Source organism: Cydia pomonella, chromosome 25, assembly GCF_033807575.1.
Source record: "Cydia pomonella isolate Wapato2018A chromosome 25, ilCydPomo1, whole genome shotgun sequence".
Classification (NCBI taxonomy): Eukaryota; Metazoa; Arthropoda; class Insecta; order Lepidoptera; family Tortricidae; genus Cydia; species Cydia pomonella.
This window is the reverse complement of record NC_084727.1, coordinates 7,967,976-8,089,709: the sequence shown is the minus strand read 5'-3', so window position 1 is coordinate 8,089,709 and position 121,734 is coordinate 7,967,976. Positions and strand designations below refer to the sequence as shown.

Below are 121,734 nucleotides of genomic sequence, written 5' to 3'. Positions count from 1 at the left end.
GTACTACGATATATTCTGGATAAGTTAATATCAAATATCAAATATCAAACATTTATTCAGCAAATAGGCCACAGGGGCACTTTTACATGTCCATTTTTACAAACAATAAATTAAAAAAAAAACAATTACAAATATCGAATCTATGAAATAATAAATACTTTATTAGAGATGTATACTGTCTCTAAATGTCAAATTACACAAAAAAAACTATGATAAAAAAATAAAACCATAAAATACTAAAATTCTTTAGAGATGTATAAGTCTCTAAGTGTCAGAGATAAAATATAAAAATATATATTAAATTATCCTTAGAGATGTAGAGGGTCGCCAAGGCTTGAATTCTTATATAAATAATTAAAAGACAAAAAAATTAAAACAGACAAGAACCGAATGAAGTGTCTCACGTTAATGTCACTCAAAAGTAAAGTTACATACTTTAACATAACCTGTACCCCGTGTAAGCTTAAACAGACCGGTCTCCACAAACAGCACCCGTTCACGAGTATGACGTGTATCTCAGCCATCGCCTCCCTCAACCTTCATTCGGGAAAGTGGCGACCCGATCAACGACGCCACCGTAAGTAAAGACTTTTAAGCGAGCATGACATGTTCAAGCTGCCGGGTTGTATTAATATAAATATAATTTTAAAAAAATGTGAGATACAACATTTGTGCTTGTAAGTTACATTAAAGACGGCATAGCGCCACATAAACGCGACTACATATTATTCATAAGGAGTGCCTACCTATAAAACTAAATTATAAATTTAAATTGACTTAGAGATGTACAGGTCTCTAGGTGTCCAAATCATTAAAATAGGTATTAAAATAAAATGAAATTTAAAATAAAATAAAATCTTAGAGGTGTATAAGGTCTCTAAGTGTCCAAAACTAAAATAATACAATCAAACGAGAACATGATGTTCTCTTGTGTCAGTTCTACTGGACGCTAGTATGGTTATTTCACAGGAAGAAAACGAAAACACTATTACTGACATTTTTATCATACTATCAAGATCAAGCTACTGGCTTAAAGGCATCCTTATCATCTATGAAATCATTCACAGCATAATACGCCTTACTTAACAAAGAGCTCTTAACGTGTGACTTAAATTTGTTAAGAGGCAAATTCACTATATCAGTGGGAACTTTGTTATAAAAACGTGTACAGTTCCCGACGAAAGACGTACTAACCTTACGGAGGCGGTGGGCGGGCACAGCAAGTTTATGCTTGTTTCTAGTGTTATAGTTATGGATATCACTGTTAAGCTTGAATTCGTTAATGTTTTTCCGAACATACATAATATTCTCAAGTATGTATTGAGATGCAACGGTAAGAATGCTTGCATCTTTAAATTTCTCTCTTAGGGATACTCGAGCGCCCAGTCCATAGATGGAACGTACAGCTCGCTTTTGCAGTACAAATATTGTCTGAATGTCTGCCGCTTTTCCCCACAACAGAATTCCATACGACATAACACTATGGAAGTAACTAAAGTAAACCAGCCTGGCCGTCTCTACGTTTGTTAGCTGTCTGATTCTCCTCACTGCATAGGCTGCTGAACTAAGTTTGCCGGCTAAAGTGGCTAAATGTGCATGCCATTGCAGTTTTGAGTCTAAAGTGACTCCCAGGAAAACAGTTCGATCTTCAAATTCCAGCGTATCACCTTTTATTTTAATCTTGCTGTTATTTACCTGCTTGACGTTAGGTAGCGTAAATTTGATGCATTTGGTTTTCTTTGCGTTCAAAAGTAAAATAGTAAAATCGATGGATTTACATCTAACTTTCCAATATGAGATCAAAACCAGTGGAAAATAAGCTAAAGGATATCATTAGTAGAGATGAATTTATTTTAATTTCGGTTTTTTGATACATTATTAACAATAATGATAGATTGAATTACATATACATGTTAGGGTTCCATATCAGAAAAACGGAACCCTTAGTGAATTTGTTTAGCACTACGATTGTCAATGTCAAAGTTGATGTCACTGTCAGTCACTGCCGTGAGCCAAAATTTTACGTAAAGTGGATTGTATTGTTCGTTTTTTGCTACATTTTTAATATAATTATGATTCTTCCATCCATACATTTAAATTTCACAAGTAATTAATTTCCTTGGGAAAATACATTCTCAGGGGACTCTACTTCTAGTTTTTACGATCCTGTTTTGCCAAAGCTTCAATAACACATCGATGTTAAGCCTACGCCACATTTCAGAATTTACCAATTTCTGATTCACAAGGCAATGTCGTTAGAGAGTGTAGAGTGTGTGTGGGTGAAGGCGGAGCCCCAGGAAAGCGCGGGCACGTGCTCCGAGCACGAGCAGTCCAAGGGCGCGCAGGCCGGGCACACATGTACAGTGAAGGTAGAGAATGAGTCAGACAGTGAGGGCGCTTGTGACATTAAAGTGGAAATTGAGGTTGACCCGGAGCAGTTTCTTCATCCTAAGGAGCTTGAAGTGTGTCCAGGTACATTTGGTTCTTATGTACTTTGTTTTGTGTTGAATGCTCGTTTGTTATTTAAACAAACTATACAAATAGCCTTAATTGTGACTAGTTATGTTGTCAGGGTTTCTGATAAAGGCCTCCTGTAGAGCTTTCCAATCTTCTCTATTTCAGGCAGTTCTTACCCACTTAGGAGGGAAATCATTTTCCCATCTCATTCTTGGCTGCCGTTTTTCTGTATATAGGGAACCAATTAGTTTTGTGTCCATTTGTTTATATTCAATGTTTCCATGTGACCTGTCCACTTCCATTTTCTTTTTCTTATTTCTCTGACTGCATCTCTGACTTTAGTTTTATCTGTTTGTTGAAAAGACAAAATAACACAGGACGTCTTTGTTTGTAATATGAGCTTTTCTTTAGTAGTGCACAATAAAGAATTTTACTATTATTTGTATGTCTTTCCCATCACGGAACAATGGTTTTCCGGACCTTTGGAAGGCGTGCACGGAGCCGAAGCCAACATGTAGAGGCCCTTTATTATTATTATTGTATCTCCTTGGATTTCACGGGCCTATTAATCCCGGTGTTTTGATAGGCTTGCATGGGGATATAGATCCAACACGTAGAGGCCTCTTGGAGAGCTTTAATGTCATGTAGAATGCCTGCTGGAACCCGTTACGGGCGCAACAATAGACACCCATGAACCGGTCGCAGGCATTGGGACTATTGTAGTAAATTATTATTATCTCTTTATTTATCTTGTGTCTTAGATTAGGCATTTTATAATATGAATATAAAAGTAAAATACAACAAATCATACAAAAATAATACAAAATACATATAAACACATTATAAAAAACCTAACCTAGGGTGCCGCCAGCAGCGGGGCAGGGCCCAAGCTGCCGGTGGTCAGGGCCGCAGAGAGAGGAACCGGCGGACTATCCGCGCCGTGTCCAAGATCACCGCCTTCTGCATCTGACCCTTGATCCAACCACCTAGCGAGAGTCTCTCAAGGTGTTGGTCGAGACTCTTCGCTATGAGACCATTCGCTGAAACGACTATCGGGACAATGATCGTCGAATCAACATCCCACATGGCGGTTATCTCGTGAGCCAAGTCTAGGTACTTACTGGACTTGTCCTTCTCGGCTTTCACGAGATTCTCATCATGGGGGATGGTGATGTCGACGAGCACGGCCCGGCGTTGCGATCGATCTATTATCACGATGTCAGGCTTATTGGCTACAATAGTCCTGTCAGTGATAATAGATCGATCCCAATAGAGCGTGGCACGACCATTTTCGAGAACTGGCGCAGGTGAGTACTTGTAGTACGGTACTTCGCGGTCCACAAGGCCGTATAGAAGAGCAAGTTGCTGGTGAATAATCCTGGCTACGAGATTATGTCTGTGCAAGTACTCGCCGTTAGCAAGATGAGAACAACCGGAAATTATATGCCTGAGTGACTCTCCGGGACGGCGGCATGCCCGACAAATGTCGACCGTACCGTCCTTCAGGATATATTTCCGATAGTTGTTCGTCATCATCACTTCGTCCGCAATTGCACAGGCAAAACCCTCGGTTTCTCCGAAGAGGTCCCCGAATCGTAACCAGTTCACCGACGCGAGCAGGTCCACGTCGGGTCCCGTGAGGGCCTTGTAGAACCGCCCGTGTAGCACCTTACTCTCCCATGCCGCCTTGCGATCCGCAGTACTTAGTACCACAGGTTTGCGCTAGTTCTCTTTTGCCAAGGAGAGCGGCGTGAGGTTCCTGTCTACTGCCACCACATCACGATGCATCCCACACTCGTTGTTAAGGAAATAATTCCTGAGATTGCACACCTCGCGGTTGTGGAGATCTTTGGCGTTTAGGAAGCCTCGACCTCCACACTTCCGTGGGATGTACAATCTCATAACTGACAAGCGTGGGTGTAGCATACGGTGTGTGGTTAGCAGTAGTCGGACCCTCCGATCCAGGGCGTCCAGCTCGGTCTGAGTCCACCTTAGTATGCCAAAGTAGTATGTGAGCAGGGGCATTACCCAGGCGTTGAAGGCGCGCACTTTGTTGCCTCCTGACAAAAGACTCTTAAGGACTTTTGTGAGCCGACTGAAAAAGCGTTCCTTCACCGACTGTCTAATACCCTCATCCTCAACACCCAACGACTGTGACATACCAAGGTATTTGTAGGTTTCTGATTCAGAGATAGATCTGAAAGCCATTGCCTCAGATAGTTGTAAATTTGTTGAATTTACAACCTTCCCCCGCTGTACATGCATAACTGCACATTTATCGACACCAAACTCCATGTTGATGGCACTACTGAAGACTTCGGTGGTTTTCAGTAGCTCCAACAAGTCTTGGCTATTTGGTGCAAATAATTTGAGGTCATCCATGTACAGAAGGTGAGAAACGACTTCACCCTCTCTCCGAAGCCGGCAACCTAGTCCCGAATCCTTCAGCAGGGTGCTGAGGGGATTCAGAGCTAGGCAGAACCACAGGGGACTCAGACTATCACCCTGGAATATTCCTCGCTCAATCCTTATAAAATCCTGCGGGCCAGGGTGGTCATCCCCGCCTCCTGGTTGACGAAGGACTGTGGTCCACTGCCTCATACACGCGCTTAGGAAGGCTCTTAAAGCTGTATCAACTTTATACAGCTCTAAGACCCTCCCCAGCCATGAGTGAGGCACCGAATCATAGGCCTTCTTGTAGTCAATCCAAGCGGCTGAGAGGGCCCTCTTGTTCCGCCGGATTTGTTGGCAAATGGTCATGTCTATGAGGAGGAGCTCTTTAGTACCACGGGACCCAACCCTACATCCATTTTGAGCAGTGGCCAAAATGTTATTAGCGACAATATGCGCGTTAATTTTTGCTCTCAAAATGGATGTAAGGAGCTTGTAAAGTGTAGGCAAGCACGTGATGGGTCTGTAGTTCTTCGCTTCCGTGGTACTACCGGACTTGTAGAGCAGGAAGGTTACTCCAGTTGTTAGGGAAGGAGGGAGGGAACCAAGCTCGAGGGCTTGTTGGAACTGCGTTGCCAACCGTGAGTGCGAGCACCGAAACCATTTTAGCCAGAAGTTGTGCAATCCGTCTGGTCCAGGACTTTTCCAGTTCTGGACCGTACGGATGGCACAACTTACGTCATCGGGGCTGATGGTGGTAGCCCCCATAGGTTCGATATTCTCGCACTCACGTTTGACAACGTTTATCCACTCGCCCTCCGTGTGTTCAACGGGCACCGACCAGATGCTACGCCAGAAATCAGTCATGGCAGTAGCATCCGGCAGCCGCACGTCGGACACATGAGGGTCGGTTTCCTCGCACCTTCTGTATACCTTCCTTTGGTCACTTTGAAAAAGACGATTCTGCTGGAATCGGTCCACACGCTCTCTGTAGCGGCGAATACGGTTTGTTTTTTACGGTTTTTATTATTATTATTATTATAAAATAAATTTTACTCCAGCACCCTTCTAGCTAAACTGGGTTACTTGTGTCACTCTCAGGCATCTTCATATATGCCACCCTCAATCTTTGACGCTTGCTTAACAAAAGATTACTTACATACTGAAACACACCCAACCTTGTCAGTAGAAAAAGGTGCATAATTCAAATTTTCTATACAAAGTCAACTCTTTGCGCCTACATCTCCTTTTTCTACTGATAAGGTCGCTGTGCCAGACTTTTGGCTTTTGACAGACAACTTTTGTCTTAATGTGAACAAATAAATTGTTTATTCAATCAAATTATGCAGCATAAATAATAGACAAAATCACATCTGCCATGTTTTTTTTTTTTCATCATTTTATTCTCATAAGACACGGTACATTGGTGTTACGTCAAAATGGCAGTTAGTTTCGCTCTTGATGTAGTAGGCTCTGACAGTTAAGTAGTCATTGCACACAATCAATAAGCTAGTGTCAGACCAAGCTAAGTTGGCAGCTATTTTGATAGCCGAGACTGTGCAAGGGTTATTTTAAAAGTCAAACTTATATCAAATTATGATGTTTACATAACACATTCATAGTCTGGGCTGTCCAAATCGCTGCCAAGTTAGCTTGGTCTAACTATCTGCAACAGACTTGAGGCTTCGTTATCTTCCCTGATTTTGGTATTCAAAACACAGTAATTTAAACAGGATGAACTGGAAACGCATCTGGTCCAATGGACGAAAAGTGCCCACTACTCTTAGCAATATTTTCACCCTGAATAGCCAATGAAAAAAAAATTTAAAATAACTTCTGAATTGATACAGAATCCCTTTTTAGTTATCATTTGTACTTACTATTACAAGCATTAATAGGCAGGTCCACACAGAACAGAGCGAGCGAGCGAGCATGTATGTGCGAGGCAATTTCCTCACGCACAAACCAGGCCAGTGTAGACGTGTCTCGGCCGAGGCGGCGAGCTCGGGCGAGGAAAACGCACGCGTATGCTCGCTCTGTGTGGACCCGGCTAAAGATTTATCTAACCTATAAGTCTGCAATGTCTGCATGCTTGCTTACTGCCAATATACGTGACCGCGGCCGGCAAAACGTCCCACTTTGTCTGTATGCATAAGGACGAGAGAGAGAAGGAGACAAGGCGTCCTTATGGCACGCGACAAAATGGGACGTTTTGCCAGCCGCGGTCACATATTATATGTATAGTTAATTGTTGTCTTATAAGTGAAATTTTGTAATTTCATTAGACAATCAATACTCTTTAAACCGAAATGACCTGCATCAGAAACGACCTGGAGCGTGTATCACGGCCCCTATCTCTAAGCTGGTGACCAAGCTTGGCAGCATGGTTCCATTTTTATCACTTGTCACTATGCCCGTCACTTTCGCGCTTACATACATGTTAGAACGTGACAGGCATGGTAACAAATGATAAAGAGCCGACCATCTTAGCCCTACAGGTCCCTTTATATCTTGGTTTTTTTATGACTTCTGTATCATTAAAGTTACATGTAGTATTTAACTTACAGGGCAAACACAACAGCAAGACCGAAGGGCACAACCAGACTCAAAATCTATAAAGATTAAAAAAAACCGTACTAACGGCAAAATGAGTGACAACAAAAAAACATATCCATGTAAGCACTGTTCTGTACTCAATGAAAAAGTGTACACATAACAGCAAGTCAGACCCCATATGGAGTACTGCTGTCATCTTTTGGCAGGAGCACCTGGATACCAGCTTGGACCCTTCCATTCAGCCCAAAGACATGCTGTACGAATCGTCGACGATTACAAACTCATAAGCGGTATTGAACCTTTAAGTCTAAGGAGAGACTACCTCCTTGTATGTGTACCACTACCACATGTGTTGTACCAGCACGTACAAGTTAAAAGAATTCCGCACACGAGGCATCGTCGTAGCGTAGCGTATGAAATTTCTCTCATTTCGACAGGCGTAGCGTAGGTACTACAGGCGTAAAAAACAAAACTTCTGGTATAATTCACATAATCAAACGATAAAATATCTTCTTCATCTGACGAGAAAGTAAGATCGTCGATACATCCGGCGAAGACATCTGACGCCAGTGACGCCATAATTTCAACGAATGAGATTTCACTTATAAAACGATTACGCGACGCTTGGTGCCCAGAACTCTACGCGTCTCGGACTTGTAACGTTTTTACGATGCGCTTACCCTTACGCTCCGTATACTGAAGGCCTTGGTCATGCTCTCTGGCAACCCCACATGGTAGGGTCAATATGGGTGGCTGTGGCTGGACGTCACATTGGTGCCTTACACATTGATTATGATTAGTGTGGAAATAGGTCCTAATGTGAGGGTGTGATGTGGGGCGTCAAAGGGAAACTATCTGGTCTTGAGTATACGTTTATTCTGTCTTAAATAAGTTTTTGGCAAAAATTTCATTTTTGGTACGAGTACAAGCTTTTATCGCTGACTGTACTTTTCTTTCCACATGCAACTAATACTCAACGAGTCAATTCTAAAAACCCTAAATACAATTAGGTTGCGTTGTTTTATCACAGAGTTCCTATGTCCACCTCTTGTCTCCATCATCAGATCAGCTCGATGGTACCATAATATTGTATTGTCACCCGACTTACATATGTGTGCAAATTTTAGCTCAATCGGAAACCGGGAAGTGGATCAAATTTAACTTACAAGATTTGATTACAAACAGACAACGGTCAGGTGAAAGTAAATAAAAGCTTGTAAAAATGACAAGTACATGCCGTTATATAGTAAGCTGTGCACGGGTGTGGAGTAAGGTGTAGTACACACACTACAAGGGCCAGCCACACCTACCCCACAGACAATTAACTGTACCTTACACAATTGGTACTTGATTTGTACTTACTTAAAAAAAGTCAAATGAAGTTGGGGTTGCTGTAAAGCATCCTTCTTCTTCAGTTATTTTTCTTTCGGTTGCCCTTTTTGGTTGTTAATTATTACTTTTTAACCAACAGTGACTTCTCGGTGTAATATCGACTTAAGTAAAAGGTCCAGAATTATTTCTTTGCATGAGCAAGGCAAAAATATCTCCGAGATTGCAAGGGAGACCGGTGTGACTGTAAGTATTTTTATGTGTCTTATCCTCTTGCGTCCCACGGTCCTAATACTAGTACAAATTACCTCCAATGAAATTTAGATCGTTATTAAATGGAAGTATTCGAAATGATGCCGCCATACCTTTGGTCTATAATCTATTAGATGGCACCACTTTTTGATATTTAACAACTTTTCGAGTGATGGCGCTACAACCTTTATACGATGCTCGGTAAGATGGCACCAGTTTTTGATATTGAACAAATTTAACACATATCAGTGAAAGGATAAGGATCAAAGTCAAATGGCGTGTTAAAAGTTTTAATCATGTGTCGAAAGATGGCAGTAAATTTACTGTGGCTACAAAGTTTACTTCGACAATCCACCTCTCTCTCTGCTAATACTCAATAATAAAAAATATTTGTATTGTATACATATATACTCGGGCACAGCTACCTTATCAGTAGAAAAAGGCGGCATATTTAAAAATGTAGGCGCAAAGAGTTGACTTCCCATTTGAGTTTCGCGCCTTTTTCTACTGACAAGTTGAATGTGTTTCAGTTTATACCGGGTGTGGCGTGTAACAGGAGCAAAAAATTAAACTGTAGGCTGTACTCCTCAAACTGTTCAACATTTGTTGAGCAACTTCTAAAAATAACTTTTATTTTGATTTTTAGAACACTTTAGTTTATTCTAAGACGCAATGTAAACGTATTTTGTTATGTTTAAAGCGTGACAATCAACGTCAATTACACTGATGGCAGCGTACATTGAAGGTAATATTTAATTTGTATGAAAAATAGGAAGTCTAGAAATTCATAATTTTCAAAAATCGCTGAACAAATGTTGTTAAGTGCGAGTCCATCAGGTGAGATCGTGGTCAAACGCTTGCCTATCATTATTTAAAAAAAAAAAAAAGTACAGCCTACAGTTAAATTTATTGCTCGTGTTACCCGGTATATATATTATTGATTCATTACAGAGGAAAACTGTATCTTTATGGGTACACCGATTCCAAGAGAAGAGATCGTTACGCGACCAACAACGAACCGGCAGACCGAGCCTCATAGACCGCTCGCAGCGCCAACTCATGCTAAAAGAATTCGAGGAAAATGGTTTCAAGTCGACACACCATTACGCCCGGTTGTTTGGCACTAGTGTGGATACGGTCCGACGGGTTCTACATAGTGAGGGACTGTATTATCGGCAAGCGATCAGACCTGTACGCGACGAATCGTATGAGAATGACCCGCAACTACACGAAGAGGAAAAATGAGGTGATTCATTTATTATGAAAAATTGTATTGTGTGTTTCTGACCTGTAGCTGGTGTCCCCACGTGCCCTCAATGTGCACGGGGGTTCACCTCGAAGATCGGCTATGTCAGCCATCTTCGGGCGCATGAGCGCCGAGCTAACCGGAAAGATCATCATCATCATCATCACTACCTATTCATTTTTTTATTCCCGTTAATTTCAAGGGTGCATTCTTGAGCTTAAATTAAGTAACTTTTTCAAAGACATTGGTATTCTAATTAAATTCCATTTCGGAGATAATCAATAATTTATTTTTTATCTTATAAGGACCTCACGAGCATATACACTTGCCTTAGGGCCTGTTTACATATTGATTAGTGTTTAGTACGAGTGTCTACATTTGCTACTGAACGTAAATACTGTCTCAGACGATTGATGTTCGAAATGACATTGATATGTCACAGTTTTCAATGGTTTGGTTGAATTAAATGTAATGCCCGTGTTACAACAACGCTATATGCAACATTTAATTTAAAAAAACTATGCCATTTAGTTTCCTTAAACATACTTACCCATACCCCGGAGTTAACGGAATTCAATAAAAACACGGTGTATAGTGTAATATTTAGCTATTTCGTGACCTTCATATTTAAGTATGTTATTTAGCTTGATATTTGTGGAAGCTTGAATCTAGAAGCTTGAAGAAGTTTGCATCTAATACATAAATCTCTTAACCTATGTATTTTAGGCAGTAAGCAACCCAAATAAAATAAAAGACTTAAATAGAATTATCAAGATGATATTTACGTCTGCAAATGATACTACAAATTTTAAATTAGGAAAAAGTAAAAAAAAAACACTGCTTCGGGCAGTGGGGGAAACTCCAGCGTTCGAGCGTGCTCGGCTCCGTTCGGCTCAGCAGCTCGGCAATTTAGCGTTGCTTTAGGTTAAAACTTGACGTCCCTTTACGTGCACAACCACAGATAATGACTTGAATTTTGACAACCATAAATAGCCGATAGGGATAGTTATATACATAAGAAAGGGACTGCATGATTCGTCAAATTAGCTGTTTGCAGAGTTAGACCAAGCTAAGTTGGCAGCGATTTTTATAGCCGAAACTGTGTAAAGTTTATTTTAAACGTCAAACTTCTATCAAACACTTTCACAGTCCCGGCTATCAAAATCGCTGCCAACTTAGCTTGGTTTAACTCTAGTAGTTGTTGTATTACATAGTTGATTCTAACAGAAACATAAAAATTATAGAAATGTTGGTTTGCCTTTGATTTCAGGAGGCGGTCCTGCTACGTGAGCGAACGTTGACTTAATGTCGTCACCTGACGACGGCACGCCGCAACAGCATGTGACGCCATCTGACGACGGGACGCCGCAGTATCGTGTCGTTACCTGACGACAGGACGCCGCAGTATCGTGTCGTTACCTAACGACAGGACGCCGCAGTATCGTGTCGTTACCTGACGACAGGACGCCGCAGTATCGTGTCGTTACCTGACGACAGGACGCCGCAGTATCGTGTCGTTACCTGACGACAGGACGCCGCAGTATCGTGTCGTTACCTGACGACAGGACGCCGCAGTATCGTGTCGTTACCTGACGACAGGACGCCGCAGTATCGTGTGTCGTTAGCTGATGACAGGACGCCGCAGTAGCGTGTCGTTACCCGACGACAGGACGTCACAGCAGCATGTGACGTCATCTGACGACGGTACGCCGCAACAGCATGTCGTTATCTGAGGACAGGCCGGGACACCACGGCAGTGTCTGTCGTCACCTGACAGGACGCCGCAGCAGCGTGTGACGTCATTTATCATCTAGACGCCGCCGCAGCGCGTCACGCCACCGTCGAGGGGAATGCCACATTCAGGCGAAGAGAAAGCTGTTACCGAGTGTCGGGACGCGTTATCTAGACCATTTTAACACTAAATGTAACGTTTTCAATCAAAAGGTACCACATTGTTGATAAGCTAAATGGAAATTGCGCCTTATTTACAATCGACGAAGTACCCTTTTGGTTGAAAATGGCCCATAAAAACTTGCCTAATACACACCCACTTTGAAGTAAAAGTGAAATTTTAAGTTTGTGGTAGTACAGTATGCTGCAGAGTTAAGTGACCCCCCTGCATAAAAATTTGTTTGCAGGATGGTCACTTAACTCTGCAGTCACTGTACTTCCACACTTCGTTATTGCGAAGTTTGTTCAGATGGACTCTAATAATGGCAATAAAATGTTAATATTTATAGAAGGTAACTTGATTTTAGTATAAATAAAACAATACTGATTTAACATTTTTTTATTTTATCCTTAAAAGTAAGCTTCAATAAAAATGTACAACTCATAAAAACAAAACCAGCCAGAAACAGTATGACGAGAAAATACATTAAAAACAAATGTCTTTTATTTATGTATTCAGGAACTTGAGCTTCAAGACAACAAATGAAGACGATGCTTGAGTTATTTTATCTAATGTTGTACACTACATTTTTTTTTTAGTTTTGTAATGTTATTTCTACCCATGATCACGAGTACTTTCTTTTTTTTTAGTTTCCCATAAATTCCATACATTTTGCGTTCCCTTCTTTCTGTTACCGACATACAAGTCTATGAAAAATCTTGGGATAAATTTTCTACTGTTTATTTAGCAATCTATTCGCCAACCAACTGGACTAGAACCATCTCCAAGGACATGACGGAGCTAGGCCTAACGCCAGCAATGACTAAAGATCGCAACAAGTGGCGATCATGTATCAGGAGGGCCGACCCCAAATAGGGAATGCGCCAGGAGAATGATGAATGATGATGTTTATTTAGCAATCTAGTGCATCAAAATACTAGAAGTTTTTTTTAATACCATGTCGGTGGCAAACAAGGATACGGCCTGCCTGGTGGTAAGCAGTCACTGTAGCCTATGGACGCCTGCAACACCAGAGATAATGCATGCGCGTTGCCGACCCTTTAAAAACTTGTACACTCCTTTTTTGAAGAATCCCATACTTAGAATAAAGTAACTACTGTATGTTATTTTATGTTTTTTTTTAATTCCCTATTAAATTAAATTGTACTATTGAATTCAATGTATGTTAGTTATAAGATGTAAATGTTTTTGAAAAGCTGTGTCCCGTCGAGTTTCTTTCCGGTCCATATTGGGATACCCTTCTACAATTTAGGAGGGATTTTAAGCTCGGGTCAGAAGTTTAGGGCAGAGCCGGCGTATCTTTATTTGACGTTCATAAGCGCATTGTAATATATCTACTTGAATAATAAACTACCTAAACAGTATGTAAATTAACTAAAACCATTTACTCACCCGTTAATAATTAGGTTATACTGAGCAACTTTTATTATGTAATGTTTTGAAAAGATGTGTCCCGCCGAGTTTCTTGACGGTCCATATTGGGATACCCTCCTCCAATTGAGGGGGGATTTAAATCTTCTCGGGTCAGAGGTGTAGGGCTAGAGCCGGTGTAGCTTTATTTGACGTTCATAAGCGCATTGTAATATGCCTACTTGAATAATAAACTATCTTTATCTTTAATTTACATACTGTATAAGGATCGAAAGAGATCGTGATTCTGAGTATTACGTAACATAAAAACTCCCAAATTAAACTGTGTACAACTTTCAAGTATAATGCCTCACCTACATGTTAGGTACAATAGGGTTATTCCCACTAGTTACCACTGGTAACAAGTGGTAACTACTTGTTTTTTTTTACCTTTTACCACTGGTAACTACTGGGAAAAAAATCCCATTAGTTACCACCAAGTTAGTTTGGTGGTAACTACCCCCAGGTGGTAAAAAATCCCGAGGCCGAGTTGGTGGTAACTAGTCGGATTTTTTTTCCCCAGTAGTTAACTGTGGTAAAAAAATCCCAGTAGTTACCACTGGTAACAAGTGGGAATAACCGTACGATATCATTGAAATTAACTGATCTTTCAATACGTTACTAGCAATAAACATATTTATACCACATTAGAATGTGGAGATAAATAAATACGTAAAATATTTGTAAAACGCTGTAAAATAATTGTACAACTTCATTACTCTATAAACACATGTAGGTTTTAAATTCATTTTATACCCAGTAACTTATTTTTTTATGCGTTTGGGCCATTTACACAATTAATGTCTAGCTTTGAACACAATATTCGTAACACATATCAAAAGTTACCTAGCCACCCACAAATTAAAACTTGCCGAGACAAATGCAACTTTAATCCGTCAACATCAAGATTCAAAATAAAATGAAATAGGTGATTCATTTATAGCCCTCTAGGCAGCTTGGGGATATGGAAACAGCAGAAGGAATACCACATTGTCATAGATATTAACCACACGCACATGCTCTTCTTGAAGGATAAGAATCGCCTGGACTTTGATGTTTGAAAAAAAAAATCTGCTGTGGAAAGCGTCAACTTTCGGCCCGGTGCGCTAAGCGAAGTTGCCGCTTTCCGGCTCCGTGGAACAAAAAAATAGTATACACACCTCAGCCAAACCTCTCGTGTACCGGGATTATTTTTTCTAATAGCTTCTTCGTACGCGGGACCGCGTTCATACGAGGGCGTAAACAAGAAAGCAGATCACATGCTTGCTTGACAATTAAATGAGATCTGAGACATCTCTTACTTTATTGCCCAAATTAACAAAACTTAATTATTGCACAAAAAAAGACAAGCACAAAACACCACACCTATGCAGATTATTTTTAATTTCCTGAAATGACTTAAATAAAATTATTGCTATCATTTGGCGTGTGACAGATGAGCCGTCGGAAATTTTCCGAAAATGCGAAATTTCCAATTTTAGAATATTCATATATTTTGTATGACGATCGAAATTTATATCTATCCATTTCCAACATGAAAGTTTCCCTTATTTAATGTGAAATTTCATGTGCATTTTCCTAGAAATTTCATGTGCATTTTCCTAGAAATATCATGTGAATTTTCCTAGAAATATCATGTGAATTTTCCTAGAAATTTCATGTGAAATTTCCTAGAACTTTCGGCTCTTTTTGGAAACTCCACGACCAGCACATCTGTATCTAACAGTAGCTACTGCATTTATATCTTGTGCGTGGTATATCACTCAAGCATTCTATAATATTCTACAATACTGTATTACTCAAACCATGCTTTCAAATGTGGCTTTCCATCGGAGAAGGATGCTTATGCACATGGAGCATAAGGACCCTTTAGGCATGGAACGCCACAAATAACTCGGTACAGACAGAGAGAATTAAGAAGAACAAGAGTGCTCACTACATACAACGGTTTTGTTACCAAAAATACTATCATTTTCGTAGTCGACATCTAGCGTCAGGTAGCGGAATTATCAGTACTGCTACTTGACAATAGATGTCTCAGCCGACATACAAGGTGTAACAAAAAAAGTGAGGATCCCTCAAGGCATATTCGGTATCTGCGGTGGCAGCATGGTTCCATTTACATCATTTGTCACTATGGCCGTCACTTTCGCTCTGACATACTTGTTAGAACATGACAGGTATGGTGACAAATGATAAAGAGCCGATCATTTTAGCCCTACAGATTAGGAAAAAGCAGAAGAAACATTTTTTGACGTGAATTTTTTTTGACCTTTGTACCTATGGAGGATTGGTACCTATGGAACCTGCCCCATAAAAAAAGCGATATTAAAAAAAAATCTTCTTTTTCCTAATCAGACCACGATACCTTCGAGCAACACCGGCTTCCGACACGTCGGAAGGGAGGAGCCTAAGCGATATCTTACCGAACACATCATTCTGCCATTTTTTGCGGGGGGAAACGTGCACACAGTCGCATTTCTCACTTACTACATACAAAATCCAATCTGTAACGACACAAATACATAGAAAATGACACACGTCAAAGACTAACCTTGCACACCTCGGTCTCCGTGTACGGACGAGTCACAACATGCACCGCCATAGGTACAGTTGTACCTATGCTTCGGCAGAGGGGAAATAGTATGAATGCCGTCTCCCTTCCCGGTGTTGCTCGAAGCACGATACACCGTGTATATTAGAATTTTTGCAGTTGAAATTACGCTCTGGTTTCGCCCTTAACGCATTCACGTTAGTCGCTTCTCGCTACATACGGGTTTTCACATGTTATTGGCTACGCTCAACACGCGGTGGCACTGATTGTGTTAATAGAGAACGTGCAGAAACTGTAGACGGCAGCACAGAAGCCCCATATAGTTTCCATTTTTAGATTTAAGCCACTAGATGGCAGATCTTGCGACATAGAGCCGTGAAGTGTAGGGGGCAGCACCTGCTTAGAAGTGTGAATTGTTTCCGCTTTCGATTCAGGTCACAAGATGGCAGACCCTCCAACGGGCACGGGCTCTATGGGTCTATGTTGGAGGTTACAGCTTGCATTGCGCCCCTTTTCGAGGAATGTTGGTGAAGGGCGCGGGGTGCGCGTAGAGACGTCTCCTCGACTTGAACTCCACGAGGTCCGAGATGACCGTGGGCTGAAACAAGGTATTATTTGCCATTAGTAATCAAATTTTAGTTTTAGGGTCGGCAACGCGCATGTAATACCTCTGGTGTTGCAGGCGTCCATAGGCTACGGTGACCGCTTACCATCAGACGGGCCGTATGCTTGTTTGCCACCGACGTAGTATTAAAAAAAAAAATGAAAAATATAAAACAAAATATTGTGTATTCGGGTAATTCGGGTAAATCTGAAAATCACCCATAATTCCACCCTTCCCTTAAGTATTACTTAACTTTTGTCGGTCATTCGACTATGTTTCTATACCCGAAATTTTACACAGAGGGAACCGACCTCAGCCATCGAGACGATGTACACCGACTTTTGTCGGTTCACCGACGAATCTCTTATGTTACCTAGAGAGGGAGACAGACATACCTTGGCTTCTGTTTTCTCCTCGTCTTTCTTTTCACCGTTAGCGCCGGCGCCACCCTCCGCCGTCGACACAATGTACACCGACAACTTTTGTCGGTCCTCCGACGAATCGCTAATGTGTTTCTGCAACAAATATTTTATTGTATACAAGTTCAAAGGTAAACTTGTCCCCCAAAATAATTTACCATCAACCGCTTCAATTTACAATAAATGAATTCATTCATATTTCTCCATGCAAATTCGCAGCTCACTGTACACTTAGTTAAAGAAAATACCGTTCCGATCTTAACCTTATAACAAAATATTAATTTTACCTTAATCAATAATATAAAGTACACACCTTATAAAACTGTATGAGTTCCTCCTTTGTAACCGTGTTGAGGACGTCCACCTCCACTCGAGGCCGGTCAAAGTTGTATACCTAAAACATTTGTTACTATATCACTTTTAAGCTGTATACCTAAAACATTTGTTACTATATCACGTTTTTTGTCTGGCAGTGAATGTGTTAAGTATATGGTGGTTGTTACAATTTGGTGTCTTGACCAGGATATCCACAACAAACCGCTTTAGGCGTTCAGATGTTTTCGTTTCTAGAAACAATACAAACTTACAAATAACCGGCCAAGAGCATGTCGGGCCACGCTCAGTGTAGGGTTCCGTAGTTACTCTTCCGTCACAATAAGCTAAAGTGGAGCTTAAAGTATAGTAAATTGTTAACCAAGGGATGAAACGGTACCTTTCACCCGAGTTAAACAAATAGGCAAATTTGCATAATCAGTACCTAATTAAAGTAAGTCTTTTTACTATGAAGGGAAAACTTTTTGCGATAACTCAAAAACAGCTAAACTGATCATGTCCGCTATAGTTTTCATTTAATGTCTTTCTTAAGGTCTACTTCCACGATTTTTTTCATATTTTTTTGACCTATGGTTCAAAAGTTAGAGGGGGGGGGGGGGGGAATTTTTTTTTTCTTTCAGTGCGATTATCTCCGAATATATTCACTTTATCAAAAAATGTTTGTTGAAGACCTGTATTAGTTTTGAAAGACCTTTCCAACGATATCCCACACTCTAGGGTTGAAGCCAAAAAAAAATTTCACCCCCACTTTACGTGTAGGGGAGGTACCCTAAAAAAAATTAAATTTTTAGATTTTATTGTACGACTTTGTCGGCTTTATTGATTTATATATCCATGCCAAATTTCAGCTTTATAGCACTAACGACCACGGAGCAAAGCCTCGGACAGACAGACAGACAGACAGACAGACAGACGGACATGGCGAAACTATAAGGGTTCCGTTTCATGCCATTTGGCTACGGAACCCTAAAAAAGGCTTAGGTTTTGTGGTAATATTTACACAGAAATTAATGATAGAGAGAAATAAAAAGGAACAATCATCGAGGATATTTTTTTCAATAGAAACCAAAAATACAATAACAACGATAAAACTACTATATAACTCACACGCATAGACTACAAATTTGTATTTAAATACTGATAAGTATTCGGTTCCTTCAGATAGTCTCTTGTATAGTAACCGTATTATGATAAAGTACCTAAATATGCGCTGATCTCGCGATCCCTGCGCTCTTAATGGACTATCGGTGTGGGCTACTCTAGTAATTGCTACACGAATTATCTGTCATATCCTCATATCTTGGATATTGATCAGACCCGATTGTACATTCTAAGACGTATATCATGAGTTCATGAGTCTCCCTAGTCCTAGGTAAATATAAAAAATGTCATACTATCAACAATACAAAATATTCTAGCAATTCTAACGGTATTCGGAGAAGTGACGCTTAAACCCAAGATAAAAAACGTACGATGAAAAGTCGTTACAATTGGGTGCCGTGAACAGGATACACAAGACTTTAAACTTTTAATTTCGACTTTTGAATCACAACTTTAGCACACCAATTTAAGGTTCAAATTAGATTGCACTTTCGAGCAGTGTAACTTGTATTCAAATTTTGAATAAATTTGGATTTTTCGGGGAAACCTTGGTGCAGCCTGGAGAAGGGTTTAACCCTATACGCGGTAATTACCTGTGCACTGATTTCGCTCCATATTTGCGAGGCTTTGGTAGACATCCGCTTGGGGCGCTCGAGTCGCTGCGCCGCGAGCGCCGAGCGGTGCTTTACGAATTCCTCCTCTGGCATAGCTTCTAAGTAATCCTGGGAAATAGTACATTACTGCAGACCCCGGGAAAGAAGGGCTTGCCGGGTGAGTAGGTATAGACGGACAGTGATACGAGGCCAGGCCGGCAAGCCCTTTTCACGGCCAGGCATGTATAGGTATAGTGCTTTTCTCGAACTTGCAATTAAATAATAATAAATTTATGATGATGACGATTGTTTCATGTCCTATTGTGAAAGGTTATTCGGTGCGTGGGGTTACTAAACAGGGAACAAAATTTTTATTATTTTTGCGCTACGACGGACGGTTTAGGAGTTACAGCCCAATAAAGATTTTTTTCACCAGGAAAATTATTTAGTCATGCAGAAATCTTTAGAAACTTAAAGACCGTGTTCAATAATTTAGGGAAATCTACGATATTGAAATACCAGGGTTTTACCTTATGTTCCTTGAGGAAGGACTCTATCCTCTGCTCCAAGTAAGCAGGGTGTCGGTCGCTCTGGACGATGACTCGGAGACCTTGGACTCCGTTGGAGCGCCGTACGCCGCTGAACACGATGTAACCGAGTTGCTCCTGTGAGGAAAACAGTTTTACAGGAACAAATAAAGATAATATGTAAGTAAATAAATATTCGGGGACAATCTTGCACAGTTAGACCTAGCCCCAAACAAAGGAAAGCTTTATGGGTATTAGGCGACGATATATTGGACACGAGATTTGGTCGAGTCGCTCGCACGCGGCACGCGTAGTAGAGAGAGGCGCAAGATGATTTGTGTACTGCGTTCTCTTTCTCTCATAGTGTATACATTACCTTAGTCCGTAGTACATTGAAGCAAGGCTCGGACAGGGTCTGTGCGAGCAACTCCAGCGTGACATTTGGTCGAGTCGCTCGCACGCCACACGCGTAGTAGAGAGAGGCGCAAGATGATTTGTGTACTGCGATCTCTTTCTATTACATTGTATACATTACCTTAGTCCGTAGTATATTAAAGCAAGGCTCGGACAGGGTCTGTGCGAGCAACTCCAGCGTGACATTTGGTCGAGTCGCTCGCACGCCACACGCGTAGTAGAGAGAGGCGCAAGATGATTTGTGTACAGCGTTCTCTTTCTCGCGAAGGTAATGTGCTCCTGTTAAGGAAAACGATATCTTTGTTTGTTAATTTTCGGGTGAATCATAAAAAAAATGTTGTGTTGTTTCATCACAGAGTTCCCTTGGCTACCTGTCTCCATCATCAGATCAGCTCCATGTCATCATAATATTGTATTATCATCCGATTTACACGTCTATGCAAAATTTTAGCTCAATTGGAAATCGGGTAGTGGGTCAAATTTAGCTTCCAAGATTTGGCCCACACTAACAAAATAACATATGTAACAGGGTAAGTTAAATAATGGCTCAGGTGCATTGGTCGATAGGGCCCGCGTGCGGGGTGCGGGAGATTTAAAGCATGCCATTATGAGTATCACTTCGTTATACCGCCTGCAGGGAGTCCCGCACGCTTAATGTCAACCGAGTCATATACCAATGAAACAGCCATAAAAGCTTCTAAAATTTAAGAATTCATCTTCTCAGGCGCGATTCGAACTCGCGACTCCGAGATACCAGCCCATCGTTCTACCAACTGAGCTAACGAGATTTTTCAACATATCCTTCATATCCACCGTAGGGGAGCGCCTAGCGATGTCTCCCGCAAGAGATTTGTAATACATAAAAAAATATGTTGGCCTGTAATTTCATCAATTCAAGCATACCTTTTTCTATCTCCACTTCTCTGTATAATAGAAGTTGTTGCGCTAGAAGAGGTGATGCGTCTTTTGGTATTCTGGAAATAACGGAAAACAGGTTTTATTTAATGCTTTTGCTCATATAACACTTATAACAGCGTTAATAAGCTCAATACCTTGAAACTTTTTTGATAAATTTTACAGTTATATATATATATATATAATATATATATATATATATATGTGTGTGTGCAGAGCGTGCATGGAAGAAGAGGAAACAACTAAACACATTCTCCTAGACTGCAAACAGGTAGAAGTATACAGGAACAAATACCTAGGGACTCCGTGCACACAGAGAGGCAGTTAGCAACCTGAAAGCCTTGCTAGGCTTCGTGGAGGAGCTGGGGTGGTTAGAGTAGCGCTACCTCGATTTCACGCAAAATAGGCACAATGCATGTCGATTTGCGGATAATGCCCAGAAGCAATAACTATATGTTGTTGAAATCAGGCCGGGAAAACATTAATTTTGTAAACCACGCTGTCATTGCATGACATCTTGTACCGATACCTGGAGTCGGACCAATAAGTTATCATATCTAATAGGGAGCGTGCATGAACTGTAGGAGGCAGCACAGGAGCCGTCAGATTTTTGGCGCGAGGCGTAAATGTGACGTTTATTGTTCCGATGTAGCCCACAAGATGGCAGAACCTACAATGCGCAAGAAAACACGTGACGTGTAAATGTGCATGTTTATGGTTCCGATTCAGGCCACAAGATGGGTCTGCCATCTTGTGGCCTGAATCGGAACCATCCAACGCGCACGGTCCCTGTACCTCTAGTATGACACTTTTTTGTGGTATATGTATACATTATAGGCCTTAATTGCCTGACAATGTTTTTTTTTTACTGTCAATACCAAGTCCGTGCAAAGTTATCCTGGTGGGGAGTCTATACGAGATGTAAGGCTGCGTTTTCACCGGAGATAGGCGAGGATGCGTAGGAAGGGAAAGGAATGTTTGTTAAGGGCTTGTAAAGGGCTTTATGAACTTACTTCCCCTCAACCATGTCTGCGATCCGAAGCGCCTTCTCTCTAGTGAGGTTGCCGAACATGAGACCCTCGATGTGGACCTTCCTGATGAAGCGAGCTGCGAAGTCGTCCAGCATCTCCGGCGTTAAACCTGCATACAGACAAACATACATACATGAAAGCAAATCGAACCGTCAAAACAATGAATTTCTTTTTATAAAAATGGTTTAGTTTGAGACAAATTCGTGCTTCGAATTTTGACATCTTAACATAATGCGCAACGAGAGCGTGCATAAACTATAGAGGGCAGCACATGAGACGTGAGACTTTTGGCGCGAGATGTAAATGTGATGCTTATGCTTCCAATATAGCCCACAAGATGGCAGAACCTACTGCACAAGAAAACATATACAACGGTAGATGGCAGCACTTGCTTTGGTGTAAAGTCAATGTACATGTTTATGTTTCCGATCCAGGCCACAAGATGGCAGACCCTCCAACGCGCACGGTCCCTATAATATATATTAGAAATGATTATACGATAGTTCCGGTCGTCAAATGTTTAAGTTTGACAATTCAGCTGTCACAAAATATGCCATATTATACGGAGCATAAAATGTAGGAGGCAGCACAGGAGCCGTCAGATTTTTGAAGCGAGGCGTAAATGTGATGTTTATTGTTCCGATGTAGCCCACAAGATGGCAGAACCTACTATGCACAAGACAACACGTGACGTGTAAATGTACATGTTTATGGTTCCGATTCAGGCCACAAGATGGCAGACCCTCCAACGCGCACGGTCCCTATACATAATGTTTTCTATGGTGAAAGTTATTCAGTATGACCTAAATATTCACCGCTTCAGTACTTAACCGCATATCGCATATCTACTTCGGCGGTCAGACTCCAAAAAATGAAGTCTTTTCACCTAATCATCTTGCTCTGACCTTATGTATTTGCAATAAAATGGACAAATGATCAGTTAACAATGTGGAAAAAGGTACTCACGATCAGCCGCCTCCAGAAGTTGACACCGAGTCCATACCAGGTCAGATAAACAAAGAGCTTGCTGGTACACTGCGTGCTAAAAATAAAGATGTATTATCAATAGTTATTTGTTTTATAAGGGGACAAAGTTATTGTTTAACTGCTCGTTCCAAAATTGAATCACGAGCATAGCGAGTGGTTCGAGAAGTACAATCTTGAGCGTTGCGAGTGTTAAACAAACTTTGCCTCCGAGTGAAACACAAAAATTTTCACCACACCAACGCGAGGAAAATACTAACCATGAAATACCAAATAAGCAAACCAAATTAAATCCAAATGAACGTAGTATAAAATATATCATTCCAAATCATCATTATAAAGTCAATTCTACCAGCTAACATAAGGAAAAAAACTCAAAATTTGCATCTTATTACTTTGTACCCCACATGTATCTAAAATGTATGTATGTATGTATGTATATACTTTATTGTACATAGAAATAAAAACACGAAAAACACAGTTACAGAGTAAATTAAATACAACAAAGGCGAACTTATCCCAAATAAAAATCAAATATAATTTAAATGCATCTTTCTCATTCGTTTTTGAACAATCAAGAGGGCCTTTGCCAATTGGTGTGGTGAATAAATATTTCAGACAAGTTAAAAAAGTGTGACATAATCGGACAGACAGACGGACATGACGAATCTATAAGGGTTCCGTTTTTTGCCATTTGGCTACGGAACCCTAAAAATGGGGATTAAAAACAAACATATTTACACACTTTGCTACTACGGACAGTCTTATGATTCTTATAAAGATATAAGTAAACAGACTGATCATAGTGATCATCCGAGAACTATGAAAAATTCCCAAACAAAAAACTAACAATTACGCTTTAACGGTGACAAACGGTTTGGCGCAACCGGCCCCGAAGGAATTATCTTATATACTTGTCTGATAAGGTTGTTCAGCTTCAAAATTCTTAATGCCGCGAATATGGTTCTCCTTCGTAATTGCGAACCTTGAAGTTGACGATGTTGTCTATGATCTTCTCCAGTAACACCTGTTGCTTGTCGTAGCCATGACTGTTATGATACTAAGGGCGGGTTGCACCAGCCACACTTGACAGACTGATTAACATCGCTCAACAGAGAACTATGAAAAAGTAGCGGACGCTTTAACGGTGACAAACGGTTTGGCGCAACCGCCCCCGAAGGAATTTTCTTATATACTTGCCTGATAAGGTTGTTCAGCTTCGAAATTCTTAATGCCGCGAATGTGGTTCTCCTTCGTAATTGCGAACCTTGAAGTTGACGATGTTGTCTATGATCTTCTCCAGTAACACGTGCTGCTTGTCGTAGCCATGACTGTTATGATACTAAGGGCGGGTTGCACCAGCCACACTTGACAGACTAATCAACATCGCTCAACAGAGAACTATCAAAAAGTAGCGAACGCTTTAACGGTGACAAACGGTTTGGCGCAACCGCCCCCGAAGGAATTATCTTATATACTTGCCTGATAAGGTTGTTTAGCTTCAAAATTCTTAATGCCGCGAATATGGTTCTCCCTCATGATGGCAAACCGTTGCGGGTCCACCTTGAAGTTGAAATGTTGTCTATGATCTTCTCCAGCAACACCCGTTGCTTGTCTTAGAGATGTACTGTTATGATACTAAGGGCAGGTTACACCAGCCACACTTGACAGACTAATCAACATCGCTCAACAGAGAACTATGAAAAGTAGCGAACGCTTTAACGGTGACAAACGGTTTGGCGCAACCGCCCCCGAAGGAATTATCTTATATACTTGCCTGATAAGGTTGTTCAGCTTCAAAACTCTTAATGCCGCGAATGTAGTTTTCCTTCATGATGGCGAACCGTTGCGGGTCCACCTTGAAGTTGACGATGTTGTCTATGATCTTCTCCAGCAACACCGGTTGCTTGCCGTAGCCATGACTGTTATGATACTAAGGGCGGGTTGCACCAGCCACACTTGACAGACTGATTAACATCGCTCAAAAGAGAACTATGAAAAAGTAGCGATCGCTTTAACTGTGACAAACGGTTTGGCGCAACCGCCCCCGAAGGAATTATCTTATATACTTGCCTGATAAGGTTGTTCAGCTTCGAAATTCTTAATGCCGCGAATATGGTTCTCCTTCATTATGGCGAACCGTTGCGGGTCCACCTTGAAGTTGACGATGTTGTCTATGATCTTCTCCAGCAACACGTGCTGCTTGTCGTCGTAGCCGTCTACTGTTATCTGCGGGCAAAAGATTAATAACCTCTTAAGGCTAACTATAAAAAAAAAACTATTTTTTATTTGAACCCTGTTATATAGTAAATTAGGATGAATTTCGTTTGTTGGTTTATGGAACGTTCTAATTAGGGGCCTTAGTAGAATAAGGTTTACCTTTTTAAATGCAACTAACAAGAAAAAATATTATGGTACTTTGCCGTTTTTTAATAATGTTATGCTATATAATAAAGTACCCTATTGACGACTTATTTAAAGACAATATTGGTTTTGGAACATCTGAGGATTCTATGGAAGGCGTGGTAACACACCTTCAGGTTCCTCTTAGACTTTGTATATGAGTAAACTAATTTTATCGCGCAAACAGATTGATAATTAACATCCCTACGATTCGATTTTTACTGACGACATAAAGCTACATTTTACTCTAGTTATAAAAGTAAGGACACTTACTTCTATAATGACTAGCTTGGCAGTTTTTGAAGTGAATTTCTGTGGACGTGAAAGGAAAGTGGATGTTACTGGACATGGGATACTAGAGAATGGGGGAAAGTGAATGTTCATGGATATTTTTTTCAAACAAGCATACGGCCCGCCTGATAGTAAGCAATTTCCGTAGCGTAGCCTATGGACGCATGCAACTCCAGAGGTGTTACATGAGATATAGATGTCACTGGAAAGTGGGATTCGGGACAGTTGATTCGCATGAAAGTGGATTGCTATTGTACGTATGTATGTATACCACTTTATTGCACATAACAGGTTAATATAAAACAGACAAGCTGCAAATGTAGCTAATGTGTGTGTAATGTGCTATGCTATTATTGCTGAGAGTGGAACACTTATGCTGAAGCCAGCGTAGACCGCCTAGCTCCGCTGAGTAAGGGAACTGTTGCAGGCTGTCAGCATGAAATAGATAGTGGCAGCCAAAGTGGCCACATACAATATCGTAACACGTCTTTATTACCATAGAAATAAGAATATTGGCACTGTAGCCGTAGCTATTTATTTGACGCTGATTGTACGCTAACACTACAAGGACGTCAGATTTCAATTAGGTTCCTAGCGGACTACGTTTGTCATTTTTGGACGCTATAGATCATGGCATTCACAACGACGCTTGCCTTGACTCGTATTGTCATATTATTAAAGGTTTTATTGGACAAATCTGCGCGTCATCGTGGATGACACGAACTATAAAAGTTTGATCAATCCTAGAAGGTCCAATGAAAAAGGCTTGTCATTGTTGCTTTCTCAATGCTCTCTTTAGCTCTGGTGAATAAGAGAACTGCTGTATGCTGTCACGGAACACCAGAACCAAAAGGGAGGTAAGGTTTAACACAGTTCTCGAGTGCAGCGGACTATACGCTTGTCACCGTTGGGCGATAACTTAACAGTCCTGGTAGGTTTCGTTTGTCACCGTGGGGCGAAAGTTAACAGCCCTGGTAGGTTTCGTTTGTCACCGTTGGGTATAAGTTCACAGCCTGGTAGGTTTCTTTTGTCACCGTTGGGTGATAGTTCACAGTCCTGGTAGGTTTCGTTTGTCGGCGTTGGGTGATAGTTCACAGTCCTGGTATGTTTCGTTTGTCACCGTTGGACGATAAGTTTACAGTCCTGGTAGGGTTCGTTTGTCACCGTTGGATAAAATGCACTCACGCTGACGCCATACTTGGCGTTTCCTATGCTCCAGCGTAGACCAGCCAGCTCCGCAGAATAAGCGAACTGTTGTAGGCTGTCACGGAACACTAGCACCCATAGAGAAGTCAGATTACAGTTGGTGGGGTCTTGGTAGGCGAGCGGGCTGAAAACAAACGAAAAAATACAATGTACTCACTAATGTCATTTCTTCGTTTGTTACACGTATTTTTCTTTGTAGTTCACAATTTTTTTTATTATTATGTTGCCAACAGAGAAAATGTCATTTAGGGCTAGCGCACTGCGCTGTATAAGCAAAAAAGCCTGAGTAGGCTTTTCTTTGAAGTCAGTCGCATGATTATTTAGAATAGACATTGTAGACAGTGGTGTATTACTTAATTTCCATGCGCACGTTCCGAACTGTAATTAAGGAACAGTCTTCGGAGTGAGAAAGAGAACGTGTCATGCGATAGTGAGGGACAACATGATTTGTTATCTTCCACTGACAAACAGGCAGTCGGAATTCTTTACGTAGTAATATGAAATATTCCGTACCTTACTAAATCAAAAGTTAGGAATGCCTTGGGCAGCCGGAATTCATTGTCCTGTTTGAACCATAATCTCATCAGCGGAGAGTCCTGGAAAAAAAACAATGTAATAAGGATTTGTTGACCGAGCGAACGCGAAGCGTCTCCGAGCTCTGAGGGCCTACCGCGAACCACGTTCGACGTGTTACCTCTCTGTCGCACTTTTTAATTCGTACGTAAGTGTGACAGGGAGGCAACTCGTCGAACGTGGTTCGCGGTAAGCCCTCAGTTTCAACTTGGGCAAAATGCAGATCGAATTTCTCAACCGGTTTTCGGGTAATTTTTTGAGGTTTGACAATTATATGGATATTTTTGTATAACTTCCAAAATAGCGAAGCCGGCGGTTCGCCAGCTCAACAAAAATAAAAAGTAAAAAAACTCGTTTAGTCCTTATCACAAAAACCTCATAATGGTCTACTTTATGCCAAACTCCATCACTTTGAACATTTTCCAAAAAACGAAACGACAGAAAAATCCATCTAACTACCGAACCTACTCACGAAATTTCACGAGATTCGGCTGTTCTCAATGCTACCAGCCGAGGAGAACATCCGGATATACGAAATCATTTTTTAGAAGCAGAGACCTTCGCTAACGCTCGGTCAATTATACGGTGCTTCTAATTTCGATGGGGTATTTTTGTTAAGACTTTTTAATTTATTTATTATAAAAAAGAGAAGTCACATTCGTTATTGTTACTTATCTGCCAAACTGCATAGCACATAATACTTACTACTTACCCTGACTACTATAGTAAAATTTTTTTAAGGTTGCAATAGCGGTCATTGACTTGACCCCTAACCCGAAATCGTAATTTTCTAGCGTTAAATAATCTATCTATACAAAACTGTCGCAAAAATGTCATCCCTTGTGTTTCATAGTACAGGGAGCAGAAATCGCAAACCTAAAATAATAGAGTTGTGATTTTATTAGTACTCTTTCATAGAACAGAAAAAGGAATTAAGGTAAGTATTTGAAAAATATTTATATTTTTATTGTTTAGCTATCGAACATAAGAAAGTAAAACGTAACCATACTCTATATGTTTAGGTATTCAAATAAAAGTAAACAAACAATTTTTACATTTCCGTGTAGGTATAGGCAGTTATAACATTTATTGGTTAACACTTTCACGACTAGACAAAAAAGTGAGACATACTCCAAGGACCACTAGCACCCACTAGTTAGGTTCCGAAGTACCTATACCGATACAGACAGAGAAAAATAAGCTGGTAGTCTTCAATATATAAATAAGTATCACAACTAAAAGCGTATACACCACCACGTACCACGAACAATTATCGAATGGTTCTAATTGCATTTTGGTTTACCTGTCGGGGAAGTTTTCAAAAACACCACGTCTAATGGGAAGATAAGACGTAAACAAGATAGCGCAGATAAAGTAACTACTTGTTTTTGTCAAAGAAGTTTCGAGTTTATTACTTGTGCATGAACTTACTAATTACAATAACTTGTCAATGCTACATTGTACGTTTGTACTAAGTAGTAAAAGATAATCCCTGTAGATGCAGGGCCGGCCCGCTTTCTAAATGCATATATTGTTATTCATATTTTTGTGTCTAGTTCAAAATGTTATTTTCCATTATCTGGTTATTGGCTCCACGTTGTCTTTGAAATAACATTAGGTAGGTTTAGATAAAAGGTTTAAATTGCCTTGTCGCCAGACGATACTGGAAAAGTAAAATAAATATAACCGGACCGAGTGTGCCCCACCCCTGACTCTCGACACTCAAAAAATGTAAGGCTGTGGTATCGCCGGCCGCGGATAGCTGAGTAGTTAGCGGGTACTGCCGGCGGTGTTAGTGCTCAGTTGATGTTTTTATTATTAAAAATTACTTCATCTCCATGTAGAAATAAACAAACAGACTTAAACGTATTTAAGATTTATTTTTGGATGTAAAAATGACATATTATCATTAAATTAACACTTGCAATGACACCCGTACGCACCTAATGAGCTCTTGGCTCCATCCTACCCTGTATTATGATACACAAGCGATGAATTTTTTGCGACAGTTTTGTATAGATAGATGATTTATCGCTAGAAAATTACGATTTCGGGTTAGGGGTCAAGTCAATGACCGCTATTGCAACCTTAAAATTTTTTTACTATACTTTAGTAATACTTACCCTGACCATAGAGGGCGCCACAGCATCGCAGGTGGGGTCCTTTTCTTTCTCCAGTTCTAATCGCGCGGGAATAAACTCGTTCGGGGGCGGCAGGTGCAGGGCGGGGATTGGTTTCATCGAGTTCCACTCCTGAATACCAGAAATTAGTATAAAAATAGTACATTTTTGCAGAGGCCGGGAAAGGGCATTACGTGGATGAGCTTCGATTTTACATATATAGTCTTTGATTTTATTAAGCAGTATTCGCACGATCATACACGACGGTCTTGTAAGAATGAGACATGTAAGGTCGTTTATCTTACTATTTCACTCTATCCTATACTTCGAGCAACACCGGCTTCCGACTCGTCGGAAGGGAGGAGCCCAAGCGATATCTTACCAAATCATTCTGCCATTTTCTGCGGGGGGAAACGTGCACACAGTCGCACTTCTCACTCACTACATACAAAATTAAATGTTTAAAGACGGCACAAATACATAGAAAATGACAAACGTCAGAGACATAAGTGTTGCAAACCTCGATCTTCTTTTGTGTACGGACGAGACACAACATGCACCGCCATAGGTACAGTTGTACCTATGCTTCGGCAGAGGGGAAATAGTATGAATGCCGTCTCCCTTCCCGGTGTTGCTCGAAGATCCTATAGCTTCGGGTCGTGTAGACGCAACCCGCAACTATATTAATTGGCTGTTTGCGTTTTTCTTAGTATACAGTAATAAATCATATTTTAGTTATTCATTGATAGGTACTCTGTAGTATCATGATAAAATTTCAGTTTTTTTCTTTATTCCTATTAATTATTTTTGACATTTCGTTATGGCAAATATTATATGATAGATTTATATACCATTGTATATAACTACCTCTATAACATTATATTGTATTGTAATAATATTAAATTTCACATTGTATCCGACGATCACTATACGATAAGTAATTGCTTATGTATCCTTTTACATTAACTTTGAACATTGTATTGAGAGATAAATAAATAAACTAAACTAAACTAAACTTCTTGTCCGCTAAAACACGACAATAATGGTTTGATTTTTTTTTTTAATTTCAGTTTGACCATAATGAATAACTCCCCGTACTATATTTGCGACATTAAGGTCAACATTTCCAAGCATATTGGAGAAAAGTTATGTTGTTTACAACATAACTTTTGAACCTGTTTTTGTATTTTTAACCCCCGACGCAAAAATAGGGGTGTTATATATTTGACGCCAATGTCTGTGTGTCTGAAATGTGTGGCATCGTAGCTCTCCAACGGATGGACCGATTTGGATGCGGTTTTTTTTACGTAAAAGCGAGCAGAGAATCCTTGCGGTGATTCTTAACTCTATTTGATAGAAATCGCTCCCACAGTTTGAAGAGTATCAGCTCGTTTCCAAATGATGTAAGGCGTTTTCATATAGATAGATAGATATTAGAATACTCTTTATTGGCACACATCAGTAAAAAGATACAAAAGAAAAGAAAAAACATAACATTAAATGTAGAGGCAACAGCAATCTCTTCCAGACAACCTATGTATATAGATATAGCGTAGGGGTTTTTTAACATTTTAGTTATTTCCAAACCAAAATTATTAGGACACTTGGGCGTTGAGCAGACTTAAACTCCTTTGTATATTTTTGCGCTTCATAGGGTTAATATTGGCTATTTGTTTCAACGATCCAGCCCTTTTGAGGTAAAATTACGCGTAGGAATCTCAATTAATATTCGTAGCTCTCTAATGATAAGATGAAGATGTTTATTCATCAAGTAGGCATATTACAATGCGATTATGAACGTCAAATAAAGCTACACCGGCTCTAACCCTACACCTCTGACCCGAGAAGATTTAAATCCCCCCTCAATTGGAGGAAGGTATCCCAATATGGACCGGCAAGAAACTCGGCGGGACACATCTTTTCAAAACATTACATCTTATAATTAACATGCATTAATTAACAAAAAATACAATTTAGATTACTAAAGAAATCATGCAATTACATACAGTAGCTACTTTTTTTTATAGTAATTTGATAAAAATAAAATATGTATTATGTACATCAAATCATACAAATACGTAGCTAAGGGTCAGACAATGATTTTTAATGCGATTGTTTGTTGGTAGTAGTAGTAAAACACTTTATTATACAAAAATAAACATAAAACATGAAATAAACATCATTTTCTCAAATATACTCCGAAATGTATGCGTTAATGTCACGAAATGAAGACATGAAGTTGTTCATTTATGGCTCCTTACATTAACTTGACCTAGGCTAAGAAGTAATGTAGGGAGTTAGTATGAAACGTACATTATTGTCCGCTGCTCTAACTTTTTAAATTTGCTCACTAAGATTAGACTGACAAAGGAAATATTACATACAGCCAACGACCACTCTCTTTGTAAGCATACTTGTGGTATTAAAAAAAAAAATCTATATTTATAAGCGGTTAAACATGGTGCTCGAATAGCTTTTTCAAATGTCAAGTTTAAAAAATATAAAAGGCGGCAATTTACATTTTCTCAAACCCTTTTTTTCTATGTATTTTCCTAATAAACTTATTTACTTGATTACTTGGTAGTTATTTTAATTACAATATTTTCTACACATTGTTTGAGAAAAGCTCTATACAATCCTTGGCCGGAACAGGGATTGCGAGACTCGCTTTATTAAACGACTACTACGTCTACCGCAATCTCGTCCTGCAATCCCTTACTTCACGGCCTCTGCAGTAATATACTATTGTACAAAGGCGAACTTATCCCTTGTTTGACCCTCAGACCACCAAACACGTCAACGCGAGGCTACAACCCAATATCAACCTTCGTGCATTCCGACAAGGTTCACAACGCGCCGCGCAAGATAAGCGTGACGGTCCAAGGGTAAAAAAATGCCCGACATAGGGTCTGAAAAGCTTACCTTGATTTTCTTAGGGTCAATGTCCTCCTGCAGATACTTGGTGCCGTACCACGGCTCGACCTGTGTGCATTTGTCCGCGAACACCCTGACAAAATAACATTAACAATCATCAAATATTTCTTACGATTATTTTCCTTTTAACCTTTTGAACGCTTATGTCATAAACATCACTTAAGTGCCCATCAACGTGCTCACTAGCGCCACTGGAAAATAATTGTGATTGTTTCAATTTAACGATAGATATTTAAAAAATGGGCCCGCTACGTACTGTATTTTGTATTTAAGTACCTTTTGAATACGATGGGCTCTTAAACGCCAAGCTCCCGGGCGCAAGCGAGCTAATGTAAACCTTACTTGAATGTGCGAAGGTTACTTTGACAGCGTCCGCCATAACACATATAGTTGTCCTTGGCGCTGTGGGCACGACTTGCAACGACGACATTAGGGGTTCTTGGCGTTTAAAGACTTGGCCTATGTTGACAGAAGGACGGACAACAGAGTGATCCTATAAGGTTCCCGTTTTTTCCTTTCGAGGTACGGAACCCTAAAAATGGTTTATCTCTATTAGAACATTGGTTACTGAAGTATTTCACTCACTTAGCGACGATTCCAACGCGCACGTTCTCTGCCGTCAACATAGCCAACAACTCGTCTACCAGTTCCGGTTTCCATTCTGTCAGAAGATAATACGCACTGAGGACGTCTTCCATGGGGAATTCCTGGAACAAATAATAATGTTAACTAAAGCATAGATACCTTATAGAAAACCGCAGCCAACGCGCAAGTACTAGATGTCACAAGTGTCGCGTCTGACAAGAAAGTGTGATTTTTTAGTGCTAATTTTCGATCTTTGTGCAGGTTTAGAAATGGAATTTAGAAAGGAAGGGACTAGACTCCCCTTAGCCATCGGTCACATGAACTGACCCCCCCACCCCCCCCCCCCCCCCCCCCCCCCCAATAGCTGGCGACGCTTGATTATATTAATTACATGTAAAAGCCCAACATGAGAAGTGACCAAAGTTTTGGGTTCCTGTGCGTATTTTAGGACTTCATCGATAACACAGTTAATAAATATTAAACCTTATTCCCTCACGACAAGGTCTATTTTCTAAGATAGTTACGTGATAAGCCCAATATGAAAGCCCAACATGATAAGTGACCAAAGACATGGGTTCCTGTGCGTCTTTGAGGACTTTACCGATAACACGGTTAATAAATATTTAACCTTATTCCTTCAAGACAAGGTCTATTTTCTAAGATACTTACGTGTAAAAGTCCAACATGAGAAGTGACCAAAGACCTGGGTTCCTGTGCGTCTTTGCGCAAATTATTTTATTTATTTATTATTTGAGGACTTTATTGATAACACAGTTAATATTAAACCTTATTCCCTCACGACAAGGTCTATTTTCTAAGATACTTACGTGTAAAAGGCCAACATGTGAAGTGACCAAAGATTTGGGTTCCTGTGTCTTTGAGGACTTTATCGATAACACAGTTAATCAATAATAAACCTTATACCCTCACGACAAGGTCTATTAAAAAAAAAGTTATTATTGTCGGAAAAAATAAATAAACAGTACATACAGCAAGCAACAGCAAACATGATTGACTAATCGTTTTGACTGAGCAACTTTATTCGACTAAACAGTCAACCACTCTATAAGCATTCATTACAGCACAGTAGCAATAAGTATACAGCTTTTGAGAACTATGATAATATACCATATACAACTATTGTTAATAAATAAGTAAAACCATTATCTAAGATACTTACGTGTAAAAGTCCAACATGAGAAGTGACCAAAGACCTGGGTTCCTGTGCGTCTTTAAAGCGGAACTCCATCGCCATGAGGTCTCGTTGCTCTTCCCACACCCAACGCTGGGGCTTCGTCTCTCGGAGCATAGCTATGTACTGTTGACAGAAAAATATGAGATGAGATATACACATGGAATAGTTATAAAATTTTAGGGTACCGTACCTCAGAAGGAAAAAACGGAACTCTTGTAGGATCACTTTTTTGTCCGTCTGTCTGTCCTTTTATCTCGGGAACGTGGAGGAATCGAGTTGAAATTAAAACGATAATATACTCAGGTCTACTAGCTTCAAGGGACTGAAGCTGCGAAAATATCTAACTTATGTGAACGTAAAAAAAATACGGCTGTTTATGCCACAATAACGTATATTTCAACACTCTCAATAAAATAGTTTATGAATTAGGGCATACATTTTAAATAAATGTTGCAGAGAATTTTCCAGTTACTCAATAATTAATACAAAAAAGAAAAATTGACCAAAAAATTACCAAAAAGAATTCGTAGCTAATATCCTGTACTATCATTAACCAATTAGAAAAATATAGGTCAACGACCTCGTTTTCGAAAAAAAGATAAAATGGAAAAAAAAATTTTTTTTTGACGACAATTTTTCGTTTTGGTATTAATTCTCGACTAATTGTGGAAAATTCTCTGTGACATTTATGCTTGAAATGTACATATGCTTATGCCCTAATTCATAAGCTATCGAATGATATTTTTCTTTAAACATGCGACAGGTAAATGGACAAATACTGGTACATTAACCAAGTGCAGCCATGTTTGGCGACATACAACTTGGAAGGGGTGCATTTTTAAAATGGTTGAGAAATAACATAGGAATGGGTGATTTGTCGATAAAATTCATCGTACTATACTTGGTTAACGGCTCCACTATACGTGTACGAACACATTGCATAGATCGTACCTACAAAGAGAATTGAGAAGACCAAGTGTACTCACTCCATACAACGGTTTTGTTACCAAAAATACTATTCTTTTCGTAGTCTACATCTATTGTCGAGTAGCAGTACTAAGAGTTACACTACTTGACGCTAGATGTAGACTACGGAAATAATAGTATTTTTGGTAACAAAACCGTTGTATGGAGTGAGCACTCTTGGTCTTCTCAATTCTCTTTAGTACCTGGAACACCAAAGCCACGATGTCGTCAATATGCTCGACCCCCTCCTCGGTCAGGTCCACTTGTACGCCGAAGAAACCGAAGCCTCGAGCGCCGATACGAGTGCCGCCCACCAAACTGTAACATTCAATTTAGAGAAGCAATTAATCGTAATTTTTTTTCGGCGGTGGTGGCCGTGTGGATATGACGTCCGACTCTCAATCCGGAGGTCGTGGGTTCAAATCCTGGCTCGTACCAATGAGTTTTTCGGAACTTATGTACGAAATGTCATTTGATATTTACCACTAGCTTTTCGGTGAAGGAATACATCGTGAGGAAACCTGCACTCATCTGCGAAGAAATTCAAAGGTGTATGTGAAGTCCCCAATCCGCATTGGAGGCCTGTGCCCAGCAGTGGGACGTATATAGGCTGAATTATTATTTTTTATTATTAATTATTGATCGTGCCCTTGGAGTGGCAGGCCGTCGACTCCCGACCGATTGTGTCATTTAAATTTCAAATTTGATTAATTGAAATAAGGTCGAAATTCCAATAACTCAAAAACGACACAAAGAGCTAAGATAAAATCATTCCCTCAGTTTGCTGCACTATACTCTGTATCTTTAGGTATTTAAATAAAATCTACCCTCAAATGGCTCCTTAAGCCAGTTGAGGGTTGATGGAAACATTACAAATAATGTAGGTTAAAGTCAGGTCGTTCAGTGACAGATCCAGGCGGTTTTGTATTAAAATAATAATAAAAATAAATAAAATTAAATTAAATTAATATTATAGGACATTATTACACAATTTGACTAAGTCCCACAGTAAGCTCAATAAGCCTTGTGTTTTTTTTATTTTTTTTATTAAAGACATGTCGTTCAGGACAGATCCAGGTGGTTTTGTATTTGGTTGCTTAACCAATAAATGTTACAACTATGTACCCGAAAATTTAGAAATTGTTTGTTTACTATTATTTAAATACTTAAAGATACAAAGTATAGATGACGACCGGTTTGGCCTAGTGGGTAGTGACCCTGCCTACGAAGCCGATGGTCCCGGGTTCAAATCCTGGTAAGGGCATTTATTCGTGTGATGAGCATGGATATTTGTTCCTGAGTCATGGGTGTTTTCTATGTATTTAAGTATTTATTAATATTTATATATTATATATATCATTGTCTAAGTACCCTCAACACAAGCCTTATTGAGCTTACTGTGGGACTTAGTCAATTTGTGTAATAATGTCCTATAATATGTCATGATTTATATATGTTCACATTTAATATAGCAGTTGAATAATAATTGGACTGTGACAACATTGTTATGTTGCCCCGATTGATACAGGGGTGGTTGGGAAAATAACGTTATGCTGTTGGCAACACGGTAGTTTTAGCAAGTGGTGGGGACACGGTAAATGTTGGACAGGCTCGTTCACTTGGATTGGGGAAGTCAAAGAGACGACATATTGATGGTAACGGGTTGAGCAAAGTAAAGAGGCACTTCCATTTTATAATTAGAGCAATGGGATATATTTATAATATTTCAGAAGTGTTAACGTACCACTAACCCACATTAGGATTTTTAGATTCGGTCGGTAGATTAAAAACGTAAGTTGTCTTTATTTCATTAGTAAGTACCTACTTGATATGAATCTTGAGTGATTTATGTGTTTCGAATGCAGTTTGTTTCGCCGTAAGAAGCTTAAGAGTTTCATTATATTGTTGCTTTGTCGTGATTTTTTAAATTATCAAGAAAAAAAAGGTAGTTTTATAATACGTGAGTGATAGTGTTATTCAATTTTATCATCAAGGACCAAGTAAACTTTACAACATTCAATTGTAAAAGTATTGAATTCAGTTTGGTTTATTTTGATGAAGGTAGTACCTACATTTTGCAAACGGAAAAATAGTTAAAGTTAAGTAGTCATATAAATGGGTGAGTAAGGAGTATGATTTAATTGGAGTTAAATGTTTGACAGTGTTAAAATTAGAGTATCTGACCTAACTACGTGTTCGTTGCAAAAGTATTTGGAATTTAAGAATAATTGTCGATATAAGTATTTTAGTTTTAGTACAATTATTTTGATCGGTTACGATTACGACACTTACCTACAATGCAATAATAGGTAATTATTGTAGTATTAAAGCGGCAGATTTTAGATATTGGAATGAGTTGATAGTTATGTACCCACCTATTTAATGGCTATTTAACACAGATTACTGTTTTATATACAGTTATTATCTATAAATGATCAAAATTTTTGTCATCAAATTGCAGCGTCGTGAGAAAATTTATACATTTATGAGTATTTGAAATGCCTATTATTTTGATCTTATTATGTTTTCACTATTACAGATTCTTTGATGTGTGGATTTGTGTTGATGGCCAATTATCGGAATCTTATTCCTTTCATTAAAATATAGGACATGCCCAGCAGGTCGAGTTAAATTAAAACGGTATAAGCTCTGTTCATGGAGATTGATTAACTATTTAAAGTGTATGTATGGCGTGGAGGCGTCATTTATATGACATGGAGGTGTCATTTGTGTATGACGTGGATGCGTCATTTGTATGACATGGAGGTGTCATTTGTGTATGACGTGGAGGCGTCATTTATATGACATGGAGGTGTCATTTGTGTATGACGTGGAGGCGTCATTTGTGTATGGCGTGGAGGCGTCATTTATATGACATGGAGGTGTCATTTGTGTATGACGTGGAGGCGTCATTTGTATGACATGGAGGTGTCATTTGTGTATGACGTGGAGGCGTCATTTATATGACATGGAGGTGTCATTTGTGTATGGCGTGGAGGCGTCATTTGTATGACATGGAGGTGTCATTTGTTTGTGGCGTGAAGGCGTCCTTTATATGACACGGAGGTGTCATTTGTTTGACGTGTTGATGTCATTGATGTTGATTTGTATGACGTGTTGACGTCATTGATTTTGTTTTATATGACGTGGAGGCGTCATTGAACTTATTTGTATGAAGTTTAGATGTCATTGATGTTGTTTTGTATATTGTAGTGGCGTCATCGGAGTTGTTTTTATGCCGTTGAGACATCATTGAAGTCGTTTTGTATGACGTGGAGACGTCATTGTAACATATTTTTTTTTGACGTGGGGACGTCATTGATGTTTAATTTCAGCATTCGTCATTGGAGTTTCGTGTTGTATATTGGGCACGCGGCTAATGAAGTTGACTTTTGTACAGACCTATGTCGGATGAATTTGAGAATGTTGAGATACGTTTGGCAAAAGTATTACATCATACATACATGTATACTTGTATAGCGCGCGTGTACGTTGTTGAAGTTCAGTATACCCATGCCTGACCCAAAGTAAAAAAAAAAAGCTTTTGTCGTAAGGGTCTGACTGGCTGATGTTTATAGTTTATTGCATGTCATCTTAAAATGGTTTAATTTGTTTCTTAAAAAAATATATATGTCGCGCGAGTGCGACAGATTTAGGTATGTCGATGTCGAGACAGCTCAACAGATTGTTGAGTATTTTGTGATATAATGCATTTTAAGTCTATTTAAGACTCTAAATATGGGCGGTTGTAAAGACATGAAAAGGGTGTATGATTTTTTCTTCTCAACATATCTTTCTTCAATGCAGCAGTTTTAGTTAAATCTATACGAAATCAGTGAATTGGTAATAGTAAAATAGAATACCCTCGTTGGACAGAACTAAAATGCGAAATAATTAGTACCTATTTATAGACATATTTTTGTCGAAAATTACCTACGTTTACAGTGTTACACATGTTATCTGTAAATTTTACTCCAATTTAGCTAAAATTGTATGAGACTCATAGTTTCTGCTAATAAAAGCTTTACAGTTGAAAGCAGGCTAGCATAAAAATATAAGTAAATACAGATACTTATTTAAAGTAAGCTAGTGTACAATAACGTGAACAAGCGTTTTGTGTAGTATATACTTACGTAGTTTTAATGACATGAGTAATATTAAGAGGGTAATATTAAGAGTTTGGACGTGAAACTATGAGATAAATAGAATAACAGATTCATAATGTGAGCGTACATTATGGTAAATTTACATGAGCGTATGTAAATTAGATGATGCTAGTTTTTCATAATGTGAGCGTACATTATGGTAAATTTACTTGAGTGTAAGTAAATTAGATAATGATAGTTCTTCATAATGTGAGCGTACATTATGGTAAATTTACTTGAGTGTAAGTAAATTAGATAATGATAGTTCTTCATAATGTGAGCGTACATTATGGTAAATTTACTTGACTGTAAGTAAATTAGATAATGATAGTTCTTCATAATGTGAGCGTACATTATGGTAAATTTACTTGAGCGTAAGTAAATTAGATGATGATAGTTCTTCATAATGTGAGCGTACATTATGGTAAATTTACTTGAGTGTAAGTAAATTAGATAATGATAGTTCTTCATAATGTGAGCGTACATTATGGTAAATTTACTTGAGTGTAAGTAAATTAGATAATGATAGTTCTTCATAATGTGAGCGTACATTATGGTAAATTTACATGAGGGTATGCAAATTAGATGATGATAGTTCTTCATAATGTGAGCGTACATTATGGTAAATTTACTTGAGTGTAAGTAAATTAGATAATGATAGTTCTTCATAATGTGAGCGTACATTATGGTAAATTTACTTGAGCGTAAGTAAATTAGATGATGATAGTTCTTCATAATGTGAGCGTACATTATGGTAAATTTACTTGAGTGTAAGTAAATTAGATAATGATAGTTCTTCATAATGTGAGCGTACATTATGGTAAATTTACTTGAGTGTAAGTAAATTAGATAATGATAGTTCTTCATAATGTGAGCGTACATTATGGTAAATTTACTTGAGTGTAAGTAAATTAGATAATGATAGTTCTTCATAATGTGAGCGTACATTATGGTAAATTTACTTGAGCGTAAGTAAATTAGATGATGATAGTTCTTCATAATGTGAGCGTACATTATGGTAAATTTACTTGAGTGTAAGTAAATTAGATAATGATAGTTCTTCATAATGTGAGCGTACATTATGGTAAATTTACTTGAGCGTAAGTAAATTAGATGATGATAGTTCTTCATAATGTGAGCGTACATTATGGTAAATTTACATAAGCGTATGTAAATTAGAAGATGATAGTTCGACATAACGTTCTGACGTTTCATTATAGTAATTTTAAATGAGCGTTTGTAAGAGATTAAGAGTATACGAGTATTACGAGTATAAGAGTTAACAGTTTAAGAGTATACGTCTTAGAAACGAAATAAATTCGTTGCCTTCCAAAACAACGTTATTTAGGAAAAGTATATTTGGAATGGCTCCAAATTTTTTAGTAAAATTCCTAATGAGTTGAGAAATACAGATGATACATTTAGTTTTAAAAGTAAATTATTTAAATTTTTAGTTGACAAAGCATATTATAGTATAAGTGAATTTTTGTTAGATGATTATTAATGCTAACTGTGCACAGCATGCAGTCACAGTCCTTGAACGAAAAATTGTACGCCTTACGGCACAACATAGTGATATGATGATGATGTATATGGGACCTGTACAATTGTATACATACCTATGTTGGACAAATAAATGCTTTTGACTTTTGAGATCTTAATGAGATATAAAGAGATTTGTTACGGGCTAGAAGCCTGAAATAGTCAATATTTTTTTTATTAATGAGATAGTTTAATTGGGTTAAATGACACTATATGCATAATGTGAGAATGGATTTTAACAGTGTTTAAATTTAAATGCATTGATTCTAAATCACTTATTTAGTATTAAACGACAACATAGAAATTATGATGGAAAGAAGTTATGATAATTAAACTCATGCAGAGTTTGTGTAAAATTGCTATCCGAGATGGTCTACCAGTATGATTCGAAGTTACGCAGGTACACGATATATAATAACAATGTGAGAGAGCATTGTGGTAACTTAACACAAGCGAAGGTAACTTGAGAGAAGTTAACTCAAGCTTTTGTATGACAATAATAAATAATATATTTATTACCATGAGAGCGAGTATTGAGAGTTTGTTTTATACAGAACTATTCAGTGTCAGTGCCAGATGATAGTTTTGTTAAAGACAACAAAGAGCGAAAGAAATATAATTTATAACGAATTTGTTTGTTTTCAGTGATGAAAATATTTTTATTCAATTAAGTTATTTAACTTTTGTTGGACGTGAGAGTGCGTCTAAAATTTGAGTATTGTTTGAAGTGAGCGTGCGTCAAGGAATGTAAACATTAAAGTACGTGAGAGTTCGTCTTAATATTTTATTTTTGTTTGACGTGAGGGTTCGTCACGGATGTTGAGAATTAGATGAAATTGTTTGTTTTTTGACGGAAGTGTACATCATTGAAATTGAGAATTATATAATGCGAATGTGCGACTGGTCAATTCTGTATGACTAATTGCTAAAGATTTGACTATGGCGGTCGCGAGAACGCGACGGATGTTTTTTTTTTAGTCCAAGTAAGATGACTAATCTTTTCTTTGATTGTTCATAAATTATATCCTAACGTGACATTGCAAGTAATATTAACAGTATTCAGTACGATGACGAGAATGCAACTGGTTATGGATGGAATGATAATAAAAAAAGTAATTTGTAGCTTATATTGATTTTTAATTCCAACAAGCATACCTATGTATTGATTAAACGGAGATACAGAATCACAATAGTGACTTGTGAGAGCTGTGAGTAAAATATGAAAAAAAAACGTAACGTTTGTAGCGAACGTTCGTTCTCTTGAAATGGTTCATATATTAATTTATTTCTTTATATGGATGAAATTAAAATAACCCTGAGCATAGGCCTCAAATTTTGGAGAGGTGAATCAAACGAAAGATGAATTAGTGAAATTACTCTTATGACGATAAGAATTATAGATTTTTATCGACGCTGGCAGTTTCACGACTGTTGTGTGTGTATGTGTGTGTGGAGATATAGATACGCGATTTTTTTAGATATAGAATTTACAGTGGCCTTGTGAGAAGAGAATATAAAGTATAAGTGGGTAAAATGTAAGACAGCGTCTTGATTACAAGTTAGATCGAAATTAAGTTTGATCTCTGTTGAATTCTATAACACAGAGTATCAAATATTTTATTTTGTGAAATAAAGTAAAAAAAAGAGAGGCGACAAGATAGAGGTAGAATAGAAGATTTGAAAATATGATGCCTGGGATAAATGTAACGCATATGTTCGAACAATAGGATAACTAATAAATAAGTGTTGAACGTAGTAAAAGAAAGGAATTCTTGAAATTATTGATAATAGTCAAAAATAATAGAGTAGAGAGATTGGGTATGTTATAACATACAGCCGTTTCTTTATAATTGATATCGAGAGGAATATGGAACAAATTAGGAGTATAGAAAGATGATTGTATCTTATCAAATAATTAAAAGACATGACACGATTGACTGGCTTGAGTTAGCTGATGATCAGGAGTTTATCAAACGAAGTGGATGCTAATAAACCTATCTACGTTTAGTTGAGCTTTTGTAAATATTATTTTGGATAAATAGTATACACGTCGCTTTATTGATGTAAAAATAAACTTTTGTTCAATTTAATCCACTCAGAACAACATAGTTGACTAAATGACTACTTATACGCAGTCTTGACGAAAGATACATGTGTTAGAGTTGTAGCTCCTTTTTAGTATTCAACAAGCTAAATGTGATAGTATTAAAAATAGTAAAATGAAATTGTGATAACATTTGACATCTTATATTGGCTATGGATGTTTAGTGTTTTTTGACTGAACTTTTGAGTCGCAAACTTTTGTGACAGCGAGTTTGTGATCAGTATTAGAAGAAATATCTTTATATATATGTGAAATTTTAGTTAATATTTTAGATTATAAATTAGTTCATATTGCATTTTGAGATATGGTACAGACATTAGAGACATTGTTGTATGAGTATATTTTTATGCACACGAAGTTCTAACTATCTTAATTTTGAAGTAACTTTAATGATCATCGAATAAAAAGGTGTTAAATGTATAGAAATGCATTAAATAAAAGATCAGAGGTAATTAGCATGGACTAAATGAGATATTCCGTTGAATAAAACTAATGAATGCAGGTGGATGCATAATGTTGAAGTGATAAGTGCTAACAAATAAACAGTAAGAGGATAGTACCTGTATAAGTATATGTATACCTACCTATGGAGATTACCAAAATACCAAATGTTATAGTATAATAAATGTGTTTTACTGTACGACTTAAATAAAGAACAAATATAGTATATAGAGTAGACTTCAGACAGTACAAGGGCATCTCTGGTAAACATATTTTGAGTAATCGAGATTGTAAAGTAAACAGCAGATCGAACATATTGCAAACGATTTGTTGTATCCATGGGATTTGTGACAAAGGCTAACAAGTGAAAAAAAAGTAAGCACTTGAGTGTAGATGATGGCAATTGCCCTAAATATAGATTACGTAGGGAAACAGGGAAGATAAAGGAGCAATTATTCAGACAGATCAATAGAGAGACGAATATTTTGTTTGCAGATTGAATGGTGATTATCTAGAATTGGTTGGAAGTTATATTTACATAATTAACGTTTTAAACTTAGCAAACGCGGTGTTCAGTTCGAACGATTCAATATAAGTTGTACTTGTAGTACCTATGCGAGTATGCGTTGTAGTCGTAACAGCATCAGTTAGTAGCGACGTTAAAGTTAGATAATTACGACAGGACAGATAAGATAATTGAGTTGAACGCAAATGTACATGGTCATATTTCGCAAGTTGAAAGTATAAAAATATGATACAGATATCCAGAAAACGTTTTAACCTGCTACGTAGTTCCCGAAATTCAAAAGTGGAAGTAGTAAAAAACGATGTATAATTTATTAAAAAAACGCATGAAAAAGAGATGTGCAGTGCATAGACGATAGAGATTTGACGTATCTGTAGAGTTATTAGTAGCGTTACAAGGTAAATACGCAATAAATTGTATGTAATAAGCTTAATGAGGATAGTTAGTTAATAAAGTTAGTACTTACCTGACGATAATAACAAGTAGCGTCCAAATAAGCTATAAATATAGGTTTGACAGAAGAGTTATTTATATAATCTTTATTGCACAAAAGAAAACCTTATTTATTAAAAGGCGGATTTAATGCCATGAGGCATATTTGGGGTTATAGTCCTTTTAGTAAAGATATATCTGTTATGGTTTGCTACTTATCATAATTTATATTATTTACAAAACTAATACAAGATATTGGGTGAAAAAAAAAAAACTCGTAGAGGTTTAAGGCAAGAGAATATTAATAAAAATGTTAACTTAGAGCAATGATATGAGCAATATATTATGGCATAGATGTAGTCCAAAAAAAAAAAATATATAGAAAAAGTAGATTTTATTGGATATGACAATAATTTGATTTGGTAGTTTCAATCATTGTTACAATTAAATGAACTTAAGTTTTTAGTGATGACACTTGTCATTTTACATTGATGTCACAGGCGCATCTAGCAGTGCTTTTGTCACCTTAAAAGTAGTATACTGGAATCTTATGTTACTGTATAAATACAACATAAAACCTGAAACCTGATAATATTTAAACTGAAACTTTTGCTAAAATAGTTGGCATCGTTTGAAATTACAAGGCACAACATTTAATTACCTCAAGGACACTTTAGTATCACCTCTAGTAGAGAGTTGTGTAATAGCCTCTGAAAGTGGCATTTGAATAAAGAAATTGTCGTGTGTTATTGTCATACGAACACATATTATGAAATGAGTAGTATTATTAACAATCAGAGCACCTTTTAAATAAAAAAGTACAAAAATTTGAACATTGTTACAGGTAACAAGTTCCAATTATACGTTTATATAAGTTTGGCACTTCACGTGCATATATGGATCCAGAGACATAATATTGTACATGTATAAAATTTCAACTGAACTTAATAGTTTTGAGCTGAACACAGGACTAATCACCATTAAGATTGTCACGTAGACTTCAGAGTTAAAACCATTTAGGGGTTAAATATTATATCTTAGCTGTTACTACGTTACGTAACGATTAATACGTGAATGGAGTAAGATGAAGTCTACATTAACGCAGTGTATACAATATTGGGTCAAGAAAGGTTTGATTGTTAAATGTAGAACTGAAAAAGATAGTGCTGAAGTCGCACCACTTTTGACTGTAAAACAATGGGTATTGAATTAAATAAAAGACAAGTTTTAACGGACAGAAGTAATGTTTGGTTGTTTGAGAAAACAAAACAAACTTTATACATAATAAAAACTGAGCTTTGTTTTTTTTTTAGTTATTATACGAAATTAACAACAGGTATTAAGATTTTTCATTGACGTAGCAAAATGCTAATGTCACAGCATAGTAGTAAGTTATATGAACAAGGCGAAATAGAAGACCGAATGTCATGATATTATTTTCATGTATAGATACATTATAATTTTATTTAACACATTTCCTGATTATGTAAATGTATCAATTGTGATAAGTTAAGTTTCAATTTACTTCATTGGAAACTGTTTTGACGCTTTCAATAATTTTTGACGGTTGGTGTAAGATTAAACTGGATCTAGCTTTTAGTGAGAAGGTTCGTGCGCCGGAGTCATGCACGAAGTTGGATGGCCGAATGTCATGATTTATATATGTTCACATTTAATATAGCAGTTGAATAATAATTGGACTGTGACAACATTGTTATGTTGCCCCGATTGATACAGGGGTGGTTGGGAAAATAACGTTATGCTGTTGGCAACACGGTAGTTTTAGCAAGTGGTGGGGACACGGTAAATGTTGGACAGGCTCGTTCACTTGGATTGGGGAAGTCAAAGAGACGACATATTGATGGTAACGGGTTGAGCAAAGTAAAGAGGCACTTCCATTTTATAATTAGAGCAATGGGATATATTTATAATATTTATTTATTTATTTATTATTTTTTTTTTTTATATAGATGGCACCAAAGAGAATTATCTTTCATGAAATAGAGGTGTATTGTCAAAGAAAACTTTGCAGCCATAGTAAATTTACTGCACTATCTTTCGACACATGATTAAAACTTTTACAACGCCATTTGACTTTGACCCTTATTCTTCCACTGATACGTGTCCCAGAATGGACAATGGAATGGAGAATAGAAATTCTAACTGACAAAACATCATAACATCAACCCCGAAAAAAAAATGTTGGCTTTTCCATAGAAAACATCGACATTCTATCAGCCAAAATGTATGAAAGTCGATATTTTTTTCGCGGCTTTTTGCCAAGGCTCATGCAAGCTTGGGGTCCGCTTAGTAACCTCAAGAATATGCGTAGGCACTAGATTTTTCTACAGCGACTGTCATTTGACCTTCTAACCCAGAGGGGAAACTAGGACTTATTGGGATTACTTCGTACATAAGTTCCGAAAAAGTCGTTGGTACGAGCCGGGGTTTTAACCCGCGACCTCCGGATTGAAAGTCGGACGCTATTACCGCAAGGCTACCAGCGCTTGTATTGGGTCATTACCTATGAAATTGGCGTTTTTGTTCATAAGTATTAGTCATGTCATTCATTAGTGCGCTACATAACAACGATTTTACATACAATTATTTGCTACTTTTATTGTTTTATGTATTCAGAATACCGCCCTGAAAACAGCTATTTTCATGTGCTGCCGGCTCGAGTATTTAAATGACTTATATTTTTCTGTCGGGACAGATTTAAAAAAAAATGAGATAGAAAATGTGCCTTAAAAATGTCTCAGATTACTGACAAAAATTTGTTTGGTTTGAAAATGCCATCACAAAATAATCCGCAAAATTCATTGTATGAAAAATCGAATTTCGTTAAAGTTCTCCATACAAAACGCCAATTTCATAGGTAATGACGTAATATTTATTCAAGACTAAAGAAATGAATACTCGAGCCCGCGTACGGCCGCGTGAGGAGAGTTTGTAAGGCAGGTTATGGACTTTACTTCGAAGTCAATAAGGGTCGTAATAGGTGATTTTACTTTATGCACTAGAGCATAAAAAGCAATATTATGCCGCTTAGATGCAACTTAAACACGAACTTTACTGAGAAGTAAAATAGTATTTTATACAATCGTGATATAAGAGCTTTTCAGTCGAGTACCGTGTTTAGGCAACGAAGCTTGCTGAAGTGCCTAAGTAAGGTAAGATATTTAACCGCTTGATTTTATCACTATTGTATGCAATACTTTTTCTACGAGTCATCTAAAATAATACTTTTTTACAATAATACCTAAATAATTAATGAAAATTGGGAAGTATTTCAGTAGATAAAAATGAAGTACAAAAGACATAAACGCGCGAAGTCCGGCGCCCGCCCATACCCCTTTTAGTCTTTTTCGGAATGGCGTTCTAGTGTTCAAAAGAAAGTAGCTAAATTTGAGCAGCAGCGTCTGGAAGACCTAGATGCTAAGCGTCATATCCGCAAGACGCGACCTAAGCCCTCCTACACATACACCCGCAACTCGACTGGACAACTCCATTGCGCATCGTGTGACCGCATCTTCAAAACAAAGTTTGGTTTTGCGAGCCACATAAGGGCATTTCATAATCCGGACAAGAATTGTTGATGGAGTCGCCATTGCCGGATACGGCAAGGAAGGAGTAGTAGTCTTTTCTATGGGAGCGCGGCGGCACGTGATTGGTCAATTATTTTATTGTTGACTACAGCGTATCGAAAAGAATATTATAGTTGAGTTTGGAGCCCATACATGAAAAGTAATTATAGTTTGGTATACGAAACCTTAATTCAACCATTACAGTCGACGAATAGAAAACTACATTTCTTTACTTACCTATTGCACCAACCTCTGGCCTTCAGTTCTGCAAGCAAGCTCCCTGGTCCCTCGTGGCCGAGCAGATGGGACAGGTAGTGGCCTGGCTACGGACACAGGCAATGACAACTCATTTATTTGAATTTTTAACAAACTAGAATCTAAAATCGAAATTTAAGTTTTGTAAGACATATTCTAAATTCTTTTTCGTCGCTATTAGCATGTTTCGAACCCACCGGGGGTCCTTCTTCAGAATTGAGTGCTAGTGTCGGCTGCACTCCGTGTACTGCGCGCCGCCAATAGCGACGAAAAATTCAAATCGTCTAAATCTAAATATTTTATTCTAATGAAAGCAATAAAACGTTCGAATGTTTAATCCGATTACCGTTTTTTTTGTAAAAAAGCCCTTCTGTTTCACAATCGGTATAATTGTAGGCTATCAATCAATGTAGCACCAAAATAACGTTTTTTGGGTAATTTCTGTATGAAACATAGTTTTTCTATCAATTTAGCGCAAACTAATAGTCGAAAGTAGATAGATGCGCACATATTTATGTAGTAATAGTGTGTAATGACTTCATAAAACGCAATTGTTTTTTGTATGGAAAGCGAACCACCTTAACTTAACTTGCCCTGTTAATATGTAAGTTTGTTGGTGTGTTAGTGTGGGTCAAATGTTGGAAGTTAAATTAGACCCACTTCCCGATTTCCGATTGAGCTGAAAATTTACATACTTATGTAAGTCGGGTGAAAATGCAATATTCGATATCGAGCTGATCTGATGATGGAGACAGGAGGCCATAGGAACTCTGTGATGAAACAGCGCAACCTATTGGTGTTTGAGGTATTCAGAATTGTTTCGACGACTATTAGTTGCCTGCGGTATGAAAAGTGCAATCAGCGAAAAAAGCTTGTACAGTCAACGTATTATATATCGATACGGACAAAGTGCCAAAAATATGTACACACGACCTTATTGCCTACATATTAAGGTAGTGTGTGCATATTTTTTTTTTATATACCACGACGGTGGCAAGCAAGCATACGGCCCGCCTGATGGTAAGCAGTCACCGTAGCCTATGGACGCCTGCAACTCCAGAGGTGTTACATGCGCGTTGCCGACCCTTTAAAAATCTGTACACTCCTTTTTTGAAGAACCTTATACTGTAGACCCTCGGGAAAACCTCGGCAGGCATATTTTTGTCACTTTGTCCGTATCGATATTTAACCAAAAATGATATTTTTGGGAAAAGCTTTTGGGTCTCCAGTACTCACCCCGCTCTTGTAATGTTTCCTAGTGTCCGGTATAGGGAAGTCGATGGACAGCGAGCGGAGGTCCTTGACGGGCAGGCAGTAGGCGCGCTTGCGGCGCAGCTCCGGGGGGAACGGGTGCTGCGGCCACGACGGCGCCGCCACCGACGTGTCCGCCACCGCGGAGAACAGGGGCACCACCATCGCTTCGAGCTCGTCTAGAGATTCTGAACAATTGTTCAAATATAGGCACTCTAAATTTGTTACTTTTAAAGTAATTTGTAGAGATGCAACGAATAGTGGCTTGGCCGAATACCGAATATTCGGCGGAGACATCGGCCGAATAGCCGAATAATCGGCCAGAAGTTTTACCTACAATGATGTAACTTCGAACGCGCGCGTGCATGCGCTGTGCAAGTGGCAACTTATTTCTCGCTGTAGGCAGTCTTTGATAGAATTGGCGCTTATTCTGCACGACATTGCGGTGCGTTAGATTTCGTCGTGTGTGTAAAAAAATATTTTGTATTCTTTTTCTCAAGTTTTTGTATTACTATCTATGAATATAAAGGTAGGCTGACTTGTAGTTTGTTACTTTTTATACCCCTCGTTTGCCGTTATCTACGTGTTAACGTACTATTCGGTATTCGGCCGAATAGTGAAATTGTGGCCGAATAGGCCGAATACCGAATAATAGCCGAATATTCGTTGCATCTCTAGTAATTTGACGGATATATTGGCTACGTGAAAAGTGGTGGGGGTAAGTAAAGCGATCCCAGCGCATAAGGTGGTAAAAATTAGAACTAACTTCGGATAGCATCTTTAACATTTCGTACAAGTCATATGGCTCGAAATGAAACTTTAATTTACATTTACTCCTGAAATGTTCATTTAATTTGTATGGTGTAAGGGACCATTGTAACCTGTATGAAATGCTTAATATAACTAACGTATTCAATTTGATAATTATTAATACTGTATCCGTGTCACGTAAAAAAAGTTAAGAATAGGTATAGTAAGTTATCCTTAAAAAATTGACATTAGCCGGGTCCACACAGAGCGAATATACGCCCGAGGCAATTTCCTCACGCCAGAACGGCCAGTGTAGACGTGCCTCGGCCGAGACGACGCGCGCGTTTTCCTCGCTCGAGCGGGCCGCCTCGGCCGAGGCACGTCTACACTGGCCGTTTTGTGCGTGAGAAAACTGCCTCGCTACTTAAAATGTAGGTGCAGACTCAAGAATATTATTTTGTGACGCTAGTATTCGCGTTTGGGAACATACATACATACACTACATAAGTCTAGAGTAATGTATATTAGATATAAATACAGAGATTTAATGCTGAAAGATAAATTAAGTTTACCAATCACCTGTAAGAGCTGTCGTTGTAAATGGACTATACTAACTCATACATAGGGTCGATATTCAAACGATAGATACAATAACAGCTTCGAAGGAAAATATAACTAAGTATGTAATAATAGTATTAATCGAACGCGGAGTGGCTTATTGTGTTAAACATTGTTTCAAAATTAAAAGTGAATAAATAAACTTTTAAAAAGACTAAGGAAGAAGGGGCTGAAGTAATGATTTTACAGTAGGTTATGATCTGAGATACTACTATACCTTTTCCGATGACAGCTAGCGTCATTATGTTGGCAGAATACCAGGTGTCGTGAAACTTGAGGAGTTCTTTGCGAACATCTATCCCTTTCGCCTTGGGAGTGGTTTCTAGCGTCTCACGGTTACCTGTTCAAATAATACTAATATTGAAATAATATATGTATAGTTGCGATAGCAATACATTAAACTATTTCATACAGATAACTGTCTTAGCAAATGGTGTTCAAAGGCAGTATTTTTCGAAGTTACAAGCGACTGAATGCACCTGTTCAAATTTGAACTGAGATATTTATCTAACCCATGTTCAAACTTGAACAGTTCAATTAACATTTGTTCAAGGGTATATGAGATGAATTTGCATTGGTTCACGCTTGAACACGATATAAGCACTTGTTCAAATTTGAACAGTCCGGTTATCACAGTTCTTAAGGTTATTACGAGTATTGTACATTATTTCAAGCTTGACCAGTCGGTTTATTTACAGTCCCATAAATCAATTTGTCAAAAAGGCGCAATTTTAAAATTATAATGGGAGATTGTATAAATTTTCCGCCTTATACTACTGACAAAATTGTTTTTCCATAATATATAATAGTCATCATACCAGTGCCGAACTTATGGTATGGAATGGATGTTTTTTATCCGCCGTGCTTTTGTTCAACTGGTCGTCCCGCCATCAAAGTAGCAACCGACATGACAACTCTTTGTAACACTTAACAGGCTTTTTCCAGTTTAACATTGAAAAAATGTTTCTGTTTTTTTAAGTTCAAAGATGAACTCCGTATGTTCAAGCTTGAACATTTCAATTAACATTTGTTCTAATGTGAACAGGACTATTTCACACTTGTTCAAGTTTGAACGCGCCACTTTAGGGTAAAGAACAGAGCTATCTAACAGCGCCATCTGTCTTACCAGTGCCAAACTTGTGGTATGGATGTTTTTTATCCGCCGTGCTCTTGTTCAACTGGTCGAGCCGCCAAGTGTCTGAAGACGTGTTCTTCTCATGCTCAGAGTTGACCGCGCTCAGCTCGCGGCCCGTGGCTGACTCCGTGAAGAGAGGTGCGATGAAGAATTGGGCGAAACTGTAATAAATGTGAACTCAAAGTTGAATGTAAAATTGTAGACGTTTGTGAACAAATGTATTTGTGGCTGTTCAAGCTTAAACAGGCTGTACGCTAGTGCGTTTGTGCTTACATGTCCAAAGATTTTCCCAAATGGTCCGGTAGCACGTCGAAGTAGTACGTCGTGTGGTCGGACGAGGTAGACGCGTTCGAGGAGCCGCCGTGCTCAGAGAGAAACTTGTTATATTCGTTTTCCTGCAATATGATACAAACGCGTCAAAAATTGTGCGTTCAAGGCCATGTTCAAGACTTTTCAATGTTGAACATATGTGTTCGTAGCGGAACAAGTATGTTAACTTAGGGGAAAATATTTTAAAAAATACATGTCAATGTCAGGCGAATGGTTTATCGCTATTTTAGTGCTAATAGTTCACTAAAGTTCTATCTACATACTTTAATACTATACGTTTGAGTTCCAGTAAACAAATTGGTGATCTATTGCAAATTAGATGACGTCAAAATGTACTAGTCTTAGAAATAAGTCGTAATATAATCAGTGGCGGATTAACCGAACAGCAGAAAAAGCATATGCTAAGGGCCCCGCGCCTAGGGGGGCCCCGCACTCCGACCCTGACCATGCGACTTCGGCACGCGGAACCGGCCAAGTTCAAGTAGAACTCGCACTCCGCGGATCCTGTACTATCACATTTTATTTACAATGTATTTGTTTCGTAAGTCAGTAACAACATTGATCAATTATTATTATTTGTTATTATCATATATTTTTCTTTATGACGATACCAAATTAAAATAATTTTTAGGCTTACGCAAAGACTAAGAGCAGAGTTTAGCATAAAACCGAAGGTGCAGTGTCTCAAAACTTTTGTGCATGGCTAAGCTGCAGGAAACAGCAGAGCTCGGAAACGAACAAAAGAAGATACTGTGTTAAAAACATATTAGTGAAAAGCAAGGAAGGATGATTTATTTATTTATTATTTCAAATAACACATTGCACCTTACAGCTAATGCCTAATGATGATCAGCTTTGAGCCCGTAGTAGGCCAAAGGACGCGCTCCTCTACGGCTGGCCGAGCGCCTAAAATATGCCGAGTTGCTGCAAAGCCGTTATAAAAAGAAAACAGCGGGGCTATGCAGGGCTTTGTATTCGCGTAGGCCGGGTGTAAAGCCCTACATAGGGCCCGATACCCAAAGCATCGCAGCAAGTCGCACTTTCGAGCAAGAACTCTCCGAGCATCAGGCGAGCCGAGATCACATTGGTTCAATTCCAAACTCTGTTCTCCTGCAATTCCGCCTTTGCATGGTAGCGCGCCGCGATAGAACGCTCCGGGCCTCCGCCCTTATACGGAACTCGGCCTACGGCCTCGTTCACACTCTGGCATTGGTTTCATTCTAGGCTCTGCTTTCCTGCAGCTTGGCCTTCAGCTTCGCACGGGAACGCTACGATATTCAGCTCGTGGGGCTCAGCCTTCGGCCTTGTTTTTTGGCTCACTTAGCCATTAGTTCCCACTTCTTATTGTAGATCCGACTCACGTTTCACCTATTTTTACAAGCTTTTATTAAACTTAATACCTAATATTGATGTTGTTAAACAGTATCCCTACATGCTTTTATTTAACTTGCAATACTCGTAAGTTGTTCAAAATCTGCAAACTATTTTTTTGACCATTTGTCAAAATTTGTTGTTAAAAATTCACTTACTAGGGAAAAATCGGTGACAATACAATGTTGATGAAAACCGAAGGTTAGGAGGAAACCTATATAGAAGAAAGGAACTGTGATAAAATAACAACAACTAACAACTTCATTAAGATTAGGCACTTTTATAACGGCTAAATAAAATAAATATTTTTTTTTATTTCGGAGCGATTATTTCTGAAAGTAATAACTATAATAAAAAAGGTTTTTGGAGACCGTTATTCGTTTTGAAAGACCTTATCCAACCATATGCCACACTATAGGGTCAAAGAAAAAATATTTTGTATGGGAGGTACCCAAATTTTTGTATAGTTTTTATTTAACCGTTCTGTCGCAATGCATGATTTATGTATCCATGCCAAATTACGGCTATCTAGCACTAACGATCGCGGAGCAAACCCTCGGACAGACGGACATGGTGAAACTATAAGTTTCCAGGAGACTACGAAACCCTAAAAAATACACTGCATAATATGTTAAAAACTAATCGAGAACGAGTCGAAAAATATTAAGACATCGTAAAAATGTTGTGATGGTACTGAATCCTCGGGGTGCGAGTCCGACTCGCACTTAATCTTTTTTTTTTTCGAAACCAGGGGGCCCCGCAAGCTATTGTGCTAAGGGCCCCGCGCCTTCTTAATCCGCCCCTGAATATAATTATTTCTCACCTCTGGATATTTTTCTGTTCCTAAAAACAGCATGTGCTCGCAAAAATGAGCCAGGCCTGGCAACTCCTCCGGATCGCTCAAATAACCTGGAAATTAAACAGCCAATAAACCATTATGTCAATTAATAAGTCATCTTCAAATGTACTTAATATGCCTCACCATAAATAGTATAAAGACGAAAATCCTAAACTTAAAATGACAATAATACTGTCATGTATATAATCTATATGTAGACATATTGTTCTGTGTGTGACCGCTCTATATATGGCGACCCAATCTATACGGTCTAACGCCCCTATTGAGTTGTGAATGCGGTTGTACTTGTAACGATGTTTGCATAACTTACCGACATTAACGTCGAGCGCGGCGGCCGACTTATCGGTGGTGGGGTCACTCACCAGGAGGATTTTCAATCGGTTCGAGAGCTCTAGGCCTCTGAAATAATACAATATACGATTTTGATTAGTAAAAAAAAGGATAAGTATATGAAGTAGGTGACCTCTTACAGCAAAAGGTATGATAATCATTACTCATAATACTGCAGGTTTAACAACTTTCAGCTAAAAACAAAAACGTAAAATAAAATGCCATAGGTAATATGTATTGGAATTCCATAAATTCGGGTACTTAAATTCAAACTTTTCAGCTTTCAATCACACTAGAACTGATTGTCAAAACTAAACAATCTTAATATTTTTATGGAACTGCTTTGTTTAGCAATAATTCGTTTTATTTTATTCGCTGATTGTACGAAATGTAACCGAAGTATATTTAGAAGAGACTATTAAAATAATTTTAAACAAACAATACTTAATACGATAGTACAGCAAAAAGGTTACCTGTACTCTCTCTTATCCTCTTGCGATTTTATGATATCATCATAGCGCTTCGTGACCGCAGGACCCAGCGTGCCGGGGCTTCCGGGACTCCCAGGGCTCCCGTGCCGGCCCGGGGGCTGCCGCGGGGCGCACTGTGCCGAGGTCATGTTGGAGTGCTTGCGCCGCGACACGAAGCCGTAGCTGTAAGGAGCGGGCAGTTTGAACAAGGCTGTGTAACGGTTGTTTAAAGTTGACTGCTTGCGCCGCGACACGTAGCTGTAAGGGCCGGTACAGACGGACTGCAACTCGACTGCAACTTGTATGGGAACTGCATGCCGACTGCACTCCAACTGCAACGTCGACGTGCAGATCCCATACAAGTTGCAGTCGAGTTGCAGTCCGTCTGTACCGGCCCTAAAGCATGCAGGATATTGCGTGTTCAATCTTGAACAACGTTGTTCAAGGTTCAAATAGGTATGTTCAAAGTTAAATATGTGTCTGAATTTAAAACAGGATGTTCAACCACGTCATGTTGGATGCCAACGCCACGAAACCAAGCCATGCTCGTCAATCCGACAGTTAGGGTCTTCAATGACCCTCTCTATAATACGGCAGTTTAACGAAAGCGGATTACAGAGCAGTTGCATTGTTCGGTAGTGTCACGTATTAGTTTTCGTGCCTTTATTTCCCATACAAATCCACTAATCCCGTAGTTCCAACAATCCGGCAAAGGAGGGGAAAAGTCGGGTACCGGGTTATCAAGCAGCTACTATATATTGTGTGTTCAAGCTCAACAAACGGTTTTAATGTTTGAACAAATAAGTTCAGTTGCTCATGTAGATATATTAGAAAACTCACAAACAAAATATTGTATTTGTATTTGTTCTAAACACTTGGTTTTAAATCTTAAATGTTACTAAACATTATGGACCATTGTTGTCTATTGAAATAAATAAATTGAATTGAAAATGGAATAATACTGAAATTAAAATGACATGATCTGCAAACAAACCTCCTACAGGTTTTGCCTATGATGGGTCTTGTATTAAATTCTAGACTGCAACTTATTTATTTATTCAATTGAAATGATATTACTGTGGGATGAACATAGATTATTTTTCTGGGGGAAAATCAAACACTAATGATGATTACATGAAGATGAATTGTTCTTCGTATCCTAGTGTTCATCTTGCCCCTCCTCACCTTAGGTCAACAAAAATATCGATAAAACATCCATATTTAGCATGTGCATACAGTACAAGGCTACCAATCCCTGGAGACCACTGGCGGTCCTGGAACCAGCCAAACCATTTTATAACCAAAGTTTGTAAGCGATTGCCCCTCTGTAACATGTAAGTTACATGACATTATTTTTTTTCATGTATAAGACTGCCTTAATGATTGCACGGAGCAGTTGGGAGCCAAATGTGCCCGAAGTTTGATTGAAATACCAATATTTCATACTTTGAATGTGCTACAATCCATGACCATATTGATTTATATTGGAACAAGCCCAAAGTAGGATTTATTAATCAATTTACCTTTGGATGTTTAATGATGATGAATTTACTGTATCTGGCGTGTTGATATAGTAGAATATTCAAAGTTAGAAAATCTAGTTTGGAAATAAGTCAATGTTGTTCCCTACCCACTGTAAATGTTGTATTGACTTGTGAAAGAGACCTTGAGGCTTACTTACAGAATACATTTTTGAGTTTTTTTTTATTGAGCATATTTGCAGTACATTAACAATTGTGTATCTAACTGCCTTTAGAAGATGTTAATTGTATTTTTCTGATACAATCAATAAACTTAAATATGGAAAAGACTTACAAAATAGTGCTAGAATTATATGATTCGATCAATGACTCAGTCACAGGCATGTAGGCGGTCTGATGACTGTCATCAGATGGGAATGTATCATTATTGAATAAAACCCATCACAGTTATTATTTCCCTACGAGGAGCGCTAATGTGACTAAGTCGGAGTGCATTTCAAGGACAGATCAATAATTTAGTCACGCTACATTACTATTATAATTATTATTTTGTACTGTCAAGGACAAACCAAGAAAAAACTTACCTGAATCTAGAATAGGGAAAAACTTCGCTAACTAAGTAATAAAACAACACACAAGCAACGAAGCTGTTTAGAGTGTTCTTTTAGTGAGAACGATGTGCTACGTGTGGTTAATAACGAACAAATTTACTGATAAAAGCGTAAATTCTGATGTAAACCAAGACTAGTTAGAATGGACGAAACATAACCTATTGCAGCTGGCCCGATATGCCACGGTCGGTGAGAAGTTGTGGTAACCCACAAACAGTATTCTTCTCGATGCCAGTTTGAACAATTTAACTTAAAAAATATAATTATTAGAATTAATTTCGTGGCCAGATCACGATGACAATGGAAGTATTGACTGACGTGCCTGACAGTGACGTTTCGTTTAGTTTTCTTGGCTGCCATATTTTGCATAGGCAAAGGGATCACTATTCTGCCCCATGATTCTGCAATGAATTAAACCGGCCATGAGCATGTCATGATTATTAATCTTGCCCATCTTGTAAATGATGCATGCAGCTTCATGCTTGAGGATGGTATTCCAGCTGTCCAATTTCTTTGTCTAGTATGTATTTGCATCTCACATTTTGCTTAATGAGAAAGTGAGACGCAATGCACATTGAACAAAGAAATTGGACGGGTGGAATTATTACATATTTGCTGTATTTATTATTCAAAGGTTTTTTTAATAAACTCACACGTCAAGATCAATTACCTTCTTTCTAATCCTAAAAAAAAGAACTATAGGCATTTTGTATATGGATGTATGAAAATAAAACATCATTGCAAATGTATTAGTCTTATTTTATTACCCAAGTGTCATCCTTTAGCCACGCCTTTAATATGTATAAACTTTGTCCCAAAACGTCTCGCCTACCTTCTCTGAAAAATCACCGGGCAGCCGCCTGAGATGGTACAGGTGGTAGAGCTATTCAGCTATAGCAAACTCTTCTTGTGTGGCGTTGGTTTTTCATATATTACAATACCGGAATTTAAGAGTATTGTTACAAATATTGGAATTCAGGTATTGATTTTTTTGGTAATATTTCATGCATAAATGGTGACGAAAACTGTAAAATAGTTGAAAAAGAAGACAGCTGTTGGTACAGAAAATGTTTTTATTGTGTTATTAAATTTTGTAGTATGTGTAACAAAACATTAGCAACGGACTGTTTCCATTGACTATATAAAACAAAATAAGGTAAAAAGAGATACAAGTTTTGAATGGACATTTTTAATACCGGTATTAAATCCGGTATTGAAGGTCAATTTGGGGTCTCGATACCGGTATCGAGAATAGTACGATATTGAATGCCCTGACTGTGCCCGTCATTATAATTCGAAACACCGAAACACAACGACGGCTACTCTAATGATTGCAAACTATATTCAACGTGATGAGTCTTTATATGCCCCTTAAGGCTGCATTTCTGTACAAAGGCCTGTCCACACACCGCACAAGCGAATCTGCGGTCATTATTATGTATACGCATATGTTCTTTGAGTGTTTTCTTCCTAGCGTAAGATTTTTTACAAACAGCACATTCGAAGATTCTCTCACCATTGTGTTTTATCATATGGACGGTCAGTTCATTGTTTGTGAAGCATTTATACGAGCATAATTGGCATTGGTAGTCTCTCTCTTCTAAATGATCTCTTTTCATATGTCTGGATAAAGTGTAGCGTCTATCAAAACTTTTATCACAAACATTACACTTGTATTGTAGTGGGGCGACATTATGTATTTGTACTAAATGTTTCTGCCGTCGGAAATATTCCGAAAATCTCTCAGGACACTTAGGACATTTAAATCTTTTGACCAACTTATGTACAGTATCAACATGATTCTTATATTTCTGCTGCGTTGTATAAACTTTCTTGCAAATCTCACAAGGAAAACTGCCACCGACATGCATGCTTTTTATATGTACTTTCAATCTATATTTAGTTACAAAACCTGTGCCACAATCTTTGCAAACGTAGTTTCTAAAATGCGTGTTCATATGTCTTTCTATCGACCCGAAAGTCTCAAAACTGAACCCACAAAGTTGGCACTCGTAAACATTATTTTCAGATAATTTGAAAGGTATAATTCTATCAGTAAATTCTAAGTGCAGTTTCTTCCCGTGAGTTTTAGTTAGATGTGATTTTAACTCGTTTAAATTAGGTATGCTCGCTTGGCAAATTGAACATTTTAAATCTGTCACATCCACATATACAACTAAGCTTTCTGCTCCATACGTGCTTAAGATTTTCTTTGCTTCACTCTTTTTATGTTCATTACTTTGATGGTCTTTTAATTGGTCTAAATTATCAAATATATTTCTACAGTAAAAGCAAGGGAATCCAGATCGGCTTTTGCTTTTAAAAGGGGTTACATTGGAACACTCAAGAATCGTTGACGCATTGATGATATGAGCATATTTCTCGGTGATATAGGTTTTTCGAACTTTCGTCTTTCTGAATTCCGGTTGGTCGAGGAGTTTCGTGAGCATTCTTGGGAGTATCAACTTTCCTGTAAAAAAGAGAAATAAATTTAGTTAGCTTATTTTTCAGTTACTCGTGGAAAGGTTGTGCACATAGTCAAGTCAGTACTTGAAGTGAGAGTCAGTAGTTGAGTGGGAAAGTACTCCGGAGGAGGAGGAGAAATTCTTTTTTTTAGGGTTTATCTATTGTGTTGCAGAATAAATCGTCAGAAATAATAAAAACAACAAAAATCAACCTTGCTTTGGTACTACTATGGTTGACTATGGCTCTGAAAATGTGGTTAACAAAATTTATTGCACAAAAGAATGTATGGTTCTAAAGGCGGACTTAATACCAAAAAGCATTCTCTACCAACCTTAAGGCAAATCAGAGATTAGTCGAGATGTTAAATCTTTTTTTCATTACATTGAAACATACTCACCCCGCAGCTGATCTAGATGTCGAACATAAGCAGTGAGCGAGGTGTAGAGGGAGTCCCTCGTAGGTAACGCCCGGAGCGAGCCACGAGGGAACCGGGCGATCAACTTGGCTTCGTCGGACGCCAGCTCGGGTAACTCTGAAAATGGTTTTCTTATCATACCCCGTTTTTTAGATTAGAAATTTTGTAGATATCTTTAGATATTTAAATAAAAGTAAACAAACAATTTGAACATTTTCGGGTAGTTATAACATTTATTGGTTAACCAACCAAATACAAAATCGCCTGGACCTGTCACTGATGAACCTGACTTTAACCTACATTATTTGATCATGTAATGTTTTCATCTACCCTCAACTGACTTAAGGAGCCATTTGACGGTAGATTTTGTTTACTTTTAAATATCTAAAGGTACAGAGTATAGGTTCGCATATATATATATATATATATATAATATTGCCAATCTTAGAATAAATGGGGTATAGAAAATGAGAAGAAAAACGGAAAATATACTGAAATTGCACAGTATGTTAAAGCCATTCTTTCTTTTGAACCTTTACATGAAATATTTTGACTTTTTTTGCTTGGAACACTATGATAACAATGCAATATGGAGGTAGTTGGTTATGGTCATAAGAGCAAAACAACCTCCTTTCTCATTGAGTTTGGACTAGTTATAATAGCCTCGATGAGACGTCTATCTTAAAGTTGACGATTAAATCTTCTTCCCAAATTTTTTTTTTTTTATAACAAATATTTTGGTTGTGATAAATCTCACCAGGCTGATGTTGCGAATGGTTGATAAGTGGTACATCTGAATCGTAGTCTCGATCGTGGTCACTGGCTTCTTCTTTAACGTGTGTTTCGAGCTTTATATCCACTTCGGTATCAGTATGTTCACCCACTGGAATTATAAATAAAAATAAAATAACATCACTATATTTATTTCATGAATTATTTATTTAGTTTTGAAAATCATTAAGCTAATAGGCGGGTCCATACGTGCGAGACAAGTTTCCTCGCGCGCAAACCGGCCAGTGTAGACGTGCCTCGGCCTAGGCGGCGCGCGCGTATTCCTCACCCGAGCGCGCTCTGTGAGGACCCGCCTAATGTCATTTTTTTTTTACATCACATCAATGGCAAATAATCTTGGTATAGGGCTTGCATGATGATAATGATAAGTAGTGTTACAGTCCTACAAGGAACACCTTTGTACAGTCAAAGATATGTTTACATTTTTCGCCTTATAAAAAGAGAGTGCAAAAGTGTAAACATATCTTTGACATCGACTGTTTAAGGCATGGCGGCAAGTGTTTTGATTGGATAAAGTTTTAGTTTTTATTTTTAGTTGTACTTCTAGCAATTAAATAAATATGAAACATTGTATATAATAATAATAATAAGATTCTTTACTGTGCACAACGAAAACATGATTAACAAATAAATAATAAAATCTAACCGTTAACAAAGACAGTCTCCTGACTGGCAGCAAGCACCAGCTGCCTCTCTGTACTGACCACCATGGCTCGGAAGCTGCTTGCATCTCGGAGACGGTGCACGCAGGACGAGCATATAAGTGAGCTGATGGAGCCTGTGGTTGACATCTGAGAAAATAGGACTATAATTAAAAAAAATTATTAATGTCATTTCAAATCTCGAGCAGAGCCCAATTGGGCAAGTAAATCCATCTTACAGAACACCGCAGCTAAATAACACTAGACCCTACTCATAGTGTTGTGTTCCTGCCAGTGAGTAAGGTTATAATAATAATAATAAAGCCATTTATTCCGAACTATATACATTTCAAATGAGTTTTTTAGCATATCCCTCAGTTCAATGTGCCGTAAGGCATAGGCCTCCTCCAACTGTCTCCATTGGGCTCTGTCTGCAGCAACCCTTAGCCAGTATGGCCCCAGAGTCAGACGAATGTTATGTTTCCATCTTGTAATTGGATGTGCTTGCTTTCTAGTACAGCCTCTAGGGTACCATAGAGTAACCCGTTTGCTCCATTTTTCTATTGGGCAGCATAGCATTGTAAGGTTACCAGAGCTTAACTAGGGTGTGGAGTGTTAGGGTAGGCATTGCGTATGTAACACCTCAGGTGTTCAAGCGTCCATAAGCTATGAAGACTGCTTACCATCAAGCAGGCCGTACGCTACTTTGCTAACAGCATAGTATAAAATTTTTTAAAGGTCCTTGTATGTATTCTTATGGTGAATTTTCTAGATATTTTTCTATTATTTCAATTTACATAGTTACTAACAAAAGCTTCGAAATTTTATTTGATTTATCTTTCGTAAACAATTATTCAGATTTGACTGCTTTCATAAGTGTTTTTCTTTTGGATTATAGAAAACTAGCCGAATGTGATCCTAAAATGCAGTTTTTTTTTAATTCAGCACCACCAGAAGTTCGGCCGTTTTTTGGCCGAAACCAACCTTCGACAGAAACATCATTTTCATGCCGAAACCGAAAATTCAGTCGGACACTAGGTCAAAGGCGCTGGTGTTGTAAACTAGAAACATAAACAATTCAATTAAGTATTTTGGCTCGCGTTTAAATCCGACGGACATCGAAAATGGCCTGTACACTATACAAACACGATTTTATATAAGAAAACTTTTTAACTTACGTATAAATTAAAGCATTCCATGAACATATTGTAATAAATCTCTCGAACACCGTTAGTATAGTATTCCTTCATTATGTCCTTGTGGTGGCCTTTGGACAAGCAACATCGACATTCCCCGTACGAGTTAGGTATAGCAGTCTCCATTTTTCTATTTAATTTACTAAAATTGCAAAAAATAACTACATAAAATGAAATCGCTTCTTTGCTTCGCTTGGATTTATTGTCAAATTTGACATTGACAAGTCCTAGAGCTGCATGTAAAATTGTAAACTATAAAAACAGCTATGGGTTCCGTTTGTCCGGTACGGAACCCTTAACAACTTGTAATTCAATATATGTATAATTAGTATTAATATTATATCGAGAATAACTAAAGTTCATATAAATCCATCTTTACTAATTATGTTTTTAATAATGCTTACTATTGTTTTTAATCTAACGTTAAAAAGGTAAATAAAATAAATCGATCGATTTAGTTTTTTTTATTTTCCATTATATATCGTAGTACAACACTACAACTGCCATTTTTTTAGGGTTGCCACGTTATAAATACGATGATTTACGTTATCGTCCAATGTCACGCTACAACTTAAGACGAAAGTAGAGGAGTCGCGCGAAATCACCTTTTCGAAACGGCCGTCCTCTTTCCTCTTAATTATTTAACGATTCTATCACTGCAAGTTACCCATAATTAGCGACGATCACAAACTTATGAGTCTTAAAATGACAAATGGATCGAAGAAGACAATGTGCTTATCAGCGACAAAGACGCACCGATTGCGAACATAGATTAACATAGCAAAGGCGTCATGCTAAGTTGCATTCATTATTTGGTGTCATACATCAATATAAGTTTTGACTCATTGATATAACTAATATAATACTCTAATTTCATGTCCACTTTTTACAATACTGAACAGTTTCTGTTTAGCCCAATGGTTGACTGGTAGAGAATGCCTTAAGTAAATTAACATACAAAATACTTCATATAATCAGGATTAAACTTCACATCAGGTAAGTTCTTTTAATTCTGTAATTATCTTGTTATCCGTTTTATTGTAGACGGAAACAAATTTCTTTACCATATTATCGTTCTTGGAAGCGCTTCAAAGACCTCATAATAGATCTGTAAAGGTAGAAACGTTCATAATATATCTAGAGGAATTTACACGGCTGCCTATCCATTGGAGTGGAAAGAGGCAGCGGAGCGGTTAGCGAGTTAAAAATCCACCAATAGAATTTCATAAAATCTCCGCCCCTCTTTGTGCTTCAATGCTTCGCTCCGCTCCAGAGGCAAGTATGCCTCTAAATAGTTTAAATCAATAAATAAAACGATTTTTGTGTATATTTTTTAGTTTTAACATGGCAATAATATTGCGGTCAGGTAATCAGGTTATCAGTCATCAATGAACTCCGCCAAATTAAATATTTGTTTTGTTTTGATTTAAACTGGTGTAGTTTATGAAAATCATATGAAAATACTTGAAAAATGGACTCCATTCAATCTTTACACGGAAAGTGCCGTTGTTGTCTAAAGGCAGGAGAGCATCGCGACGTCTTTAAAGAATATTACTGTGATGGATCTCGTGAAGTATACTTCGATATATTCTTGGAATGTTTCAATGTTTTTGTAAGTATTTCACAATTGATATATCCTCATTATTTACTTAGGGCATCGAAATACTATGTTTACTAGACCAAATAGATTGTTCAAGTACTTACCTAATCTAGCCATGGGCGAAATCACATCTGCGAGGCCCTTTTCAATGTGTATTCCTAAGGTAATCAAAAGGTTGGCTTTGCGGGCCCCCCTAAGTGCGAGGCCGTGGGCGAGGGCCCCATTCGCTCACGCCTAGCTACTGATTTTATATAAGAATCTCGGTACTCAAGAGGGCCTATTTATTTTACAATACATAATAATAAACAGCTCATATTTTGACTAGTTTTTATTACAAACACAGCCTGATAAACAGTTTACCGACTAGAAATTTCGAAGCATAATTTCATAGATGTTTGATGTTTAAAACGACACTTTTACATTCTGTTCTATCAAAATTGCTGCCAACTTAGATTGGTCTAACCCAAGTGCTTCCCACTCCCACATCCTAGTCCAATAGTAGCTTTCTAGAATTTTTTAGACAAGGGCGTAGCCAGCCAGTGAACTAGGGGGGGGGGGGGGGGGCAAGTTGACGTTGAAGTCTACTTCCATGGGAGTAGGCAGATAAAGGCAGGGGGGGGCATACAGCTCAAATTTTATGCCCCTCTGCAGAGTTTGCCCCCCCTAGGGCCTCCCTAGACCTCCCAGCAATAACACCCGAAACATTAGGTAGAAAATAAAAAGAACTTGAAATTAAAGTATTAAATAAGGTCCATGTGGAGAAGACCATCGGTCAAGTAAGTCCATCAATTATAGCTCTTTTGTTGCTCTACTTACAGAAGGTCAGTAGATAGCTCTTCCTTTCTGTCTTAGAGTGAAGTATGTATACTGAAAAATAGGACAAGTGCGAGTCGGACTTGCCCACCGGTTCCCTACTTTTTAGTATTTGTTGTTATAGCGGCAACAGAAATTTCAACTGTCTACCTATCACGGTTCATGAGATACAGCCTGGTGACATACAGACGGAGTCTTAGTAATAGGGTCCCGTTTTACCCTTTGGGTACGAAACCCTAAAAAATTATGTATGCTGGTCTTCTCCACATTGATCTAATTTATAATATATTTATCTGATATTTTGTTAAAAAATTCAATATAATTTTTGGTTCCAGCTTTCAAAATCAAGTGACAAGAGTAACCTAATTTGTGTGGATTGTATTCGGAAATTGCGTGATGCTGATAGTTTCCGTAAAATGGTAGTTGATGCGGAGAAGCAATTGCACTTTGGTAAGTTTAGGTTTAGAGTAAGTAAAAGAGTAAATATTCTGTACAGTACATATGGTGCTACTTTACCGCACTAGTGCGAAAATTAGCATATTACGTTACTGTGTCGAACATTTAAAGGGCCATATGTACTGTAAAACGTTGTACGATACATGTGCGAATAGGTAATTCGCAACTCGTGTCGATTTAAAACACGACCCCACTCGTTTTGAATTTCTTATTTTTCGCACTTGTATCGTAATGTACTATTTTTCAAACTTGCTATGAAATGATGACATGACTTACGTCAAATTAGGTCCGGAAAAACTACATATCAGGTGCGATGAGTGAAGATGATATGTAAAGCAATTTCATACTGCCTTACACACCTAGGACTGTAAAGCAACCTTCTTTTGTTTTTAACGTCAAATTGTGACACAACGTCTTGGCATCCAACCATCAACTAGCTTCAGTAAGCTTGGTAGTTGGTACGGTGATGGCGCAGTGGCGCATCGCGCAGGCGCGCGGTCTTACGCGCGTAAGGTTGTACACCGCTGGTAGAGTGGCGAGCCGAGTAGGTCGCCACAAAACAAATTGACTACAATTTTTTGTTTTAATTGCAAGTTTGAGAAAAGCACTATACATATCTCGGCGAGAAACGGGGTTGCCGGCCGCGTATCTCTATCCAGCTTCGCTATGCTCAGCCGTATATATCTACTTGGCCTGCAACCCTACGTTTTCCGGCCTCTATAGTAATGTACTATTATTGTGCACCATGAAGTTACAAGAAATACACAGAAGACGAAATACAAGTTTAAAACCAGGTAATAGGAAATTTAAGTCCATTACAACTTTGAAGGGGTAATGCGGGTTTACATATAAATCAACAAACCGAAGACAAATATTTTATATATATCTTTAAAATAATCATAATCATAATACCCTTTATTGCCGAAACTAAAACAGTATTATATTACATTTACAAACAAAATTACTTAAAACCTAACTCATCGAATTGTCCGGATTAGTGTCTTCGGACACCTAGGACTCTCCCAGCAAAATAATAAATACATACACATACAATAAATACATATATACACATATACATACACACATATATAATCATAAATATAGGCGTGCTTGTGTCGCCGCAGGTACGAAGTTACACGAAGTTTCGTCTTATTTATCAGACTACAGTGAAATTAACTGGATATTGTAAGTCTTATACATCAGACCACAGTGGTTAAAAGGTTAAATCTTTAAATCTTACATTCTGTCCATAGGACATATGAACGTATATTATATGTCACATATATTTTGTAGTGGATTTTTTTAGTTTTTTTTTACCACAGGCCCTTATGTCTAACATAAAAGTTTTTTTTTAATTATAAAATTTATGTACCTATGTATATAGCTCTACCTAAACTGTTGTAACAGATGTAAAAAATACCTAAATCAGGAAACAGTTTTTTGTCTTTGCCCTTTCTCCAACGCCACGTTGTTCTCCTTTTGAACGCCAAGAACACTTAAAGGCGTCGTTACTAGTCGTGCCCACAGCGCCAAGGACAACTATAGGTGTTATGGCGGACGCTGTCAAAGTAACCTTCACACTTTCAAGTAAGGTTTATGTTAGCTCGCTTGCGCCCGGGAGCTTGGCGTTTGAGTGATGTTAGTTTTTATGTCATTAGCGTTCAAAAAGTTAAAAATATTGATGTTCTATGTTTACAGTGAAAGAACCAACAGACCTTGAGAAAAAGCAAGAGTTGGCTTTTGAGGTGGAGCTTGAGGTACTGCGAGAAACAAAGCCAGAGCCAGATGATGATGATGACTACATGGATATAGTAAACAAGGACAATGGTGAGTTTTATACACATAATATTCATACAAAACTATAGGGAATATTACGCAAAACTCTGCGTAGAGGGCGCCACCAAGGCTCGGAACCGGTTCTTAAAATACCGGTAAATACCGGTTTATTTCGGTTTTCCTCCGAACTTTTATAAGAACGCGAACGTGTTAAGAACATTATTGTAACCTAAAAACGGTTTATTCGTAGACTGAAGCAACGGCCGGTCTTCCTGGTGGTGTGCCACTTAACAGACACCGACACAGGAAGAAACCGGTTTTTATTGCTCTAAACCGGATAATTTGTCAAAGAACTGTTCTCATTAAAAACGGTTTTTCGAGCGAAACCGAAATTAAAAGGGTTTTGCGCCAAGTACATGATAACGGTTTGGAAATTTAACCGGTTTCCGAGCCTTGGGCGCCACTAGCACAATCAGAGGGACTGCAAAATACGAAAATCGAAATTTCGTTATCTGCTCTCTATCACTCTTGCATATTCGAGCGATAGACAAACTGTTACAAACCGCCTTGATGCATTTATGTCATATTTATTCGCAACAAATTATCTGTGAAAACTTGTCAAAAATCTTTTTAAGGCATACTATGATTATGTATAAGTTACTCTATGGTTTAGAATGTGCGCTAGTGCTGCACTCTGGCGGCAGAACATTGCAGTAATACTCCCTATTGCAATGCATTAGCTTCGTTGAGCGATAAGCCAGTCTCTCTAAGCTCCGGGTTTGAATCTTATCAGAGCCACTGAATTACTCAATGTATTTACAAATCCAACTGCACACTCATTTCCAAATAAAAAAAAAAACACCGTGATATCACTTTAAACCCTCGCGTTTTATACGCAAAATTTGTAATTTTATCAGGTCGAAAGCAATATAATTTCATTATTTTTACCTTATGTAACCTTTTAACTGGTTTGCACCAGCTGTGGTCGCGGATGACTAACGTTCCAGTTCATATAAGAGGGGGATATTTTGTTCTCTAGGTGGGGGCAGCTGCCCCCTGCCCCCCCTTGGCGACGCGCATGAAAATAGTTATAAAAATGTTTCGGGTAGATCAAGTAATTGAAGTTACCAGTTTATGTTAATTGTCTACAGCACGACACAACACTCACAATATAATTGACATTTTGCTGGGACGTCAGTCAATGGTGACCACAGCGGGTGAAACCCAGTTGAAACGTCCACTAAGGTAAAAACAATGAAATTATATCGCGTTTGACCCGTTAAATTTTTTAAAACAAACATAAAGCTAAACTGCTGAACTTACATGAAAAGTTGAATGACTAAAAGCCTATATCTATAACATAAGTAAAGCTTGTAACTTATAATATCTAAGTTTAAATAAAAGTATGTATTAACAGTTTTGCAGTTATGTATTAACGCGCTCGGTCTGTCCTCATTCGTGCGCGTCGGCTGCGTTCGCATTGCGACGCGCACGAATGAGGGTAGACCGAGCGCGGTCTACACAACTTTGACACCCACCCGCTATCTCCAGTTACCCGTGATGCATGTAACTGCGTCGAAATATCGGGAGCTCAAAAATAATATAAAAGGTAATCACGGTCTATATCCCGGTCGATTTAAGTCTGGTGAAAATATGTATACCAGATCCTGAGAATGACAACGCTACGCTCGCACGCGACGAGGCTCGCCTCCGGGCGCGCCACCCGGCCCTGCGCGCGCTGCCCACCCGGGACAGCCTGTACGAAGTGTGCCCTCAATACGTCATGCATCTCGATGTGTTACAGGGTAAGATAGGACTCCTGTATCTATGGGTGCTACTACTTACTGAAACATAGCAGCCGGACATATTCAAAATTAAAAATATATTTACCCTTTAACAAGGCCGAGGAATATAATTAAGCATATTTCAATGGTTTTGAACTGCATTTCAAAATGATAAGGTTAAATTTTGAGTAATTTCTGACACCTTTATGCTCGTTACAGGCTTCAGAACAATACTATTTTTGAAATGCTTATGTAATGACCTTCATACAGCAGAGGCATACATTTATAAGGCAAATGCGTAATAGGTCAGTGCAGCAGAGGTACAAATGATTTTTTAGGTTACATTTTAAAACTTTGTCGGCATAAGCCTAATATGGTTTGGTCCATGGTTCGCGCTTGATTCACCCACTAAAGATGGAGGGCCTTTTAAATGAACAATTTTTTCTCTCACAGGAAAGGAAACTCGCTCAAAAGACATAGAACCCCTATTAAACCCAGAGGCTGAAAACAAGCAGAAAAACGACCAACGCCATGTCACCGAGAAAGTCGCTCACATCCACAACGCTTTACTAATTTTGGAGCACTCCAATGTTACTGCTTTCAAGGTACTTACAAAATGTATTACATATCACATACGGGCTTGCGCTACGAGAATGCTTTCTTATATTAATAACTTTGTTTATTGTAAAATAGATACCAAACTTATGATATGAATTAAAAACAGGTAACAATGCTTAGAATGTTAAAATACGGGTGCCGTTCAATTTTAATACAAACTTTTAGCATAATTTCATTTAACTACTATTGAAACTCATAATAAAAATTATGTATAAAAACAAAACATATAAAGTTGTTAGTCATACTAATTTAATGACAGAATGCTCTATAATCATAAAAACATTCTTCATAACAATCCTTAGGAATAATTTTACTTGTTATAACATACATTTCGTATAATAATTAAAATATAGTACTAAATTTTGACGAATGGTGACATAGTGTTCTATGATATAAATAAATATTATAAGACATTATTACACAAATTGACTAAGTCCCACAGTAAGCTCAATAAGGCTTGTGTTGAGGGTACTTAGACAACGATATATATAATATATAAATATTTATAAATACATAAATACATAGAAAACACCCATGACTCAGGAACAAATATCCATGCTCATCACACGAATACATGCCCTTACCAGGATTTGAACCCGGGACCATCAGCTTCGTAGGCAGGGTCACTACCCACTAGGCCAAACCGGTCGTCAAACTATACTTGGTGTCAATCAAACTATAAAATTATACAACAATCTACCTTTTCAACTTCAAAGCTGGTCGCCGTTAGGTACCACGACGAGCGAAGCGAGGAGGAGTGTTAGGTAGAACTGCGACCATATGGGCAGAACCATATGTCTCGGAAATTGTATTTTTGCTTGTTCATTTTCACTAGGCGTTTATATGAAGTTTATCTCAATCCCTTAGGAACCACAGAGGTTCCAACTCACACTGGCCGCTGCTTTGCGGTAAAATGATATATGTCGACAGACGTAAAGTACGGATGTAGGTCAGTTTGACGCTTAGAAAAATCGATTATGTTCCATGCAAATATAATGTTTAAGTTTTTTTTTATTAATTAGTAATTCAGTGTGGTTAAACTTTCAGCAAACTCAATCAAATAAATAAAGTTTATGAACGATTTGCCGAGGTTTGATTGTGAAACCACACCTTCAATATTATGCTGTTGGTTTTCATGAATAAAAAACGTTCTGAGTATAAAATAGTATACAGAGTGAACATTATACTGGTTGCCTGTTATGCAAATACATTACTATGCTACTAAACTATAATTACTTTCGAAATTATGCAATTCGTTTTTATTGTATTTGTTTTTATACCAAATCATAATTTCTGCATATCAAAATTATGCAATTCAAATTATGAAAAATGAAATTTCGCAAATTGTTATTATTAAAAACATTACACACCCTTAAAATACCTATTTTTTTGCTAGTGTAAAGCAATTCCACACCCAAAACCATAGGGTATGTCCACAAATCTGCAATCAAAAAGAGCATTGAAGTCTGCACCATTGCCCCAAAGTATAATGCCGTACGCCATAATACTATAGAAGTGGCTAGTGGTGGTGGTGGTGGTAGAACTAAAGCTCTAGCTAATCTCCACAACAACTAAAGAAGAGAAGTTCGCCCACACCACAACGCACAGCTTATAGGGCAATATAAGTTTCAATGTTTTATTTGCGAATAAATAACTAGAATTTAACCATGCGACAACAACAAACCTAGCTGTTATCCTTTTGTAAAGTCGGTTAGACTATATGAGAGTCAAGCTTTAAAAAAAAAGAAATAAATATAAATATTATAGGACATTATTACACAAATTGACTAAGTCCCACAGTAAGCTCAATAAGGCTTGTGTTGAGGGTACTTAGACAACGATATATATAATATATAAATATTTATAAATACTTAAATACATAGAAAACACCCATGACTCAGGAACAAATATCCATGCTCATCACACGAATAAGTGCTCTTACCAGGATTTGAACCCGGGACCATCAGCTTCGTAGGCAGGGTCACTACCCACTAGGCCAAACCGGTCGTCATAAGAAATATTCTGTTACTTACAGGTGTCTGTTTGTGTCTTTGGGTGTGTGTTTGTGTGCGCCCGCATGCGTTAAGTGTATATGTTAAATTTGCTTTTTAATATTTGGATACATCATAACTATATTTTCCATATTTTCTTATAGGGGAAAAGCAAGCAAGCAAGCAGAGATGGACTACCCTGTTTTTACTGCAAGGACATCTTCGACAATATCGAAGCGTTGCGAACACACCAAAAAGAACATAAGAATAGTGATATCAAGAAATCCTTGAATTCCCTCAGCCCATACTGTCTTGTTATAAATGTAGACATAACAGACTTAACTTGCACCCTATGTGACACTAGCTTAAATACTTTACAAGACTTTAAAAATCATCTAGAATCAAAACATGACAAAAAGTTTTACACTAAGCTAGAAGACAGAGTAATACCATTCAAAGTACCTATGGATAATAATTACATATGTCAAATATGTAGTCTAAAGTCTGAGAGTATTGGAGCAATAGAAAGACATATGAATAAACATTTTAGAAATTATAATTGTGATAAGTGTGACACGGGATTTGTAACCAGCCATAGATTAAATACGCACGTGAAAACTATCCATGTTGAAGGTAGTTTTCAGTGTGAGACTTGTAAGAAAGTATTTTCATCACAACAGAAGCTTAAAAGTCATGTCGATACAGTGCATAAAATGATAAAGCGCTTTAAATGTACAAAATGTCCGGAGCGGTTCACAGATTATTTTAGACGATATCAACATTTAGTTAAAATACATGGTCAAGCCGAATTAGAATATAAATGTAATGTTTGCGACAAAGTATATGCAAGAAGATTCATGCTATCTCAACATATGAAACGAGATCATTTGGAAGAGCGTTCTGTTCAATGTGAAATATGTTTTAGTAAATTCTTTGCTCGGAAAGAATTAAAGATGCATATGGTTAAGCATAATGGGGCTAAGACTTTTGAATGTACGGTGTGTAAAAAAGCATATTCGAGGAAGAAAACGTTGACAGAGCATATGCGGATACATAATAATGATAGGAGGTTTTCTTGTACGGTTTGTGGTCAGGCTTTTGTTCAGAATTGCAGTTTGAAGGGGCATATGAAGACACATCATCGTATGTAAAAATTGGGGAAAAGTGAAGTTTTAAACTGTATTTAGTGTCCTATATAAGTATTTATTCATATTGAATATCAATAAATAAATAAATAAATAATAAATAAATATTATAGGACATTATTACACAAATTGACTAAGTCCCACAGTAAGCTCAATAAGGCTTGTGTTGAGAGTACTTAGACAACGACATATATAATATATAAATATTTATAAATACTTAAATACATAGAAAACACCCATGACTCAGGAACAAATATCCATGCTCATCACACGAATACATGCCCTTACCAGGATTTGAACCCGGGACCATCAGCTTCGTAGGCAGGGTCACTGCCCACTAGGCCAAGCCAATCAATGTCATATTAAATTTATATTAAATTTTTGTCACAAGCATCTTGTTTTCTTTATGAAAATCTGTTACCCGCCGCTTAGGTCAAAGACATAATATAACAATATTATTATTTCGTTACATAATATGTAAATTATAAGTAAGAATATTATTGTTTCAAAAACGTTCAGATATGTAAGCAGTCATATTATATTACTACTATAGGTGTCATGGCGGACGCTGTCAAAGTAACCTTCACACTTTCGAGTAAGGCTTACATTAGCTTGCTTGCGCCCGGGAGCTTGGCGTTTGAGTGATGTTTGGGTTTATTACATAAAGCGTTCAAATGTTTAAAAAATGCTTCAAGAGGGCTCTCTTTACCTATATACTTACTTTACTCTTTGGTCCTTTAATCTTAAAGAATGTCAATTGTTAAGTATAATAAACCGGCCAAGAGCATGTCGGGCCATGCTCAGAGTAGGGTTCCGTAATTACTCTTCCGTCATATTAAGCTAAACTGGAGCTTAAAGTATGGTAGATTTTTAACCAAGGGATGAACTGTGGGTCTTTTTACTATGAAGGGGAAACTTTATGCGATAACTCAAAAACAGCTAAACTGATCATATCCGTTATAGTTTTCATTTAATGTTTTTCTTAAGCTCTATTTCCAAGATTTTTTTCATATTTTTTGGACCTATGGTTCAAAAGTTAGAGGGGGGGGACACACATTTTTTTTGCTTTCGGAGCAATTATCTTCGAATATATTCACTTTATCAAGAAATGTTTGTTGAAGACCCCTATTAGTTTTGAAAGACCTTTCCAACGATATCCCACACTGTAGGGTTGAAGCAAAAAAAAAAAAATCTCCCCCACTTTACGTGTAGGGGAGGTACCCTACAAAAAAATATTTTTTTAGTTTTTATGGTACGACTTTATCGCCTTTATTGATTAGTATATCCATGCCAAATTTCAGCTTTCTAGCACTAACGACCACGGAGCAAAGCCTCGGACAGACAGACGGACATGGCGAAACTATAAGGGTTCCTAGTTGACTACGGAACCCTAAAAAGGACGACTCGACAATACGATACTACATTTTGTATGTATGGTATTATCAAGGAGAATAGAGGGTATTATATAAATCTTTGGTATTATGTTATTGGCCGACCGACTAAGTTACGTGGTTTTTATTTACATTTAACCTTTTCGACGCCAATCGTAGGTCCAACGCGGAAGACGGATTAATCCGTCACAGACCAACATGGACCTACAAGTTCAATTTCAGTTTTAACACTTCGGTGACGTGGCGTCCGAGTGACAGCTCTTGTGTTTGACACGGCGTTGAAAAGGACTATTAAAATAATAATAATCTCTAGTTATTGGTTAGTTTTCAATGATAAATTAATCACTTCAAAAAAGTCCTATTAGTTTTAAACCTTATATCAGAGCTCTAAGGTCGAATTTGTATAAATACGAATCGTATTAAACATGAAAAATATAAAGAGGTTTAACTAGAATTATAAAGAAAACAACAATATGTTCATTCAACATTTAATAATCAACAATATGGTAAAACCTCAGTCAATTGTGAAATCATAAAATAACAATTTAAAACAAAAAAAGAACTACATATTATCAATTTAAAATACTACATTACTTTCAAAATGATTTCTATGACTTGTCAAATTAAAAAATAAACTCCTTGACTTTTGCTCGAATACTTTTTACCCTTTAAACCCTATCTATGTATACTCTGTATCTTTAGGTATTTAAAAAAAGTAAACAATGTACATTTTTGGTTTATAACATTAATTACTTAAGCAACCAAATACAAAACCGCCTGGATCTGTCACTGAACCTGACTTTAACCTACATTTGATCATGTAATGTTTTCATCTACCCTCAACTGGCTTAAGGCGCCATTTGAGGGTAGAATTTGTTTACTTTTATTTAAATACCAAAGATACAGAGCATATGTCACAGTACAAAGGTTGGTAAATTATTTATTTTTAGTTAAAGTATTTGCAAGTTAAATAAACGTTTGTAAAATAGGTCTTTTAATTTCAACATGTTTTTAATGGCACCGCTCTAGCCTTAACCTTTTGACCGCCAAAGACGCCATATGACGCGCGCGGCGACAGCCCAATATCAACCTTCATGCGTACCGACAAGGTTCACGATTACACGCCGCGTACGATAGGTTCGTTACGTTATATATACGTTCAAAAGGTTAAGCTAGCAAAGATTCATTCATGCTTTGACTTCTACAGCTATAAGAAGATGGTGTTGGACGGCTCCGCGCAGAAAGCGGCAACTGAATTGTCAAAAGTTAGTTTTTTGGTTGGTTGGTTTGACAATTCAGTTGGCACCGCTAATTACGGCGCCGTACAGTGCCATCCACTCCAGCTGTCAAATTGCATAATTTTATTTATAAACTGTACACCACTAAAATCAAAGTTAATTTGATATACAGGTGGATTGTCAAAGAAAACTTTGTAGCCACAGTGAATTTACTGCCATCTTTCGACACATGATTAACACTTTTAGAACGCCATTTGACTTTGATCCTTATTATTTCACAGATATGTGTTAAATTTGTAAAATATCAAAAAGTGGCGCCATCTTACCGGGCTTCGGCTAAAGGTTGTAGCGCCATCGCTCAAAACGATGCCGCTATACCTTTGGTTTAAAATTTAACACATATCAGTGAAAGAATAAGGATCAAAGTCAAATGGCCTAAAAGTTTTAATCATGTATCGAAAGATGACAGTAAATTTAACTGTGGCTAGAAAGTTTTCTTTGACAATCCACCTCTATTTGAAATTCTCTTTGCTAAAATCAATGAATATTTACTTCAAATTAAAATAGGTGCTTTTATTACGTACGATTAAATATCGCAATATAGTTTAATGGCACTGACTTCAATCCTTAGAAATAAAAGGAAAATGGAAAGTTTATGGTTTCAGCCGAGGCTCGAACTCGGGTCTCTGGGATACCAGCCCATCGCTCTGCCAACTGAGCTACCGAAACTTGCTAGATGACAGCAAATTTTTCCACCATATCCTTCATAATGCGCCTAGCGACATCTACCGGAGCTCCAAGTCATTTTGGTGTAAACGGTATGTAGGTTCGTTATTTACTTAGGCAAAATTTCTGTCCTATAATTTATTTCCCATAGCCGCCGGTCACCGCCGCCGCCGGCTCCTACCGGACGCGGCCGGCTCCGGACGGACGCTGTCGCTTCTGTCATACATAATGACAGAAGCGACATATATATAGGCAGATGATATAGGCTTTTTGAAAGTGCGCTCCGACGCGGCCCGACTGCAGCCGGTCGGTGGGAATCGTACTTTAATAAACTGATTCTAGTTACAAAAATATAATACTAGTCAAGAAAAATGAAATATAAAAAAATACAACGTCACGAAACGTAACAATAAGTTTTCTTAATATTTGTTCATTAACATAGAGAAATAAGTATGTATAGAGTGTTACCAAAACGCTTATTTTTTTCGTAGTCGACATCTAGCGTCGACTAGCGGATTTATCAGTACTGCAAGTTGACAATAGATGTCGCGACGAACGCAGTCTTATGTTCATCAATTTTCAGCTAATATTATAACCGGATTACCCGGAACTCTATTTTCAACTCCTTCTGCTTGTAATATTAGTTGTAAATTGTTTTAGCAATACAGATTTCGTCAATTGCGACATCTAGTGTCAAGTAGCGGTACTGGTAAATCCGCTACTTGACGCTAGATGGCGACTGCGGAAATAATAAGCGTTTTGGCAAGAAAACTAATGTATGGAGTGAACACTCTATGCTTACTTATTTCTCTATGTTCATTAAAAACTAATGTTAATATAATTTATACAAATTCATATAAAACTCTAAAGTTTCTCGTCCTTACAAAATATTTAAAAATGAATTATAATATAATTATTAAGTCTTGACATATATCCATAAGTATACCTTAATTATGGTATTCACTTACAACCAAAGAAATTCGGTAAATAACTATAATACGTATTAAATCCATTATATCTTTAAGAGGGAATCGCTGACATATATCTTATTGATATATTCTCTTTTTGATAGCAGCTGTCATTGGTCACTAGACATCGAGCAAACGCCTTTTTTTTTGATACCGCCGGTCAGTAGAAAGATACGGACGTTTTAACTTTATCACGTAGATCCCTAGACCAGAGGTTTTCTTTTTCTGCCTCTCTATCGCTCGATTATGGAAGAGAGATAGAGAGGCAGATAACGGAATTTCGTTTTTCGCGGTAGGGCCTCAGACATAAATCGGATCACTTACTTTTTTAATTGCTGTATCCTCCGACCGGCGTCCTAACCTTTGTACATAGGCTTCATTTTAGACTCTTCAATTTGACAGAGTTAAATTTTGAACCCCAGTCTGCAGGAAGGTATATGGGGCGTCTATTAAGATTTATCTCTGTATACGATACAAGCTACGCCATCTGTGGTCGAGTAGTGTAACAGCTAGTTTGTTATCTGTTCTCGCTGAGCGGTACGACCGTCGCCCGGTAGATGGCGCCGCTGTCCACTTCCAGCATCTTCTCGCCTTCTGGGGTCGATTGTTCTGCTTTTTGTTCTGCAAAAAGATGTTAATAATGTAGCAGACCCTTGAAGCGTCCATTCACAAAACTGTATGATGCTTGTCAATTAAATCGGGTCACTGGGGTCAGGCAGTGCTGTTGCCAGCATTAACAAAGGACCGCGGGCCAGGAGATATCGTCAGTTATCGCCTCCCGGCTTTTGTCAGATGATAGATTAGATGCTGTTTAAAAAAAAAACCGTCAGCCGGTTGTATCGCGGTGGAAAGACCGTCAGCTATACACATGAACATGTAAAAAATACGCGCCTTACCACTTAATGCCCTCAAATTATGCGTAATGTGTAAATTGCGAAATCCGTTTATTTGATTTATTTGAAACACCTGATGGAATGCTACATGCAATGTTTCATGATTGTGTTATTACTACCATAAAAAGGTAAATCGCTTATTTTTTACACGTTCATGCGACCAGCTGACGTTCTTTCCACCGCGATACAACCGGCTGATGATTTTTTAATCAACAATAGCATCTGAATTATGACAACCTGATTACTTCTTTTCTTCAGTCTTTTAAATACAAATTCGGTACAAATGTAGGATTGAATGGTAAATTGACTAATTTGTCATGTATTATATCTTCAGTTCACTGGGAGTGAACTACCTTGGTCTCCCCGCCCACGCGTACAGCTGCCCGACCACCAGCAGCCTAGGGCGGAACCAACCCTTCCATAGTGTGCTGTATAGTACACTGAGCTTACTGTACCTTGGTGTCTGGTGACGAAGCGGTACATGATGAGATGTGTGGAGGCGGCGACGGCAGCGGCCGCCGCCATCACTCGGAAGGAGCCGCGCCCGCCCGCCCACGCGTACAGCTGCCCGCCCACCAGCGAGCCCAGCGCGAAACCTGGACAAGACATTTCAGTTGTTCAATAACCTTTTAGGCAAAAAATTATTTTGGTACTGATACTTGGAGTAACTCCAGCCAGCAGATCCTGCAGCAAGGACTAGGGAGGGGAGACGATGTTATACTGATACTGATACTTGAAGTAACTCCAGCCAGTAGATCCTGCAGCAAGGACTAGGGAGGGGAGACTACAAGGGGGAGACGATGTTATACTGATACTGATACTTGGCGTAACTCCAGCCAGCAGATCCTGCAGCAAAGACTAGGGAGGGGAGACTACAAGGGGGAGACGATGTTATACTGATACTGATACTTGGCGTTACTCCAGCCAGCGGATCCTGCAGCAAAGACTAGGGAGGGGAGACTACAAGGGGGAGACGATGTTATACTGATACTGATACTTGGCGTTACTCCAGCCAGCGGATCCTGCAGCAAAGACTAGGGAGGGGAGACTACAAGGGGGAGACGATGTTATACTGATACTGATACTTGGCGTAACTCCAGCCAGCAGATCCTGCAGCAAAGACTAGGGAGGGGAGACTACAAGGGGGAGACGATGTTATACTGATACTGATACTTGGCGTTACTCCAGCCAGCGGATCCTGCAGCAAAGACTAGGGAGGGGAGACTACAAGGGGGAGACGATGTTATACTGATACTTGATGTAACTCCAGCCAGCAGATCCTGCAGCAAGGACTAGGAAGAGGAAACTACAAGGGGGAGGCGATGTTGATACAAAATACCACTGTAAGCTCGCTTAACTCCGCTGATTCAACCGTCATTCAAGCGTCACATCACACCGGCTAAGCCTCAAACTCAAAATCAAACAAAGTCCTCTCGCAAACCAGCTTATTACGCAACAACCACCGCCACACCGCCGGAGGCAGCCTGCCCGAGACACCGGAGTATCCAGTAAAGAGGACTGGAGTGTAGGGTTTGCAGTCAGGATAGTAGGAGAGACGGGAAAGTTAGTATGGGCTAGCGAGAAAGATGGTGCACCGCTGTAGCTTGGAATCACCTGAGTTGATCCAGTTAGAAGGTCGAACCACACCTTAGGGACGGCCAGGGAGCGCCGTAAGTCTTCAAGAAGAAATGCATACACTTGGAAAAATTCGACCTATGCCGCAGTCACCCCGGTGGCCGAGTGGCTCATGTACCTACCGCTATAGCAGAGGACACTGGTTCGATTCCAGCCTGGGGCACTGGAGGACTTGGTCACTTTACATAATAATCTCAGGAATGCACCCTTGAAATTAACAGGCTTAAAAAAATAGTGTAGATGCTGCCTGTACTTTAGGTATTTCAATAAAAATAAACGAAATCTACCCTCAAATGGCTCCTTAAGCCAGTTGAGGGTAGATGAAAACATTACACGATCAAATAATGTAGGTTAAAGTCAGGTTCAGTGACAGATCCAGGCTGTTTTGTATTTGGTTGGTTAACCAATAAATGTTATAACTACCCGAAAAATTACAAATTGTTTAGTTTTATTTAAATACCTAAAGATACAGAGTATATAACCTATGTCAATACATACCGACACCATCGTCCATTCCAGCTACAACGCCCTGGACCGTGGCCGAATAGCCTTCGGGGGCTACGCATGCCGCATACCCGACTATACACGAGTAGCAAAGCGCGTATGTCGGCCCTTGCATTATTGACTGTAACAAATAAGTTATTGTAATTATTTACAGATCACAGACGGATTTGTGATAGGCAAATACGCATATCAAGTACGTAGGAGATATTAAGCGATTAATATATTAACAAACAGCGCACCTGCATCCGATAAAGGATTTCCTCTTATTAAGCGTGCAAACCCTTACCTCCCTTTTGCCTTAGGGAGGAGGCCTTGAGGTATACAGATCACAGACGGATTTGTGATAGGCAAATACGCATATCTACACGTAAACTACGTAGGAGATATTAAGTGATTAACATATTAACAAACAGCGCACCTCCATCCGATACGGGATTTCCTCTCATTAAGCACATACGCTACCAATTATAGTTAAGAGTTATTAGAATATGGGAGAGATTGGAAGTGACTTATAAAGAGTGTTTGTTTGTTTAAACTTTATTGCACAAATTTACAAAAAGAGTACAAATGGCTGACTTAACGCCTTGAGGTATTCTCTACCAGTCAACCATTGGGCTAAACAGAAATAGTTTGGTGCAGGATTCTAAAGAGTTGATATGGAAATAGACACAAGTCGAGATTACTATGATACTATACTTACATAAATATAGAGTGTGTAACTTAAATACATAACAAAGTATCACTGAGCGGTAAATCCCTGTACTTATTTTATGGCGACCGTGACAGGGCACACTTTACAAGCCTCAATTAGTTAATTTATTTATGCGTTTTCAAATTTTTTTCTGCGTTTTCTGCACTCGACACTTTATTTATTTTTAGACCTGGATGAAAAAAATCATTACAACGAATTAGTTAAAAAAAATCATTGGCTCTAAAACAAGACTTTGCATGACATTTTAGTCTCTAAATGCGGTCAAGAGTGTATATCGTCGTCTAGTAACACAAGACTTATTGAGCTTACTGTAGGGCTAGGTCGATTTGTGTCAGATCGTCTCATAAACTATTTATTTTTTATCTAATTTGCTCGAAAAAGATCTTATTTCATGCAGGTGTACTGAAGGACAAAGGCCTTTTTTGTTTCCGTGGGAGTTATTGACTGTGAAAAAAAGGTATAACTCCCTAGGGAGTTACAGCTTTTTTTAAAATTATGTTACTTATTCATACAAACCAAGTAGCATAAATAAGTTTTCCTTTTAAAATACTTACGTTTCTAATTTAATATTTTTGTTTATGTTTATTAATTATTTAATTTGATTAATTTAACAGCCGTTTGAAATATTTTTACATCATTTTCAATTGTGGCTGAATGTCGAATAGGTCTGTGCCTTCGATGCCTAACCTGTCAAAATATCACAAAATGTCGGACGAATGTTCGATATATCACCGTATTTAAGAATGATTTCGTTTTAAATTTAGTTTTTTCTTCGCAATTGTGATGAAAAACATTGTGTGTAACTCCGGGGGTAAGAATATTGCAAACTCGGGTCTTTAATTCCCACCCTTGTGTCCAAAATTTCACTTACCCCCCTCGTTGCACAATGTACTATATTTCTTCCTTTACTGCCCTAGGTATGTAAAAGTATGTCGAGGTGTGTATACTAATTTGCTGCTCGACGCAGCCGGAAAGCGGCAACTTCGTTTAAATAGTGCAGCGGGCGAAAGTTGAAGTTTTCCTCTCAAATACTAACCTCGATAAAGACGAGATGCCACGGATGCTGGATGAATGAGATCAGAGCGAGACGCAGCGCGTAGCAGAACAGAGACAGCGTTAGTGTTGCGCCGTAGCCCCATCGCTTTATTATTTTACCTGTTTTAAATAATTCATTAGACTTTTTTTTCCTTGTTGACGGGACGCCAAAAAATATGTATGTGTTCTTGGAGGATTTAACAACCGGAGTCGCCTTTAAAAGCTTACCTCTCTGTGGAAGCGCTGGTGGCTTAGCGGTAAGAGCGTGCGACTTGCAATCAGGAGGACGCGGGTTCAAGCCCCGGCTCGTACCAATGATTTTTTTGGAACTTATGTACGAAATATCATTTGATATTTACCAGTCGCTTTTCGGTGAAGAAAAACATCGTGAGGAAACCCGACTAATCCCAACAAGGCCTAGTGTACCCTCTGGGTAGGAAGGTCAGATGGCAGTCGCTTTCGTAAAAACTAGTGCCTACGCCAAATCTTGGGATTAGTTGTCAAGCGGACCCCAGGCTCCCATGAGCCGTAGCAAAATGCCGGGACAACGCTAGGAAGAAGAGATAAATATTAATTATTTATAGATGATTAAACGAACTTTCCTAAAGTGAAGTTCGATCACTATTATATGAGTCGCTTCATTCGAAGATATAATGTTTTAACAGGTAGTCCCTTAAACCTACAGGCAACTAGCACGCTTTTAGAGTATTTCATTTGATTCAAAATCGGTATTAGTAGTTCCGGCGGCCGCCACCTGGGGGTGGGGCGCTGCCGTAGACTTCATTTTTTAGAGTCACGAACAAAACTTTCTTTTTTGGGTCACCTAGGGATGGGTGGGTGATTATATTTATATCTTCGAATGAAGCGACTCATATAATAGTGATCGAACTTCACTTTAGGAAAGTTCGTTTAATCATCTATTATATTTCATCGCTTCATTCTCGATATAATGTTTTAACAGGTAGATGTTTAGAGTTGAAAGTTTTGTGAGATAATAAAAACTGTTTTTAATATTCATTGTTTTTATTTTTATATACTTGTTTAACATGCCTAATAATCACAAAAATTATATTATATGCAGTTATGCACTACAGTTAACATTTAGGAATCTTCATTGTCACTTACATTGGTTTCTGGGAAACAAATCGATCTAGCGAAATCATAATCATCAGTACAATTGATTATTGGTCGGTTGTAGAATTTGGCAAAGGTTTTAGAGGTGCTGGTCCAGCCAGCCGCCTTTCTGATCGTATCTAGGCTGATTCCAGCCGCAAAAGCCGTTGAAGTAGCGGAGTGGCGAGTACTATGAGCACCAAACACCGTGACATCCACACCACTTTCATGCAATACTTGTTTGATCCACCTACTTAGGGTTTGACTGCTAGCGGCCTTGTGAGGTCGCTTATATGTCAGGAAAAGCGTTCCCGTGCTACTAACCCTTAAATTTTTCGTGACAAAAATATAATCCTTAAGGGTCGTAGCTGGGCAGATACTTAATTTTTCTCGGAAAAATGGCAAATTTAATATGGGTTGTTCTCGGCCTACAGCGGAAGTTTTAATTATGTCGACTATGGCAATTTTTATTCCATCTGGAATTTCTGTAATATTTTCTAGTTTTATGAGTGACAGGGTTTGCACTCTGTGAGCTGTACAGAGTGCTAACAGAGTAACTAATTTTTTAGTGATTTTTCCAGGGGTATATCGGAGTTGGGATACCAAGACGAAACGTGATTTAATACAACCTGAGGATCCCAGGTGGAATTATATTTTGGTGTTATTGGCTTTAATTTAAATGCCCCTTTTAACAGTCTTTTCACACAGTTATCAGTACCTATCTCGCTGCCGAGCAGCAAGGATAACGCCGAACGGTGGCTATTTAATGAACCATACGAACAACCCTTATTAAATAGTTCCGTTAGAAAGGAAAGTATATCGGGTATCGACAGATGATAGACGTCAATATTTTTAGAAGTGCAATATTCCCACCAAAGTTTTATGGTTACGCCATATTGACTTAAAGTATTCTGAGCCAATGAGGCTAGCATTAGAGGCACTGCCTCGAGTGGGGTTCCCCGCTTGATAAACGCCGCCCGCAAAGCCTCGCGGCACCCAGGGTAAGGCTGGCATGCAGGGGGTGGTGGTCCCTGAAATGTGATGTTAGCAGTTGTTTATGAGGAGGGAACATTATGATTTCCGACTTTAGAATTTTTGTCAGGAAAGGGAACCATGCCTGCGAAGGCCAATAGGGGAGTACGAGTATTCCATCAGCTTTGTCGTCAACAATCTTTCGTAAGCATTTTAGTATTAGTGCAAACGGTGGGAATGCATAAAAGAAGTTAGAACTCCAGTTAAGCGTAAACGCGTCTACCGCCATGGCATCTGGCTTTTGTCTCCATGAGACGAATGCGTCACATTTCGCGTTAGCACGTGAAGCGAACAAATCGATATTTGGGTGTCCTAATTTTTTTATAATGATATCAAAAGCTTGGGCGGACAGTTCCCACTCTGTGTCGGGATTGATTTTCCTAGACTCCTCATCTGCGCGATTAAGTTTGGTATTCACATATGACGCATATAACCAAATATGGTGTTCCTCGCACCATTGCCAAATTGATCTTGATAAGTCATTTAAATGTGGGAATTGTATACCTCCCATACGGTTAATATAACTAATAGCGGTCGTATTGTCGATTCGTAATAATATTGCACAGTTGGTAACCTCTGAAGCGAGGCTTTTCAGGCCTAAAAATACTGCGAGCAATTCTAAATAGTTTATATGGTGTTCCATCTCAACGGTTTTCCACATCCCGTTTGCTTTCTTATTACCACATACAGCGCCCCAGCCCGACCTGGAGGCGTCTGTAAAGATTTCATATTTGAAGTTTTCTGTCCTCATAGGATTATCAGCAGTGGCAATATTCTTAGCCCACCAATCTAAGTCGGTACGAATAATATCGGGCAATGATATTTTGGCTTCAAAATCATCATTATGCCTTTGTAAAAACAGGAATTTCTGGCGTTCTAAAATTTTTGTGTACAGCCATCCATACTTCACAGCAGGGCAAGCCGCGACAAGGACACCGATCAATTGAGCAAATTCACGAATACTACAACGTGGCAATTTCATGAATTTGTTAACCAACTGAGCAATTTTATTACGTTTATCACTCGGCAAAGACATAGACATGTTTCGAGTGTCGAAATTGAACCCCAAAAACTTGCAACTTTGCTTGGGTTCTAGTGAGCTTTTACTAATACTAAAGTTAATAACGAAACCTAAACATTGAAGTAGCTTCACAGTCTCATTTACGTTTTTACTACATTCAGTATAGTCGTCACCAATGCAAAGGATGTCATCTAAATACATGACGGATTTCAGACCACTGGATCTTAAATAAGTTATTACTTCTTTCATTACTTTAGTAAAAACCCACGGAGCTAACGACAAGCCATAAGGCAAGGCATTGAACTCATACGTTAAAATTTCTTTAGCGCCATAAGCTTGAAATTGAAACCGTAAATATTTTCGGTCCGATACATGAATAGGTATTAAAAGATAAGCTTCTTTTAAATCAATGTTGGCTAAATAACTATTTTGGGGTATTAACTTGGATGCGGTTCGATGGTCTTCCATCTTAAAGTGTATTTTAGGTATAAATTTATTGAGCGATTTGAGATTCAAAATAAATCGTTTCTCGCCATTAGGTTTAGGCGTCAAGAATATTTTTGAAACGAACTGGTTACTTAATGCATTACATTGTGAAATGGCACCTAACTCTAGTAATTTATTAATTGCATGTGACATGTCACGACTTTCGTCAAAAGAGTAAGCGGGGTGGCTTACTGGAGCCTGTTCAACGCTTTTAGAGAAAGGAAGTTTATATCCCTCCTGAATCCAAGTTAAAACTTCGTTATTTTGAGTTATCTTTAGCCAGCAATCGTAAAATGAACTTATTCTACCGGAGTGTACCTGGTTTACTGTTGAGTTGGAGCACGAGGCCTGGTCTGAGGGACAGGTTTCGCTGCCGGTGGAGTGGTACTGTAATTGTACGACCTCCTGGGTGTTGTCATCCTCGTCTGGCTGCCTCGTCCACCTCTGCTGTTGGGGTAGGAGTAGCGAGGTGGACCCCTCCAGTTTCCCGGCGGGGTATAGCGGTATACCGTCGACTGGCAAAATCCGGAAGTAGAGGGTTGATATGTCTTTTTTATCTGTTGACCTTGTCTTTGAATGGCTTTGCTTGCTTTAATTTTTTCAGACAAAGCATTGCCAAAAAGAGTATCGTCTCTTTCGGAATCTTGGATTACATGTAGGATGTTCTTTTCCAGGCTAGGAGTTAGCAATTTTATTCTATCCTTGGTCGAAGCACAGTGAAGATCTGTCAAGATTCGACAGCTGTCACTGAAATGAGTCAGAGCCTGGGCTTTATTGCCGTTGTTTAGTAAGATCTCCATACCCTTATTGATTGCAGTAACGCCTGCGCCAAGCTGTTGTTGAAACCCGGACAGTTTTTTATCGCGCCCTCTGACTATTTCAGATACGGCAGCTGAGATCTCTGCGTTAAGTTTTGGAGACTGCAGAAGTTTGCAATTTTCGGGTATTAAATAACTTTTTAAAAGTTTTTCTTTATTTTCTTTGAGCAGACCCTTTTTTAGTACAGGTAACCACAGACTAGCTAAACTGTCATGTATTGGTTTACCAAATTCTGGTATATCGTCTGTGGACTCTCCCAAGGCCATTAGTAGCTCCGGTTCTACCGGTATTTCCGCGGATGCTTGTGTGGTTTCATCAGCCATAGGAGCACTTTGCTCCACCTCCGGCTCGGCTATCTCATGTTCTGACTCAGTATTTTGGCGAGGATTCACCTCGAGGTCATTAATTGGTAATTGCTGAGTGCACTGCTGCCCCTCAGGTTGGAAAGGTTCCGTGCCTTCTCGATTCATTCGGTCCGTTAGAGGACGATGTACAACAATATTTGTATCTAAAATAGAAATAAAAATATGTAAATTTTACAAAAGAAGGTAGTTGAGTTATGAAAAAACTCGGTTGTACATGTCTCGCAGACAAGACAACAAAAATAATTATTATAACAATAGTTTTGCATGGATACAATGTTATATTCGGCAGGTGCTTCGTGGTTAACTCGCAGTTAATCACGTTGTCGCAATTGACTCGCAGTCAATTCCGACTTTAACATACATTAAAACAACACAGCGGTAGCTCGCAGCTAACACCGTGCATTAAAATAAATTCTTAAATTGATTAAAAAATCTTAGGGTAGACAAGACTCAGCATTAATCTCGTACGTTTAAATCATGTAACTGTTTTAAAGATTATTCTTTAGAAACTAGATTGTAATATTTCTTGATGAAATAACTACTAAAAATAAACTAAAAACACTAATTGACCTTGTTCATTGTCCTCGTCAGACGAGGACTGAATTACTCGAATCCGTTTATAAGATGGTTCTTTATTTTTCTTTCGTTGTAACTGTTCAATTTTTTTGTGATATTCACTAATTCGTTCGTCGATAGTACGCTTAGGCATGATTCTAGCGCGTGCGCTCGTTGCCGTGCACGAATAAGGAATGAAGTCTACGGCAGCGCCCCACCCCCAGGTGGCGGCCGCCGGAACTACTAATACCGATTTTGAATCAAATGAAATACTCTAAAAGCGTGCTAGTTGCCTGTAGGTTTAAGGGACTACCTGTTAAAACATTATATCGAGAATGAAGCGATGAAATATAATTAGAGAATAATATTAATTATTTTATGATAAGCGTTCAGATTCAACGTCTTGTGACCTTTACCGAGCAAAAGTTTTGGCCGAAAGGTGTCAAGTCATCAAAATGTGTATTTTATAGTTTTCAAATATTTTATAATATGTATGCCAGTTTTAAGGTCTATGCCTCGGCCCGCCCGAGCGCCGCCGCCGCGTACAGACATACTGACCGTTGACGCGCCCCTGCTGCGGGATGTGCCACTTGGCGGCGTGGGGCGCGGGCGGGGTGAGGGGCGGGGCGGGCGCGGGGGAGGGGTCCCCCGCAAAAATCGGCAGACTGTTTTGTACAGAAAGTTACAGACAAGGCGTCTACAGTTGTTCTATCCTCCAAATATGTGTTGTTTGATTTATAAATGGGGATCAGTGGATCAATAGTGGAAACAGTACATTCCGCTATATTATGATAAGAAGTGAAAAATCGCGATAAAAAACCTTGTAACCCCCAAGAATACTATGCATTTGACATTTTGAAAGACCTCCGTCTACACTAGCGCCCCTAGCGGCCAAATTAAAAGCCCTCATTGAAAGAACCGGGAGGTGAGAGTCCCACATACCCCAGGGAAAAGGTTCTCAGACAATCTTTGGACAACAAACTACGTGTAGATATTTTTGCGCGCATACCAGAGAAGTAGAAAAACAACAGCTCTCCTATGAAGCTCTGTCCGGCGACAACCACGCCCTCTATCAGCTTAATCTTCGCCATAGAGCCCGTCTCCTCTGCCAGCTCTTCGAGGAACCTAAAACGGGAAATACATATAAAGTCATCCTCCTACAGTCTGAGAAAGAGAATTTGAAATAGAGGTGTATTGTCAAAGAAAACTTTGTAGCATCGTCAATTTACTGCCATATTTCGACACATAATAAAAACTTTTAAAACGCCATTTGACTTGGATTATTCTTGGACTTATTCTTTCACTGATATGTGTTCAATTTGTTAAATATCAAAAAGTGGCGGATTAGAAACTAATTAAAGTAGTTTATTGACATTATTTCGTTTTGTAATTATATAGTAACGTTTCTACTTAAATAACACTGAACAATACTGCAGTACTGAAGAATCCCCTGCGTAACGCTAGATGTCGACTACTTAAATAATAAGAGTTTTGGTAAGAAAACGAATGTATGGAGACACTATTCTATGCTTACATATTTCTCTATGGCAATACATACCAAACTTACCAGAACATGTAATAAATGATGAAGCTGTCGAAAGTCCCGGCCACAACCGCGAACACAATAAAGACGAGGACACGCGGGATGCGCAGGACATCACGCAGGGCCTTGCCGGAGTCGTCTGGACTTGAGAGTGAGGGCAGCTGGAAAAACAGAGTACACTTAACCTTTTTGACGCCAATGACGGATATATCCGCAGCGTTATGGAGTGTGGAATTAAGAGGAGTGACATCTCTTATGGTAGAACTGTTGCAAAAGTGTCCAGCTGTCAGCTATAAATAATAGTTCCAAATCTCTCCAGAGTAGCGCTAGAGTAGCTAAGAACCTAGGCGTTATTGACGGAGTGAATTGCGCTGTCTGTGATTTGATTTTTTGTTCAAGTATTCTAGGTATTGTAGCGCCACCTATTTAAGGTTTTTTGATGACACTTTTTGGTATATGGAGATTTCATTCCTTACCTCCACCTTCCATACGCAGCGTAGATCCAAGGCCGAAGACGGATCAATCCGTCACAGACCATAGAGCAATATGTGCATATGCATAAAGTCAATTCAAGTCAGTCAATTTCAGTTTTGACACTTGGCTGACTTGGCGTCCGAGTGACAGTTTGTGTTTGACACGGCGTCAAAAAGGTTAAAATTACAAGAAGGTGGTTCTTGATTAGGATTTGGAAATTTGGATATCTTGTTACTGATCTCCGAGCCCCGTCAGTTCATTTGATACGTTAAGAAATGTCTATAAATACCTACCTACTTATAAATACCTATAGATACCTATAAATGTAACATGGAAGCTAGAAATAATTGAATAAATGATTGAATAGTTCTCAGTAAGTATATCTGCGGCCAGGGGAAGGTTCAATCCAAATTAAATATGGAAAATTTAAGAATAAGATAAGTAGATAATTTAACCTATAAAATGTTCAATAGATGACACTAGCGTTATGCAAATCCCATACGTACCGCTAGATGGCTCTGAACTCTGTTATTGGTCACCAATGGACAACGCACTTCATAGTGCCCTTAACCACCGCTAGATGTCAACGCCGTTCGCAGTTTCTCTATTTGTTTCACTAAATGGCAATATAATAAAACACTCACATTTAGTGCTCTGCAGCTGTATAAATCCACAGCGGTGGCTGCTAGGGCTATAATGAAGGCCGGTGTGAAGTCCTTATAAGCTCCAGACGTGAGATCTATTAGAGCTCCGCCTAGGAGCGCTGTGAGGCCGTAACCGGCGGTACCCCAGGCGCGTTGGGCGCCGTATTTTGAGGCGCGATCTGTACCTGTTAAAAAAGTATAGTCATTTAATTATACTTCGATCACTAAACTTATGTTATAGTATGAATTTTATCAAAGATAATATGAAATAGCGGTGGGATTGTCAAAGAAAATTTTGTAGCCACAGTACATTTACTGCCATCTTTCGATACTTGATTAAAACTTTTAGAATGCCATTCGCCATCTTACCGGGCATAAAGGTTGTGGCGCCATCGCTCGAAACGATGCCGCAATCCCTTTGGCCTTTGATCTATTAGGTGGTGCCACTTTTTGATATTTAACAAATTTAACACATATCAGTGAAATAATAAGGATCAAAGTCAAATGGCGTTCTAAAAGTTTTAATCATGTGTCGATAGATGGTAGTAAATTTACTGTATCAACAAAGTTCTCTTTCAAAATCTAACCCTATTTCAAATTCTCTTTGATTTTATGAAATAATTTTTTCGGCTAGGGAATCTGGTAAACAAAAGCCTTTGTTTCTTTTGTGCAGCGGTTACCAATAAATTCTTATAGATTATAAAAACATGTTAAACTACCTTTAGTGGACCTCTAATGAGCATATTTTTGTAAATATTGAATTTAAAATATCTTTTAACACACGTCACGTGTCCGAAGTCGAAACGACATTGAAGATTCTGATGACGTCACAACTCACGGTTTGACACTGGGCTATAACCGAGAAAATCGAAGTTCGTCATTGCGGGCATTTTTCTCTGTCATTCTAATTACGACTTAGTAAGAGTAAAAGAAAAAGATCCCCACAATATACGATTTTCGGTTTTTGCGGTAGGCCCCCCGTTGTCTGTTCCAAAGAGTAAAGTAATTATATAGGTCTGTTCTCATACAAAATTTAATACTCAAGCCGTAGCCATTTTGGTGGTGGGCAATTCATTGACGCTTCGATATCTGCACTAAAAATTAACATCATAGAAATGCTAATGGATAATGAATACTTTATGATATCTAATAACTCATTATTACAGAAAACATATTTTATTAGCTGGTTAAAAACCCACACGCACGCATACACAGCTTGCCCACCACCTAAATGGCTACGGCTTGAGTATCAAATTCTGCACTGAGAATAGACAACGGGAGGCCTTGGTGTTACGTGTGTATGTACCTATATAATTACTTTACTTTTTGGTATGTACATAGTTATGTGTCAAACCGTAAACTGTGACGTCATACAATTTTCAAAGAGCGTTTGGGCGCGAAAGAATGGGTCAAAATATATTTTGTTAATTTAACATATTTAAAGCCGATTTTAGGGTAAAAGTTAAATTTTAGGGCAATTTTCGGTAATATAGAACGTATTACAAGCGTTTCAAAAAATTGGAAACAACCCTATTCTGCCCTAAGATGGAAACAACTCTATTGGCCGAAATCTGCGAGCCAAAGTGGCGTTTGCGTCCGCATTACTTGCTTTGATCAGGCAATTTAATCAGATTGGCGAAAAATTGTTCCCGTCTGGACTGGTCTTAAGTCTGCATCTGCACCAACTTAGGACCCCAACAGTGGAAACGCCGCTGGAAACTTCATATTTTCGTACAAATTAGACGTGTACGTTACTTGCTCTGTTACTCTGTGGCTTGCAAATTCGATACAGATATAGCTTAAAAGCTTGTTACACATTTCTGAATTTAGGAACTGACGAGAAGGCCGCCGCAATGCGATAATCACGATGAAGATATCGCTATCTCACTTGTACGTATTGCTGCATCCCTGTCAGGTTAAATTCAAGAAGGTGTAACAAGGTCTTTAGGCGGAGAAATTGTTGTCTACAATAAAATGTGGACAAAAAAGAAATTCAAACTCAACATGAAGCTTACACAAAGCAAAATAAGGTTTAAACTTACCTAGCACGTCGAAGCAAACGGCATCCCCAATGCAGTTGGCAACATTGAACGCCACAGTCCCAACACACATCAAAACCACGAACGCCCAGAAAACCGATGTCATATATAAATTATCTGTGGCATCCATAGACACAGAATTTTCCAAATTCGTTCTATTCGAAGTGACATTAAGCTCTGTATCGTTTAAGTCTTTATCGAAGCATATAAGATTACAACCCGTCTTTGGCACGCATATCACCTCTCCCTCTCTCTCATCATTAAACTCCATATTAAAAAGCGAGCAAGAATCATTCCCCACATCATTATCTACATACACTGTATTGACATAAGTAGAATTTGACAGATAAACGTCAAAAGTCTTATTATAACACGTCCATTGACAGCTGTATTTTTGCAATATGAGTTCGTCTATGGTGCTTTTGTCAACTTTTTTTAGATAGACAGTGTCGTTGAGAGTGTATATGTTTTCTATAATCTGTGGCGGTGGATCCGGCATGGGGAGGAACCAGAGACAACAGTAGGAGCCTGTCATTGTCGCTATTAGAAGCATGAAGACCAGTTTTCTGTGATTCTGAAAGAGAGAAGAAATAAGACATTTAGTTGAATGGTTGAATCATAGAGAAATAAGAATACCATTGATTCTAACTGACGTTATTTTGACTGCCAAGTGCCAATTTTGGCTGCTAGAGGGTTGTGGGTGGGTCTTAAAATAAAAGATGTCGATATTGACGATTAAACCATAGAGAAATAAGAAGTACATAGAGTGCTCACTCCATAAATCAGTTTTGGTACCAAAGTAGTAGGGCCTTTTTAAATTGTATTTGTTTTGTTCGAAATACAAAATAGATTATGTTAGTTAATAGTGGGCTGAAGCTGCGCGCGTCTGTTGACGTCTTTAGCGGTCAAAGGGTTATATTTTACGTACCGGCCAGAAGTCCACGACGTAGCCGAAAACCGGCTTGGCCGCGGCCCACAGCAGGGGCAGCACGGACGTCACCAGCCCCATGGCGCCGGGGGATACGCCAAGCTGACGCCCGAACACATTCATTTGGGGTAGAAGTGGGCCCAGCGCTGGGAACAAAAAAGTTTTTTTGTGAATAATTTCATAACTGATACAAGCTTTTATCGATGACTCTAATTTTCTTTCAACAGGCAACTATTTAATACTCTTCGAGACATTTCTAACAAAGCCAAACTCAATTAGGTCGCGTTGTTTTATCACAGAGTTCCTATGGCCACCTCCTGTGATCATCATCAGATCAGCTCGATGGTAAAGCCGTTAGTTTTCAAACTGGCCCTTACGTTAAACTCTTTGTCTATTGTAAGTAAAACCGCGCGTACTACCTGCATTAAATTATTATAATTGACACCTGAGCGCGGGCTAGTCCAACGCTCAAAGAACCAGTGTAAGTGTGCTCTCCGAGAACTCGCCTTTGTTACGCATCTCGATGACATATTTTAGACTGGTTCTATAGCGTTCGACTCGCTGGCGTGTGACCACACACAGCCTTGCAACATATTTTTCATTTTCCACAGGAGTTGTAAATCGTAAGGGCGAGCTTGAAAACTAACGACTATAGCAGAATATTACGATATTAGAATATATTGCTTCGTCACAACATTTACACAATGTATATACCGTCGATGTGAAAGATAAATGTTTACATTTTTCGCCTTATTACAAAGGAGTAAGGTGCAAAAGAGTACACATATTTTCGACATTGACTGTATTAAGAAGTTTTACTTTCATCAAATATAAGTATGTAGTGTCGATAGATAACATAATTTCCTGATATCATATGCATTATTCGCACTACATTTCTACACATGTACATTACATAATACTGATAACACATGTCTATAACTTTATACATAAGGTAATTCTTTATTTCCTTATCAAACACCTAAAGACATCCTTCTAGACAAAACACACAGATAACACTATTATAGCTTGTAAATGTAATCTTACTACAATAGCTATTTAAAGTCGGTTTATATCTGTAAATAAAGAGTTTGTACTAGTAATTACTTTGTTGCGTTATAAAAGGTCGTATATATATTAATGTATTGTAGTGAGATATGATGTTTTGACATAAAATGATCATTGCAGAGTGTAATTTCATTAGGTTTGTACGTCGTTTGTGTACGATGAGTATATAGGTAGAATAGTTGAATGGGAAAAACAAAGTTATACTTTGAAAACAAATTTACAACCATTCATTTCATTAGTAAGCTTACCATACTATATTTTAAGCAAATAAAGAATATTTATTTATTGTTATTGATTTCTTTAGGGAGTAAATAAAACACACACAGAATAATTAAACACTTCATGGGTGACAATAATTCTGGCGCAGGACAAGGCTCGGTGCATTATTGAATATGTACTCACAGGATTTAACTACTTTTTCTTTTTTTTTTAATTTATTTTTTGTAAAAATGTATCATATATATATATAGATCTGTTCTTATGCTGTAGGAACTTGTATGTGTAAATTAAGATGGGCAGAAACTTTTTATAATTTATTGTATTTCTATAAGTGAGAACCTGTAATTGGCTCTGTAATTCTATTGGAAGTTCTAGATATATATAGCGCTGTTGGTTTTCCATATACTAAATAAAATAAAATAAAATATATTATTATGTATTTTTAGATTTATGTTTTTAAGAGGATAGGCCATGGCCGCTTCGCCATACAAACGTAGTCCTCATTTTCCGGCTGGATATTAACATTATTAAAAATACCCACAGCTTTGCTATGTTTGATTTCTTCTTCTTCTTCGAATCTTTAATTATTATAAGAGTTAGGAGCATTTAAAAATTTGTATGATAGGTATTTGTTTTTAGCTCCTAATTTTTACACAAATACCGAAAAAGTCAAACATAAGGGCATAGGCATAGCTATGGTTAATATGTACGTAGTATTCAATTCAATTCAATGCATTTATTTCATGTAACCAAGACACATTTTAATAGTAACACAAACCAGGGGGTTAATAATAGGTAGGCACAGCGAGATTTCATGTAAAACAAAATAACACTGACGGGAGAATGCAATCCCTCGCAGTGTAACAAGTACGGACAGTCAACCTTGTCCGCTATCATTCGCATCGCAGGATGCTGTTGGGACTGCCGCGCACCCGGGGCACCACGGATGCCGCGCGCACGCATAGTAGTATAGAAACAGCCCACGCGCGCCGCCGCGAACATCCACCAGGCCCATCAACACTCGGAACGCATTATTATACTGGACCCTAAGAGCCCCATATGCCCGTTGCGAATACTGCGCCCGCAAATTGCAGGTAGGGGAAGTGCAAAACGCCTTAAACAATGTAACTTTCACCTCTTTGGAGCACCTCCCAAATCTGCGATAAAACAGTAACAGAGATAAAACAACAGAGTGATAATGAACAATAAATGTTGGGTTAAGATACTCATATCGTTATATTGATCCAATTTATCTACTTATATTTGTCTGTAGCTGAACAATTAATTTATACTGCTGTCTTCACGCATTAAAAATATGTCTGTCGGCAGCCGATCGTAAGACTTGGCTGATTGTAATGTTCCTGTGTAATGTTTTGACGATAGTTACATTAAACCAATAGGTAGGATAGGTTCGTTAGGTTGCTTCAGAACCCCGAAGGGCAAACTGTCCAGAAATAGGAGTACGCGGGGCTCTATTTATTCTTTTGAACGCCAAGAACACCTAAAGGCGTCGTTACTAACCGTACCCACAGCGCCAAGGACACCTATAGGTGTCGTTACTAGTCGTGCCCACAGCGCCAAGGACACCTAAAGGCGTCGTTACTAGTCGTGCCCATAACGCCAAAAGGACGGACGCTGTGACAGAATGGCGGACGCTGTCAAAGTAACCTTCACGCTTTCCAGTATGGTTTACATTAGCTCCCTTACGCCCGGGAGCTTGGCGTTTGAGTGATGTTTATGTTTATGACATAAAGCGTTCAAGAGGTTAACTACTTTCTACGTATAGTAAGCCATAGCCGCCAAAGGCTATTTATTTATTGGATCGAACATATTGACCGTACATAACTATATTCGACTTCATAAAATAATACGTGAGTGTCGTGAGTGACCCGTTTCAAATAATTCCAATATGTTCGAGTTCCAGTCTCACGTGAGTTTTATAGTTCAAAATGACGGTAGGATTGTTTACGTCCGGAGATATTCATTGTCGTGCTGTGAATTAGGAACTTAGGAGAGTGGTTCCCAAAGTTTACTGAGCTCCGACTCACCTAAAAAGAACTGCCATTTTTGGGGCCCAACTCTTGGCGGTCTTAAAAAGGGGGCATAAAATATTATTGTTAACACATAGATTTCCTAGTAGTTAAAGTAGTTTCAGAGCCCACTCAATATTCGTTCGCGACTCACCAATAGGAACGACCCATAGTTAGGGAAATGCTGACTTATACGATTCGATTAATCGCTTCGATCAATCTGACGAGAATCGTGACGATCGGTCGTTTCGAAAATGCCAGTCAACACACGGAGGAATTATAAACTGAATTTAATTTGTTCTAATCATTCAAATACGAGTAGTATTGATTGGCAGCGCCATCTCTCTCGCTAGCTCGGTATCACCTGAGTTGATCCAGTTAGAAGGTATGAACCATACTATGCTACCTAACGGCCCGGCCACGACATCGCGCGGCGGCGGCAGTGGCGTGCGGCGGCCATAAGTGGGAACGAAAGGTCGGCTCGCTGTGTCTCGCTCCAACCTATGGTCGCCGCTCGCCACTGCCGCCGCCGCACGATGTCGTGGCCGGGCCATTAGGGATGGCTAGGGGGCGCCGTAAGCCTTCAGTAAGAAATGCATATACTTGGAAAAATTCGACTAATGCCGCCGTGACCCCGGTGGCCGAGTGGCTCAGGCACCTGCCGCGATAACAGAGGACGCTGGTTCGATTGGAGTTCGAACCTGGGGCACTGGAGGCCTTGGTGACTTTCTTAGTATATGACATTTATTTCAGTTTATAAACTGCCAGAACGGGAATCTTATGCTAGGAGTAACAGAGAAAGCGTTATTATTGTTTTTCCTTGTCACAGTTTCTTTTTTTTTTTCCCACCGTAAATTTTAGTATGGTTTATGGTAGGCAACAAATAACCCGACCAAATTGTTTTTGGTATGTTGTCAGGAATGGTAAAACGTGTCTTTAATTTTCTGTCTGTCCTTCACGGGCGCACGCGTATAGCACATCTATACGATCCTACCATCTATGTCCCGGGCTAATGACCTACGCTCCAATTCACGGCCAAGGTCCCCCAGCGCGATATCCTGCCCGTTATGTGATCAATCACTTTCTAGCGTGCACGGGAACGTCATGTGTCACTGTAATAAGCGACTACGGGTAGGATAGAGATCTCAGAGCAACAATACTATAGGGACCGTGCGCGTTGGAGGGTCTGCCATCTTGTGGCCTGAATCGGAACCATAAACATGCACATGTACACGTCACGTGTTTTCTTGTGCATAGTAGGTTCTGCCATCTTGTGGGCTACATCGGAACAAAAGCAGCACATTTACGCCTCGCGCCAAAAATCTGACGGCTCCTGTGCTGCCTCCTACAGTTCATGCACGCTCCCTATAGAGGCGACAAGGGGGAGAGGGATAGATGAGCGAACGAATAAGGAAGTTATGGAACTTTCAGTAGGAATAGCAGAGAAAGTGTATTTTGGCTATAAAGCCTTAAAACCCGTTGTCGGTTTTAAGGTTTTTCAAATGTTTAGCTGTAATATTTAACACTGTTTTTAACAGTCAGATGTGTGTGCTTGTATAGATTACTGTAAAATAATTTATACGGGGTGTAAATTTAGTCACCTGCAATAATTTACGATGTGAATATATAGGTCATACTGAGCTATTTCTACTATGGCACCAGACCAACCTTGAAATCCTGAAAAAAATTACTGTTTCAAACATTTGGCTGGTCTGACATTGACATTTTCTATGGGAGAGTCCATTTTTTTCGCGATTTTGGAGTTGGGCCTATATATTTACCCTGTAAATTGTTGCAGGTTACTAAATGTACACCTGTATTTTAATTTAATTAAAAAACATTAAATATTATAGGACATTATTACACAAATTGACTAAGTCCCACAGTAAGCCCAATAAGGCTTGTGTTGAGGGTACTTAGACAACGATATATTTTATATATAAATATTTATAGAAAACACCCATGACTCAGGAACAGATATTCATGCTCATCACACGAATAAATGCCCTTACCAGGATTTGAACCCGGGACCATCAGCTTCGTAGGCAGGGTCACTACCCACTAGGCCAAACCGGTCGTCGATCGTTGACATTACCAATGGTACTAAGCTGGGTGGTGTAGTCGGTTATCGACTTATCGTTAAAGTATTACCATTTCCTTTATATCCCAATGTAGGTATAATATATGCATAGGCTACGGAGACTGCTTACCATCAGGCGGGCCGTATGCTTGTTTGCCACCGACGTAGTATAATGCAAACGCTCGAAGAAAAAGGCCTATTAGATATCTTCAACACAGTTAAATGAAATTTCGTAAAACTTATCCCAACAAAAACATAAATGCAAAGCCGGGCACCGTTAACGCGTAACCAAAATTGCATTTATTGTACTGCGATACTTGCGTTGCGATAGTGATCTGCTTAATTGTTAGTTTGAGTTCTCTAAGTTTGTTAACTTGGAGACCTGTGGTTACCCTTGTGTAACCTGTTGGTTAGTCGAAAACCCGGCCAAGAGCGTGGCCCGCCGCCACGCTCAGTATCCGTATTTTTGGCCGGATTTTTTTATAATCTGTTAACTTCCAGAACCCAAACTAACAATTCGTATAAGTAGATCACTACCACAAATACCGCAACAATACAATAAATACTGTTTTAGTTACGCGCCTTTGCATAAATGTGAAATGAGAGCCAAGTTCAATACTAAGAATATGTGTTGTTGTTGACTCGCCGACAAAAGGATTCAGATGTATATGGGTGCCAAGTTCAGTGCTGTGTAGAAAATCCTGAAATTATAAAGGATTTGGCTTGGCTAGTTTTTACCAACAAACCAAAATTTAGAAAAGTACCATAGACAAATATAATAACCTATACTTAAAAACTACTTTGTCATCGTTTGTCATTTATGGATTTATGGACATTTGACTTGCGTAATTTATGGACGTCCCCTAACCAAGAACAGAGGATAAGAAAAACTGATTAACTTAATTATTTTGCTAACTCAATTTCGACGACCGGTTTGGCCTAGTGGGTAGTGACCCTGCCTACGAAGCTGATGGTCCCGGGTTCAAATCCTGGTAAGGGCATGTATTTGTGTGATGAGCATGGATATTTGTTCCTGAGTCATGGGTGTTTTCTATGTATTTAAGTATTTATAAATATTTATATATTATATATATCGTTGTCTAAGTACCCTCAACACAAGCCTTATTGAGCTTACCGTGGGACTTAGTCTATTTGTGTAATAATGTCCTATAATAATATTTATTTGTTAATTTAGAAAGTAAATTTAATATAAACGTAGCCAAAGTAAAAGTGCATCCCCATTAAAGCTTGACCTTGCTTACTTTAAGAATTCATTGACACAGATATGTACATAATAAAATACATAACAGTTGAATGCTAAATTAAAACCATTGTTACAGAGAATGGTGAATAATTGGTGCTTAAATTACTTCATTAGAAACATTTTACGATAAGAAAAATCCAGTGTATTTCATTTGTAGGATTGACGTAAATGGGTCGATTTATATTATATTGTCGATTTTTTTTTCGTTACATTTGGATAAAATTTGGCTGGTTTAAGGGGCCCATTGATTAACAGCCCGCTGGACGGTATCGGTCTGTCAGTTAGAAAAAGTTGACAGTTCCAAACAACTGACATGCTGACACAGTCCAGCAGACTGTTAATCAGTGGGCCCCTTTAGAGCTCCTATTTTGGCTGGACGGAAAAAATGCGAAATAACAACTTGTGTCAAAAAAAAAAATGTAATTTTGTGACGAGTTACGAAAATACTACCCGTTTTCATGACTTAGGGGAAGTTTTTTAAACTTATGGTGACATCTATATTTTACAGAATACGCAATCTATCTATCCACCAAAATAGAATCCAACAAAATATTGTTATGATTATATGGGCATAAATATGTACACAGAAATTAAAAACTTTTTCATTAGAATTTTTATGAAAATGTCTTGTCTTAGTACTTGAATAAGCATTCAAACATCAAACATTTATTCAGCAATTAGGCCACAGGTGTATTTTTCAATGTAAATTTTTTACAAATGATAAAAATAACCAAATATAAAAAAAAATAAAAAAATACAATTACAAATATGGAATCAATGAAATATTAGATAATTTATAAGAGATGTATACAGTCTCTAAATGTCGAATTACACAAATAAAAGTATGATAAAAAAATACAAACAACAAATCCTAAAATTCGTTAGACATGTAAAAGTCTCTACATATCAGAGATAAAAATATAATTAAAAACAATCATTAAATTATCCTTACAGATGTAAAGAGTCTCCAAATTTGAATTATTATATAAACTATTAAAAGACAAGAAATTTTAAATCAGACAAACAGACAAGAACCATATGAAGTGTCTCATGTTAATGCTAATCAAAAGTAAAATTTCATACTAATAACATAACATGTACCCCATATAAGCTTAAACAGACCGGTCTCCATAAACAGAACCCGTTCACAAGTATGATGCATATCTCAGCCATCACCTCCCTCAACCTTCACTCGGGAAAGTTGAAATATTTATTGAAATTGCTTCATTTAATGAAATAACTTCTTATTACTATTTGTCTTAACAACTTAGGACAATTAAAACAAAAAATATTACTTTGCTGTTCCGCGAAAAGGGAATATGCTTGTCAATCAGTGCTAACCTGTTATACTTGCATATTTTTACATGCAATTAATGTTCATGTAGGACATCCATCTTAAACTGTTTTTTTTGGTGGCTCTGGATAAATATATTTTGTTTGATTTCATTTTTTACTGAATATAGACTAAAATACTCTTAATACAGTCTATTATTTTTATTTAACTAGAATGGGTAATAAACTCATTTAAAAAAATTTTGGATGAAGGGTTTTGTAAGATTCTTTCTTTAATAATATAAAATTAGTCAGAAATATTTAAAAAATAGGCTATTATAATTTACTGTTTTGCGAATCCGTTTCTTTTTACTGCCTGGCTAAGATGGTCGGTTTTTTATTATCTGTCATCATGCCTGTCACGTTCTAACAAGTACGTAAGTGCGAAAGTGACGCATGACTTGACAAGTGATAAAAATGCGACCATGATACCGCAGCTGGGCTATAATACAAGATAAAATACGTGCAATAACCTCCTACGACCCAAATTTTTAGAGGGTACATCCGAGGAAGACCCAATGTCCTAATATTAGAACTAATTAATAAAGTCCTGAACGCCCAGAACAAAAATTGTTCATATCTGGTTAACCCTAGCAAGTACAAGTTTTATATTTTAGGGGTGTTATAATAATGATTTAGGCTTGCCAGGAAATAAAAAAAAAACACTATAATCTTTTGTTCTATATTTAGCACTTTGGGCTTTTACTTATAATATAAATCACATCAATCAGTCTTGAAAATCTTATAGAAAACAAGAGTTTTAACACTTTATACTATCAGAAATCAACTTAATCATCATTAATATCATCTAAGATACAAAAAAATAGCATGCTTCACAGCAGGAACTTAAATTTTCTACAGAAAAAACAAATTTTAACATTCAAATCAACAAAATATTCCTTTTGAATTTTTTTTGTTAACATAATTAATCTTCTTTTATTTAAAAACTACAGAAAAAGGATCATCATAAATAGTCACTACAAAAATAGACCAATATAAAACTTAAGCATTTACATTTAAGTCTAATTTTACAAAGCAGTAACTACAAAAACCACTTACAAAATGTAAATTTTAACAATCAAAAACATAACGATCGACCTCGACCTCGTCCTCGAATAAGTTGCGGGGCTGGCGGAGGGCTTGCACTCACAGGTTCTGAGCTGGTACTGCTGTCACTGTCGCTTTCGATGGCCGTGTTCTCCACAGGATATACTCGTCGTCTGTATCATTCCCTCCAAAAGGATCATCTTCGTCGTCTTCGAAATCAGACTGCTGGAGTAAATCCAACACTTGACTATCTTTTAAAGCTGAAAAAAAAACTTTATAAACCCGACGGCCTAATACTAGGACAATATCAGCTAATTTCTACCTAAATATCTATAATTTTCTTTATCACACGGACACATAAACACATTAGAGTAAGGAGCATAGTAAATCAATATGAAAAGCAATTTATGGTATGACCGCCCAGTGTACTAGTACTAGAACGAATACATTTTCATACAAGAATCATATTAAAATATACGAAATTAAGTTGAAATAACAGTATTTACGAATGATTTATTTCTTTATCTCGAAAATAAAACCAATCGTAGTGAATAAAATGTAAAGATTACAAAGATAATAATAAGTTAAACTAACCTCTTCTCGTTGCACGTGTCATTGCTGCGACGTCTTGTGACAGAAGACCGAAAACATCCCTCCCCGCTCACTTCAAGCAGTGCTGCCACAATGCCAAATATATACACTGACTAACCAGTAACGTCAAAATGACATGGCGGGTAATTCAAATCCACCTGGAGCGTGTAAATATTTTGTCCTAGTACTATCACGCTGGGTCTTGGCATCAAGTATCTATTTTGATACTTGGGCTTTCACTGCAAACCGATTTTGTCCTAGTATTAGTACTTCGGACCCCAGGAGGATAAACAGGTTTTAAAGTAAAACGTATTTATAAAGCATCACAGAAACAAGATAACAAATTATGGAGATTAGTTGACAGCAGTAAAAGTAGATCAGTGAAAGTTATTTGCATTTCGATTAGATGCAAATTAAGATAATTTAATTAGAATTTTTCTAATGACTATTTAATGACTTGTGTAGACACATATCAATAATAAAATACAAAACTAATGTATGTACTCACCAGCAAAGAAGAAGAAGAAATGCGCTTTTATTGGCACTAAACTCTTGTCCACTTTGAGCTTCATTTTTAAATTTAAGCAATTAAAATAGCCCTATTTTAATCACGACTATATCATTAAACAAATTCAGCTAACACTGAGTGCGTCCTCAGAAAATTCTCGCAGAACAATGCGCGAACAAATATGCGATATACAAAGGTCATTATACTCTCATTTTTATTGAAATATCAACAGCGAAACGACTGTTTACACCACACAGCTGTGTACTTTGCTTTGCTTATATACAATGATTTTTCGACTTCGTTCTTCGCTCGCCTGACACTGACAGTGACGTATTGTTGCACGCGGTATTGCTAGAATAGGAAGTAAAATTCCGCCGAATATCAAATAAGTCTAAGTGATCTCTAACTCTGCACTGCACACTGGTCTTTGAAATGTCATCTTTCATGAGAATTTTACGTGCCATTTTACGTGCTTGCTGTTCCGCCTTTTTATTAGTAGTGTTCTATCTTTTATAGTCTACTATCATAACTATTTGAAAAATATACATGCAATAAAATAAAGATAATAGAAATATTTTCTTATAATACGTTTATCTCTAATTTCTGGTTAAAAATAAAATGATGGCAACATTGAAAAAGATTTTTTTTAATGACTTTGTCTAATTAATTGTTTGAGTTCCTATATTTTTGCCATCAAACATGGGTTCAAAGAAAAAAAATTGTTATGGAACCCCGAACAGTGTATCCGAACTGTAAAATTTAGCATAGAGACTATGGTACTTAATTTCCTATTTTATAAATTCCCCCATAATTCTCCCAAAATAATGTATTTCTTAAACAATTCTTAAATAAATAAATTCAATTTATGTTAATTTATTGTAAAGTTAATTTCGTCTTTTGATTTTCATTAAATGTTTAATTCATTTTGTCGTAGAGAGCGGTACCTTTTAGGACATGTACAACGAGTTGTAACAACAGTCATTCGGGGACTACTTGAAACTTTAATGAACAAATTGTATTATTATTATAATTGAATGGTTCTTCCATTCTAACACGTCACCAAATGTGCAATGACATAAGTTTAGAGAAATTAGTTCAAATAGCTTCAGTGATAACTTGTCAGTAGTCAGTCAGTGCTTGTGCTTGACGTCACGCGAGCGATGATCACTGTAACCGAGCGATTGTGATTTAGTTAATAGTGGTGATTTTATTAGACTATTTGATGTTTTCAGTGATATAGTAAAAATGGAGACTGAAAGGATGATAGAAGATACAACGCCGCCTCAGGTATGGCCTCAAATATTATTTAGAGCAATTCCATTCTGTCATGGCTGATCCGCCATCTTTGGCAGCACTCAGTTTGATTTCGATTATTTTGTGTTTTGAGGGCAACCTAATATGATTTAACTTTTACTAGTAATATGCATTTTTTACACGTTTTTTATGACTTTCTCTACACACCGTACCGTTTTAGGATGGAGTAGTTTATAGTTAAACTAATAAAGTACCTTTTTTCCTGCATTGCGGACGTTTCCGAGAATCATACTTTTTTATTAATCATTGTATTCATCTTTATTTTCTTGCCATCAAAAGCTTAATCCACATTCTTTTAACTCAGTTAAAGTTTGAAATAGTATGAGTCATTCATATTAGTCGTAAGAACAAATCCTAGAGTCAAACTTTTACCATTGTTAGATACCGTTAGATTTGCTGAAAAACCTTTTCAAATCGCCAACAATGCCTGTAAAACTGTGTTTTCAACGATTTTCATACAGTGGTCTCCTATTCTAAGCTATTTTTGCTCGATTCATAGCTTGTTACAATCAAAAAATATGGTGTTCCACTTTCGCGTGATTTCGCAATGATGTTCAGAAGATTGCCATGACATAACGAGGTTCCGCTTGACTGTCGATTACATGCAGCAGTTATGAGCAATGATTACTTATCTGTTCACAATGGAATGCCATAGTTACATGCTAGACTTGTTTGTACCTGGGTCATACACATAATAAGTATGCTTAACTCGTTCGCGTCTTTCCTGTAGACATCACAAAGGTAAGAGAAGCAAAAGCTAATTTTTATGCTGCACCCTTACATGCGGTATACATTTTTTCAGTAATATAAATATTATAGGACATTATTACACAAATTGACTAAGTCCCATGGTAAGCTCAATAAGGCTTGTGTTGTGGGTACTTAGACAACGTTATATATAATATATATAAATCCATAGAGAACACCCATGACTCGGAAAGAAATATCCATGCCCTTACCAGGATTTTAACCTGGGACCATAGGCCATACCGATCACCGAAATGTATCAACAAGAGACAGTACTTGAGACTGAAATAAGACAAATGTGATATAAATGTACCTGGTACATTAACTTTCATTGATTTGCCCACAGAAGGGTCTTTGTCTGAAATGTGTTTGACTCACCTGAAATATTAGCTGTCTCCGTTCAGTTATTAAGTATTATTATCAATAATAACATTATGCATGTATTGTGGAATAATTAATAGTATAAATAATATACACCTGGTTTTCTTCACCCTTATTATATAAATTATAGATTTTTCAGAATTTTTTATAATGTCTTACTGCTGGGCAAAGACCTCCTCTTATGTTGGGTTTTATTTATAATAAAATAGTTTTTCAAGAAATCTATTTGAATTCTTTATTCAGATCAATTAAACTCTGAACCAGGGATCAGGGTTTTGGTTGCCACTCAGGGTGAATGACCTCAATAACTTAACTAGTTATTTTATAAATATGTTATCCAACACTAATAAGTTTTTGGCAAAAAAATCATTTTTGGTACAAGCTTTTATCGCTGACTACTTTTCTTTCCACAGGCAACTAATACTCATCCAGCCATTTCTAAAAACCCCAAACACAATTAGTTTGCATTATTGTATGACAGAGTTCCTATTGCCACCTCCTGTCTCCATTGTCAGATCAGCTTGATGGTACCATAATATTGCATTGTCACCTGACTTACATAGGTATGCAAATTTTCAGCTTCATTGGAAACCGGGAAGTGGGTCAATTTTAACTTGCAAGATTTGACCTGTACATACATACATAGTTAGTACATTGTAAGTTAGTAAGCATTAAGTAAGTAGCTTAAAAAAAGTGTTCATTTCAAGCAGCTTAAAACTTGTGGCCAGTGATTATGAGCTTTTCCAGACTATCTGGCCTTGTCCTACAACCACCAACCATTGTTATAGTATGTATCCAAAGTCAAGTATCTGATACAATATTACAGAGACGTATAGTCTCCAGAATAATACATTAAGTTAGAAGAACTATATCCGTTCAGAAAACTCATAATGTTATCTTGTAAAGCTTATATTTTGATGCATATTTTCATCTTCAATATGGGGTTGGCAAAGTTTGCATAGATGGCGCCAAAACAGGTTTCCCCTGTCTATAGTTATGCCGTTCTCAAGAACATTCTCGCACACGAACATAGTAAACAGAACATTCTCAAGAATGGCACAACTATACCCCTGTCTGTTTTGTCTTATAAGATTTGGCTTAAAATGATAGCATCCAGGTCATAATATCTTCCCCAGCAGGCTAAGCATGGGCGCATTTTTATCGCTTGTCACCATGCCTGTCCTGTTCTAACAAGTATGTAAGTGCGAAAGTGACAGGCATGGTGACAGGCTCATCTAAATTGGTCCAGCGGTTTTGAGCGTGAACACAGAATAATACTGTACAGAAATGACACTTCCTACAAGACTGAAGTTTGACAGCGATTCAGGGACGAATCATGCTGTCCCTTTCTAATGTAATTCAGGTCATTATCTTATCTGTGGTTGAGCATGTATAGGGCGTCAAGTTGTGCCAACCCTAATAATTGCTCGGAGCAATGCGAATGTAGCCGAGAAAAGCCGAAAGGAGGAGTGTCGCCTCACTGGCGTGAAGAGCTATTAGGCACACATACAGAAGGAGTTATGTACTAGTAGGGATCATATCTGCAGCCCTGGGCACTTGAGGCTTTAGGCCGTGGCTGGATGCACGCGGCGGGCGGCGCATCGAGCGGGGCGGCGGGCGGCTTGCCGCGCCGCCGCCGCTGCCGTCCAGAACAACTTATTTTATTTCAAGTCTACACATTTTGTTCGTGCCGCTTGGAACCGTATGGCGGTGGTCCGCGGCCATAGTTGCTTTTTGTTAACCTTTTGACCGCCAAAGACGTCATATGACGCGCGCGGCTACAGCCCAATATCAACCTTCATGCGTACCGACAAGGTTCACGATTACGCGCCGCGTGCGATAGGCGTGGCGTTCAAAAGGTTAATATGTATTTCAGTTATTATAATTAGTCCATAGTGGCCATCAATAACCAATTTTTTCTTCACCAGGTGACATCCTTAACGTCGCTGGACACGGGCGTGCGGCCTGCCCCGAGCAGCCCGGCGTACACCGCCGAGCGAGACACATGCCTCAACTTGTTCGCGAGATGGAACGAGACAGACCAGGTGGGTGTATGGTATTGTAGACAGTCCTAAAAGTATCTGGTAGTAAAAGGTAGGTTACAAGGAAATGTCAACGCGTATGTATGGAGCGCTGGTGGCCTAGCGGTAAGAGCGTGCGACTTGCAATCCGGAGGTCGCGGGTTCAAACCCCGGCTCGTACCAATGAGTTTTTCGGAACTTATGTACGAAATATCATTTGATATTTACCAGCCGCTTTTCGGTGAAGGAAACATCGTGAGGAAACCGGACTAATCCCAACAAGGCCTAGTTTACCCTCTGGGTTGGAAGGGCAGATGGCAGTCGCTTTCGTAAAAATTAGTGCCTACGCCAAATCTTGGGATTAGTTGTCAAGCGGACCCCAGGCTCCCATGAGCCGTGGCAAAATGCCGGGACAACGCGAGGAAGAAGAAGTCAACGCGTATGTACTAGAATTGCAAACGCCCATAGGCTGCGGTGGCTGCTTAAAATCAGGCAGACTGCTGGCTGTTTGCCACCGGCGTGGGATAAAAAAATACTCGATATGTGTACTCTGAAACTTTCTGTTGGTTGAGAATACATGGCTTGTTTGAATCCTCATCTTAGATTTTCACACGACTCAGTTTTTTAGGCTATTTCAATTGCGTATGCAGCACATTGCCGGCTACACACAGTGTGTTTTCAAGGCCCTTCTTGGGGCCCTTGAACACCGCGACTTTTTACGAGGCGTTTCTCGACGTACGCCGTCCATGTGCGCGTGTATTGATGCAAACGCGCGTTTGAATTGCGACATACGCAAACAAACTGCTTGGTAGAATGAAAAACGCCGAAAAGTGGCGGTGTGCAAAGGCCTTATTATCTATCTTTTATTTGCTCTTATTGAGGAAATCTGAAGTGAAATCATCATACCTGAAATACCTTTTAAGAATCTGTTTTGTTCTTCTGCCATAAAATGTAATTTATCCGTTTTCCAGGTGGAGTTTGTAGAACAGCTCCTGGCACGCATGTGCCACTACCAGCATGGACACATCAACGCATACCTCAAGCCCATGCTGCAGAGGGACTTCATCAGCATGTTGCCCAGTGAGTGTTTTTATCAGTTATAGAGTATGTGCCACTACCAGCATGGACACATCACCGCATACCTCAGGCCCATGCTGCAGAGGGTCTTCATCAGCATGCTGCCCAGTAAGTGCGTAAAAAAATACGCTAAGGTCAATACGGGTAAGTGTGGCATAGGAGCAAGTGTGGCTGGCCTTCAGATTGGGGCCTGTTTACACATTGATTACTGTTTATTGTGAGTTATCCAGTTGCTCCTTGCGTATAGTGGTAAATGTATGAAGTCCCAATAAACAGTAATCAGTGTGTAAATAGGCCCAATATGACGGCCAGCCACACGTACCCGTATTTACTTTTAGGTCTTGTCTAAGCCCTGACTTTCTGACCAGCGATCAACCATTTCCCACGCAAGAAACGCGAAGTCCATTTCACAAAAATCTTAACAAGCCAACATTCCACAGTTTGTATTTAACGTCTAGTTTAGACGTAGGTTTTAGTGCTCTAAGACGATTCTAAAAGATTTTATTGATTTATTACCAAATTACCAGAGCATAATTAATTTTTGTAAATATTTCGAGCGGCAATGTATTTCGTACATCTTAGTCACTTGTGACAGTTGTGACGTCGCGTCCTTAAATGCGACGCTTTGAGTTAAAGAAAGTAGTAATACATTGCTTGCTGAACTAATTAACACAAATACGTGAAATTATATTACCAAGTAAATCCGAGGTGGCCGTTTTAAGTACAACAGTTACACATATACAGTAATTCCGCCAAAAACGCGAAGCTGGAAAGCGGGTAAAATATATTTATTTAATAGCGGGTTTATTTAGGTTTATTTTCTCGAATACTTTCCTTCATATATACGGCAGACCAAAAAAAGCGATGGTCGTGAAAGCAGATAATATGAGCGTAAATTGGCTCACACGAGAGTATGCCCAGGATCGCGCAGTGGAGGAAAGCAAGTAGGAAACAGAACTCTGGCAAAAGCCGGGATAACGCTAGGTAGAAGATTGTATATCTTAAACGTTTGTTTCGCATTTCCCTACCCGATCGTTCACAATGCGAAAACGATCTCTAGATAGCATTGAATCGCAAATCGCGGTTCGCGGTTACTTATATTTGAAATTTAAATTCAGTCTGTCGTAAACAAATTGATATTCCAAGTGTTTAAAGTAGGTATATTCTGAATTTTATTAGATTTTAAAACTTTAGATTCAGTTTTTTTGTATCATCTCGTAATTACCGTTTACAGTACATATGGGGCTACTTTATAGCACTAGTGCGAGAAGTAGCATATTATGTTACTGTGTCGAACATTTAAAGGGCCATATGTACTGTAAAACGTTGTACGATACATGTGCGAATAGGTAATTCGCAACTCGTGTCGATTTAAAACACTCCCTTCGGTCGTGTTTTAATTTATCGCCACTCGTTTCGAATTTCCTATTTTTCGCACTTGTATCGTAATGTACTATTTGCTGGCATTATTTGAAGCAATTACAAAATATTTAACAATAAAAAAAATTGACTACAATTTTTTTTCATTACAAGTTTGAGAAAAACACTTTATAAATCTCGGCTAAAAACAGGGTTGTCGGCTGTGTATCTACCTACTACTTGGCCTGCCCTTCGTTTTCCGGCCTGTATGCTCTTTCATTTTCTAGCCCTTCAAGTAGCAAACTTCATTTTGAGTTGTTGGAAATGTAATTTTTTGTCAATTAAATAAATTTCAGATACATTCCCGCTGCGGGAGTGTGCCAGATCGAAGGCTAGTCTTACTCGAGTGCATCTATTCATTTAATCTATTAGGTACTTCTTAATTTAACAAAATGTGACGTTTCAGGGGTAAAGGTGCTTCGGCGCTTATATATACTACTGTTGATGAAATAGGAACGAGTCGCCTTGCGACGAAATTGTGGTGCGAAGCAAACGTCTTACCTAAGGCTAAAAGCACGGGCTGCCTGTTCCGCGCGAGGTGGCTCCTGTGTATACCCGCCTACTGTTTTTAAAGAAATAACATCAATAAATTTTCGTTCTCCACAGAAAAAGGCCTCGACCACGTCGCCGAAAACATCCTCTCGTACCTCGACGCCAGCTCCCTCTGCGCAGCGGAACTGGTCTGCCGCGAGTGGCAGCGGGTCATATCAGAAGGCATGCTGTGGAAGAAACTGGTGGAACGGAAGGTCCGGACTGATTCACTGTGGAAGGGACTCGCTGAGAGGAGAGGATGGTGAGTATCTGTTACTTTACTTGACTGTTTACTGAGCTGGTCTGAGAGTGGGTCATATCAGAAGGCATGATGTGGAAGAAACTGGTGGAATGGAAGGTCCAGACTGAATCGCTGTGGAGGGGCCTCGCTGAGGCGAGAGGATGGTGAGTCTCTGTTACTTTATCTTGACTGTTAACTGAGCTGGTCTGAGAGTGGGTCATATCAGAAGGCATGCTGTGGGACAAACTGGTGGAACAGAAGGTCCGGACTGACTCATTCTGAAGGGACCTTGCTGAAAGTGGCTAAAGGCTGCAGAATTCTGTGAAAGAAGAACTGTATTAATTGGAGAATGACGGGTAGTCTATCTCGCGTACGTAATACTATCACGGGATTCCTGTGCTAAGACTCAATGCGCCTACTGAGAATGAGCCATGTTATTCATTTGATGTATTTATTTCAGGAACCAGTATTTATTCAAACCGAAGCCAGGTTGCCAGCACCCGTCACACTCGTTCTACAGACAGCTCTTCCCCAAGATCATACAAGACATACGCTCCATTGAGGACAATTGGAGAATGGGCCGACATAATTTACAGGTATTTGCCATGGACCTAAAAAATTTAAAGGCTAAACTGTGGCTTCAACACACGCCAATTTCGTTCGCACACATACTTACTTTTTGGGTTTGGGCTATAAGGGATATTACGCAAAACTGCGTAGGGGGCGCCTGTAGCACATACTGAGGGCCGGTTTTAAAAATAGCGGTAAATACCGGTTTATTTCGGTTGTACTCCAAACGTACATTAGACGCGAACGCTTTAAGAACTTTATTGTAACTTGCACAGTCTGGGCTATCAAAATCGCTGCCAACTTAGCTTGGTCTAACTCTAACCTATTGCATGTCCAGTTGTAACCCTTATAGGGTCAGATCAAGCTATGATGATGACTCATCTTTAATGTCAAATATCTATGAAAATATGATGTTTATAATGGCACCCATTGTTTTTTTTTTTTTTTAATAAATATTATATGACATTATTACACAAATTGACTAAGTCCCACAGTAAGCTCAATAAGGCTTGTGTTGAGGATACTTGGACAACGATATATATAATATATAAATATTTATAAATACTTAAATACATAGAAAACACCCATGACTCAGGAACAAATATCCATGCTCATCACACGAATACATGCCCTTACCAGGATTTGAACCCGGGACCATCAGCTTCGTAGGCAGGGTCACTACCCACTAGGCCAAACCGGTCGTCAAAATTGTTACATTCAAAGTTTAAACTGACTGTATTTTTTCCTGTTAAGTTATAATTACTATATGCTGCTTATACTGCTTTATTGTTACAGAGGATAAACTGCAGATCAGAAAACTCAAAAGGCGTGTACTGTTTACAATACGACGACAACAAAATAGTGTCCGGACTGAGAGATAACACAATCAAAATATGGGACAGGATGTCGTTAAAGTGCGTTAAGGTATGTACTAGATAAAGGTAGTTTATTTTCCAAGTAGGCATATTACAGTGCGCTTATGAAGGTCAATTAAAGCTACGCCGGCTCTAACCCTACCTCTGCCCGAGAAGATTTAAATAATACAAATATGAGCACGGGAAAATAGCCCTATTTATCCAAATAACAACTGTGGTTTTTTTATTGAATTTCGGGGCTATTTAACGAGCTAGCCAGTTAGGAAGAGTTAATAATCGGGCTCTAGCCGTGACCAGTGGTAACTAAACATGGACTTTAACATCAACAATATGATGGATTAAGTAGCAACCATAAAAGTGTGGCATTTAAGTAAATTACTAGTAAGTCCAAAGCTAGATCGGCAGCCGCAACTGCATAAAGTGAGGTCGTTATGTATGAAGATCTTGCCATTTCCCCGAATCCCCATCATATGTGTCGGAGAAGTTGTCATGGATGTCCCACTTGTAGGTCATTAGGGGCACGTCATTGCAGTGTTCAGTTGGTGACACCGCGACATGCCTCAGCAGCTTTTCGTGGGAGCTTTAAGTACATGGCCACCCGCTGCGGGAATAATATTCCTCCTCCTCTCAGGGATCTACTAAATAAGTTTTGAAGCCAAACTTAAAACATTAACATTTCAACACCAGCGGCAACAGGAAACATTAAGGCACATAATTGGTATTTTAGCTTTTGATAATAATTGTAGGCAAACAAACCTATTTGTATAGTAATTTAGTATTGTCATGTTTATAACAAGAATATGTTAAATTAAATTATAATATTTTACTAGTAATCAAGTCAATAATAATACATATATTTCTGAATTTTCTATCCTTTTCTCTTTACCACCCAATGCGTCAGTCTATGTAGTTTTTTTTATCATTTCTTTTCATTTAGTTGTCTTGCATCACAATTGCGTGTGATCTTAATTTTCTGCACCTCATTTGACAAAGTAAACTGTAACTATGTAAACATTGGACACTTATGTAGTCTTATTTATTTAAATATATAAGATAGAAAGTGGATGGTCAATGAACGAAATTGTTCGTGCGTAGCGACCATACCTTAACTGTCAGGAGAATGTTATTCCCGGTGACGTAAGTGGGAAATCAGCGCGCTGATGTCTCAATTCTCGCCTAGTGCGAAGAATGTTAAAGTATGCTTTATCTTGTACGTTAATGATAATGAATTTCTCCCAGGAACTACAAGGCCACACCGGCTCCGTGCTGTGCCTGCAGTACGACTCGCGCGCCATCATCTCCGGCTCGTCCGACAGCACCGTCCGCGTGTGGGACGTCAACACCGGCGCCATGCTCAACACGCTCATACACCACTGCGAGGCTGTCCTACATCTACGCTTCTGCAACGGCATGATGGTCACCTGCAGCAAGGTACGGCAAGGCACCACCTCATACTTTGAAGACAGTTCACTCTGTATAACTTACGTTATACAGTTCAGAGCAGTTCTTCATAATTGTACCCCCTCTCCAGGGTCATCCATCAGATCAGATACGACCGATTCTTGAAATTGTTAAAGGTAAAAAAAAGGTAGACCGACCCGCTCAGTATTGTTTGTAGGTAACTATGGGTTGGAGTTATGGTGTGCGTTATAGTATGGACTACGCACACTTATCGCCATCGGGACGGCTTTGACTCGAAACGACAATTTATTTATTTATTTATTTTATTTACATGGAGAACCAACAGCTATAACTATGCTAATAACAACATAAATAGTGACACAGAGCCAATTATAGGATCTCACATATAGCAACATCTTAATATTTAACATTAAGTTAAATAACACGCACTATTTTACATAGGCACATGCAATAATATGTTAACAACGTTATGTATAGGGATGTTCACTGTATTTAAAATAAGTTACCAGAATATTACTAGAAAAACGTAGACAGAAGTTATTTTCAGACACAATTTCTATTTTATAAATTGTATAGTAAATTAGTAAATTAATACCTAACAATCTATTTTATACATATTGAGTAGCAAACAGAAACTGCAGTTATTATGATCAATGAAATATCTTATAATAAATATATTGGACTTAAAAATTAGAAATCTAGAAGCTATACCTACTTTACAAAAAGATGAACAGACATAATGTATCTGTAATAACCTGTCACAGTATTTTACAGTGGCAACACAAAAAGAGTTCTGTCACCAAAGAGGTCATGTAAAGAACGCGTGCTATAACCCTGAATAAACCGTAATTAATTAATTTACAGTTTTATTTGGCTCCAAATTATAATAGTATCAATTACTTTTTGTTCCAGGACCGATCAATAGCAGTATGGGACATGACGTCGACAACAGAAATAATGCTCCGCCGCGTGCTGGTCGGGCACCGCGCCGCCGTCAACGTGGTCGACTTCGACGAGAAGTACATCGTCAGTGCCAGTGGAGACAGGACCATCAAGGTACTGGGATTGTGGACCTTGTGTCTAGGCGATAGGGTTCAATAGCAGTGACATGACGACGGACATCATGCTCCGCCGTGTACTGGTCGACTTCGACGAGAAGTACATCATTAATTAAGGTACCATCGTCTTCGACGAGGTTTACAGAAGTGTCGGCTTTATTGTTTGGGCGTCATAATTACAGAAGCAACAGCGACAAGTAATGTACTGCAACAAGGGGTGTGCTTAATTTTTTTTTCTTAGGGGTTAAATCGGGCTCCTATTCTTAAAAAAAAATCAATTAGGTAGTTAATTTTTGTTTTATCCCATTCTTACTAATACATATAATTTTCTGTCAAAAGGACTAAGACAACCGATTAATAGCAAGTGGAGACTTGTAGCGCGATTATGACTAATGCAACAATTGTATCACTCCATGACCTAGTCCAGGTCCTGGACCATTTCTGATGTATCGTAAAGGTTACTCTATTGACATTTTTTTTTTCTGTCCAGGTCTGGAACACATCATCGTGCGAATTCGTCCGCACGCTAAACGGTCACAAGCGCGGCATCGCGTGCCTGCAGTACCGCGACCGGCTGGTCGTGTCCGGCTCCTCGGACAACACCATCCGGCTCTGGGACATCGAGTGTGGCCAGTGCATCCGGGTGCTGGAGGGGCACGAAGAGCTCGTCCGCTGTATACGGTCAGTTCAAACCTCAAACACAACTCGAACGCACCTTTTATATATTTTCCTACTCCTCTACTGTTATCTGTCATTTATGCATTCATTAACACGAATATAATAACATACATAAAAGGTTTCAAGAAAAGTCTATATTGTCTATTCCTCATAAAAGCTCTTGTGCTTTTAATCTCTATAACGACGTTACTGCGATTAATGGCCATCAACCTAACAAAACCAAAACGAATACAGTTTTAAACTAAGTGCATTGCTACCAACTTGCAAAATATTCATTTGGTTGCATAGTAAAAATAATTACTTCATAAGTCAGAAACACGCATGTGACACCCGTAATATAGCAACACCCATAGACTACGAAGACCGCTTAGCGTTGCTTGTTAGTCTCCGTAGGCTACGGTGGCCAAAATTGAGAAAAAACTGTCCAAAAATTTAATTTATCAAGTAGCAAGTACCAGGGCCTCATGAGTTACGAGGAGGTGTCGCCGACCGGCCGGCCGCGGCCCGGGGCGGGCCGGGCGCGTGACAAGGTATGCTCGCGCGTCTTGGCTATATACTTTTGCTTTGTTTACCTAAATTAAGATTTATTTTTGTTGACTCGTAGGAAAAATATTGTTCATACATGGCAAGATCCTTTTCTATCACCTCACCTCCAACCGACAGTACAAAATAAAATCTCATCACGCGCGCACCCAAATCGCAACAATATAATTAAAAACTCAAAAATACAAGTGGAAAAAGTACTCCAAGAAGACCAAGAACGTGACGTCAAACATCTGATTTTAGTGTTTGTGGTGAAATACGAACTCAAAATTTTAGTTTTCGGGCTATGAGCTATCGAGGTTAGTTCTTGCCCTTCCAAGTCTTGGTAGTGTCCCGCTCAGAAAACACCATCCGGCTCTGGGACATCGAGTGTGGGTAGTGCATCTGGGTGCTGGAGGGACATGAGGAGCTCTTCTGCTGTATACAGTCAATCCAAGTCTCCAGTAGTGTCTGGCTCAGAAAACACCATCTGGCTCTTGGACAGGGCTAAATGATAAATATCGCGGGCGACACTAAAATCAAACTAAGGACGATACAGAAATTTTTCGGTATGTTAAAATGCCGTTTTTGGTTGCAGGTTCGATAACAAAAGGATAGTAAGCGGCGCGTACGACGGCAAAATCAAAGTGTGGGATCTGCCCGCCGCGCTAGACGTACGCACGCCGCATCAAGAGTTATGTTTAGGGACTTTGGTGGTAAGTTTCTACATGAATTTCCGTGTGTTTGCGTTATTATTCTGTGACCCACTTTTCGTATCCTTCGGTACAGGAAAATAACCTTCTTGTACATGTTCTGTGATGATTCAAAGTGAACTCCTCCGTTTAGTGTTAAATATATCCCCGTTTGCCCCAGGAGCACACGGGCCGCGTGTTCCGGCTGCAGTTCGACGAGTTCCAGATCGTGTCGTCGTCGCACGACGACACCATCCTGGTGTGGGACTTCCTCAACTGCGGCGGCGCCTCGCCCGCCGCCGCGCCCGCGCCCGCCCCCGCGCCCGCGCCCGCGCCCGCGCCGCGCCCGCGCTCGCCCGACCACGACCGCGACCTGTACGACTAGCGCAGGTAAACTACACTCCTGCTGCGCTATGGTAGCCTGGTACTTTCAGATCGCTGTTTAGTGCTCCATTAAGAAGCTAGAGTGCGTGTTCAGATGTTTTTGAACACCTCGGCCGCTCCGATATATCTGATGGCGGCTGTATTGTATACTAATTCCCTACGGGCGGCGTCTCCCCCGCCGCGCCCGCGCTCGCCCGACCACGACCGCGACCTGTACGACTAGCGCAGGTAAACTACACTCCTGCTGCGCTATGGTAGCCTGGTACTTTCAGATCGCTGTTTAGTGCTCCATTAAGGAGCTAGAGTGCGTGTTCAGCTGTTTTTGAACACCTCGGCCGCTCCGATATATCTGATGGCGACTGTCTTGTATACTAATTTCGTAGGGCGTCTCCCCCGCCTGTACGACTAGCGCAGGTAAACTACACTCCTGCCGTCTTATAGTAGCCTGGTATTTTTAGATCTCTATTTAGTGATTAGAAAGGGTTTAATAAGAGATGTAAATTCGCGAGTTAAATAACCGGCAATATGAAGTAAGGAGCGTCGCAAGTAATCGCGCGAATATGTGTGGCCGGCGGAGTGGGCAACATCGCGGCAGCGCGGGGAGCAGTATTTAATTTCATTTAATCATTGCTTTGTGTGTACAAAAAGATCTTATGATTATTATGTTATGTTTCAACACAACCCTGTAAGGGCACTGCAATAAACTTTCAAACGAATCAACTACTTAACCTAATAACACTATTTAATATACATGTAGTGGCCGGCCGTAAGGGTGGCAGAGAGGTCGACACGAATATATATTAAACATTACCTCCGCAGTCTAAATATTCACTTACAGAGTAGGATCCTTTGTCTAAGGAATGCCTTTAAACTTTTTAGGAAATCGTTATCATTTAGCTCAAATATAGTGGCGGTAGTATACAGCGAATTATCACCGTCAGGTGACAATTATCAGTTATCACCGTGAAATACTAAGTGTTATAAACAGTACCTTTTCTTTCCAGGTAATCATAGGAGACCACAAGGAGACTATTATTATATTTTTAACGATATAACAGTGCGCAGTGCCGTGCGACGGATAGATCTAAACCAATCGTGGACTATAATAAATTATTATTAAATATTATTATACTATTAAATGTTAATTTTAAAACTGTTCCGACGTTACCAATTGACTTAGTGCCCTAGAAAATGAAATTGTGTATTGTGCGAGTTAGTTGGCATGATGGAAATAAATTATATTACGTAATGAAGTTTCATAGTGCAAATTATGTCCACTGAAGTAGATGGTGTTGTATGTTTTTGTCGTAGCTGGATTGTCAAACGTCTTGACAAGTTGCTGCATAATGTACAGGACAGAACAGCGCCATCTAGTTTATGCATCTTAAGTATAAATTGCGCGTGTTTCTTAAGGATGAGAAAGGATACCGTGATCTATATTTAACAGATGGTGTCTCAAAATCAAGCGTTAAGGTGCTATTCTGATTGTGACAGCAGTTTTACTTGGTTTTACTGACTTTGGTTATCAGAGGGAACGAACTTTTTAACATTCATTAATTTATTATCATGGTGATTGTATTCAATAACAAACATGGTCATAATCATATTAATACACGCTGGACGTGATATCGGCATGAATTAAAAACTTCAAACAATTCTGGCGCGGGTATTTCCGCCCAATATATCGAAATACTGGGCGGATTTAAATGGGTATGTAAAGGCAGGCAACGGCTCCTATTAATACAATATGATACAAAATTGCGAATTACCTATTGGCATACGTATCGTATAACGTTTTACAGTACATATGGTCCTTTAAATTTTCCACCATAGATACAGATTGAGTATAAGATGCGTAGAATCTAAGACAATTTCGGGCTTCGAATTTGACAGGTAAACGAGATGGCGCTGTACAGCTCCATACATTTGCGGTAACTCTTGATTGTCAAAAGTTTACCTTTGACAAGTCGGTGACCGCAAAACATGTGGCGCAGAACAGCGCCATCTGTTTTCGATGTCAAACTAAGGGGCACGTGACTTTCTTTACCTCTAGATTATAATAAATCAATTCTCTTTGTTTTCTTCATAGTTACGTAATGTGCTAATTATCGCACTAATACGGTAAATTAGCACCACATGCATTGTAAATGTTTTTTTATTAACAATGGTTTCAGATTTCATAAAAAAACGTCGAACCAGCGACAATAGTCGATAATCAATTGTAATTTTTTTGTCATTTGATTCCATAGAGTAATTTCTTGTGCCAACTAACTTGTGTAAAAATGTCTTTGGTCTATGTAGTGTAAATTAAAATATCGACTACGTATTAAAATAGTTCAAGACTGAGAAACGCCATTCAAATATAACTTCACTTATGAGAATCAAGTATCGCTTCTACATAGACTAGAGGCACTTAAATTTTTGCTATATAACAGTAAGTACAGTCAAAGAGAATTTGAAATAGAGGTGGATTGTCAAAGTAACTTTGTAGCCACAGTAAATTTACTGCCATCTTTTGACACATGTTTAAAACTCTTAGAACGCCATTTGACTATGATCCTTATTCTTTCACTGATATGTGTTCAATTTGTTAAATATCAAAAAGTGGCGCCATCTACTCAAGCATAGGCAATAGGTACGGCAGCTTCTTTTCGAGCGATGGATGATATTGGACTGAAGCCGCGCGTGGGTTGAAGTATTTGGCAGTAAGGGTTAAACAACCATACTTATATATGTCCACTCTTTTCTTTTATTTAGGGCCAGTTGCACCAACCATATTTAGCGGCCTGATCAACGTCAGACAGCAGTGAGGTATTTTTTTTTATTTTTTATTTTTATTTATTTAACACAGCGCATGCACACAGTGCACATGTATGAAACTTCCCATACAATAAAATTTAGCGAACGCTTTAACGATGACAGACGGTTTGGTGCAACCGACCCTTAATCAGAGAGAGTATGACTTACGCTGTCGCGCGCGAATCTATACTTGAAGTTGACCGAGTCATGCGAAACTATCTGGTTTATCTATATCCACTCAATTGCTTTTGGTAACTGTCGTTACCAGCTGTCACACTTATTTTATTATAATAATCGTACCCCGGGGTTTTCAGTGCGGGAATGTTTTCTTTTATTTATAACTTTGTCTATTGTTAAATAATTACCAAACTATGAATTAAAAATAGAAGGTAAGCTTCAAATGCGCTAAGAAATGTTAAAATAGTATTGGTTTTTATAGTTTTAACCTGTTTTTTGGCTAGTGTAAAACATTCCCGCACCGAAAACCCCGGGGTATGATAATAATAGAGGTCACTGAAAAATATGAAGCATGTGAGTGAATAAGTGACAATCCAAATCAAAAGGGACCTTATGGCGTGGGTTTGCTGTTTCGGTTGAATACTGTGACAATATTTAATGTACCTTGTACTTACGTATTACTATTCTGACGACCGGTTTGGCCTAGTGGGTACCCTGCCTACGAAGCTGATGGTCCCGGGTTCAAATCCTGGTAAGGGCATTTTTTCGTGTGATGAGCATGGATATTTGTTCCCGAGTCATGGGTGTTTTCTATGTATTTAAGTATTTATATATTATATATATCGTTGTCTAAGTACCCTCAACACAAGCCTTATTGAGCTTACTTGGGACTTAGTCAATTTGTGTAATAATGACCTATAATATTTATTTATTTATTCTATTCTATACTACGCGACGTATGCGCCGACCGCCATATTTTATTGTACAGTCACGTCTGAAAACATCGACACGATCGAAGTGCCAAAAATATGTATACACGACCTTATGGCCCATATATTAGGATAGTGTATACATATTTTTGACACTTTGTCCGTATAGATATTTTCAGAGTGACCGTACATAAAAATAAAACACGAGAAACACAGTTACAGAGCAAATTAAATACAACACAGGTGAACTTATCCTTTTGATATGAATTGTCACATATAAAGACAACTGTACTTTCTTAGCAAGGTGTTTTGACTGTACTTACTGCTAGAAGCGATGGAAAGCGGACATCGACGTGATGGTTTTAACGAAACCGAAATTGTTACTATATTGGCCTTGATGCAATTTAATGTGGTTTTCAAAATGAGTGGATTAACATAAGAATACTCTGACCGGAGGCGAGAAATAGCGACAAGGGCGCAGCCAGCCAGTGAACTGAGGGGGGGGGGGGGGGGCAGTTGCCCCCGTACCCGCCTACTCCTATGCCAGATTACCCGTAGCTTGGCGTTTGAGTGATGTTTGTGTTTATGAAATAAAGCGTTCAAAGGGTTAATAAGACCCCGTTGAAC

At 38.5% G+C, this 121,734-nt stretch overlaps 7 protein-coding genes and 1 non-coding gene across 12 annotated transcripts; 3 read left to right on the top strand and 5 right to left on the bottom strand.

Annotated features, from left to right (window-relative positions):
• Positions 1-1,963: 1,963 nt before the first annotated feature.
• Positions 1,964-12,459, top strand: LOC133531782 (uncharacterized). The gene is made up of 5 exons (XM_061870179.1): positions 1,964-2,472; positions 7,416-7,523; positions 8,876-8,979; positions 9,937-10,231; positions 11,502-12,459. Exons 1-4 carry the CDS (start codon positions 2,250-2,252, stop codon positions 10,228-10,230), a joined length of 729 nt encoding a protein of 242 aa, XP_061726163.1. The 5' UTR covers positions 1,964-2,249; the 3' UTR covers position 10,231; positions 11,502-12,459.
• Positions 12,460-13,968: 1,509 nt separating this feature from the next.
• LOC133531769 (insulin-degrading enzyme) lies at positions 13,969-58,033 on the bottom strand. Of its 3 annotated transcripts, XM_061870158.1 has the most exons (26): positions 57,698-58,032; positions 55,451-55,630; positions 54,958-55,046; positions 54,612-54,697; positions 52,361-52,482; positions 52,079-52,248; positions 51,170-51,292; positions 49,570-49,772; positions 48,316-48,401; positions 35,505-35,619; positions 34,321-34,458; positions 33,141-33,262; positions 32,544-32,628; positions 29,625-29,753; positions 27,442-27,524; positions 26,908-27,052; positions 25,102-25,257; positions 23,011-23,086; positions 22,027-22,153; positions 21,002-21,072; positions 20,220-20,377; positions 19,688-19,822; positions 19,158-19,286; positions 17,444-17,524; positions 17,107-17,226; positions 13,969-16,705 (listed from the first exon to the last, which is right to left on the bottom strand). In XM_061870158.1, the coding sequence occupies exons 2-26, from the start codon at positions 55,594-55,596 to the stop codon at positions 16,598-16,600; spliced, it is 3,003 nt and encodes a 1,000-aa protein (XP_061726142.1). In that variant the 5' UTR covers positions 55,597-55,630; positions 57,698-58,032; the 3' UTR covers positions 13,969-16,597. The 3 variants fall into 3 exon arrangements, 1 of the variants encoding a protein (XP_061726142.1); XR_009801594.1 differs by lacking the exons at positions 13,969-16,705; positions 17,107-17,226; positions 17,444-17,524 and having other exon boundaries at positions 19,273-19,286; positions 20,061-20,377; positions 57,513-58,033; XR_009801593.1 differs by lacking the exons at positions 13,969-16,705; positions 17,107-17,226; positions 17,444-17,524 and having other exon boundaries at positions 19,273-19,286; positions 20,061-20,377; positions 57,698-58,033.
• A 561-nt stretch (positions 58,034-58,594) lies between these two features.
• On the bottom strand, positions 58,595-63,285 carry LOC133531587 (zinc finger protein 175-like). Its single transcript, XM_061869893.1, has 5 exons — positions 63,032-63,285; positions 61,859-62,003; positions 61,178-61,303; positions 60,403-60,537; positions 58,595-60,009 (listed from the first exon to the last, which is right to left on the bottom strand). The coding sequence occupies exons 1-5, from the start codon at positions 63,173-63,175 to the stop codon at positions 58,859-58,861; spliced, it is 1,701 nt and encodes a 566-aa protein (XP_061725877.1). The 5' UTR covers positions 63,176-63,285; the 3' UTR covers positions 58,595-58,858.
• Positions 63,286-64,274: 989 nt separating this feature from the next.
• On the top strand, positions 64,275-73,622 carry LOC133531772 (zinc finger and BTB domain-containing protein 41-like). Its single transcript, XM_061870163.1, has 6 exons — positions 64,275-64,661; positions 65,798-65,912; positions 67,617-67,745; positions 69,359-69,499; positions 69,932-70,083; positions 72,252-73,622. Exons 1-6 carry the CDS (start codon positions 64,521-64,523, stop codon positions 73,236-73,238), a joined length of 1,665 nt encoding a protein of 554 aa, XP_061726147.1. The 5' UTR covers positions 64,275-64,520; the 3' UTR covers positions 73,239-73,622.
• A 1,475-nt stretch (positions 73,623-75,097) lies between these two features.
• On the bottom strand, positions 75,098-103,810 carry LOC133531771 (major facilitator superfamily domain-containing protein 6). Of its 2 annotated transcripts, XM_061870161.1 has the most exons (10): positions 103,490-103,809; positions 93,354-93,499; positions 92,429-92,999; positions 90,387-90,571; positions 89,293-89,429; positions 88,735-88,850; positions 82,336-82,454; positions 80,582-80,708; positions 78,904-79,044; positions 75,098-78,176 (listed from the first exon to the last, which is right to left on the bottom strand). In XM_061870161.1, exons 1-10 carry the CDS (start codon positions 103,551-103,553, stop codon positions 78,073-78,075), a joined length of 1,710 nt encoding a protein of 569 aa, XP_061726145.1. In that variant the 5' UTR covers positions 103,554-103,809; the 3' UTR covers positions 75,098-78,072. The 2 variants fall into 2 exon arrangements, with proteins under 2 accessions (XP_061726145.1, XP_061726146.1); XM_061870162.1 differs by lacking the exon at positions 82,336-82,454 and having other exon boundaries at positions 75,786-78,176; positions 103,490-103,810.
• On the bottom strand, positions 76,519-76,590 carry Trnat-ggu (transfer RNA threonine (anticodon GGU)). Its single transcript has one exon. It is a non-coding gene; the product is annotated as a tRNA-Thr (tRNA).
• On the bottom strand, positions 84,365-88,075 carry LOC133531777 (uncharacterized). Its single transcript, XM_061870173.1, has 3 exons — positions 87,741-88,075; positions 86,305-87,313; positions 84,365-84,478 (listed from the first exon to the last, which is right to left on the bottom strand). Exons 1-2 carry the CDS (start codon positions 87,877-87,879, stop codon positions 86,310-86,312), a joined length of 1,143 nt encoding a protein of 380 aa, XP_061726157.1. The 5' UTR covers positions 87,880-88,075; the 3' UTR covers positions 84,365-84,478; positions 86,305-86,309.
• Positions 103,811-104,402: 592 nt separating the features above from the next.
• LOC133531774 (F-box/WD repeat-containing protein 11) lies at positions 104,403-118,577 on the top strand. Of its 2 annotated transcripts, none has more exons than XM_061870168.1 (12): positions 104,403-104,776; positions 107,860-107,976; positions 108,924-109,032; positions 111,055-111,241; positions 111,681-111,816; positions 112,586-112,714; positions 113,905-114,096; positions 115,000-115,143; positions 115,636-115,826; positions 116,944-117,061; positions 117,222-117,427; positions 118,426-118,577. In XM_061870168.1, the coding sequence occupies exons 1-11, from the start codon at positions 104,735-104,737 to the stop codon at positions 117,420-117,422; spliced, it is 1,566 nt and encodes a 521-aa protein (XP_061726152.1). In that variant the 5' UTR covers positions 104,403-104,734; the 3' UTR covers positions 117,423-117,427; positions 118,426-118,577. The 2 variants fall into 2 exon arrangements, with proteins under 2 accessions (XP_061726152.1, XP_061726151.1); XM_061870167.1 differs by having other exon boundaries at positions 104,404-104,776; positions 117,219-117,427.
• Positions 118,578-121,734: the final 3,157 nt, after the last annotated feature.

What these genes read in the sequence shown, in the direction of transcription:
- LOC133531771 (XM_061870161.1), bottom strand. Translation starts at nt 103,553, where the DNA reads ATGAAGCTCAAAGTGGACAAGAGTTTAGTGCCAATAAAAGCGCATTTC. An exon ending in ACGTCGTGGACTTCTGGCCG is followed by an intron (nt 93,000 to 93,353) that starts GTACGTAAAATA and finishes TCTCTCTTTCAG; the next exon opens with AATCACAGAAAACTGGTCTT. An exon ending in CGTTTGCTTCGACGTGCTAG is followed by an intron (nt 90,572 to 92,428) that starts GTAAGTTTAAAC and finishes CTTTTTTAACAG; the next exon opens with GTACAGATCGCGCCTCAAAA.
- LOC133531769 (XM_061870158.1), bottom strand. Translation starts at nt 55,596, where the DNA reads ATGACCTCGGCACAGTGCGCCCCGCGGCAGCCCCCGGGCCGGCACGGG. An exon ending in CGCGCTCGACGTTAATGTCG is followed by an intron (nt 54,698 to 54,957) that starts GTAAGTTATGCA and finishes TTTAATTTCCAG; the next exon opens with GTTATTTGAGCGATCCGGAG. An exon ending in AGAAGTGGAGATAGAAAAAG is followed by an intron (nt 20,378 to 21,001) that starts GTATGCTTGAAT and finishes TTTCCTTAACAG; the next exon opens with GAGCACATTACCTTCGCGAG.
- LOC133531772 (XM_061870163.1), top strand. Translation starts at nt 64,521, where the DNA reads ATGGACTCCATTCAATCTTTACACGGAAAGTGCCGTTGTTGTCTAAAG. An exon ending in TATAGTAAACAAGGACAATG is followed by an intron (nt 67,746 to 69,358) that starts GTGAGTTTTATA and finishes TATGTATACCAG; the next exon opens with ATCCTGAGAATGACAACGCT. An exon ending in GCATCTCGATGTGTTACAGG is followed by an intron (nt 69,500 to 69,931) that starts GTAAGATAGGAC and finishes TTTCTCTCACAG; the next exon opens with GAAAGGAAACTCGCTCAAAA.
- LOC133531587 (XM_061869893.1), bottom strand. Translation starts at nt 63,175, where the DNA reads ATGGAGACTGCTATACCTAACTCGTACGGGGAATGTCGATGTTGCTTG. An exon ending in GGAGACTGTCTTTGTTAACG is followed by an intron (nt 61,304 to 61,858) that starts GTTAGATTTTAT and finishes TTATAATTCCAG; the next exon opens with TGGGTGAACATACTGATACC. An exon ending in CCATTCGCAACATCAGCCTG is followed by an intron (nt 60,538 to 61,177) that starts GTGAGATTTATC and finishes AACCATTTTCAG; the next exon opens with AGTTACCCGAGCTGGCGTCC.
- LOC133531777 (XM_061870173.1), bottom strand. Translation starts at nt 87,879, where the DNA reads ATGCCTAAGCGTACTATCGACGAACGAATTAGTGAATATCACAAAAAA. An exon ending in TGACGAGGACAATGAACAAG is followed by an intron (nt 87,314 to 87,740) that starts GTCAATTAGTGT and finishes TTTCTATTTTAG; the next exon opens with ATACAAATATTGTTGTACAT.
- LOC133531774 (XM_061870167.1), top strand. Translation starts at nt 104,735, where the DNA reads ATGGAGACTGAAAGGATGATAGAAGATACAACGCCGCCTCAG. An exon ending in AAGATACAACGCCGCCTCAG is followed by an intron (nt 104,777 to 107,859) that starts GTATGGCCTCAA and finishes TTTCTTCACCAG; the next exon opens with GTGACATCCTTAACGTCGCT. An exon ending in GTGGAGACAGGACCATCAAG is followed by an intron (nt 115,144 to 115,635) that starts GTACTGGGATTG and finishes TTTTCTGTCCAG; the next exon opens with GTCTGGAACACATCATCGTG.
- LOC133531782 (XM_061870179.1), top strand. Translation starts at nt 2,250, where the DNA reads ATGTCGTTAGAGAGTGTAGAGTGTGTGTGGGTGAAGGCGGAGCCCCAG. An exon ending in CAACAAAAAAACATATCCAT is followed by an intron (nt 7,524 to 8,875) that starts GTAAGCACTGTT and finishes TTTAACCAACAG; the next exon opens with TGACTTCTCGGTGTAATATC. An exon ending in CAAGGGAGACCGGTGTGACT is followed by an intron (nt 8,980 to 9,936) that starts GTAAGTATTTTT and finishes GATTCATTACAG; the next exon opens with AGGAAAACTGTATCTTTATG.